The 144,179-nt window shown below is 40.5% G+C and overlaps 6 protein-coding genes across 11 annotated transcripts in view; 3 read left to right on the forward strand and 3 right to left on the reverse strand.

Moving 5' to 3' along the window:
• Positions 1-7,123: 7,123 nt before the first annotated feature.
• On the reverse strand, positions 7,124-40,790 carry LOC115036318 (CAP-Gly domain-containing linker protein 4). 4 transcript variants are annotated; one of them, XM_029494462.1, is made up of 16 exons: positions 40,678-40,790; positions 39,902-40,048; positions 39,322-39,461; positions 38,672-38,765; positions 38,055-38,216; positions 36,719-36,837; positions 29,597-29,845; positions 25,100-25,235; positions 24,635-24,766; positions 19,247-19,342; positions 17,760-17,954; positions 17,516-17,650; positions 14,014-14,137; positions 9,796-9,860; positions 9,597-9,675; positions 7,124-9,263 (listed from the first exon to the last, which is right to left on the reverse strand). In XM_029494462.1, exons 1-16 carry the CDS (start codon positions 40,715-40,717, stop codon positions 8,897-8,899), a joined length of 2,280 nt encoding a protein of 759 aa, XP_029350322.1. In that variant the 5' UTR covers positions 40,718-40,790; the 3' UTR covers positions 7,124-8,896. The 4 variants fall into 4 exon arrangements, with proteins under 4 accessions (XP_029350322.1, XP_029350325.1, XP_029350323.1 ...); XM_029494465.1 differs by lacking the exon at positions 29,597-29,845; XM_029494463.1 differs by lacking the exon at positions 19,247-19,342 and having other exon boundaries at positions 9,799-9,860.
• A 3,236-nt stretch (positions 40,791-44,026) lies between these two features.
• On the forward strand, positions 44,027-45,578 carry cimip5 (ciliary microtubule inner protein 5). Its single transcript, XM_029494385.1, has 3 exons — positions 44,027-44,252; positions 44,393-44,432; positions 44,801-45,578. The coding sequence occupies exons 1-3, from the start codon at positions 44,029-44,031 to the stop codon at positions 44,996-44,998; spliced, it is 462 nt and encodes a 153-aa protein (XP_029350245.1). The 5' UTR covers positions 44,027-44,028; the 3' UTR covers positions 44,999-45,578.
• An 886-nt stretch (positions 45,579-46,464) lies between these two features.
• slc66a3 (solute carrier family 66 member 3) lies at positions 46,465-51,866 on the forward strand. 2 transcript variants are annotated; one of them, XM_029493329.1, is made up of 7 exons: positions 46,465-46,708; positions 48,289-48,371; positions 48,877-48,946; positions 49,074-49,131; positions 49,417-49,537; positions 50,599-50,640; positions 51,282-51,805. In XM_029493329.1, exons 1-7 carry the CDS (start codon positions 46,563-46,565, stop codon positions 51,380-51,382), a joined length of 621 nt encoding a protein of 206 aa, XP_029349189.1. In that variant the 5' UTR covers positions 46,465-46,562; the 3' UTR covers positions 51,383-51,805. The 2 variants fall into 2 exon arrangements, with proteins under 2 accessions (XP_029349189.1, XP_029349190.1); XM_029493330.1 differs by lacking the exon at positions 50,599-50,640 and having other exon boundaries at positions 51,282-51,866.
• Positions 51,867-52,126: 260 nt separating this feature from the next.
• On the reverse strand, positions 52,127-84,131 carry rock2a (rho-associated, coiled-coil containing protein kinase 2a). The gene is made up of 32 exons (XM_029493328.1): positions 83,191-84,131; positions 70,058-70,139; positions 69,846-69,946; positions 69,114-69,251; positions 68,704-68,964; positions 67,811-67,955; positions 67,585-67,723; positions 67,230-67,321; positions 66,878-67,037; positions 66,730-66,784; positions 64,946-65,034; positions 64,809-64,857; positions 64,295-64,430; positions 63,407-63,498; positions 62,882-63,128; positions 61,580-61,686; positions 60,605-60,764; positions 59,953-60,113; positions 59,545-59,729; positions 59,360-59,429; positions 58,974-59,077; positions 58,596-58,782; positions 58,317-58,410; positions 58,140-58,234; positions 57,755-57,946; positions 57,361-57,529; positions 56,890-56,960; positions 56,704-56,792; positions 56,478-56,556; positions 55,583-55,850; positions 55,251-55,464; positions 52,127-53,414 (listed from the first exon to the last, which is right to left on the reverse strand). Exons 1-32 carry the CDS (start codon positions 83,287-83,289, stop codon positions 53,411-53,413), a joined length of 4,134 nt encoding a protein of 1,377 aa, XP_029349188.1. The 5' UTR covers positions 83,290-84,131; the 3' UTR covers positions 52,127-53,410.
• Positions 84,132-93,113: 8,982 nt separating this feature from the next.
• sobpa (sine oculis binding protein homolog (Drosophila) a) lies at positions 93,114-126,222 on the reverse strand. The gene is made up of 6 exons (XM_029494306.1): positions 126,127-126,222; positions 115,810-115,930; positions 114,472-114,681; positions 110,292-110,443; positions 99,962-100,057; positions 93,114-95,168 (listed from the first exon to the last, which is right to left on the reverse strand). Exons 1-6 carry the CDS (start codon positions 126,220-126,222, stop codon positions 93,114-93,116), a joined length of 2,730 nt encoding a protein of 909 aa, XP_029350166.1.
• Positions 126,223-129,825: 3,603 nt separating this feature from the next.
• The window catches only part of pdss2 (prenyl (decaprenyl) diphosphate synthase, subunit 2), a 24,036-nt gene continuing 9,682 nt past the window's right edge, over positions 129,826-144,179 (forward strand). For both annotated transcript variants that reach the window (XM_029493906.1, XM_029493905.1), the window contains exons 1-3: positions 129,826-130,288; positions 136,112-136,246; positions 141,344-141,542. In XM_029493906.1, coding sequence (XP_029349766.1) covers positions 130,041-130,288; positions 136,112-136,246; positions 141,344-141,542 — 582 coding nt within the window. In that variant the 5' untranslated portion in view covers positions 129,826-130,040. The remainder of the gene's footprint in view (positions 130,289-136,111; positions 136,247-141,343; positions 141,543-144,179) is intronic.

A 144,179-nucleotide genomic window follows, 5' to 3' on the forward strand; every position in this document is an offset into this window, starting at 1 on the left:
AATGCTTTGAGACAGTGACCTGAGGCTTTCCTCTACTGATGGCTTTTTCAGTCACCTTTTATTAATTCGTTTCATAATTTAAAAAGTGTTTTGTTTTTTTTTTTTTAAATCCTTTCTGTCTGGCTATAGAAACAGTAGATATTGCTCAATCAATCTTAACCTTCAAATTGCTATCTCGAAGCACTCTTCATTCTTGGATTAGCATATTTTATCTTTTCTATTATAGGATGAGTGTTGTGGAATACAAATTAGTCTGACAGAAAAGTTTGAATACAAACTGCATTTGTTCCACATGTGAATGAAACCCAGGACCAGTTTGAGTCTGTCCTCTCATTGTCACACACATAGTATTAACACCTGTCTGTGTTTTAATGTCTGCTTCTTTCAGTTTAACGACAGTTACGTACAGTATATCTATCGAATAACGCCATGAACGAGGCAGTGGTGATATGTAGGTGGATGACGGCAATGTGTCACTTTTTCTTTTCTTTTTTTTTTTTTTTTTGATGCTTTTGCTTGACTGTATTTGGCAATCCTGTCAGTCGTCTGATGATGAGCTGTCGTGCATGTGTCATGACACTCGGTTACTGATTAAGACAAATGCATCCCTGCAGGAAAAGTCAATGAGTACGTTCAATATCGGCTAATGAGAAGTGTTTTGCTTTGTCTCCAGTTCCTGTGTTAAATGCATTGACTGTGTGTCCCCTCACGACTCACAGCCATTTGATGTAAAAAGACAAACTGAACTGCACCTGTAAATGTTGTAATTATAAAGTATTGTACTATGGCTCTGGTGAAAGCTGTAAATTGCCCTTCAGAAGATATTCGCCAAGATTAATAAATTACTATATAACAACTGTTTTGTGTTTGTGTGCAGCTCCTCTCTGATTTTGGGGCCAAGTTAATGGGATTAACTGAAATAGGACAAATGACGTAATGGTGATTAAATGTGGAAAAACACAATCAGCCAATACACACGCATACTACATACTGTTGTTCAGCCTAAAACTGTCACATCATGTTCATGCACAGAAATCGTCAGTTAAACCCAAGATCAAATCTTTATTTGCTGCATCTGATTTACTGTAGCAGATCTAGTTAGACGTCAGTGACTTAAGTGTTCGTGGCAGCACAAGCAATTGTTGACAAAGTGGTGGCATGGCAGTAATGGACAGGAGGGGTGATAATTATACTAATGAGTCTTCGCTGCACCAGCTATTAAACCACAAAGTATCACGAAGCTCATGCTACGTTGTGTGGCAGCTCTGTTTAATGTGACATCCCATCAGGTTAGTTCCGCTTTAAGTTTCACTTTATCATTGCCATCCATCAGCCTTCACACAAAGTTCCCTTGATGTGAGCAGGGAACTGACGGGAACGCCAGAGTCCTTAAACTTCAATGAAACTGCCTGCACTGTGCCACTGGACTAATTCCAAGAAAGGACAAATGCGTTCTACCGTACAGCAGCGCTCACATGAAAAAGAAATCTGAGCCATTCCTCCCCCCTCAGAAACAAACAAACACAACAAGCTGATGAGCATGCTGAGGCAGGTGGCCATCAACGGCTTTAACATGCTGTAAACGTTCCCTCACACCGCTCAGGACTCATATGTGAACAACTGGCATGGTAAGGAATTACATGTGTCATTCAAGCTGTCTCCTGTTGTTAGTCTACATTTAGGGACTGAATTGTGTCTTTGGAGCTTCTATTGCATTTAATTTGGGTATCTCGACTCATCACAGCACAGGCCTAATGCATACACAGCAGGAGCGTTGAACTGGGGACAGGCTCTATCTGCCTAACATCACATCGATGGAACTGTGGTGCTTTTAGCTGATGTCTCCCCTTACAGCAGCTTTCTGTTTTACAAAGGGTCTAATGCCGGTTTGCGTTCATCACGTCATTTAGTGTCCTCCTGTGTCAGCAGCAGGGCGTTGTCTCTGATCGCTCAATGCTCCGCCACTGTTGATTAATGTTTCTGTCACTGGATGTGACAGAGATGTGACAATAGCTGGAGTTAGACGATAATAGCTGGATCTGGTGACCAGAACTAGTCCGATATTGCCTGCACGTGCAGATGTGTGAATCCAATTGTGCAGATTAAGCATTAAGAGGCAGCTGTTGGAAGTGAAACACAGATTTGTCACCAATATGTGCAGTTAGAGACAGAAGGTAGTTTCGCTCGAGGATAGATCGGTGAGAAGGCTGTGTGTGTCACAGGTGAGAGAGAGCAGAGCAGAGCGTGAGTGACCAAAGTTCCTGCCCGTGTTTTTGCTTATCTGACCCAGAAAACACCACGAAAATACAGGATTCTACAATTTCACTCACACCTTGATGTTTATAAAAGCAACATTTAGTTATTTTTCCCTGCACTGCACGTTTGCGGCACTGACTTCTTCAGCTCAGCTCAGCCTGCCCATTTGTAAGTCACTACACACCACTGCACTGAACAGACGTGGCCCTGTAATCAGGAAGGTTGTATTCCAACGGGTTTTAAACAGCACCGTTGGCCTCATGCCTCTGCCCAGGGTCAGGGCTGTCCCATCCAGCTCTTACAGGGGAAAGTCAAAGCAGCCACAAACACTTTTACTCGGTGCTGCCTCTGTGAATTTTTCATGTCGAGGGACCCAACTTGCCCCAGCATCATTAAGACCAAGATTTTTGGGGTTTTTTGGCCTGTTGTTTCCAGCTCTACTCAGCATGTCTGCCTTCGTGTTTTAGCTCACTGCATGAGACAGACAAAAATGTTTTCTAAACAAAGCAGCTATTGTCATGCTCCACTGCATGTTTTCTCTCTTGCAAAGTTTTTCGCTAATGGTATGTTTTACTCACCATGACCCTTTTGGCACATACAGGAAGAAGAAAGTAAGAAAATCACTGCATAATAGAAAAATGACTGAGCTGACAGAGTGAATAAAAAGGATAAAGGAAATATATTAAATTTACTTTGTGTCATTGTGATCCATTCACTTCACAAATACAAAAGCACAGCCATGGTTCAATGACAGTGGCTTCTTTAGGGGAGGATAGGGGAAGTGAAGAATCAGGGAACAAAAGGTCCCAAAGAGCAGAAGAAATCCAAACAGAGCTTATAAAGATGCCAGTCTGGTCTTCACTGACATTCAATCTGACCTCAGCTCCAAGAAGTGCTACAATCTAAAAACCATGTTTCAAGTTAAGAGACTCAGTGCATTTTCTTCAGTCCTTACAAGAGCCATCACAACAAAACTTGAAGACACAACTCTGCTCGGTTCAACATTGAATTTCTGGCTCTGCTTTACACCAATAGTGTCATTTAAGTTATTGTTCTTTATCTCAATTAAGTTCAAGCTCACATTTAAAGTAATCACACACACAGCATAGACCTCCCAGATATAAACTCAGGATCAGGAAGACCAACAACGTTTCTGTTCACGCTGATGAGATGGAGAAAATCACAACATAAAGCACAAAGGCTCAAGTCTTCAAACACAGAAGCTTTAGCCAATAGCCAGCTTTTATTATATTCATTAAGCGCTCTCATCCATTTTACTGTTAAGAATGACCAACAAGAAGCCTTTCAATATTTTCTCAGTATTTCAATCATTCTATGGCCTCACAAGATCACAACAAAATAAAAATATATATTTTTTTTTCTTTTTCTCCTTAAAAAAGTGGCTGTTCTGAACCTGGGCCGTGAATTTGGCCTGTGAAGATCATTCAACGGTTAATTTCTGTGTTTGCTCTAAATTGTCTCAGAAATGAGCATTATTCATGTGAAAATCATTTTTATCTGGGGAGCTTTGGGGCCATTTGCTGCTTCCAGCGCCAAACTGTTCAACACAAGACAGCTACGACCAATAAGAACTTGATTTACTGCCGTACATCTGACACCAAAATGCCTCCCTGGAAAGCCAGACATCGAATTTTTTGCATTAATTTGACAGTCAATAATGGAAGGAGAGACGGGAAACAGAGAAAGAGAGGGGGAGGAGAAAAAGCTGCCCAGCTGGGATCAAACCACTGCAGCTATGCCAAGTCCATTGTGCTACCGGGGCAGTTTAGAGAAAGGTGGACTCTACAAGTCTAACCAGGAAGGAGGAAGCTGCTGTTCTCAATAACACAACAAATCTTTCAAACAGCATGGCTTCACAAAAAACAACGAACAGCACGCTTGTTTTTCCTCACAGGCCAGCCTGACAGCAACCTGCCTGGAGGCTCAAGGGGAGGAAACCGAAAGACTACTTCTTTAAATTTTAGCTTCCTTCTTTAACAAGCGTTCATTTCAAATCTGCTGGTAAGAAAGCAATTTCAAATCAATATGTTGTCAGCGCAACTCACATTGGCGCAATCAGCACTGATTATGTATAGTGAGCTGGTCATTACTGCACACGAGTCCTGACAGGGTGAACAGGAACGTATCATAAACACGGCTACAAATGTTGGCACTTGTGCGACTGCAAGTGCGTATTTGCTGGCGAGAGCAGATCGCATTCCTTGTGTGCTGTCAGTGCCAGCGCCGCTTCCCATCATGCTAAAGCGGGCTGCAGTCGTGCTTCATGCTAATACAAAGATCTTTTGTCTCCCATCAGGGATCTGCTCTACAAAGCGCTGATGCTGCAGGTGAGCACGCAGCGTTACAGCACGTCTGAGCCTTGTTTCAGGTTGTACCTTCATCTCCGTGGATAACAAAACATAACAGTGCAAGATACAGGGGTGTCAGCGACGTGTCATTATTTCAAAATCTACATCCAAATTAAAAAAAATGGAAAAACAATCTCAGCGCAGCAAAGAAAAAAAAAAAAAAAAGACGATAAGATCAGCAATATAGACAATTGGAAAGTATTCCACCTATCATAACATTTCCTCCAGCAGACGCAAACCTCTCACTTGATATTTTAAGTGAGGCGAAATGCTTCCTCATGGTTAGTCCAACTACAAGCCATTCACGTAGCAGTCCCTCTGTCTCCTCTGATCAGTCAGTGACACCCTCCAGCTCAGAGCAATGCTTTGGAAAGTGAAACGTAGCAGCACAGCCGGTCCATCCCAGTCAGGCCAGGACAAGGACAAATCCTTTCTCTCATTCGCCCCTACCTGAGTGAGATTATCTTCAAACTGCAGCCCTGTTACCTGCTTGTGAGAGGACAAACAGGTTTATTACTCCTCCAAGCCACATCTCACACCATTATGCCAGGATGTGATAAATGCTGGCTCAATTCAAACTGCATTCAGACTCAGGTAACTCGTTCACTTAAAAGCCCTCACTTGACCCTGCTCAAGCACAGAAGTATCGACGAGCCTCATTGCTTCCGCTCTTATCTAAGTGTATCAAAAGGGCAATTTTCAAGCAGGTCTGAGAATTCCTCTCACGAAATGACCTGCTTGATCCAAACCATTCGGGCTCTAAGAGGAGCCACTCAACTCAAACAGCTCTGTTTTCTGCGACAGCAGCTCGAAGGCTGCCCACAGTTGCAGCTCAGTCCACAGTCTGAACATGTCGGACCAATCAGCAGCAGTCAAGTGACTGAGGTCTCAGTCATCCCAGCGAACCAGCATCTCCGTCACAATGTCAGTATTAAACAGCCTCTTTATCACAGCTGAGGTCACAAGACTGAATGAAATTCAAATGATTCCTGTTTACCTTCAGTGACTTCTGGATCTGCACCCATCTGCATGAGCCCAACCTTGCTGGCCTTTGCTTCTTAACAGCTGCCTATGCCGACTGGCAACAGCAGTCCTTTTTCAAGGAGACTGCCGTCCACCCTCGTCTCATTAGCGCGTTCCTGATGGGAGAAAAAAAAAAAAAAAAAAAACTACCAAGAACTGTCAGAGGAGTAGTTTCAAGAATCTCTTGACTCGTCTCTTTGGAGAGCACCTCTCTTAAAACCTGCGTCTTCGTGTGACTATCACTTACTTTCACTTTTCTACCTGATGTCCTTGTACTTATAGGATTTACAGCTCAGTGCTTTCACCAAGGTCTCCTCGTCCCTCGCGTCAGGCTTGTGAGATAAAAGCACCTGTCAAATGAATAAATCTATATCGATTCAATAATAATGAAAATATACAGTAAACTGTGTATTTATGGCAGGAGTATTAAAATTCCTAAAGATAGAAAGGATTAGGGTCTTAAATCTACTCATGCCTGTAACTCATTAAACATAAATTTACTGAGTGTACTTCTTCTGTGCTTTTTGATTTGCTCCACACATAACTGCTCACAGGTTAACGTCACAGGGACCTCATGTTCTTGGAGACTTCTAAAGATTTAGCTAAGAGTTTCCTCCTGCCCGTGCAGCACAGCAGCATGTGTTTTTCAGGGTCAGCAGCTCTTCTTTGCTGTGATCAGACTGGACACGAGGAACTTTCGTGTCCTTTGGCTGGAATAGAGATGGAGTGGAAAGCAGGTTTCAGACAGGGGCTCCTTGATTGTTGTCACTGGCTAGAAGCATTGTGTTCAGGTTGGCCCCTTCTTGTGAACATGAAGTTTCAGTAACACATAAAAGGATGATGCTTTTATGTGTTACCTGCTTCATCCTGGTGGTCAAAGCTCAAAGGTCAGGGCTGCCATGACCTCACAAAACATATTTTGGCCCAAACTCAAGAATCCATTTACTATTAATATACAATTTAACAAATATCTATAGGGATACTTTTATCGTGAAATGGTCTAAGGTAAAAGGGAAGCTTGTGATCTTACATTATGTCCTTCCGCCAAAGTTATCCTAGTTCAGCTCAGTGATATTACGACGATCAGCATTTTAAACGGCCGACTGATGCTCCAAATTGTCTGCTCTTACTGCCAGAGCTTCTTCTATTGTTCATTGAGGACACAGTCCTCGGTGCTTCTTTGAATGTCATGGTATTACAGACTACATCTCTCCTGCTCTGACTTGCATATGTGCGCAGGGATGTACCACTCCAGCAGCAGGCAGTGTCAACTTTGACTGAGATGAGTCCCAGTGGAATGAGACCTAACAGATGTGTAACTCTTTCCAAGTGCTTCTGCTATTTCACTTTTATTCACTTCAAACTCACTTCAAAACACGTCCAAGACAGTTTAGCCAACCTCCTTTTCATTAGAACTAGAACCAAACAAAAAATAAATAAATAAATAAAAAATAGTCACGCACTGTATATCAGTTCAAATTAGAATAGAATCTTTTATTTTACTTATTACAAATACTGTTATTCTCTGCAACATGAATGGATATGCACCAGATCAAATTCCCTTCTCACACTTCAAATCTACATATCAGGAATTTCATGAAAGGAGAAAAAAAAAAAAAAAAAAAAATCTTACCCACAGGAACACAGTGCCAAAAGACTTTCACATCCCCTCATACCCATCAGTGGAATCATTTATGCTGTAATACAGTGGGGAGGAAAGCTTTTTCGAGTATATCTATAGAGCATGTTTGAAATGCAGAACACTAACGAAGTTATCACCACTATGGCCTTAATGTTATTTTCAAAGAGAAAAGTGTTGATTAAAATACATCCATAGGAAACACACACATACACACAAGCTCTGCAGCAGATATTTCAGACAGCCAGCAGCTGACCACCACTGCTTTTCAATCACACCGGGCCCAACCAAACAGATCAATGAAAGAAGACCATTGGAGATTCCTTGACTACTGTTGTGGCCTAGACACTTTAATTGGATGGTACATGAGTGTTTTTCTGAACAGTGAGCCTGTTTTGCACAATCGATGGCTTGTTCTTTGACAAGTTGCCAAAATGGCTAAAAATCTAATAGCAGAAACCACTGGCTGATTGTATGTTTCCTACATCAAGCCGTTTCTCAAAATATTTCTTAAATTCAGCGCATTTAACAAGCGTTTTTTGTTGTATATTACACAGTTCTAACGTCATCATTACCTTTGGCTTTGACTGAACTAAGGCTGTAAAAAGCAAATAAGGTGATGATTTCAGTTCCAGGAATCAGATGCTCAGTCAGCAGGACAGAGATTCAGATTCTCAGCCGACACGCAAATTAGACATGTAATCAGGCTTTCAACTGTCAAGAGGGTTTCCCAGCTGAATTCATATATTTATCATCAGGACAATATTCAACGCGTTATTTAACAAAGTGCTGCTGTTTCTTTGTTCTCAGTTTAACAAAGAAGGAAAAACAGGCAAAGGGGCAAACAGGTAGGATTTTTTTTTAGCCCAGATCGCAGTAAACCATAATTGCTGTGTGTTAGGTCTGTAGCAGAAAGCAACCTTTGTTTAAATGGGTCTGTTCTGATGGAGTTTGATGGAGGTCTTGGCTTCATTAAATTATGTTTAATGATTCATAAATTAAAATAAAACTGTTGTGACTCAGCTTGTGGTAATTATCTCTAGGCCATAAGCCTACCCTGTAAAAACCAATCAATTTTTCAAAGTGCTCTTAATTAATACATACATGCCTGTTATGCACATATTTCCAAACACGTCACCACTGAGATGATATGATAAAAATCCTTATTTGATGAAATCAAATTAGCTTTGGGTATAGAAATAGTTCTTTCATGTGTGCACATCCATACCATTTACTTGATCATATTCTGATTCATCATGATGATGTCGGTCAGTGCAATCAGATTAGTAGTGCAGCGTCTTATAAGACTTCCCCCTCATCCTGCAGACAAAAATTCTAGGAAGATTTGAAAAAGGATGTTTTAAAGTGCTTTTTGTTGCCGCCTACATTTCTGCTAGAACCAATGTAATAGTTGAAATTACGACCTATTAACAAGTTTTATCATAACTCATACCACCTCTGAAGAGTGCAGAGGGCTGTACTGAGGAACACCAATAATGCTCAACTCAAAAAAGAATGAAGAATTGAAAGTCTTGCTCTCAGTAAAACATAAAAAGAAAGTGAAAGCAGCTCTAATTTTCCACCCACCACAATCCATTTCCTACAATCTTCAGCTGTTTTCATTCACCAGGCGTGACCCGTTGATGCCACGGTAGGTAACACGGCTGGGACGGACCAACACACCATAGCCAGGACGACAGGTGAAGTAGCGGCGGCCACCCACAGAACCGTCATTCTTGCCTTTGGGGCTTCGGAGCTCCAGACCAAGCCAAAGGCCGGGGGCGAAGTCCGCCTTGCCCAGGTAACGGATGAATGCCATCTCATTGGCACTGTTCAGCAGGACCTGCGTGCCCACATGGAGCCGAACCTGGCCATCTGTGCTTGCCGAGGGGCTGGAACCGGCGGCGCTGCCAGAAACACCACTGCTACCACCACTGAGAGTGCTCCAGCGACGTCGGTGAGGGTTGGAACGGCTCCTTTTTTGTTTGTGTTTTTTGCAGGTGCATTTGGAGGTAGAAGGAAAATAGAACCAGAAAGATTTATGAGAGAAGGTATGCAATGTGAGAGAATATAACAAAAGTAATTGGGAGATTCATGGGAGCTCAGTGTTTGAGGGATTGATCCTCAATTCCCTGTTCTCTCTCATTATAAACACAATCATGCATTGGCCATTTAAAAAAGAAGTCTTTTGCTGACTAATACCACTACCTCTTATCGGTATTGATTCTGCCAATGCTGCAGGGGATTAGGATAAAGCTGAAAAGCTTGGGGAGGGAGAAATGTGAGGCCTGTGTAGAACAGAGACACACCTGGGAACAGGACTTCTTCTGTTTGTCTCCTTCAGGGTGGCGATGGCTGACGATGTGCTGAAACTGCGACGAATTGTCCCTGCACCGCAATGACAAGAGTCAAGTACTCACACAGATTTTTGCATGAAAATGACTTTGCAGCCACTCACAGAATAATGAATGCAAATGCAGACATTGGCAATGAAGGCAGAACTCTCACCACTGATAGGATGACTGAGGCGTGAGGAGGAGAGCTCTGAAAGGCAATCCACTGATCCATGGATCCTGTGAGTAAAAGGATGAAAAACATCTATATCACATTATATGTTTTCGTTCTGTTTCCAACAAGAGGAAATCCACTGTGCAAAATCTCCACTGGCACAAAGTTCTGGAAAAAAGTCCCATGTGCCATATAATCCCTAGAAAATTATGCTCAGCAAAATATTTAAAAATATCTTAAGAGTATACAAAACATACACAAAAAATCCATGACAAAAAAACTAGATGACAACTAGCTATTGACGGAAGAAAAGAAAAAAAAAAAATCTTTCTCGCGCCAGATGGAAATAATGAGAGATTCAGCATTAAAGAAGAAATCCACATGAGCACACACAGGGGTACCTTACAGAGAACAGAAGAGGAAGATATGACAAAAACAAACAAAAATAAAGCTAAACCTGGGATTACTATGCAAAAAGGATCATTTTATTTTTAACAGTGGGTTAATAACAGGCATGGCAGGAAAACAACCAGGTGAGAACAGTGAAGATATGAGTAGAGAGAGCTGCCCCTAAATGGTGGTTCCGCATTGAGATGACGCACAAGTGGTAAAGGAAGATAAAGAGACTAATTATACTGGTGTAACAGAGGATTGTGCTAATTCAACCAGCAATCCCTCAAATCTAGAGAGCCTCAGTGAATGAATGAAATAAATACATTGAATATTCTAAACAACAACTGCTTTTGAACTACAAATACTTTCATTCAGTTAGTAAACGAAATGTTATTCTTCAGTTGTGTTTTGATTAACGTTATTATCCCCTCCATAAAATAAAACAACAAAAAAAGACGTCTGGCAGTAAACAATCTAGCGGGTTGTCAATATGGTATATGTCAGGGAAGTGTTTCCATGTCCCAAGCATCCCCTTCAGTCACCTGTGTAAAGCAGGCTCAGTGTGACTGACTAGATTTGGGCTTTTTTGTGCGATATTTGAAAAGACCAATGTAAGAAGCAATGGTTCCTTCTTCTTATGGCGAAAGTGAGAACAGGGAGAAAATTCATTCATTCATTAAGCCACACTCCTTTTTCCTTTGGGTTGTAATCTGCTGAGATGGGTGGGTGAACAGATCACCCATTCACAGGGTTTACATATAGAAAAAACCTACCATCACAACTTGACAACTAATTTCAGACAAGTATCAGCTGGCCTGCATGTTCAAACCCATAACTTTCTTATTGTAAGGTGCTAAACCACTACAAGTATGCTGTGCTGTCTGAAAAAAAAAAAAAAAAAATAGGACTGTACAGTGAAAATGATTCAGATCTCTATTAACATTGCGAACTTCATCTGAACTTCACAACAAGCTGTTACTTTACCTGAATCTATAACTTAAGATAAAATTTGGTGGCAAATAAAACATTGAAAATGGAGAATGAAAAGTCAACCCAATGTTTTCTACCAATTTGCCTTTTAATGTAGCTCAAGACAGTTTTGTCATAAAATTGTCATGAAACTGTTTGATACTACCATTCAAGGCATCTTACCCACTGAAAGATGTTTTTGTTTGAAATATGCTCTTTGTGTATAATTAATCACTTTGCAGCATGGATTGGACAGATAGTGACTGCCAATAATAATAGATAAGTCGGTTGCCGTCATCTAAACATCAACTGCGGGAATATATTTTAGAAGATAAGTGTTTGTTGCAGACACGTGGACGGTAAATGTGAAGGCACAGAAGCAGCCGTTCTGTTCACCTTCCGGGGACAGTAATTGTTGGTTTGTCTTTCAAATTGTCACCCATCTGTGTTTCCCAGACAAAATGGTGGGCCACATCTTGGCAAGTGTGATTAATAGAAGGGAAGGATTAAAAAGGAAAGTTGGCAAACTACCAGCAAACGATTTATTTAATTAACTCTTTTTACATTTATATAATTGGACTGCAACATTACCTGCTATGGAACAGTGTAAATGGGACTCAACAAAACAATATGCATATACGCAGAAGCAGGAGATTAACTCATACAAGACAAAAAAAAAAAAAAAAAAAAGAAAATAAATTATAGAACTGTAGTGTCATGCATAATGAATTTTTTAGTTTGGAAATACTAACCTTACACGTGACCAGCCAACAGTCGCACATATCAGACAGCGTTTTGAGAGGCTGATTAAATGTCTCAAAAGTAAAGTGTACTAGCGCTAGGAGCATCTTTTAAATGGAACATTTGCCAATCTAAAATTGAGCTATCTTCAATTTAAAGTATTCAACAATTATTACACAAAACACTGTCTTGGCATCACAGTCTCATTCTGTCGGGGAAGGTTATTTCAAATACTTGGCCTAAATTCCTCTAGTTACAACCAAGAAAATATTCAGTGGCACCACTTTAGCCACTTCTGCTTAATGGATCCAGGAAAGTTAAAAAGTATCTATCAAATATGAAGCATCATCACATAAAAGGGTACATGATGTTGGAACGCTCATTGTATTCTGATGTTAAAATTTCTCCAAACCACACAGGTAGTTACAGAAAGATTACAGTAAGAGCCAAAGTGTTTGTTACAGGTGTATAAAAAAATATATATATAAAGAAAATCTGTATTTACTTCCTCCTACTACAGCTCAGTAATCTGTGTATGGCTGCACATGATGTGTTCTGGTGCAGGTCGCCTGCACTTTACTGGTGCTGAGAGCCCAACACAGTCTATTCTGTCAGACACACTTAAGACAAACAAGGGAGCATCCAAAAAAAATAAAAAAATAAAAATAAATAAAAATCTTTTGCCTGTTTTATTAATAGAGTTTATTCCCAGGTTTCCCTACATCTTTCATTGTTTACAGTAAGAACACAAGGTAACTACAGCTAACTGTTGTCTCACAGAGAAACGCATTGCACATACTTGGAAATATGACAGAAACTTATGACTTGGACTTCATGTCCAGGCTTACTCGCAAGCAATGTGGGATGTCCAATTCAAAATAGGACAAAGCACCTCAACGACACAGCCTGCAGCAGTTTAAAGGAAGTGCCTCTTATAAATATCTGACCTAAGCAACTGACATACTCATTTCATTATTCATAATCCATATTTAAAAGGCAGGATGATGATCGTTAATAGGTGACACATTAGGCTAAGAGGTCATGGACGGTGAAAGCCACTGGCTTCACGTTTGACAACTCTGATAGTGTTTCCTCTCAGATCAGATTTTCAGCACCAGGGGCAGGCTCTCCAGAGGGGGCTGTGGTGGCGTAAACAAATGACACTTGACTGCAGATTTAAATTTTACAACCTATTTATTGGCTGGCCAGTTGAAAATGGCTGTTTTCCTGACAACCACAACAACCTATACATCTCAGCCATATACAACGTCAGATTAAGGCTGAATGTAAAAAGTAATAAATAAATAAACAAACAAACAATAAAATTAAGTCAGTGAAAGGCTAACGATACCCGACAATCGTCATCTTCATCGGTTGTCTTTCTCTTCTTAAAGATTTTTTTTCAACAAGTTAATCCGAAAATGCAGTCAGCAGTTAATACATCATGGCCTGACGTTAGCTGGCCGTCAATACTTTGTCAATGTCTATTTAACTCGTAAAATCTATGCTGAGTTATCTTAAGCTAATAAGTCTACCTGTTTTCCAGGACGTCGCTCCACTGATTCTCTGACCTGGTGCCACTTTCAAGGCCGCTGTAATTAATGCTGTATTAACGCCAATAGGACCACCCACTGCCAAATTTCTCCACCTTCACAGCACAGCCTGGTGAAGGTGCAGCGCTGATTTATTTGTGACAGTTAAAAAAATAAAATAAAACAAAAGTAAAAGAACCAAAAATAATTTGAAGGAGTGGCAGCCCACCACTCCTAAATGAATGCAGAAGAAACACTGTCTGACTCTCATTAATCACCAGGACTGGAGGGCTATTTGATGAATAGAGAGCAAAAACACAAACGTCAACACTACATAATTGACGCTGTCAAAGGACCTCATTAGCACCCTCAAATGTATTGATGAGGGCCATGAAATGTAACCCTAAGGTTTTTTAGGGCATATTATCGAGTTATTCAAATGTCAGTTCTGGACTTTAAAGAATTTAACAATACATTTTTGATAAATCTGTTTTTGCTTATGGGATGACCACTGGCAAAAACCAAACAGAACCGTTAATCATTAAAAGGAAATATATGCCACTTTAAAAAGGGTTGCACTCACCTTTGGACACGAGATGGAGGAGCAAAGACGCCGTGTTTTGGTGGGCAGTTGAAGTACCTCACACCTCCCACTGAGCCATCATTCTTCCCACTTGGCTTGTCCAGCTCGATGCCCAACCAGAGGCCTATAAACACAAGGTGCAGACAGTCAAGAAACCACTGACAATATATATAAATCTGACTGGACACAGGAAAATTGCCTGCTCACTGAAAATCTGTGTAGATCCAAAATGATCTAATCATCAGTCCAGTAAATGGTAATGATATTTTAAAATACGAATCAAACGGTGAATTGGATGCACATTATTATTTTGCAGCACAGATGAGAGCTGTGCTGGTGAAACATCATTTACTGCTCAATGGAAAAACATTGAAGAGAGAACGCCTGCCATTTCTATGCAAGCACTTTCAGTTGACAGATTACAAAGTTGCATAAACGCTATTGATAAATTAAGGGGCGAAATGGTCTCATAACATGTCTAATTATGAGCAAATCTTAAATGTTCATCTTAAATGGTGGGTATATGACAGATTTTAAACCAAATAAATGCTACAGATTTTGCTGGTGCAACATTAATATGAAGGTGACCAATGGAACTAAGTCAAATAAATGGATTTAAAAAAAAAAACAAAAAAACAAAAAACATAGTTTAGATACTGGTGGTTGACTTATATATTTAGCACATATATAAAGGTCAGGCACATCTCTAAACTACATCTGACCTCATACACTGAGACAAACAGGAGAAACACTATGCATTTTTAAACACACAGATGGAAAGCTATATAGGCAGTGCAGCCTCACAATAAGGTTGGAGGTTTGATTCCAAGGCCTGAGGCCTTTCTGTGTGGAGTTTGCATGTTCTCCCTGTGCTGGCAACTGTATCATCCGGGTACTCCTGTTTCCTCCCACCATCCAATAACACCATGGTTAGGTTATTAGTGACTCTAAATTGCATGCAGGTCTGAGTTTGAGTGGCTGTTCATGATGACAGCATATATTAAATTATACGTTTTAACGCTTGACAGCACACTAGGTATATAAAAACAGATCAGTTTGTAACAACTTAAATCCCTGATTTTATTTTTACATATCAACTTGATGTAAAGATGCCATTACTCGCTAAACATTTGTTGTCCTTTCATTACATTTTTATAAATTTAATTTTCATGTGTGTACACCTTATCTGACATTATCCTCTACCTCATATGAGATGTGTGACAAACTGAAATATTTTTTTGGTAATATAAAACTGATCATGATAATAATTGCACACAAAAGAAAGCTTTCCATGTCAATTGCACTTTGGTCCACAAAACGGTGCAGACAATCATTCCACATTAGGCAGCTAAGTACTTCTTTGACTCTTTCAAGGAGTCTTTGTCAGGTTACACAGCTCTATGTGGTGCTCAGCAAGAAGTGCTTCTTTTGTTACAGAGACACAGTCCTCAGTGCAGATAACGCACTCTGCTAGCACTGATTCATGTCTCAAAAGAAACTTAAGACTTAAATCCTCAGTGGTTTGATATATATTTATTCACTGATGTTTTGGCAGAACTGCTGCATAACTACAAATAAATACCATGAGCCATGTTATGTTTGGGTATCACTCTTCGTTTTCCTCAGCTGGAACATTTCATTTCCAACTTATTTCATGTCTTAAAATAGGAGGTTTCTGTTAAGTAAAATATTTGCGCTCAAGTTCTCAGAATTTTTTTCACCTTAAATGTCACTTCTAACATGAAGAATTTAATTGGAAAACAGCCTGAAGATTGTGAGGATATTTCTTGTGCAGTTTTCTTCAGATCTCCCAAGAGATTTTCAAATTAGATACAGGTACAGGCTCTTGCTGGGCCATTCCAAAACTTGAATCTTCTTTTGGTGAATCCATTCTTTTGTTGATTTGTATGTATGCTTTAGTTCGCTGTCGTGCTGAGAGGCAGAGGCCTGAAGGCTTTGTACGGAAACTGACTGGCATATGGAACTGTTTATAATTCTCTCTGCCTTCTAGCTGAAGAAAAACAGCAGTAAAGCATGATGCTACCACCTCCGTGCTTCACTGTGGTGTGGTGTTCTTTTGGTGATGTGTATTGCTGTTTTGGTGCCAAACCATATGGTCAAACAAAAAGTTGACCATATGTTCTCACATGCTTTTGGGACCCTTCATATATTTTTTGCTAAATCTAGCCAGCTTGGATGTTTCTCTTTGAAGGACAATCTGACAGCTCATTTAATGTTGTTGTAGGCCTCTTGGCAGCCTGACCTGACCAGTTTTCTTCTCATCAATTTTGGAGGGATATCAAGCTCTTGATAATGTCACTGTTGTGCCATACTGGCTTGAAGATGGCTGTGTTCACTGTGATGACTATGTTCCAAGGTACATCTAATGCCCTTGTACCCTTCTCCTAACTAAAGTCTTTAGCAATCAGATCTGCCTGATGCTTTGGAAGCTGCCTGTTGACCATTGCTGTTGATGTGAGATATAACTGAGAAAAAACATGAAAAAAGTCATACTGGATATTATTTGGGGTTAATCAGTTACCTTAAATGATGGAAGGTGTGCAATCTCAGTTTCAGAAAAATGTTTCATTCCCAATTATAAGAACGCGAAAAAGCACTCACATTATTATGATTCCCAGGCCTGGGGCCTTTCTGTGAGGAACTTGTGTGTTCTCCCTGAACCTCTGGGTACTCCAGTTTCCATCCAAAATCCAAAAGCATGCATATCTAAGGTAATTGGTGACTTTCCGTAGGCATAGGTGGGACCCCATCCTCAGCCAGAGCCTTGGCTGGGATTGGCTCCAGCACCCCCACGACAATGATGGATAAGTGGATAAGTGGTCTATTCATTAATGTTTACCCTGTCCCCCTAAAAGATTTTGGTTTGTTTCAAAACTTAGTTGTAGGTCACATTAACAGGAGAGAAATGTCTGAAATTATTTATCTTTGTCTCATTTTTTGTTTGTTTACATCATAAAAACCTGACCTGGCAAGGATGTATAACTTTTCACAATTTAAGAAAATTAAAAGCTTAATCTCAAACATGTAATATTAGGAAATGCACAGAAGTCTTTTCAGGATATTAAGTTCATAGGTAAACATGTTAAACATTTTAATTGAATGTACTGAGAAAAATGATAAACAGTTTTCTTATCAATCAAAAAAACAAGTGATTGTGATTTTTTATGCGTGTCTGAAAAAAGCAAGGCCAAAATTAATAACATTTTTTACCTTTCCAGAAAAATGTTTGATCATCCTTAATTACAGTTTTGAGGGAACTTCCCAGCAAATATTCATTTGTTAGTGTTGCGCTTTGGTTGTAAGGTTAGGGCTAGGTGATGAAGGTTATTTAAGTTAATATTAATTTAAGTTTATTAAAAATGTAATGATGTGACTAGAAACGGATAAAGAGCTAGGAAAATGGGTGAGAGTAAAATGAAATTATTTGATGTGATTGAAATGCCAACCAATTTAATCAAAATTATGTATTGTAAAAACTGACCTGGAGCAAAGCTGGTCTTTCCATAAAATTGGACTACACCAGTTCTTTGGCCTACCACCAGCACCCTTTCCCCAAGGCGCAACTCTGGGCCCTCGAAGACAGAGCTACTGGCAGAGGGAGTTCGGCTACGAAGACCTGGAGGATATGACCAAGGAGTGTTCAATCAATCAATCTAAATTTTCCATCAGAGTCAGAATCTAAATGATAGTAATCTTCATTAAGTTAATATTAAGATAGTGCAGACCTGCATCAGGAAGCACAGTGGTGCCAGAATAAGTATGGAGGGCTGGTGAGGGTGTGGTCCTGGGACTCAGGGAAGCACGTTCTCTTCTTTGCCTGGCAGGAAGGCGCTGCCTTGGCAGTGGACGAGGTCGGGCACCTGGCCCATGCCGAGAGTCCAATGAAGAGGAGGAAGAGGAGAGAGAGCGGGAGAGAACGCCTGTGGTGAGAAGGACAGAGGAGTAAGAAGTATGGAGCAACAAGAAAAGTCTGTACAGACTCTTTATCAGAAATAAATGCATAAACCATTCCATCTACACTCCACTAGGACAGGGATTGTGAATGTTATCCATTCTGCTGTCTAATGTCACACAGCACAACCTTTGTGCCTCCTCCTCTTAATACTGAACCCACCATCAGTCCACCCAGGCTCACATCTGGGACTTTAATAATTCTACTGCTATAATAAAGCTCGGTGAATTACCCATGTTTCCATTTGATTCTTCTGAATGCGATAGTGCCTGCAGCAACCAGACAATTTTCACTGTACTTTTGCGGAAACCCGAGCAGCAGTGTCAATTCATTCTATGGGAAGAAGGATCAAGTGAGCTCAATCTTTAACAGTTGCCTGTCCCATTACAGCAGTCTGACTGAGGGCCAACATGTTAATCCCCTCCCATCATGAGGTATGAGATGGAAAAAAGAGGGGGTGCCCAGTTTCACTCTTTAAAAGCCATTTGGACACAGGACCTCATTAAGCTTTTAACTTTCACGGACCTTCACAGGCCATAAGTTCATTAAGCGCCCAACTCTTCGATGCTAATTGATTAAATCCGTGCCAAAGTGATTTAAGAAGAGAAGATTCAGCTACAGTCAAATTGGAACGCAGAACGATGGACAGAAAACTTCAGCGTTTGCCAAAAAATGTTTCCAACATTAAGTCTAGCTAATGGGGCAGTGAGAAGAGACAGCTATGCAGAGATACAATAGCTATGGCTGCTGCTTCCATCACTTCTGTTGGAGCTCATCAATCCTTCACTGGGCTGGTGTGGCATTACTTTCACGCACAATTACCAAAACTTTGAGCATATTGTATTTTCAGGTTGAGGAAAATATCTAGAATTCAGATTATGCTCAATAGTCACTTGCTGCTGAAACACAGTGCGTTTCCATTTATATGTAGATGGAATCTTACCATTTCAATTTATTATAATTATGCTGCCCTCATGCATGGGACACAGTTTTATATCAAATACATTGCAAATAGTGTACATTCTTGTCAGATAAGGCATTGAGTTCCTGTTGAACTACCCGCAGATGGATAAGAATGTTGGATTCAAGTATTAAGGTGAACTATGTATCAGAGACGGGTGGTGAATGAGTGTGTAGAACTCGGATTTAATGGTTTCCACACCTTTAACTAGGGGAGATTATTTAAACAGTGCATACTCAGTTCCACACTACATTCTCTGATACAGTACATTGAAACACACTCAGCTGTAACTACAGTACCTGTCTTTGTCAGTGAGACTTCTCCCTTTGTGCCCTGATTGGGACCAGGTGGACTTTTTTGATTATCAATGGTTTTTTTGACAGATGGAGATAAACCTTTACTCCCACGCACACAAAGACATAAAGACACACAGACAAAAGAGACAGGGTGACTTCTCTTTAAACCACACAGATCACTAATCATCTTAGTCAGGTAAAAATATAAGCAATGTATCTTTATCGCTCTGTAATTATCAAATCATTTGCAATTTGCAAAAAAAATTGGAGATTAGCCGAACTACAGTAGGAAACAGAATGCTGTCCATTTGTACAGCTGTCATGCTGTACAAGAACACTCACACAAGATATATAATCTAACATTATTGATGCCTGCACATTAAAGCTGCATGTAAAGTAGGGCAGAACGATTTTGGAAAATAACCTAATTGCAATTTTTTTCTCCAATATAGCGATTGCGTTTTGTTTTTTTTTTATTATTATTTTATTTCTTTTTTTTTTTTTTCAACAAAACATCATGAATTATTTTAATATGGCCAACAAAATATTAGATACATTTAGTATAGGATGTTCTTTCCCATAGGCTGGGTGTCTTTGTTAGAATTAAAAGATCACAGGTTGAAGGTCACAAAAAGTGAAGTTAAAATAAACAGCATGTTAAACTGCTCATTACAGAAATTTAAGAGCAACAAATCTTTGGCTTTGCCTTTATGTATTTGAAAGAGAAAAAATAGGGTACAGTTTAATAGTATGCACTTTTTAAACATTCTGCAAAAAAAGATGTTTTTAAATTACATCTATCTTACTGCTCCCAAGTCAGTAACATTTCACACAAAAACACTCAATTTGCCTCTACTACTTTGAAAGTTTTTTGTAAAATCAAAGTAAATAAAATTATAAATGGATAAATACACATACTGTACCATTTATCGAGCCCAGGCTTGGTCACCGTGCTGAGAGGCACCATATCTTCAGCAATGAACTCAGTTATTGCCTGAGTGACATCCCCGTGCCATTTAGGACTACGCTCATACAGAGTGACTCTTTCAAACATGTCAGGCAATGCTGCCTGTCTTAAGTTTAGCGTGTGTGGAGCACTGGTACGACTCGGCTGTCGTAACTGGCTTTGTGGTGTTTTTTTAAATGCTGGAAGAGGCTGATTGTGTTGCCCCGTGAAGTAGCAACAGTAGCACAGCATGTTCTGCGCAGCATCTTCCTTTTTAAAGCTGAAATTATTTCACTCTAATGATGTGCTGTTCCTCATCGAGACTAAAGTCTCAGGTGAGTCAGTTTCTGATGGTTCCATCGAACCAGAGACCATTGCGCAACAGGATAGGTTGCAGCATAAAAAGTTGATGCAGTCGAGTGGTCCTCTCTCTCGCACACATTGTAATCACACACATTGCGATTAGAAAAATTGTGTTTTATCATATTGTGATATTATCACAAATGCAATTAATCGTTCAGCCCTAAAATGAAACTTAGCCAGGAGAGTCTAATACATGGAAACACAGCTTAAATAGCTGTAGAAACTGTGGAGGAATTGAAGTGAATTACAAATTAGAAACTCATGTCATGATAGAAAGAAAGTGAAGAAATGCAGACAGGCCAGTATGAGTAGCAGTGAAAGAGGAATTAGAGGAAGGCACTTTTTCTTGATTGAATTCAGACTGTATTTCACTCTAACACACAACAAAACACTTAATTATGCTGAGACGAGCAGCTAAACTCACTAAAGCCCCAATTACAGTAAAATCGAAAGGAAGGAGAAAAAAGGAAAAGAAAAAAAAAAAACTTCGAATGAATTCTTGGCACACAAATGAGAATTTACACTACTTCTGGAGGTAAACATAATAATGTTCTCTAAATCGTATAGACCGCACAAACTCAATGAGTTCAAGTTTAATATATTATTTGTTGACTTAAATTAAATCTACAATTTAACTGACAAAAGCTTTTTAAACTAAACTCTTTAATTGGCAATGAAATTAACATCCGTATCTAAAGAGAGTTAAGGAAAACATTATCAGCTCTAATAAGGATTCATTTTATACATAAATCTGCCACGTAGAAAATCTTATATAAACATTTAACTCATAAACTTTATTAAGCTCTGAAAAAGCAGTTGAAAGATTTCGGATCAGGTTGGTCTTTATTGATTGCCATTTCAGCTCACATTTCGGGGCAGCTGGGAAGCATTCCCCTCCCAGGCAGAGACGTGTATCTCCTTTGAACTCCAAACGGGAGACTACATTCCAACTCTGAATACCAAACAATTCTTGTCACTTGACCTTTAGCGTGCAGGGACCTCCTGGCTCCATCTATCCCTTGTACATACTGACGTTTACTTCAAGTGACAGACTACAGCACAGACTGAGGCTTTATGAATCCAGCAGCGTTTTTTTCCGAGTGTTGTCTTCATTTCCACCACCCTTTCGGTACCAAGCCTCACACTGGACTATGGTCCAGTCCGGCATTCTCTTGGGTGTCTCTGTCATGGTTAGCCAGACAGTCTCCCAATGACCCAACCAGTCTATGGATACACACAAGCGAGCTGTCTGCACAGCTGATCTGTGGGGATGCTTAAACACAAGTGGCTCTACGGGTTTAAGCAGTAAATGGCTGACAAAGGCACTGAAAAGTGTTAAGTCATAAATTAGTCAGGATCTCAGGTTGTATGGAGGTGTCAACAGATGCCCTCACATGCACTGCATGCCACACATACACACTCATGCACACTCATGCACACCTTGTGATGAATGGGTGTCAGGCTATTCAGTCTGTCTATGCCCTAGTTATTAAACCCTGCTTAATTGGACCATCAATCACCAGATTCCATAGACCACTATGAGGTCCGGTATTCTAGTCACGGCTCAGTCAATAGGCCTTCAATACCTCTGAATATCATATCACCACAATGCAGCTATAAACCCTTGAGAGTGGAAGAACAACAGAAACCTAGGCAAGCTTCTACAATGTTGTAAGGTGAGTGGGCTATTTTATAAGACGACAAAAGTTGAGGATATGGGCATCCAAGGACTGTCAGAGTGAGGTCTTGTCAGGACTCTAATTTATGCATTGAGCTTTGGCACTTGTTCAGAATCCACTTTTCAAAGCATTCGAAGAAGATTAATATGGAACCCCAGATGCAATAAATCCTGCCATACAGGCTACGATAGTGGAGAAAGCTTCTTTTTGGCACAAAAGAGGCCATCTGCTGGAGCTGGGACGACTCAGTTCTTCCACTGAAGGCCAAAAGTATCATCAGTAAAACTGCAGGCATGATGTCAGAGGAGCCCCCAAAATAAGTTTTTTGTTTTTTTGTTTACTCGTCTTCATTTGCAGTTTGTTGTCTGTTGTCCTCCCAAAAAAGTATCAAAAAAGAAAACAAACAAAAAACTGCAAGCACAGGTTTCCATTTTAGTATCTGGAGTAAGTACAGAATTTTATGTAATCAAGTCAAACATTTTAACAAATTGAATAGGCCTGATAATCCATTATATTAAAGTTTTTGATTAAAAGGTTTCATCATCTATGCAGGTTTGGCCTAACTAACCCTTTACTTTATCAGTAGCACTAGAGACAACAACTGTACTCAAGCAAATATATTGCATTGGGCTGGAGAAACCCCTTTCCACTTTTAACAATATTAAAACTCAATTTTTTGGAATCTTCCTCTTGTTAGGCTGCTCTAGGCCTAGATTGCTGTGCTACTTCATATGATGGGCCCAACTCCTCTCCCCTTCTCTCTTATCTCTACACATTTATCCCCTTTAAAATATATTGCTAACTTCACTTCTCTCTTCCGCAGGGTTGTCATTTCTTCTCTCCCCTCTTGTCACTTTCTGCCAGTTTCTAGTGTTCCCATGATTCTGCTCAACACCCACTGCCACTAAAATGATTTTCAGTCTCAATGTTATTATTAGTAGGCTTTTGTCATTAGGTCCACGAGTTCCAATATTAGTCATATTATCTGTGTTATTATTATTGGTCTCTATTGGCCTCTGCTCTACATGAAAGGCTCACTGGGATAACTTCTGTAATGGCTGTATGCTACATGAATAAAATGCAGTGTAATTTAACTCAATCATCCCATAGAGATGAAGTAAGCACATAGTGTTCTTGTATAATTAACTAAGAATTGAAGATGCAGCCGACTAATGCTTCAGTTTCCAGACATACGGTTGACTGTCACTGTTACTGCACACCTGATCATTTAAATTATTAGTCAGCGAGTGCAAGCCGTATTTTAAAACAAAAGCCAGTTCTCTTAGCCTTGCCAAAGTGATCCAACAGCTAGCGCATTAACTTGCAGTTGATTTCACAAACAGGGATCAACTAGGCGTCAACGATACATTTATACTGAGCAGTCGCAATACACAGAATACAAATTAAATTTGGAGGGCGATATTAAGAAGATTGGATTGCAATATTCCACAATTGCTTTCCTGTAAAGCTTTCAGTTTGGTCTACTGTGGTTTCTTCATAATTCAAACTGTGAACTACTTCAAATAAATGGTGACAATTAGTCCAGGGTACATTCTACTGACAGTGCATGTTGATAATCTAAGTACAGCTACTTTTGAAAAATTAACAGATATTGCTGTATGACATGATTACATTAATCACACAGAAGGGGGGACAGATTATGAGCTCCAGCATATCATACATGAAAATGTGGACAGCGCCTCAGTGCAGCTACTAGAAAATGAATGGCTCTTTCCACCTACACTTTTACTTTCATGTGCAGCACATCATCCCTCCAGTAACAAGAAGATGAACAAGGACAAGCCACTGTTTGTATTGATGCTACTCCTCTCAGCTTATGACCCAAAGCCCCACATAGCGAGCACACTTTGAATTATTTCTTTCGCTGAGAGGCAATATTAGGAAGAAATTTAAGGAACTGTTTCTCCAATGGGTCTGGTTTGTATGAGGTTGGCACAGATCTTTTATAGCGTGTGTGGTCTTCAATAATGCATCCATGATCTCCTCCAGAGGACTGCAAATGAAATATGAAATTTCCTTTGCCCAATTGCATGGGCCATCTTTTTCACCTGTGCTCACTTCATACATTTATTTGCGCTCAGGACCCTACAGGCTACTCAGTCCCACTGTCTTCGTATTGTGACTAGATCACTCAAAATCTTTTTATTTTAAATAAAAAAATCTGCCCTGAATAGTTTGGCGATACTGGCAGATCTCAGCATTTTTTGAATGCTCACTAAAGCTGAATAGAGTAACGTTCAACCAATAACAGTTATGCAATCCTTATATGACTTATCAGTACAGTTTTCACAACATTACCACAGCGCAAACACATCAAAGGCATACTTGGATTCAACAATATTGTTCAGAAGAGTTACGACCTATATGTCTCTTTCTGTTTACCTGTGTTTATCTTGGAAGTGATGCGGGACAGGTCTATCCGACGAGGGGGGCGAATGGATGCAGATGTCTTTGTGGTGCTTATTTTATGCCTTTCCAGCGGTTTGGTTATCTTGGAAAGAGGCGCAAATATTCCTGTGAAATAACAAAAAAATAAAAGGATTTAACAATAAGTAGAAATAAGGGTGGTTTAATGTACACTGTAGAGAGTTAAAATAGAATATATACAACATCAGCAAAAGTCACATTACACATGTTCATTGGAATTCACTAAATCTTCTCAACTAGAAAAAGGGCAAATCTAATTTTCTGGGATTAAATAATATACCACAGGATAAATGACCGGTCCAATTAAGTCCTATACCATCAATAGTAGAAGTAATTAATGGAGTAGAGGGATGAAGCACAATTGAGTGCACTTTGATTGAATGCATCGATTGAGTGTATCTGGGTTGTAGCATGACCTACCATGCTTCATTCGACATGTGAAATACTGAACGCCTGCTACCGAGCCATCGTTCTTCCCCTCTGGTTTGTCAAGCTCGACTCCAGCCCAAAGGCCTCCAGAGAACTCAGTACTCCCACAGAAACGCAGGGTCCCGACCTGTGTACCCAAAAATAGGTACAAAGTCAAAACTACCCTAAGCACTGGGCAGAAAAATACCAATATCAACTTTGACTAAATGGCCAGCAGGCTGTTTTGTGTGGTCATAGGTGAATGCATTACTAAAATACCGAATAGAAATCAATCCTTATGGCAAAAGAACAGGACAGTGTGAAGTCACAACTCAATTAGAGATGCAATGCATCATGACAAGGGCACAACCCATATCGAAAACTCAACATCTTGATGTGTGTGCTTTCACGAAAGCAGCAGGAGACACAAACATTTAAAAGGAAAATGGACATCAAAACATTTTAGTGTGCCACAAAGAGCAGGGGAGATAAGAATTTTGATTAGCCAATCTCTACAGCCTGGCACACTGCAATTCTGCCCTCTGTGTAGCACACAGAATCTATTAATGGCATTTCTGTCCAGCCACCTGAAGCAAAACAATTACCGTAGTGTGTATAGCGACTGGAAGAATGCTGATTATATGGCAGTAATGGTGACCACTGAAGGTGGACTGGGTTTTCAGTTGATCAGCTAAGATTACTCCATTATCAATTAAACTAACTGAACAGAGGCTGATGCTGAGTGTCCCAACTGCACAGATGCCTGAAACAAGTTCTCGATTGCTTACAAGTTACAACTTAGACCACCTAAACTAAGTTAAATGGAGAGCAAAATAATTGATTGGTACACCAACAATATCTTGGACCTGTCCCATCATGACAGAAAATATAAATGATACACAAAAAAGGGGCGGCAAGTTAAAGGAAAAGCTAAAAAAAAAAAAAAAAAAAAATCTATGACACTGCCCGCATCCAAAGAGAATGAAGGATCACAGAACGAAGAAGTTTATGTTACACCATGGAGTGTTTTCTACCTCCATCATCAAAAGAAAAGAAAAGGACTATGTTGAGGAAGACTGGTGATCATTCTTCCAGTAAAGTTGAGAGATGGTTTATATGGAAGATCAAGGCCGAGAAGCATTTAAGGGGCAGATGGCGACCTAACTACTTACTTACTTACACAGTATGTTAGTTTTTCCTTTAATTTGCAGTGCACTGCACTTCTTTAAAACTACAGTTGGTAATGCTACTGAGAGCTTGTCATATGTAGGACAGGTGTTGAGGATTCTTTTACTGTACTTTTAATGGCTGGGGCTCTGAGCTATTTCCACAAGGTCAAGTAAATTTTCTGCATATAGCACCAAATCACAGAAGCTGTCACATGCCATTTCTTTTACGACACGTGCAGCAAATTGCTATGCAGGCTTTAGTTATTTAGTTAAGGCATAACTAATGAAAATAAACATGCCAGCTCTGCCACTGTGCACTAACTGTGCACTAACTCTAGCCACATTATTTGCATATAAAAGATTCCCCCTCTGACCACACTGACTGCCATTGATTTGGCTGCGAGCTACTTGCTGAGCTCTTGCATGGCAAATCTGAAAAGCCTTAAAGCCAACTAAGTTCACCTTGACAGACAAGTGGAGCAAATTCAGATAAGCACCGCTGAGCCAGGGAAGTTTTGGAACAGTTTTCAAATTTTTTCAAAACTCACAAAGCATAAAAAGGTGAATGAAACCAATTATTTTACCATGTTACTGTAGCTATTCTGGCCATAAATTCAATATAACTGCCAAATTTTCAGGCCCCATTTAAACTTGATAAAACGCTTTTAGCATGTCCTCTGGCATAAAAGTTGGGTAATTGTCAAATGATTACAAATCTTTTTGATGAGCTTTTTGGTAAGCTTGTGGCAATATGAACACATTCATGGAGGTTATTTAATTAAGATCTGAATTCGAGGCTATCAAAAAACTGTAACTATAAACTATATATAATATAAAAGCATAAGTAATTTACTGAAATGAAAATTTACTGAAAAGAGAGAGGCAAATGTAAGGTACATACTGCAAGGTACAAGGTGCACTAAATGTCCTTAAGTAAATGTTTTTAACTATGTGTTACTGTGCAGGAAAGTTCAAGAAACTCTGAATGCACTACTCTATGTGACATGTTCCATCACTCCATTTACACTTAAATTTATTGTTCACATTAATTACCACAAAGAATCAACCAAAATATTTGATTAAAATTTCCAATAGGGCTATTTTCCTGACATATATTGCAATTTGACTTGCAATTAAATTTTTTGCTTTTTCAACTGCTGTTGGAAGACTGTTGTATTTGGTTCATTCCTAACATAACACGACGTGCGCAGGATTTATTACATTTATAATAATGTCTTAAAATGCTAAAAAAGTCTAACATAGTTTCAAGAGCTGCCAGGTTTATTGTATTTTCTCTGATGTTCCCAGTTATTACTGTCAAAAGTGAGATCACTGAGGAATGAAGTTGATGAGATTGCAGGGGGTCTCAGACATTAGGAGAATTTTCTAAATTGTAACCTGATCTGCTTTACTGAGACATGGCTGCAGGAGGACAGCACAAACATTAGGTTTTATGGATATACAGTACTAAGACCAGAATATTATAAAATGACATCTCACAAATCCATCGGAGAAGGACTGTCCACTATGTGAGCCAATCAATTCAAAATGCACAAATAGGCATGCCAAAAAACAAAAAAAAAAAGGCCATGAGCCACTTTTGGTATCTTTCAGACTGTTTCATCTCTTCAAGGATTTTGAACAAATCACCATACTTGTATGGCTGAAAAATAAGGAAGCTGACAAAGATGAGATCAACCTATCTTTGTGTTCGGTGACATTAAGACATGGAAGCTGCATAAAGTATTTTCTGCATTGCAGCCTTTGGCAAATTGCAAATCGCAATGTCCGAAATTGCTACTTCACTTAAAAGTTTGATAAAGAGTAGTAGAGTTTACACACACCGTTAGAGACTCAAAGAAGGTGACCCACAGACTGATAGGAAAGGACTGTGTACTCTGGAATATATTTCTTGAGTTGGATGAACTTAAACATGTTCAGATCAATACTGAATATATGCAACACTGAACTTTTAGACATGACCCTGAGAGCTGGAAGGATGCTAAATGGAGTTGCCTAGCAACAGGGAAAATTGTTTTCCTTTGGCATTGGCTGAAAATATTATAGAAAAAATAATTACTAAAGCTTCTACTCTCTACTCTCTCTACTCAAACTCTTTGTTTGGGATAAGCCACTGTAATGTGGCTAAAGGCATAATACAACACACCGATTTATACAGAATGCTATGCACTTATTTTTCTTATGTGGTTAGTAGGTGACAATGCTTGTCTATAAACTCAACTAATAGTACCAAGAAAAAGAAAAATCAATGTCTGATTCTGAAATTCTAGTCGAACCATTTAATGTCCATAAGTACATAAAAGCTCTTTGTGCTGTGTGCACAGCTGCCAGGTGCTCTGATTTTGTAAGATGGCAAACTGGTGAGGGGATCCTCACCAGTTTGCCATCACCATGTCCTTGTCATCGTACTGGTGAGTCACGTTAGGTGATCTGGCTTCTATGCAGAGACGGAATTGCATAAGGCTGTCCAAATTTCATTGTCCATGGCACATTTTCAGGTGCCAAATCCACAAACAAACAACAAATAAGGTAGGAAATTAACCTTCAGTGGGTCAAATCTGGTGTTTTCTTTTTGATTTTGTGGCTTTACTGATTTTGAATAACAAGAGGCAAGTGTAACAAGAAGATGAATCCATTATTTGCATGAAGGATAAAGAAAAAGCTGCAAAATATCCATAATGAAGTAAAAAAAGTCTACTTGTTTAGACATTTCTCCGGTGTCCATGCTAAATGCATGGTACTTTGAAATATATTATATTATATTGGTTTATTATTTGAATGTTGAAATGAAAATGAAATGGAAGCAATATGTAACAACCTATTCAGTAACCTTTTGTTACTTGTTTGCCAATTTAGAATTATAATTAAAAATTGTTGCAACACTGGTCATTTATTTGAATAAAATAGGTTTCAAACATGAAACTTGAAAACCTGATAAACATTATGAATTTTCAACAAATTCTAACCCCTAATTCATTCACAGCCATGAGTGGCCAAATTAGATATCCCAAATTGTCACCAGTCCCATTTTAAATTAAATGGCAGTAAAGAACCTTCAGGTGTAAAGCAAGGCTGCTTTAAAAAGTTTAAAGTAACCTTGAAAAAAAAAAGGCTAGATAAAAAAGTGACCTAGTCACAATGGAAAGATTTGGGGTATCCAGGTGCAAGTTTGTGGAGAGGGGTACGGAGTCATTCATAATTACAAGGTCAGACAATCTTTCCAGAAAGTCTTAAAGGCTGTGATTACAGCGATTAAATTATTATTTAAGCCACTTTAAATTACTTCTGCTCTTAGATGGTCCTTAGACCTGCCACACACCTTCTGTCCAGCTATCACCACACGTTCGCCTAGACGTATTCTCATGGTAGCAAGCTGTATCCTGGCCTTATCAGAGAGGGCAGGAGGGTACTGGGCTTGCACACTAAGGGGTAGAGGGGAGCTGGGTCTTGGCAGAGCCCGTTTCAGCAAAGTTCGAAGCTCTTTGGCGACAGCGGCTGCATCTGCCATGTCCAAGGGCATGTCGAGAGGGTCAGGCACCACGTCTGCAGGGCACTGTCCTTTTTCATTCTGTGTGGAGGCAGAAAATGCACAGAAGCGCAGAGTGATTTTTTTCTTTTCCACAAAATATACATAATCTACTTATCAATATTGATGAATATAAAATGCAGTTGTACAGTATCACCGCCAATGACAAATGAGTGGTGGTACATCCTGTTGCGAAACTTGGGGTTTTTTCTTTCTTTACCAAGAAATTCACTGTTTACATTTCTTTAAAAAAGGATGTTGTGCTTAACAAAATCTTTAATCTTATCTCTGCAATATAAGAAAATACCCATTGGTGTATTTCAAATCAATTCATGAGCTGGCACACAGCATTGAAGTCTAGCCAAGCAGCTAAAAGAAACTACAGGCGAGTGAGTCAGCAGGCCTAAGTGTCAACAAAGGTGGAGGAGACAGCTCTAGAGCCTCCAAACCCTACAAAGGACCTCATTGAATGCTATTGTGCTGGACTAATTGGAGGACCTTTGTATTTAACGAAAATATAAATAATTTTCTTTTTAATAGACATCAAAAAGAAGGTTATATTTCATTGTCAAGACCTGGTCTCCACATGCTGCAACACTGAAACTTCTGTACATGCCACTATATCTGCAACGGTGGCTTGAAAGAGAGTATTTTTAATGGTCTGCATTTCCGCCTGTGTGTGCAGTCCTTTGAAAGAGTGCACCCTACTTTGAAGGAAGCACACAGGTTACAACAAGCAATAAACCAGCACTTTGGTAGTTTCTTGGCTTTCAAAATTGGCTTTGGACATCTGTAGCATTTTAGTGAGTCCAGTATAGGCCTGAACGATGAAGTAAACGCTGTAAACCAAAAACGCTGCAATGTTGAAAATACTTGATGCGGCTTGCATGTCTTAATATTACCCGATACGATGACAGGTTGATATTGCAATTAAAAAGGCACAGCATTGAAGATTTCTGCAGCTTCCTTACTTTACAACAATGATTTGTCCAAACTCTTTCAGGAGATAAAATGATCAGAAAGATATTGGCAGCTAGTCCTAGTCTCTCCTGCATTGCTTTTCATGCACCTTGAATTAAGTGGCCCATGTAGCGCCTAATAGTGTACACAGTCTTCAACCAATGGATCTGTGAGATGTGTTTTATTCAGGGTTTGAATTACACAGTGGCTCTCAGGGAGCACCATTTTCTGGTGCAGAAGAGCTTTCACTATCGACAAGACCTGTTCGTGGTGCCGGGTTAGTTGTACCGCTAGTGATTGCATCGCTTGCTGTCTTTGATGGGGAAATCCAAATTGCCCAAAATTGTGACCATATAAATGTAAGAATTTGAGTGCAGGGCCACTGTGCCACCTTTTCATTCACTTTGAATTTAGAGTCCCATGTAGTGTCTAAGAGGGTAAACAGCCCTCCACTGATGGACCTGTGAGATCCATCAGAGGTGGTAGAAGATGAATGAATGAAAGATAACTAATCTAATATCTTTCATGAAAAAAAAAAACAAAAAAATCCAACCACAATTAAATATTTTAAATATTTTATAAATCAGCAAGCCCTAGTGCAGTTGTACAGTCACTGTAGGGAAGAGAGGTGCAGACAGGAGATGCGTTCAATCAAAAATTGGCAGCAAAAAAGTGAGTTTGTGGAGCTATAAAGCAAAATGTGTCTTGGACTTTGTGCTGAGAAGAGACCTCTCCGAAAGTCCTTTCTGAAAATGCACAGCAATGATGAAATAATACTTAACCCCTCAAACCCAAACTTTTATTTGGTATGCATGTTGGTGGGACTTGGCCATTTTGATTGTACACTGATCATTGTGCTTTAGCGAGCACAGGATGACAGAGTCAAGTGTCCACAAATGAGAATGCAAGGTCTTAGGAGGTTCATGTAAATAAACCCTTCCAACAACAAATCACTTCCCAGCCACCAGAGGTATTTACATTCAAACAGCAAGTAGGAACATCTATTAATCTGAACATCAGTTGGCATTTTTCTCTGAATGCATGATTCCTAGGCTTCTTTTGTCCTCTGCTTCTCTATAGTGTATGAAAACATTTCAGTTCATTCAATTCCTGCATTCGTATAAAACCGGCAAGAAACATGTTGATAACTCACCAGAGCTATGAGCTGCATTTAGCTTTATTAAAAACATACAAATGATTCCAGGCTGCTGCTAGAATGAAAACTCATCCATTACACTAATCCATTACACACATAACCCATTATGCCTCTGTATTTTTTCATTTATGTGGGAGATGTCAGATTATGGCATCTAATCAATCACGCATCCTTGCTAGGTTTTTAGCAAAGGTAGCATTTCACATTTTTTTCTTGAAATCTATTATAGGGAGAATGCTGTTGTGTCACATTTTGCAGTTTGAGAATTTATGACATGATAGAGGAGAAATAAAATTGAAATAACTCTGGATTTATGTGGTTGTATAAATGCCTCCATCAACATTTTTTATTATTTATTTTTACCATCACTGCACAAGTATTAAAAAAAAAACAAAAAAAAAACCCTACACCAAAACGCCTCTGGCTGCAGCTTTGAGGCTCTACGTGTTCAGGTCCTGCTTCTCTGCTCTATCCAGATAACAATGACTGGCAGTTTAGAGCAATGAGACCAGCAATGTGACTGACTAAGAGTAACTTTAGTAGAATCTCGACACTTCTGATTTATATTTCACCTCAAACTACACTATTGTGCTTTTGTGCCGATGTTCCCACATGGACCAAAATAGTAGTAGACGAGCTTGGAAAGGCACAGAGATAGTCCACTGCTATTTACAGTTAAAATGTGGCCCAGTAAAAGGGCTGATGGAAAGAACACATTTTTTAGTTTTTACTATAATGAGATGTTACTTTTATTTTTCAACATTCAACCATCATGCAACCCTCTTCAGAAGTAATCATGTAAGTCCAGTTCAATTGTTAGCCGGATATGACTATGACCTGGGTGAATGAGAATATACACAGATGTAAAGTCATAAGGAGCGTCTCTACCAAATTCACTGACCAACTCTTTACTATAAGTTAAGATTTTAATTTTAAATTATATATATATTCTTCTATTTAAGAATACAAACATAGACTGTTAGGTTATATTAAATATCTATTAAAATCTACCCAAATGATTGAGGTAACATTTTAATGTAGGTAAAATTAGATTGCAGTTTGCTTAAGATTTCTTTGGGAATGTTTAATCTAACCTACATATAGTAAACAGCTCACTGGAATCAGGAATTTTTCCCAAGTCACTAAAGATAGCTGCCATTAAGACACTGCCATTACATCCAAGATTATTGAGAATTATTGAGTATTTAATCAGCTCAACAACTTTTTAAACAAAAGCAATAATGTTTATAAATTTCAATCGGGTTCCGATCTCACCACAGCTCTGAAATAGCGCTGGTCAAAGTGTTACATGATATAAGGCTGACCACTGACTCCAGTCACGCGTCAGTCCTGGTTTTATTAGATCTCAGTGCTGCATTTGTCACTGTAGGTCACAGAATCCTGCTGCACAGGTTGGAAAAGTGGGTTGGACATTCTAGACTTCACACACACTATATATATATATATATATATATATATATATATATATATATATATATATATATATATATATATATATATATATATATATATATATATATATATATATATATAGTGTGTGTGTGTGTGTGTGTGTGTGTGTGTGTGTGTGTGTGTGTGTGTGTGTGTGTGTGTGTGTGTGTGTGTGTGTGTGTATATATGTCTATATAAATAAAATGGCCTTGCCTATTAACTTCCCAATTAAGTTAGGTTTTCTAAAGTTAGTAACATGTTATCACAGGAGCCTCCTGGGTAATTAGATTTACATTAGGGGAATAAAAAAAAATTTTATTCTGAAAGCAAATAAAACATCAAAGACTCTTCAAGCATCCTATTTTAAAAGTGAATCTTACCGTTTTAACTGCAACATCATTCAGGGTTTGTGTCATCAAGCATGACATGTTTTCCTTAGTCTCCTTAGCAATAGCCTCACATCAGCTACTTTACCATATTTTTTTCAGTGGTGATATCTATAAAGCAATACTTTCGTGGTTTTAAGAGCAAAAAACCATCTCAACGTTGTTTAACTTCTCCTCTCCAAGACTCTCTTTGGAGCCCTTGGAACAGGTAAGCTTTAGGCTAAAAACTCAAATAACTAAATCCTGCAAGCGTGGTATGTTAAGGTGAATTGGGCTCTGGTTATGCACATAAACCAGATTAGCATTTAAAAAACAATGTTAAATTGCAGCTCATTTCAAAGGAAAAAACAGAAACCCTTGTTCCTACGGTGGCAAGTTACCCTCAGTCAGAAGGTTAAGCGCAGGAAGAGGTCAAATGACTAGGCTGTCAAAAGCACTTCAAACTGAACGCATAAAATGCACGCTTTAAATACCTCTCAACCACTTTTCCACATAAACCAGACATTATAACTAATATTACAGTAGAAACGATTTCAGTGCTGCTGCATTCGGGAAATGAATCGCATGTGCATGGCAGCTGCAGAATATCTTGGCCTACATTTCGGCGACCATGTAAATGTAACCCACTGCCTGCATGAGATCTGGCACCTCACCCAGTGAAAAGACCTGTTGATGTCGTTTTGACATCATAAAATCAATAACTTTATATTTTTTCCAGAGTTTTAACAGCTGCATGTGAAGGCTGTGAACTCCATACAGGGAGACAGAGCCGGCATTAACAGCAGCAGCAGAGCAGCCATGCGGCATATTTTCCCACAACAGATAAGCAACAAAGATTCCAGTATTTTCCTGGCTTTAGACTTGCATTAGTTTTCACATTAGTGTATAGCTGGGGAAGGTGTCATTCTACCCAGCAAAAACCATTCACACACCAAACAGACTACGGGGTATACTTGAAATCTGAAAATCCACTATAGCAACTTGCTACTCATGGAAAGTATGATTGGCAATGTTTTTTTGGCTATTTTGAAACTGAATTTCTCGGCTTTGCCTTATACTACCACCACCATTTTTCATTGTTTGGTTCATGGTTTATCAAATCAGCAGATGTAGCAGAGAAGAAGCTGCTGATTTGATAAACCGACCACCCAGGCTAGTGCCCCAAATCAAACATCCCTGCCGTACTGCATGACCGATGGGTTCGTGCTTCCCACTTAGTTTTATAGGTGCTTATCACACGTGCATACGCGCACAGATATAGAATGTTGACTTTAATTTATTGATTGCTTTTGTTTTGATTCTAAGATGGGAACAGTGAATATAAAATACATAAAATAGATACTTAGATTGCCTGAGGAGAGTCTGTAATTGTCCATATACTATGTTTTACCCCCACAGTTCATATCTTAACAATGCAAGACAGTAATGTAAATTATTTAAACTGACTCCCAATATAATTTATTCTAAATCTCTTGAAGGCAAATAATTTAACTACTACCTAAAAAGTCACAGATGGTGATGATTAATACAATGGGCTATCAATTTTGTGACATAGTCCCTAAAATTAAATGAGTCTACTCAATGTTATGATATCTAAAATTGGGACAGAAAAAGGATTTTGTGATTAAGAAAATGAGCAGTTACACAGTATTTGTCCTTAAATACTTCTGTAATGGCGTTACAAAATTAGATTCACAATATCTTGTTTTGGCTATATTTTACAGAAGGCGTGACTTGACAAAACTTTGTAATCATCAGAATGTATGGATCGATATGTCAAATTTAAAGAAAAAGAGCAGTTCAAAAAAAAAGAAAAGAAGAAAATGAGCAGCTAGAAATGTCAGAATTTGAAGACATATCTTTGGAGCTGGTACCCAGAATATCTAAATACAGGTTTAAAATTTTTTTTAGCTGAATCACATCAACACACATGTACGTACATGCTCCTTCAAGTCGTCAAACCAAAAAATAACTCGCACTTTCAATGACGGGATTAGTGATTATTGTGCATAGTCCTTTGGTGACCTCCAGTGGAAAATGTTGTACATACAAAGAACAAGCACCATTTCTGTTTGACAATCGTAATGAATTAAAAAAAAACAAAAAAAAACTTTTCAATGACAGAATTATAACTTGCAACTTCCAGTACCAGAACCAAGGTTTCAGAACCCAAATGAAAGGCACAAAACAGACGAACTAAGCACTGAGGAATGTTCGAGTGGTCGATAAATTCAAGGGATGTCTGAAAAATCTTTATTCTAAACTGTCTTTTCAGATGTTATTTGTCAGCTCAGTCATAAAACAGACAAATAAACAAGAAAAATTGAGTATTCAAAATAAAATAAAGTGAATACAAAGAGCAACATTAAATTTGCAATCTCAAATATCAGTGTTGCATATTTTTCTTTACTTACCACACTGATTTTTTTGGCAAAAACCTCCATTACATTACACAATTTCACTTGTTCAATAAATAATGAAGCTCAGCTTTGGTGACGGATAAGACAGGATTTGTACATTTTATTTTTATGACGGGGAAATTGTCAGAGTGAATTTTCTGCCCTCAAAGATGTTCTGCCTGATGATATTTTGAGCAATTTCAATGTTTTCCATAGTTATCAGTATACTCGGTAAGAGCCTTCTCCAAAAGTGGAATTTTCAATTCGTTTAGTTTTGATTTAAAACTCTGATGTTAGCATGCTAAACAGCTAGCCCTGTCCAGCCAGCCAGTTTCTGATATCAACTGTAAAATCCTGTGTCCACAGGCTGCATGTATTGTGTAATCATTACAATGCCAAGATGGGCGATCACTGTCACTCATTTAAGGCAAGAAAAGATGTTCAGCAACAGCCTCTTGGAAATTAATATTTGAGATGGTTTAATGAGAGTTAACTTTGTCAAACTTGCATGGCAACTACCACGCCTGCTGGATGCAAGTGTATGCAGAGCAACGCCACTTACTCTGAAAGCAGGGTTGGCTCCCAGCTCCAAGAGGCATTTGACAGCTGATGCACACAGGTTGGACGCAGCAATGTGAAGTGCCGTGCCAAAATCAAAGTCACTGCAGGTGGCATCAACCTCTATAAAAAACATAAATAATTAAAAATCAATGAGGAGACAGTGATGTTGTACAATTAGCCCTGTTGGCTTGTATCATTTTCTAACTGTCTAGGTTTAAGACACAAACTAAACATTGTTGCCCATCGTTTACATTGAGTTGTCATAAAAAAAACTGAAATGCTACTCCTGAAGAAAAAGTATCTGCTTCTTTCTTTAGATACTGACACATTATCAAATAGGTATACCAACTTCATTGTAGTTTGTATTTCAGCAGACTGCAGAAAAGAGCCTTAAATTATTATTTGTCGAGATACCATAGCATGCTACCAGAGCAGCAGTTATCTCCAACTTACATTAATAACACCATAGTAAAGCCAATGGTTTGAAATTGTTTTCTGTTGAAGAAAGAAATTTTCTATTTAAATGTAAATGATTGCAGGTACACAATGAGATTAATTTTACTTTCTTTGACTTTGTGAATGAAAGCCTGACATAGATCTCCATGACTGGTCGATACAGCCTATGACTACATCAGAACACAGGACTCTTTGGTAAACCAACATGAAAGTAATTGAGACAATTAAAAAGGGCCCAGTTTTACTGAATTTATGGGATCATCTTAAATTTACTGAGTAAAACCTGGAACCTATTCAAAAGAAGCATCTGGGAACAGGCCTCGGGTCAATTACTGACTCACAGTTGTCTGGCAGTTGTTATCTGAGACAAAGGTTGCCCACAACAGTAGCTAATATCGACATCTTTTTCTCCATTATTTGTACATGTCATGCCAACAACAGTCAGGGACTGCAGTCTCTTTCACAGCTTGATTTGATGTGAATCATCAGGAACAGATTACAGACAATCAGAAGCAGTATCCAAATGGTGGTAGAAAGCATTTCAAATGAAAGTAGAAAACTTGTTGAACTTATCCAAGCAGCTCAAACACAGTCCCAAGGATCTGGACATGCAACTCAGGTTGAGTCACTACTTTTCTTCAAAAGGTTCATATTCTGAAATGGTGTTAGCCTGTTTAGGCTATCACAACCAATTATGTAAGCTGAACATTGTGTCAATCAAAATGGTTTTACTGTGCCTCTATTCTGTCCACTACAGAAAAAGGATAAATGGCTAAGGACTCAATCCTCACAGCATTTGGTTTTGAAAACAGAAATGTATACCCTATTCTGAGACGTGAGAAGTGTCACTTATTCTCCTCTGACTGCATCTCTGCTCTCACCTCCAGGCTGGGACGCCTGCAACACCACCTGGATAAGTTGTGGCACGTCAAAATACGCAGCATAGTGCAGTGCCCTCATGTTAGTCCAGCGTGAGCGAAGGTTAGGGTCAGCCCCCAGGCCAAGGAGCTGGCGGGCAAAACTGGCTGCTGTATCTGCATCACCTGGGTAACAAAGGAGGGGTATAATGTGTTTGGAAAGAGAGTCCACGGAAAAGTGCTGGAGACAGAAAAGAAGCATCATCAATAGCTGTGAGTTATCCCGGATAGCTCTATTCACATATCACTTCAGCTGGAGATTGCACAGACTTCGTTTTAACCCAGTGCTGGCTGGGCAGAATATGTTTAATGTACCCTTCAACTGGTTGAGACATTTGCAATTAGACATACAGCACTCAGGTAGGTAAAACTTCTGTTCAGGGTTGCAGCTCGTGTGTGAAAGCAGCTAACGACAACACTACTGGCTGTGTTTAACAAGTAATACAGAAGAATGACAGAGCTTACCAAGTCATGAAGGATTATGCTCAGTAATGAAGATAACTAACATTGAGACAAGACAGTAGACATGTATGCTTTATAATCCACTTGAGAGTTTATTCAAAGTCCCTGTCACTACTAACCAATGCCTGGGGCTCCAGCCTTGCAGCAGTAGTGCAGGAGGCTCATATCTGTAAGTCCATCACGATCATTCACACCGCAGCCTCTCTTTAGGATCTGTGCAAAGACAAGATATGTTGTGTGCCACGGAGGACCTGTGTTACTGTGCAGGAATATTACATAATGGGCGATAAAGTTTAGCTCAGGGACACTGATCTGACGGATGACGAGCTAGCTGGGTCTCTCATAACTTTACTCATCTTTATATTTGGAACTAAAAGCTGATATTGAAGCAAGTCATTTATTTATCAAGAGTACCAGTTAAGTGAGAGAACATAATCGACTGCTTTCACCCTTGAGACAAGTGCTTCCATGCACAATTTACTGCATTGCAGCTACTTTGTGTAACTCTGGGTGGGGGTGGTTTGGAGGTGGGCCACCAACAATCAAAAAATAGATGAATGTTACTCTGATGCATTCTAGTATTTTCAGTTCTATCATTACTGTGATAATGAATTCAAATTTATTTAAATGATTTTGCTGTTTTGTAATTCATTTAATTAGTGGTTTCTAAATTATAACAAATTCATGCAAATGAAAGACAGGAGGATTTTCACTTAGGCAGCGTAATTGCACAAGTGCAGGAGGAAAAAGAAAAGCAGGATGGCAACACCTCTTTGCCGATGAGGTCAATGTTCCTCTGAACCTGAGGCACCCACTGCCTGAGAACAGCGAAAAGCTCTGGTATCGTGGTGCTGGGATCCAGAAGAACCTCCCTGCACTGCAGCTCACTGGGGTCAAAGAAGGAGAACTCTGGAAGTGGTGGGAGAAATAGAAACAACATATATTCATGGTGATGTGATTCACCTTGATTGGTGGATCTTGGTTTGTTGTTTTTTTTCTCTTGCATATACATGTGAGGAGAGTATGTAATGTCTACCCAACCATTGCCTGCATGATATTTATGGTCACATTTGCTTTCCTGGCATACATAGTGCAGAACAGCAACTTGCTTTATTAAGACATTAACTTTCTGCAACAGACTACTGGATGAATTTATTTGATACCCTTGCTGTGCTTGCAGAGGTGAATAAAATTTCTGTTTGATGTGACAGTGCATAGCACTGTCACATTTTCTATTCCGATATATATTCATATTGAATTATAGTCCAGCCCTAGTTATTTAGTGTGTTACTTAGCCTAAAGTGTGACTCCTCCCTGTCTGCCTGTACTCATTCTGTGCAGGAGCTCACCATAGTCACTGGGCATTGGTGCAGAGGCCACCTGGTGGATAACTGGCCGCTGATGGGAAGAGAGTGTAGTTTGACAGCCCAGGATGGTGTCCCGCTCGACAGGCTCTGAAACATCCTCCTTTGTCATCTCACCCTCAGGGCCTGTGGCTGTAACGATATTAGAAATCCTATTCTGAGAATACAAGTAGGTCTAATCTCAAAGCAATGGCAACTCCACTTCTTTTATGAGGAGACATAACTACACTGCAGTGATGGGGATGATCACACACCATCCCACTACAACAGTGAGCTTAGTACTGTATGGTACTCAGAGAACTGCAAGTACAGATTGCATTTGTTACCCAAAGGACACTGACTGCCAATGCTCTCTTTCTGTATGCGTCATGCTATTTTAAGGTCACCACAAATACAGAGTGCCATACATACTGAGGTATGGTGGGGCCATGTGAAGCAGGTAGAAAGCTAAATACTTAAAGATGCATGTAAGTTTACAAACAACAAAGTTAATATGATACAAGATGATACAAACATTATTTAAAAAAATAAAAAAAAACATGGAACACAGCTTGTTTATGATAAGTTTGTCATGGCCATTTGCTTTTAATGTGATAAAATTTGAGATAAGGACTGACAGAAAAAGGACAGAAAGAACAGAAAACTTAAGATATATATAAAAAAAAAAAAAAAAAAACACACACACACACACACACAAACATAGATGTAAGGCTGGAAAGGCAACACTGATCCCAAACTTTGCCTGAGCAAACAACACTCACTGTCATCTTTGCCCTTATCCTCTTTTTCACCGCTGTCCATAAGTCTCTGAGTCCAGCTAAGTTAAAAATCAAGAGATAAAGAGTGGGTCGAGCAGAAAATCTAACCAAAGCTGCTCTCCAAAATAACCAAGTACATGGAATATCCCCTCCTCAAGCTCCAATAACACACCCCCCCTCCCTGATTATATCCTGTTGATCCCCTGACTCCCAGGTCCAGTTACTATTTAAAGCCTGCACCCTTTCAAGGGACAGCGCTCTCCACTCTGACACTGCCCAGCTGGAATGTCACTTTCACTTTCCAGTCGTGTGCTTGCTGACCCAACTGCCACTTCATTTGACTGGTCAACCATTAAGAATCACAATGCAGAGAATGTGGATAGAGGGTGAGAGTGCAAACAAATACAGAATAAAAAAGGGCAGCAAAGCGGTGGTTGTTGCGACTTGACAAACTGCACCACACAGTAAAGGCCAATGTCCAATACCCCATAAGAGGAAGCATCCACCGTACCTAAGCATCCAAAGGCAAGACAATAACTGCCCACCACAAAGAGATGGTCTGAGTAAGCCATGAGTGAGAAATTGAGCCAGCATGGACAACACTAGCAGAGAGAACACATTTTAATTCATTCCTCATTTTATTATTAACACACCTGCTTTTTCTGTTTTGGCATGCCAAGATGCCTCCGGTGAAAAAGCCCTGATATAATTTGAGATCAGTTTGATGCAGATCTGGATGTTCGTAGAATTTTTCAATTAAAAAAATAGCTTTAGTGGTATGGTTATAGATCACAACAGCAGAACTCATTACTCCCAAATACACCCAAAACAATCCCAGGCCATTTCAGGAATGTGAAGTGTAAGGACAATAATTAAACATGTCTATGAGGCTAATTTGGGGTTAACATCCAGTGTCATAATCATGTGAGAAAAAAAAATTCATACAACACTGACCACATGTTTCACAGAGATCAGCGAGAACTACACACATCGCAAAACAGGCTCAGGTAATAGACACACACAAAAAAAAAAAAAGATCCAACCAAAGAGAGTGATATGAGAAATGTCCTCTGCTTCTCTGAGGCTACTGACTGGCTGTCAAGAGAATTAAGGGCTTGCAGTGTGACTCGGGACAATGGCCTACTTTTGCAATAAGCTTCTTGTTGTTTATCTGACCCATGATGTCAGCCTGTTCTCATCGTCACAGTGAATGCCAAAACTGTGTCGGGTCATGTTTCAAACTGATTTCACTAAACACATCTAGGCACCAACTGTTTTCTGACTACTCACTGCAGATACACAAACGTATCAGTTGAGCATGGATTGTAGGTGAATCTATTGAATGTCGTGTTCAACGCTTCATCACAACAACAACAACAAGGCCTGTTGCAGGATCGTGGCAATACGTGCAACCTTGGTTCATTGTATGGATAAAATATAGGATTAAAAATCAATTCAAGCTTATTTGAATGGTTAAAAAACGGCCCAGCGTATGCTGCACTGAGCTGTCATGTTTTAGTTTTAGTATTTTGAAACTTTTCTGAAGTCCAACTTCAGGTTTGTTTGTTGTATTTTTTTTTTTTTTACTTGGCTTGATCAGACCCCTGACATTTTTAATAAGACATGAAGTTGGAGTGATCAGGTGAACAACAGCATCTCCGCCCTGCCAACCTGACAAACACCTGTGCGCATCCCGCTATTTGTAATCTTCCTCCCAAATATAACAACTATACACAACCACTGAGACTGTCGTAGATGGTAACACTGCGCTGTTTATTATACACTGTCACAGTTTGCCCCTACAATTTCCTGTGTCAAGCTAGCTTAACGGAGCCTTAATTGCACGACTGCAGCCGAAGAGGTCTGTGATATCCGTTTGTTTGACTTGCAGGCAGCTGAAGCTTTGTTAGCTCATTAGTTCGTTCACTTCCCCGCCGACACAGCTGTCACTGACCTCAGATAGCTGGCGAGGAAACTGTTAGCGGCTAGCACGTCTAAACGCCAGGGCGTGCGATCTGTGGCATACAAATGATAACACACGCGTTTTAGTGGGCGTCCGGCATGAATGCACAGTTAGCAGCCACCGGTGTAATGCCCGTGCAGAGTGGGGAAAGTTGTCCAGAGAGATGAAGCCGCATCTCACGTTAGCTCCTATGTTCATCATATCTAGCGCAGAAATTAGCCCGAGCCTTCTGACTGCTTAAAATGCACTTCACGATTAGAGACAGAAGTAAAGCTCATTCCAGGGCAGCTAGCCGCAGATAGAAAATGTCAACCCTACCTTGGCCTTGCTGCTCGTTTCAATTTGCTCATGGGGAAAATGACCAGAAAAGCCTAAAGCAGGTTTGATTTGTCCGTAAATTGTACTTGTGTGCTACTGATGCTAGCTAAAGTTCATCCTGCTTTAGCACTCCGATTTCAGAATAAAGGCGTCAGTCGGACACTTCCGGTCCATCAAAATATATGTAATACAAACACCTCAAAGATGAAATACGGATGTGGGTGTGAAGTTTATGAGTCCGTTTTCAGATTACCTGTTATATAACATAGGGAATATTTTCAAACATTAAACCATGGCATGTTCATGTTTAATTATGAGTTATAGGTTTCATTCTAATTTTAGACTTCACAATCGCTCCGACACAAATATCCTGTATTGTTTCACTGAATATGATCATTTTGAGAATACATATACAGCATTATGGCTGTATTTGGGCAAATATTTACAACGTAATCGGAAACAATCGTAAAGTGTTACAGAGCCATGGTGTTAGTGTTCATGCCCACCCATCCAGCGGAGGACGTCCAAAGCCAGCATGGCTAATGTGTGTGTGTGTGTCTGTGTGTGAGAGAGATACTGAACACAGAGCCAGTCTCACTTGTGGATGCTGATTTTTCCTTGAACCCGAAGAGCCCAGGTTGTGCTGTTTGCTGGTGTCAAATGTAGGTGGGATCCATCCATGTCCCCCGCCTGTCACCTCCATAGCTGGCAGTCTGGTGCAGGGGGCGAAAGCATCATCAGCAAGTGAAAGACGTGATGTCAGCAGTGGCGAGTGTTCTCAGATGTCAAAGACAATTGTGAAAATGTTAAAATGTCTTAACTGTATCTTTATCCAGACGGAAAGGCGTTTCTCTGTTGTGTGATGGTAATGGGCTGCGTCGAGCTTCAGCTGCTGGAGACAGGAAGCGCTCTAATTGCTTCGACACCGTTTCCATGGAAACGCAAACAAAACTGCTGGCAGTGATTAGTTGGCACTCACTCCGCTGGCCAGCATACAAACCACGTTTCGGCTTACTTTTGCGTTAAAGTTTCTTTTGTTGTTCTGTTTTGTTTTGTTTTTTTCAACAAACCGAATGGACCTGAACGATGTTAGGCGCGTGTCTTCCGCAGGATACCGGTTGCCGGACCGATCGGGCGGAACCAGGCCTGTGACGACCCGGCCACCGGCGGACCGGACACGCAGCCCCAAAGGAGCCGCCGTGACCTCGGAGCCGGATCCGGACCAGGCGGACCCCGTCAAGCAGGACCGAGTATGGAGACAGATGGTCTGGACTGAGAGGAGGGGAATACGGGAATGGTGAGTGGCAACTGCTGCCAAACTTGTCACCTTAGAAATAAGATGACAAGTCGGGACTTTATTTCTAACGTCGCTGCTGGTATGTAAACTAAAGTCAGTCATGGAGTGAAATGTGTGTCATCTGTCATCACTGTCCACAGGGAGAAGAACTGGAGCTTCCTCAAGGACTATGGTCAGATGGTAGGAAATCAGGGTCTGACTTCTTTAGATTAAAGGCTACTTTGATCCGAACACATTTGGCAGACCGAACACAATTTCCAGTGATTCAAACGCCACAAGAAAGATATTTGGAGTGTTTCCCAACTTTTACAACAAATTGTAATCAGCAGCAAAATTTCTGACCAGTGATCAGTTTAAGTAGTGTTAGTAAGTGTTGTACTGCAGCATTTATCTAAAATATTGTTACTCCTATATACTCTCCTACTCAGGACTAAGTATTATTGGTGATGAAAGAAGGATAGCTAGGCCTCGTTCATCAGATGAGTATGATTTCAGCTTTATCTGCAAGTCACTGTGTGGCTGTGATTTCCCCCCCAATGTACTTGTAGGGACAGCCAAAGTCAGAGGAGCCTTTGCCCAGCTATGTGCCGCTCTTCTCTGATCGCATCCCCAACACCACCAACCAGATGTTTGGCAGCAGATTGTCCACTCCATTGGGAAGTGAACTGGTCAAACTGGACAGACTATTACTCTGGTCTGGAAGCCATCAAAGGAGCAAGCATGATCCAGAGATGCTCCCCTGCTAAACCACTGTGTGGATGAGTCACTTCACTTTCAGTCCTCTCCAGATGAGGGCTGGACCTCATTTAGCCTGGACTGTTTATCAAGCTGTGGCACTCACCTACCTTAGTTTAAATTTAATTTTGTTGATTTATTTTCGTTTCAATACTACTCATCTATTGAAAAGCCAAACCAACGGATCAGTCAAGAGGAACTACAGCTACTCTTTATCAAATCAGTTGTTGATGAGTTTGTGTTTTTGTGGCAAAGATATTATGTAAAGATTATCAAATTCAATGTTAGGCAGTCACCAAGAGAATAAAGAAAGATGAGAAAGGAAGACATTAGTAAATAAGATATGTGTCATCTGAGCTCCATCAAGTGCTTAATCAGATACTTGATAATCTAACAAGCTACCTGATCAAATTTGGATGAGTTAAAGGTTGTATCACCGTTACAGTTCCATCTTGCAAGTGTTGAAGTGTCAAACAGTTTGGCAGAGACACAACAAAACGGCAAAAAGAAAAAATTTGTAGCTTTTAATTTTGGTGTGAAACATGTTTTTTTTAAATTGCTTGTTAAATAGTTGTTGCATAATGTGACATGTTCTCCAGGACCAAAGCCATGATGTTTTTTAGTTAGTTTTTTTTTTTTTTTTTTTTGCACTTCTTAGGACTTGCTGCATATTGCAGTTCTTCTGTTGTACCTGCTCTTAAAATGCCATTCTGTAAAATTAAGAGTTTCTTTTTTTTTTTTTTTTTTGAACAACAAGCTGTAATAAAAAGCATAACTGCCCCTTTTGTCTAAATCTGAATAGAAATGTTGGACCCCTAATTAATGTTTATCATATTCAGATGATTATTCCCTCTGAGTTTTTCTACATTATTATCAAAGTGAACAGCTCATTTGAATAAAGATAATAGTTGCATCATAGGTGACCTGGGTGGATTTTGCTGTTTAAAATGGGAATCCAAAGCAGTGGTTTAATCTGTACATCAGGTCATGCAATGTGATGCAATTTAAAAACTTTTTGGGTCCAGGTTAGGAGTTAACTAGAAATGACTCCGGTACTTCACATACTTTCATTATCTGACTCACGGAATCGTCTCAAAATGAAACAGCAAGAGCAGAGGAACGTCGTCAGCTTCTAAATGAAACTTTTGTGAAACTTTTGTGTACAAGAAGCCATTGATGGGCTGGTGGGTGTATACGGAAGTTAGGGGCACGCCGGCTGACAGGAAACAGCATCAAGTTGACAGAAGTATAAAGGATATCCAAGAAGGATGCCTTCAAAATAAAAGCATGCCCACCGCTCTTTCACACATTACGCCCTGAGAGAATTACGCAAAACAAACAGCGCCTATCTCGAGCTGTCTTCAAACAAAGCGCTGCTCATTTCTGTCACCTCAGCATCATGCGGCGGTGAATTGTATTTACCTTATTTTATTCGGACATTTTGAAACGGAAGTGCGCTTTGAAAGCCGCCGACTTGCCCTCTGGCGACGGGAGCGGCAGCATCTGGGTGCCAGCGAGTCGAGTTGGAGCTGAGAGCGTCAGGAGTCCGGTGCGGGTGATCGCCGGGTGCTCAGGATGGAGTCGGACACGCTGCTACACGCCGCCAACTTCAGCACGCTGTTTGTGTGCATGGTGCTCAAGTTTCCGCAGATCTTCGCGCTGATGCGCGCCAAGTCGTCGAGCGGAGTGAGCCTGCACAGTCTCCTGCTGGAGCTGGTCGGGTAGGACATCCTGAGTAAAGCTGTGTGTGCGTGTGTGTGTGTCTGTTGTGTTACAGCTGATCTCAGTGGGCTGGATGCATTAAGTGTCTTTCCCTCCTCGGTACAGATGCGATGTGTTCCTGTCCAGCAGAGAAGCTCTCCTCCAAAACTCGGCCAGCTGCTTAAATATGTGATGGTGTATTTGCATCACATCCGCACGTTCAGTTTTTGTGTTATATAGGACAGGAGGAGATTTTCTCCAGCGGGCTCATTGATCTCCAAGGCCCAGAATAATCCCCCTGTGCAAGGTTCACACCAAACTATTGTGTTTTGGAGCGCAAAACTACAATTTAGGTTGGATTACTGGGCTCAGCTGGAGGTTTTTGCCCTCAAATGGTGTTAAGATATCACAGTGGACTGATTCAGCTCGTGCTTTTGACTGAGCAGGAACTAATCTGTTTTCAGACCCAACTGTGTGTGGATTCATTATTGTCTGTGTTTTATTAGGATGATTTCTGGTGTGGGTGAAGCAGCTTTCAGTGTGTGAGGCCGTGTCATGTCCTCCCCTTGTTCTCTCCTTTCTGCCTGGCAGTAGCTGCCCTGTCCTAAACATCTCTTCTGTGATGGTGAGCAACACCCAGCTGCCATAGTGCATGCTTGAGTGAAGTGAACAAGCCTTAAAGCTGCACTGGGTAAGGTAATAAATTGGTTTCATCGGCCAGAATCACAAAAGCACGGCTTCGATCCGGAGAAGCAACAAACATTCACCCTTGGCATCAATCAATTGTCACTGGTGGGATGAGGATCTGTTTACATCATGGGAGAATCTTCCAGGTGCAGCAAAAGATGATTTATTACCCAACGCAATAAAGAAGCTGGGATTAAATCAGCAGGAGGTGTTGTATTGATCAATACCTCTGACTGTGAAATTATTCCTGCGGCCTGTCGTGTCAAACCTCAGTCTGATTACAGCGCTTCAGGTAATGTTTCATGTCACAGAAGTCCCAGCTTACTGGAAGATCCCTCCAAGTGAAAAATTGAAAGTGATTTCTCAGCTGTGGTCAGTGAGAGAGATCTTCCAATATGCTGCGTCTCTAAAAGCAAAAACATATATGTCCAGTTAGTGAATGTGAATCTGCTGTGTGTGGTTTATGGACTGACTGGACAATAAACTAGATTTACACCTGGAATGTGGACTTACCTTGTGCAGCTTTTGAATTTTGGCTACCTCAATGGCAGCTCGACCTTGTTTCAGTTCGTCGTTGCCGTCGTCTTTGCCTGCTTGTGGAGACACACACGCACATCGTCGGCGAGCGTCAGCATCCAGCTGCATGTTGACTTAGCGAACAGGACCTTCAGCTTTATTCTCCTGGAGACAGAAATGTCAGTTTGCTCATCATGTTTGAACATATTTATCCAACCTGCTCATGCTCCGGGTTTAGTTTCTAAACAGGGAATGAGTCACTCGCAAAGGCGTCAGTGTTGTATGAACGAGTCACTTTGTCACTTTTTATGACATTTGCATTTGAGCATGACTGAAATATTTCATCTGAATCTGTGATATAAGACGGCCTCGTGACCCAACACCCTCTGCTTCACAGGTTCATTGTTTTTGTAACATACCAGATGTACTATGACTACCCACCTCCTACATACTTGGAATATCCAATCCTCATTGCTCAGGGTGAGTCCTCTAAAGGTGTCAAATATCATTTTGTAGGAAAATATGTATGTCATCTTTCATTTTTTTCCGATTTTCTGTATCAGGTAACTTTGTGAACTAGTGTTAAATGTCACTTCTCTCCACTGTCCCCGTTTGATTGGCATCAGGACATTAGCATTGTTAGAGCAAAGCAGAGCATCAGATTGGTTTATGGCTCAGGCAGTAAATCAGTAGCTCGTCTGTATGTGGTCAGTAAGTGACGCCAGGGTCGCCACTGTGAGCTACAATAACACAAAATCTACGTGCACAAACCCACTTTAAGCCGAGAGGCCTGTGACTCACTGAGACAATGGAAACATCTTAACTTCAAAGGAGTTACATTTCTTGGGTCTTCAAAGTTTATGTAAATTAGAATTGTGACAGTAAAAACGGAGAATCGGTGTTCTGTGAAATAAAAATAAAACCCTTCCTTGTGAAACATGCTGCTCATTGATCACCAGTGTTATAACCTGCCCTGTGTCCTCAGATGTCATTCTTCTGCTCCTGATTCTTTACTACAATGGCGTCGTGTGGCAGAGCCCCATCTACGCCTTGGTGTATCCTTCCACTGCACATGTTCCCCTTCTTTGAACACCACTGGATGTCGAAGTGTTTATTCAGTGCGGAAGTAAATTAACGACCCGTTTTATGTCGCATGTTATTGCCTTAACATAATGTGTTCAGGTTTATCGGAGGCTGGAGGCTGCTCACTGTGGAGAAATGGATCATAGATTTGGCTATGGTAATAAATCAGGGGGCCGTCATTCGTAAGTCACAGTGTGTCAGAGAGTAGTCAAAGGAATGTCGTGTCATCAGTCAGGAGATGTGAGGAGGTCTGACCAGAAATGTATCCAGGCGGCATGGGATCGAGAAAACAGACATTAATCCTGCTGGTTCATGGGCTAAATGATCTTTTTACATACAACTGAGCTCTTGCTGGGTTTCAGAGGCTGCGAACTTAAGGCTGAGCTGAACGACGATGTGTGCCCTGAATCTAGATGTGATTAGACCTCCCTTCTGTTCTCAGAGCCTGTGCACATTCATCAGTGCAGCCAGTAAATTTGCCCAGCTGCAGTGCCTGTGGAGGTCCAAGGATGCAGGACAGGTTAGCGCCGCCTCCTGGGGCATGGCTGCCTACACCTGTTTGGGTGAGTATAGCAGGCGTGAAAGCCCAGCCCCCTCACGTACCCCCTGTCCAGGCCCTGCAGGGCTCTTTTTACAATCACTGTAAATCCAATTTGAAAGAAACATGTTTCTCACATACTGACAGATTATAACAGGGGTGACTCATTAATATGCAAGTGCTCTGATGTTGCTTCACCAGGGTCACCAGCCAGTAAAGCATACGGTCATTTTTGCCAATTAGAGCAACATGGGGAGAGCACAGGCTAAATTATGGCTGCTGAATCCAAAACTGAACTGAAAGATGGCAGAAAGCCGCAAAGACCAGGAGAACTGAAGGCGATATTTTTCTGTGGGGTGCACATCTTCATTTGAGCCATATAAAAATACAGATTATAGCAACTTTAAATTTGACTGTATGACTGTCAAGGGATTGATTAATTGGGATTCTGGAAGTCTTAAATCTTTGAGTGACTATCTGAGCTCTGAAGCAACGGCAAGTTGTACTCCTTCAGCGAATCAAGTTTCCGTCCACATTCACGTCTGTTCACTCATTATGTCTGCAGCAGAAGACTTTTTTACCTCTACTTTCATAAAAATCTGAAGAATGGCTTCAAGCGTTTGTGCGAAAAAAAAAACGATGTTACAATAATGTTGAGCTATTTTATATAAAATGGATTTAATCACATTTGACTTTTTTAGGGAAATTATCTCACAATAAGTGGATGAATCCATGAGTGATGAACGTTGATCCCAAAACTGATTCGCTTGATTGTTCAATCCAATTTAACGTTCGTGCCAAATTTGAAGAAATTCTCTCTGGGCTTTCTGAAATATGTCATCCACGAGAATGGGACAGGCAAGACAATGTGAAAACACCGGCTCTCAGCCAGGCGCGGAACACTTTAACAATTTATGAGATTTTTCTTCCCCCTAAAGTACTATTACCGTTTCAGTTCATGAATATGTATCGTACCATAATACTCAGCTCTTCATTTAATAAATTAGCAATTCAAGACTTCATTAATTAAATATTAGATGCTCTCTTGAATAATGAGCTTGTCACTGACTCAGCTCTTTGTTTCAGCACGGATCTACACCACCACAGTGACGACTGGGGACATGCAGGGTGAGTCAGACTGAATTGCAAATGACTGTGGCATCTGTATCATCCCAGATAGTAATTTTTAACCATCTCTTTATAACATTACAGAAGAAACGCTTGAAAGAGATTTGTTTATATCATAATTTCACATGGGTGCAGATTTTAGTTCTTTTGCTTGGCAGTGAGGAAACCTGATGTGCACTCAGAGCAAAGTAGAATGGAAATTTCATAAATGGGCCGTTTCAGTGGGCTCAGTCATCAGTATCATGATGCCTATGCTGTCTTGAGGCTAATTTAGTTTTACACAATTAGCTTTTAAAATGTTATTTTGGATGCGCTTTGTGGCTTTTACAATTATGAGAGTAAGTTTGCAGTGAGAAATTTGAGACAGGACTAGTTCTTCCTTGAATAACAAAAGTTAACCAAAAAAAAAACTGAAGGTGAAACAGGGTTCACTACTCCCTGTGTGAATGTGCAGGGATTAGCGCAGAGATGAGGAAGTGAAAAATGTGTCTGCTGGTTCAGACAGCTACTTCAAAACAGTTTCAAATGTAGTGAATTAAACTGCGGATGAAACCTGAAATGAGAGCGGGTGACTGCTCAGCGGCTTTGAGCCCTCAAAGATGTCAGTAATCAGTGTTGAGACGGTTACCTCTCATTCACAGTCCTGGTGCGGTTCATCGCCATGACCTTGCTGAACCTGTGGGTGCTGCTCACTGTGCTTTACTACCAGAAGCACAGCAGCGGCTCCAAGAAACAAGACTGAGCCTTAAAGATGGATCCTGGGGGGCTCAGTGCAGCAGCACCAGCCTGATCTCTGCTGGTTTACACGCTTTACAGACACAGCCAGCACTAAAAAACAAAACTGATGCAACGGTTATGTCAGATGCTTTTGATATTTACCTAGAAAATGTACTTTTTATAATGTTTTTACCACGTTTCTTTTTATAACATTGCATTGACTAGAAATGTACCACATCATGTATGTAGAAAAAAAGAACAAGGAGTGTAATTTTATTGCACAGCACAGGCCAAGTACATCTGAGAGCTTCCTACCCAGGATTACCAAATACAGTATTTGAGTAGCTTCTTGAAATGAAAAGTTTGTTTCTAAACTATCTAATAAACAAACATTTTCAATTCTTACTTTGTGTTTGTGTACATGGAAGTCCTCTGCTGGAATAGGAAGTTTTAAAACAGAAATAACCCAAAACCAAAAGGCACATCCACATCTTTATTGTTGAAGTGGTTATTATTATAGAGCTGCTTGGTAGCAAACATGCAGTCTGGATGTAGAGCCCTCAAATACAAAGTGGACAAGGCTGTATAAATAATACACTGTGCACTGTATGGCATGTAAAATATATACTGTGTATATTTATATGTATAAAACATGCTTCTTGGTTAAAGGAGAGCACTCAGTTCACACAGACACACGCACTCACACACTCACTCACTCACTCACAGTTTAGTCTCTACCTGCTATATAAGCCACATACACACACCAATGTGCCCAAACCCAGAGTTTGGTTACTTTTAATACAAAAATATTAGGACAAACACTTAAAAAAAAATCTTAATGGAAATAGTGCTGCTCAGTATTTTGACTCATGGGATATGATTGCATACTTTCGTTTCTGCTTCTCATTGTTAATTCCCCTCACGCTCATGCTCAGAATGACTTAAAATTACATGTGATAGTTTGTGGAAGCCATTGGGCACCAGCACTCAAGTGTGAGGCCTGAAAAGTCAAACTCATGCAAGGTCACTCATAGTAGTTGGTGATGAAAGGGGGCTTCAGTCAAGTATATTTGGATTGAATACAATGCCTGTGTGTCATCTCTGGTGAAGCCCAGATGTACATTCAAACAAAGGAGCCGATCTCAGATCAGAAAAGCATTAATGGTGCACCCCTTGAATTCAGTAAACATTAAACCTCACATCTGACAGTGCAGGATTGAAAAATTATCGGGGATCTCTTGTGCGGTCCTCCGTCTCATGCAATTCAGAGCAGGATTCTGTTCAATTCTAACTGTTACTGTGGTCACACAACGACAAACCAGTGATTCAGTGTGTGTCTGAGACAGAAATCTGAAGAGGCACTCAAGAAATTATTTGCACAAATCTGGGATGAATGTCCCCACTCCTTACTGACATTGCCAGAAGTCACAGCTCATTTGCTTAAGTACCTTATCCAAGGTTTCATGACCCGTGTGGACACGCACCTGAAAGCAGAGTGGTGAGATGCAAGAAGCTACAATCAATGTGAGCAGAAGCCAAAGTACAGATTCGGTATCAGGATCAAGTTCAACTGCAGGTCAACTCAACAATTGCAGATTTTTTCTGAGTGTAGCGTTCCCCATTAAACCCTTCATATAATTCAATCACACAACAAATGTCCTTTTTATTTGGCCACAAGAACTCTTAAAGGTGGAGTCGAGAGTTTTCCCGTTCTGTCCTTCAATCAGTGTGTCCTGGTGAGAAGTGTTGAGGTAAGTGTATCCCCCTCTTAAGAGCTCTCATGCACTATGGGAGCTCACAAGCTACTTCAGGCCCCCCACCCAGAAAACAATCAACTGCTCAAGTCGAAAGTCGAGAAAACTTCATCTAAAGTTCAACAAAAGAGAAAACAAGACTTTTGGAACTCTCACAGGGTGAAGCAGGACAGGGTGGACTGTGGAGAAGTGATGTGGAGCTCAGTGTGTTGTTGCAGATGGTGCTTTGGATACTGTCTTTGATTTAGGGAGGACACACATCCCACCACCTTGAAGATGCACTACATTCCCAAGCAAGGTTAACTGAAAGAGGAGAGACAGACAGAGGCCAGGTTAGTCTCAGCAGATCTGAAAGGATGCCTCAAACACTAAACACTCCCTTATCATGCGCTCTCACTGACTTAACATTACAGCCTTCAGATTATCAGCGATAAAAGTTTGAATTTGTGCATGGTTCCTCTGGTAACATATACATAAGTGCTGAACTCTTTGGCTTTGAAGTTATCCTGTCAAATTTAAAACAACTTTAGAGTCCACAAACATATCTTTGTGTTCTGCAATTTTGTCTTGTTGATCCACATTCATATTAAGCTACAATTACAAATATATCATACTCTGGTTTTATCAGCGAGAGAGATTTTTTATTACCTTAATTGCATTCCAAACTGCAATAACGTACCAGAATTTTTGAAAGATAGAATATGATTTGCACAAGAGCACATGGGCAACATAGTGATATCATTCTTCCATAAATAAATGATAAAAAGTATAACAGTGATCCTATTTTAACCAGTTCAACAGGTTGTCAAACACCCAGTGGTGCCGTGTTCCCATCACATTTAAGGACCACCAACCACCTGTGCACACAGCTCACCACAATATACTGACAAGCAGTATTGTGTCCCCGTGTTCAGTACAAACAGACATACACACGTTCAAGCATTTAGTTGTCTACGGGGAAGCATCTGGGTGTAAGAAATAAGAGACTGTGTGCAGTCGTCACTTATACCAGTGTCCACTGCTGGATTCTTCTCGTCTCATTTTGAAGCCATTTGACCTGCGAGGGCTGAGGTCAGATAATAAAGGGTTAAGTTGGCTGAGACATTTTATAATGTGAACAGCGATCAGTGGATTTATCTTTGGCTACTTTAGAGTATATAAAGTTATATATAGTATAGTGATATAAACAGCTACCTATCAAACTACTTTTTTTCCTCAAGCAAGCAGGAATAAACTGCTGTGTCCTGAAACAGTTTCCTTTCATCAATATTTCAGCTCAATTTAATTATCTCTCTTAAAAAAAATGAGTATATATATCAATAAATATATATAAATATACAATGGGTTCTATATGAAGCACAGCCTCAAAAAACACTGCACTGCACAGCACACAGTGTTACCATAATTTAGAAATGAATAGAAGAAACGTCATCATCAATATCATCCAACGCCCAGTGCCAGTCCTGAAGACAAAAGTCCTGCAAACTGAAAGGGGAGATCAGTTCTGATGGCTTGTCTATATGGGACTGGCATCTGTTCTGTGAGAACAGATGCCAGTCCCATATAGTTATGTCAGGAACATAACAACAAAGCCAGCTCTTATTATTATTCTCTGCTATTACTCTCCTACATGAAGATAACTTTTGGGAACTTTTGACCCTTTTGGTCACTGGATGCACCATAGATGGGCTTGTATTATGGGTTCACTATTAAGACAGTTAAACATTGGAGGGAAAAATCCAAAGGCCAACTGCAGCCAATATTGAAATTAATGGACGATTAATGTGCCATATGATCCAGGAAGAATAAGATTAACTAGTCATGGAGGAGCAGCCTGAGAGTCAACACTGAGCAGGGGATATAACTCTCCAAAGACATCCAGAGGAATTCAAGTGTGAAGGCCAACACTCTAAGAGTCAATGCCAGATCTTTAATCTAGGGGAACATTACAACTGTCAGGCCTCTCACAGCAAGCACATGCAATACCGATCACTAACACTATACATATATAGTGTGTCCAGTTTAACTAATACACACTACACATGATTTTAGTTAACCCGATATGTAAACAAACTTTTTTTAAGAGCCTGTCTTGAAAGCTAAAATTGCTTTGTCTGGCTCCGCTGGCTGTAATTCTACCTGCTCTTGCTGGTGGGAAGCTGTCGACTGGGCCTTCTCATGGACTGGCTGGGCTGAACCTTCATGGAGGTGCGTGGTGAGGAGCGTGCAAAGTGCTCTGGTGGTGGAGGCTTCTTCGGAATCTTCTTGACAAGTCTGCTCACCCACTTCTGCTGTTCCTCCTGGGACACAGCCAGCAGCAGCAAGTTCTTGGCCGTAGACACGTCATAGTTTACTGTTGGTGAAAGAGAAAATGTAATCAGTATTAGTTACCCTTAGTATTAGGTACCAACACTCCTTGAAATTTGCTGCGATTTACTCTGTTGGTAAAACTGTGTACAGGAGCAGCCAACCTTTGCAGGGAGCAATAATTTCCTCCTTCTTGTCCATGTGGTCTTTGTGGCACTTGATATGGCAGCGCCGGCACTCCAGAGCGGGTGGCGGCTTGAACATGTTCCACAGCGGTTTAGTGCAGGCCTCACAGTTGGTTGGAAAGTGGTAGAGCGTAGGGATGAACTCGTGGCCCTTGTGGCAGATGTAACTGGACTTCTCTCCAATGGGCAGCGGCTCCACAGCAAATTCAGGCTCTTTTTTGCTCTCACCCTCATTGGCATAAAGAATCTGAATAGAGGGCGGAAGTTCAGTCAACCATCAAACTCATTTTACAATACCTTCCTAACACAAATAATTGCACTGTGATGATTGATATAATTTCAAAATTGAAGACCATAGGTTTAATGAAACCAAGTACAGTAGATTTATTTTGTGATTAAAGATTAAGCCTTTGTTGGTCGATGGTAAGGGAAAGTTGTCACAGATCATTCAGAATGATGAGTTCTGAACCTATAATTTGATTTGACAGCATCCTTTCAAATCCAGGGTCTCTAATCCAGGCAAACAGGTCATCTGATTTATTGGCCTGGTTTTCTTGAGTGCTACACAGTTATTCAGATATTAAGCTTAGATTTGACATGGAAACATCACCTCCATGATCCAGATGGTCAAGTGTAAACAGTTATCATAAACAGAATTCAAGTTATCAGTTGGTGATTTTTGTTTTCTTTATTTTTGTGTCATTTGTGTACTATCATTATTGATAGGACAGTCTAAAGACTGAGAAATTTGACATATAGGAGAGAAATGGCATGCAAGAAAAGGACTGTCAAGAATTAAAACAGGGACCCATCACCATCCATCTGGCATGTGTCCCTGTGTTTTCTTATTGCAGTGTAAAAACCCAAAACTAACCTGGAATATCCTTGGAATCTCTTTGGCGTCAGCACGGTACACGTCTGTTTGAGTGACAGGCCTCACATGGAAGAGTTTGCTGTGTGATGAAAATTTTTTACATCTCCTTATCAAAACACATTAATTTTACGAACGTGAACTGCTTCATTTTAACATAACAGCTAACTCCCCCACAGGAAATAAAAGGCCGATGAACTGCAGCTGATGGCCGAGGTGCTGTACTCACTCTATATCGAGCACCATGTATGGGATGGACTGCTCTCTGTCCTGCTCGCTGTTGTAGAACAGAATCTTCTTGCTGCTCACCACCACATACTACAACAAAAAAAAGAGATATGGCAATTAAACATGTTCATCAAGGACAAGCATTGTTGCTGTGAACCATCAAAGCCTTTTCATTCCTCACTCATACCTTTTTCACCCACCCAAACTTCTTGGTGTTGTTTCTCACAGGGAGAGAGAGCCAACCCTCGAGCCTCATTTCTAAGTGGGAGAACAGAGAGAGAAGACAAAGATAAGCATCATGTCACTTTCTCTTTAGATGAGTGATGTTTTCCTACATTAATGGCTGTGACATTTACATCACTGGATATTTGTTCATGTTCATTGATGCTGTTTGCATTTACAAACCATTATTGATATTGCCTGACACCAACTCTTACTCATGTCTATTTTGCTCTGTTTATTTACATTAAGCAAATTTGATTATGCAACAGGGTAAATGACTTCCTGCAGTATTTGCACTTACAAACTCCAAATGTCAAAATACAACAGGCTGCAGTAAAGTTTTACGTCAACCTGTAGGACATTCGTGTGAAGTTAGGTAAGAGTTTATGGATTGAGAAGGATTTTGGGAGGCACTTCCCAGGGATCAAGTTTGTACCTGTGTATGCATCATCAGTCTCAAACTCTGGACCGCTGCTCATACTGGCAGAGTCCATTGATTGAACACTGAGCGACTGCATAAGATTCCGCAGCTGTTCGATATCACTGTCCTTGCTGTCCAGGGCCATCTGCATTTCAATACGCATCTGGCTCTCATCTGCCAGTTGCTGCAAAAATTTAAAACAGAAATAAGGTCCAATCACATATACCGGTGAGGACAGAGGATGCTGGTCCAGCTGAGAGAAACTGATCCTTGTTAAGGAAAGAGCTTGTGTGAGATATCCTCAAAACTATCCAAAATAGCCCTCTGAAAGACTACACATGACAATCATCACAACATTGGTGTCAACTCACAGTGAAAGAGGAACCTTAGTTTGGATGAGGTGTCTTACCGCCTGCATTTCATTGATCTCTCTCTGATATTTGATGATGGTGCTGTTGAGTTTTTCTTTCTCTGATCTCAGCTCCAACTGAAGCTTTCTGTTCTCCTTTTCCTTCCGCTTCATGTCAGTGTCATTACCACGGCGACTGCCTCCACCACGCATCTCCTTCCTGTTCAAGATCTCTGCCAGCTTATTGACAGCCTGTCAATGGACATAAGTTTCAGAGAGAACTTCAGGCCATGATGCAGGTACTCCACACAGAAAGACTCCAAACAAAAAATGATTCAGTTTAATTTAAATAAACCTCTAAGGTTTTTCTCTGGGTGTATGTACCACTGAACCACAAGGAATGTCTGATCAGTTTTGTTTTTCTTCTCCCTTTGCTTAAGTTCACCTGAGTTTTCAGCGTCCTTTCAGACTGCAGCTGCTTCTCATACCCTTGCTTCATCAGGTTGATCTGCTGCTCGCAGTCCTTTGACTTATCTGACTCTGAAAAAATAAAAATAAAATATGAGGGGAACCCAAACACCAGGAAGTGGTTACATTTGAAGTTAAAATACAGTTAAATCACCTTCCACGGCCTCCCTCAGTTTGTTGTTCAGCTCTTCCTTCTCATTGGCGAGGTTGGCTACATCACTGGTCAGGGTGCGGTTCGCCTCCTCCAGCTGCATACAAAAAGAAAACGAATCATGAGCCCTGGTTAAACTCTCAGGCACTGCCACCTGTTGTTGAAACTGAGCAATAAAATTTGTTTCTGCTTCCACATGATAAAGCTTTTAATAAGGCTTTAAAAGGAATTATCACGTGCTGCATTCGACACCTTCCATGAGAGGCAGTTGATGCAACCCACCGAACTAATGGTGATGTCCTTCTCTGCAAGCTCTTGACGATGGCGGGCCATCATCTCCTTCAGTTCCAGCTCCTTCATTATCTTCTCCTTCTCAAGGTCTGAGTACTGCTCCTCAGCAATGGAGCGCGCCAGCTGCTCTGAGTCAGCCTTTGTCAGAGTGAGCTCAAGCTGAGCCGCCAACGAGTCCCTAATAGAGATTAAAGAAGAAAAACACTGAGCAATTACTAATCGCCAACACAGTATATAAATGTTTCATACATAAGTTGGATCCTACTTTAGAATTTCAATTTCGTTTTAGAAAAATAGCTACTGCATTTTGCCTCTGGTGTTTGAAGCGCATTGAAAAGAATAGATCCTGTTTTCAAACAGAGTGAGTACCTCTCCTCTTGCAGCTCCTGCAGAGACTGTTGCACATCTTTGGTGAGTTTGTTCCTCTCCTCACACTCCTCCTTCAGTTCACGAACCTGGGTCTTATACAAAGTCTAGAAATCAAAGCATACAAGTCAAATACAGCTCCTGCTCAGAGGTGATACATGAATACAATTCATGATGCAGCACAAAGGTTTCATATTGATGGTGAATATGTGGTGTGTACAGACGAGTCAAATTAATACAACTGTCAGAGTAATAAACATTCTTGATCCGTCTTCATCACTTCATTTTATCATGTACGTTTTTCTTTTATCACTGTTGTTTGGTGACACATTCCAGTCCAACTCATTTTAAGTCCGAATTTGTAAAAACAGAACAGAACACAGACTCACGGAGAAATACTGCTCTGCTTCTAACTGGTCCTGCAATTCCTTCATTTGCCCATCTGTGTCCTGTCTTTCTCTGCAAATATAAACAAAAGCATAGCATCATCAATTATCATCATTTTGGGCAAAACATGGAGACTCAAGCAGACCATAGGAACCTAAGGAAAGAGAAAAATGAATTGTGAACCGACTTGCGTAGCTCTTGGTTCTGTTTCTCCAAGCTGTGTTTAATGTCCAGCAGGTGGTTTGTTTCCTGTTTGAGGTGTTTCTCTGAGGTTCTCAGAGTGTTGAGCTGCTGGTTCTGGGCCTTCAGGTCATTCTGAGTCAAGATACGTTTCTGGGTCTCCTGCTCAATCTTAAGTGTCAGGTTCTTCACCTAAAGGCATAGACAAAATATAGAGATATATTATAGAATTTATATTGTTGAATTTGCATCATCATCACCTTCATCATGTCTGCACTTCTTGTTTTTGTACAAACCACTAGCGAATGACTGACCTCTCTAGCTCAGAATTGACCAGTAGGATTTGTTTCTCTGGGTGGTATTTAATATTTAAGCACATACTTCACTGGTCGTCAGCAGCAGTATGAACACTTACCTCCTCAGTCAGGCGGTCTTTATGCCTGCGCAGTTCCTCCAGCTTCTGTAAGGCCTGCTTGTAGTCACAGTCCATCATGCTGCTGTGTTTTTCCAGTTCCAGTATTCTATTCTCCAGACGCAGTTTGGCTGCTCGCTCCTCTGCCAGCTTCTGCTCCATCTCTGCATGTGAAGACAAAACATGTGAAGGAACCACTGAGCTTCATTTTAGACTGACAGAACAGCTGGAACACAGATATGCTGGAAATCTTTTGAAACAGCTCAAACAGAACAGTTTTTCTTCTTGATGATAAAGCAGAGCTGAAACCAGCATTTTTCCCCTGATACAATAGTTAATGCAAATAAAATGAAAAAGAATAAAGATATTTGGTTCTTTAACATCAGCCTTCACTGTCCATTCAAGGCTGCTATAACAGCAGGTACAGTCAAGATCAACAACGGATAACATGGCATGACATAAATACATTAACATATGCAACTTTCCTCTCCAGAAAATGCTGCACAGATTAAATGTTTCAGTGCAGTGAAGTTGTGGATCATTTCAGTGAGTTTCTGTCTCCTTGACAGGATACAAAGTGCAATGTGGTGCAAGCTGAGGCTGTTGGAATAAACAACTGGGTGAGATCCTGGAAACAAAACCTTGGTGCTCTCACCCTTCATGGACTCTGACTTGGCGCCCTCTATAGTTACTTTGATCTTGCTCTTGTCAGCCAGCAGTGCCCTGGTGGCCTTGTGAGAGCTTTCCTCCTGCTCCAGCTCCTGCTGTAGCACTTTCAGCTGGTAGGTCAGATCGATTTCTTTGTTGCTCTTTTCCTGTGTGGAAATGGAACGATGGTGGAGGTGTTGTGATAAACACAATGGATCAACAGCAGCAAAATCTAGCTGGCTGCAGCCACAAAAAAAAAAAAAAAAAAAAACACACACACCACGACAAAAATGCAGTGTTCAATCATGCACTGACTTCAGAAGCTGAGATATACAAGATATCACATTGAAAAGATAAAACAAACTGATTGATTTCAATATATGCTTAATTCCTTATATGTATTGTTAATGGGGTTGAATAGTTGAACATCAAAAATCATCACAAGTGATTAATGAAGAACTTCCAAGATAAAAACCTGAAGAAAGACATTATTTTGCAATGGCATATGCAATTTGCTGCAAATTTTATAGTCCCATCCAAAAAAAATTTTATCATTTTGTAGACCATAAAATGTGTTGTAATGATGCCTTGCATTAAAATGCATCATAAAAACGCACAACAAACATGACAAAATGCTAAAAAGATGTAAATGTTTTTAACTGATACTAAATAACCCGATTGGGGAAAAGAAATCTTCAGACAGGGTATATACAAAATGGTACTAATGTTATATTATCGTCATTCATCTAAACAGACAGTTATAGAAATGCAAATAGTATTTTTATGACTAGACACCCTGATCTCAAGTTAATGAGTTGGTGACAGGATGTTTTTAATATTGAAATATAGTTAACTTTATTTGCTTTCAGGGAAAAAAAAAAACAAAACAAAACCCAAATACATTTGCAAACCAGGAAAGAGAGTTTGCTCACACAGGTTTAGAAATAATGTCTGATATTCTGACTGACTGCTTTGAGCCTACCTTCTCTAGATCTGTATGTTTCTCCTGAAGCTGCCTCTTTTCGGCCTCCGCTTTGGACAGAGCCTGTCTCTGCTGACGAACCTCGTCCTCAAGACCAGAGATCCGCCCTGCAAGATATATCAACAAAAGTGGCACGTTTCAGTAACAGAGAACACATTGTGCATCTACCGCACATTGCAGGAACTACATGCTAACAGGCAATCTCATCAATTAAAGCCTCAGTGGACAGTTATTCATCTTATTTGACTTATTGTCAGTGATTCCATGTGCAACAATGAGTTGTTTGTATACAAAGTTACAATCCCCCAATTACACTAAATAATCAGCTAAAGTCAATGTTTTGAGTGTGTATATTTACATGGTTCAAATGAATGATTTTTCTCCATTATCCGGGCCGATGTTCATTTCAGATTAAACTGCAGCAGTTTGACAAAGCCGACAGAGTCAGAGAACGAGCTGCATGTGGCTTCAGCTTACTTTCCACAATCAGATAATAGCTTTTATACGACAGTTTAAATGGCCTGAATGCTGCTTTCATCAGATTATGGGTGAATTATTAGCCTTGATGTAAACACATTCCTTTAGACAGTTACATAAATGCATGCTGGGAGTACAACAGCAAACGGCTACTGTTGTACACTGACCAGCTACAGTGCAGCAGCCAGCCATTGTCTCAAGAACTTGTATACTCACTTTATATGATAAGATTTGTTCAACCTGTGTGACAAAGGGGGGTTAAGCCTCATCTCTGTAAATATCACTTAATTTACATTGTTTATATCTGTTCTGGCCTATTTTGTGGCTTTTACAAATAAATTGAAATCAACCTCTCTCAAACATATAACACAGTGAGTGTTTGCTGAAAGGATTCAGAATGACAGTGCAAACTCTTAAGGCCCGGAAAGCCTCTTTGGTGTCTTCAGTGTTTGTATGGTGTATTGGTTTTGGACACTTAACTGCCCTGATATAACTCTGCTGAGAGCTGTAAGCCAAGCAGAATTTTATACAAGTTTAATATAATTTTCTATTTAATACAAATGTAGGCAAGTATATCAACAAATTTTCAAAACAGCACTTCATGTGTAGAAGTACCTAAAATTTCTGTCTATGCCTGCAGCCAAGCACCTGCTCTAAATATTCATTACCAAATGGCTTGTCTCGGTCACACACACATTTACAATTAGGTGTCGCTTGATTTCTTCTGTATTCAGTTTGTTGTCTCCGGATGTGTGAAAAATGCAATACATAAATAAAGCATATATTTGAAGGCTTTCCAGGTACCGTGTACTGTGTGGCACCTACCCATCAGGTCGCTGATGGTCTCTGAACCCTGGCTGTGCTCCCTCCTCTCTGTCTCCAGAGCTGCCTGCAGGCTGATGCATTCCTTCTCCAGACTCAGCTTGCTGCGCTCAAGCAGGCAGCATTTGTCCTGCAGCTCGCGTACATTGGCCTCCAGCTGCTGCAGCTGCTTGCTGCTCTCTGTCTGGGCTTTGCGGAGCCTTGTTGCTGCCTCAGACTCAGCCCGCAGCAGGGTGTTGGCTTCTTCCAGCTGATGGAGACCAGCAGAAATGAAAGTGAATTTGTTATTCAGCCCTTTTTACACTTTTTTTTTTGTTGTTGGTAATGTACATTCTTGATTTCAAATTAAGTTTATTAAATACACAAATTGCTCAGTGAAATATATAAGAACATTTTATTGGGCCCTGATCAGAGACAGCTTATATATTTTGAGAAGTGGAATCAGGCTGTAACAACCTGCTGTACCCTACATTAAAAACTGAGTAAAATTTCTCATATTCACTCCCACTGAAAAAAATCAAACCTAACCTGCTTCTGGAGGTGAATGTTCTTCTCATTTGAAATGTGTGAGTTCTGGTTTCTCCTCTTCATGTCATCCAGCTGGTCTCGTAGACTGTTGACTGCAGGACACAGAAGAAGAACAGAGGCCTATGTTTAAATTAAAGTGACGTTAAAGCATGCAAAAGGTTCTTATGTAAATTGTTTCAACTCCACAGTAGAGAGGAGTAAACAAAGTGATTACTACTTTTACTCTACTTTTAGTGCAAACTCAATACCATAGTCAATAATTAATGGTTTTGGGGCATTTTAGTACCCTAACCCTGGCTGGGTGACCTGGGCAAAGGTGTATGTTGTGAGGCCTGAAACACATTATGACCTCAGGTCACAATATTTATGATTTGTTCCAGTGCATCCTGGAGATGTTTCTTGAATACTAGTACATACAATAGTAACATCAACATTTGTCAACTGTTACTTCAGATCACTGAATGATTACTGTATTGTAGCATAACCCTTTTACACTCTCGTCCTCTGTTTCACAAGTGTCTTTGACCAGCTGATGGCAGTGTTATCCACGTTATCTTTCTCTCTCTCTTTTTTTTTTTTTTTTTTTTTTATTATTACTTAAAAGCAAATTATTAAGTTTATTAATTTTCCCAAGAAGAAATCAAAGGTGCATGCATTAAGGTGCATGAATTGCCTTCAAAATCCACTATAATCCTTTGGTGCCAAATATAAAATGTATTACTTCTGATACCAAAAACCCCAAAAATCGGGCCACCAACTTTTTGAACGGTATATTTCCATGTCTTGCTGTATGTAAAAGCAATATTTCACATTGTGTCAATGTGATACTCTGTAACGGAATTAAGAACTACTGATGAGGTAAAGAGTTTTCTAGTAGTTTGATTTAACCTTCGTTCTCCAGGCAACGTTTTCTGTCGGCCTCGCTCTCGGCCTTGCGGTGGCTCTCCAGGCTCTTGTGCTGCAGCAGGGCCTTCTCTCTCTCCAGCTGCCTCAAACTGGACTCCAGATTCTTTCTTCCCCCAACCTGAAATCAGCCATTTAACACTCAGTGTGTCATGCCATAACTTATTGATGGATCGGTCCTGAGAATCTCCTTAGTTTTACACAAATCCCAACAGACGATATGTGATATAGACGTAATGTGAGTGGTAAGATTCTGCAAGGGCTGCACCTGCATCTCAGTAGATATGACACATTGGTATTCAACTGAAATATGGTCAAGTGTGAGCTCATTATTCTGACTTAAATACAGCTTTAAGAAAAGACTCTAAAAATGGTTTGAGATTTAAATGTTCCTAGAGGAGACAATGGGCTGTTGCACAAGCAAATATTAAAAGTGACACAAAGCCAAATATATTCCAGCAATCCTGTACCACAGTGGTTTTTAAAATGATCACCCTACCTCTTCCTCAAGTTCTTTACAGAGTTTGTCAAGACGACTATTGGCAGCTCTGCAGAAAGAGCACAGGACATCCATAAGACTTTTAACAACCAGTAACACTGAGCCTGAGAGTGTTATTAGAGAAGCATCTACTGTACCTGTATTTGTGCTCCAGATCATCTTTGACCTGCTTCTCATTATTCAGCTGCACCTCTAGTTGGCAAAGTTTCTTCTGCAATGCTGCTGACTGGAAAAGGAAAAAAAAAAAAAAAAAAAAAACAACAACATATTTATCAATCCCACACATTCTGGTGACTTATAGGATTCATCAGATGCTTGAGTTAAAACCTTTACTGCATTTCCTTTCATCCATCTTTCCTGTGACGCACAAGTGTGTTATGCAATGTAGCTGATTATGCAACAGAGGAACATTTTGTGAATTATACACTTACAAAGAGCGAGTGAATCACAAGTATGATCATCACATGTAAATTAACAGATATTTGACTACTGGGAGGCATCTGAAAAGGTTTTAATTATTAAGCTGCATGTTACCTGTTAAGTTGTGCAGTAAACTCTTTACACATAAGTTTAAATTAAGTTGCTTTTCTGGGCGTCTGACTTATGCAGATCAAATATTCACTCTATTGAACCTTTCTTTGGTCTATACCAACTACTCGGGGAAGTAACTCTGCAGATAGTGGCTACTGTTGCCTGCCACCTGATCGGTGCCAGCTGCACCATCCTACACCATCATACAAAACAATGAGCTGAAAGACAGTTTGTACAACTGAGGATTCGAGTGAGAAACCAGATGATGATTCTCTGGGTTTCTCATTCTTGCATTAGAAGGATTAGGATCTTTCAGACTTTATCAGAAGGTGAGAGGTTTTTGGACGATACATAAAATGATTAACCCTCAAAATGGCAGACAGCACAGAGCAATTAAGGGATGTCAGTGTGAAAAAGGTTTAATCCCCATCTGTTTCTGCCAAGCCTTTGAAATCAGGCCTTGTAAGATGCATAATGATGTTTACCTGACGTGTGATAGATGTGACTGAGCCTCTGGTGCTAACATTTATATGTTTTGGCCATGCCTTTCTTTGTATACCTGGCTAGAAATTTTCAAATCAGTTTATGATTGCACCCCCCCCCCCCTCTGCTGCATCTAGAATACACAGTGGTATTCATAACATTTGTATTCTTATTAGCTAGATGTCTGGGTGAAATGTTGTATTCCCCCTCTCATTACTTATGGATCAATGACATATTTTCTATTTTATATCTTTTTCATGTTTCATTTCACATAACAGCACAATTTGTAAGGGAATGTTTTTGGCATGTGTTTTTGTTGCAGAAAATCCAATAAACAGATTTGTGGGGAGAGAAAAAAAAATCTATATAAATTGGCCCCACACATTATTACTTTTTGGCTCATACTCTATAAATATTACTTGATAAAGTTTTTGAATGACCCAGATAAAAAGAAATAAACTTGTTGGAAGCAGATGAACTTGTGCCAAAAATACTGTCTTACTTGCCAAGCTAAATAATAAATTCCACAAACGTCACATTAAAAACAAAGACAGTGACTGTCAACCTGGGAGAAAAAAGTAGACCGTCTGATTCTGATGTATTAGTGGTACATGACTCAAATCAATGAGTTCCCCAGATTAGCTTTTAGCTCAGTGACTTTGCCTCAAGACGGCTCAAGTCTTTCTCTGCAGCTAAGAACACAGGAATTCTACCAAAGTCCCAATAAATCATGGGATCAGGAGAAGAAATCCTCTCCTGGGTCATTTCCATCATAATCTTTAATGCCTCTCAGTGTAACTGTGTAAACTGATGCCTGTCTTATTCCCTTAGAGGCCAAGAAAGCGCGTTACTGCAGCTAATCAAGGCCCAATGGGCAGTTACTATGTGCGAAAGTGACAGCACCCACCTCTCCTTTTGAATTGTCATGGGTCATTTGGGAATTGTTAGAAGCATTTAGCAACCTGAAGAAGGAAATAAACGCACGGTCAAAACCAAGAGTTGGAACACATCTAAAATTAATCTGTGTGTACAGCTACAAAAAGCTGAGGACTTACTGGTCTTCTTTGAAATAAGTGAAGCCAACAAAAGGTAACTGATTTCCAACAAAGGCCTTTGGTTTGGGGAATGTTTCTACATCGCCTTTGTCTTCTTCAATCTCATCAAAGTTACTGGTATCGATGTCACTACTCAACTCCGGAATCACAGGGGCAACAGCTGAGGAGACACACACAAAGACAGAAACTAAGGAAAAGGGAAAATGTAAAATACTGGAAGAGCTGAGTAAGCAAAACTAGCAATGTGTATATAAATCAATTTAGCTTGTATTGTGAGGCGGCTTAGTCAAACCAAGGCTCAGCGAGCGGTTTGGAAACCTTTAAACCCTTGTTGATTTGTAACAACACTAACTGTCTCTGATGGTGTTGAAGGTCCACTGGTCGTTCTTGAAGAAAGGGTGTCGCTTGATTTCCTGCACACCGTTCCTGCCCAACCGCACCTCCCTCAAAACAAAGAGAGCAAATGAGTCGTGGAGCGGTGACTTAAACTGCCCTTTGCCCTCAGTTCAACAGTATCAGGGGCGTGGGCTCACCCTCACGTACATATACATATTTTGTACTGTAACTGGTACACAGAAAGCTCAAGTAAAATCTAAAGCACTACGAACCTAATTAGTGGTAAACACAAGAGCAGCACAATAACACCAGAATTTTACCCAACATGTATCACACAGCTCATTCTTGCTTCATTGCCACACTCTTCACACCTGTCAGTCAGGAAGGCACAGATGATATTCTTGGCATCTTTAGAGATCTCCACATCATCAGGGAAGTTTAGAGAGTTCTTGTGGTCCATGATCTTACTGTACGTTCCCACCAGGGAATCAGCATAGAATGGAGTGTCACCTAACAACAATTACAGGAAGTGAGCAAAAGGAACCTTCTTAATCTTGTTTTGTGTCATCATGGTGACTTCATGAGATGCCTACTGACCAACAAGCATCTCAAAGATGAAGACCCCTACAGACCACCAGTCGCACTCTCTCCCATAATAACCATCTCCTCCTTGGGACTTCAGCACCTCAGGAGAGATGTAGTCCGGCGTCCCGACTGCTGTGTCACAGTGCACCATACCAGTCTGCAATGAGTCCAAGGGGGAAAATATATCAAGTGTGTTTGGCCTTTTTATCAAACATCAGACATTCATACACATATATGTACCTGTACATATGTACAATTGTGATATATCAGTGGCAGTAATATCTTAGTGATGAAAGATGATGAATTCAGATGATGATTTTTTCTTATTATCTTCTGTCTGTCTGTTTTGATCAATTTCGAGCAAGACTCACTCCTATTTTCTCTATTTAAGATTTTTCTCATTGCCTTCTTATGGATTAAGATGAAGGGATACTTCTGATATCTTTTAGCATTTGATGTACAGTACTTTCAAAATGTTTGATTCCTTTAGGTTTAACAAATGTTCAAATTAATTCATTATTTTCTGAAATATCTAACATAATAAAAATAAAAATTGCACCTAACTTTAAATTAAGGTTCCTACTTCTACCACAAAAAGAAATGTCAGTAACCTTCTGCTGTTTACTTTTTTTCCTGTGTACCTTATATGATCAAATATTTCAACCTTTTGCCTTGAAATACAATTTCAAGGCGAAGGGTACGACAATTTACTTTCTCTTTTGTTTAACAAGTCTTTAAACTAATTGGTTTATATATTCTTAGCTCAACATTGCCATATTCAGCACGGAATTAGTCGAATTAAATATCATGAGCAAGACGGTCTTAATGTCTGTTGTGGTACTTTTTCAGCTGAGACTCAAGCTCCACCATCTACCCTTCTTTGTTTTGTTTTGGCTTGAACTCACCAAGTCCATCTTCATGCATGTGCCAAAGTCGGCCAGCTTGAGGTGTCCGTGTCTGTCCAGGAGCATATTGTCCGGCTTGACGTCACGATGGATGAAGCCCATGGAGTGGATGGCATCAAGGGCCATCACCACCTCTGCTGTGTAGAACTTTGCCCATTTCTCTGGCACATCGTAGGTGCTAGTGAGGTTGACCAAGTCCCCACCTGGCATGTACTCCATCACCATATAGAGGTAGTGCTCATCTTGGAAGGCACAACACAACTGAACAAAGCACAAACAGGCTCTTCTTACAAAAGACACAGGTAACCTGGAAATTGCTGTTAGAGTCTACACAAAAGAACATATTCTTTAATCAAAATCTGCAGAAAATATCTTATGGCAAATACAGAGCAGTGATGTAAATATCATACCTGCACAACCCAGGGACTGTTGGCAAAGGCCATGATGTCCCTCTCTTCCCAAAAAAAGGCAGAGTCAGAACGCTTGATCATTTCAAACTTGCTCAGCAGCTTCATGGCATAAACCTTCTGTGAAGCTTTATGCCTCACCTGCATGGAGGTGGTAAATGGTTATTTAGAGATAAAAAAAAAATGAAATACACAACAAAATAAAAGATAAATCATTAGCTGAAAATAATTAAGAATTGTCAGGGAATTCTATCAAACATCAAGGTATTCAACATTTCAAATTCATGTTGAACGTTGTGTGAACATCATTGCTACAAATTAGTAGTTATTGCATTGCACAGAATTAGAGTATCAGTGGGTGCAAACAGGTTCTCCTTGATCAGTAAAAGAGTAAGGGCATAATTTATGACTATAACAACATGTTTAAATGCATATTTCCAGAAACAAATGCAGAGCAACTAACTGCACAACACACTATCCTTCACTTAATCGATTGATCAATTCAAACTTCTGTCATCTGTCATTGCAGCAATTATGGGGTACACCCTGGGCAGGGAATCAGTCTATCTCTAGGAGAACAAATAGAAACAAATAACCATTCACACAGTTTCACACCCACAGGAAATTTAGAGTCTGCAGTTAACCTGCTTGTCTATAAACTGTGGGAGGAAGGCTTGAACCCAGAACCAAAAGCACAAGATAATGATGTCTACTTCACAGACGATCAATACTCACCAGCTGAACTTCGCCAAACGCCCCACGACCAATGACTTTAACTCTGTCAAAGTCTTCAGATTTCATCTGGAGGTCCCGAATTTGGCCTATAACTTTCTCATCTGAATAGAAACATTCCAAAGAAAATAAACAATCTATTAATAATCTTGTCAATTTATGAAAATAATAAAGAAAGAATGAGGATATCGTCTTGCCTGACATAAAGGACTTACATCTGTTTAAGAAGTTTTCGATATTTTTATTCTTGCGCAGTGCAGGGTAGTCCAGGTCTAAGACCAGGGCATTCATGGAGTCCTGCATCAAGAGAAGAGAAAGTCTTCATTAGTGAGGACCAGCAAAAACATGAGCTGATCACAAAATATTAATATTGCAGCATTGTACAAACACAAATATACGGTGAAGAGGAAGTTATGTGTTGTGTATTCGTTTCAATGGCTGACACCACATCATCAGATGCTGAATCACACTTGTGCATATTGACTCACACAGCATGTCAATGGCCCACTGATACGTCAGTCACTTATTGTATCTGTCAAAAACACAGTGAAGTTTAACTAAGCTTCAAAAGTTAGACAGGATCCTCAAACAGAGTGAGTTGATCATAAAACAAACATCACGCTGCAGGTCACAGTGATGCAGTTAAACCAACGGCGAAATGTCTTCTCCATTTATCTGCATTCATTAGCAAGGTGTGAATTTTTTGGCCTATATTCTGAAAGTAGCAGTGAGAGATAAAAAAAGAAAGTCAACAGGGATGATTCAAACCTTGGGACGCTGTGTTTAGGACAAAACCTTCATGGTACATGCTCCTCTGGGTGAGCCATCTGCTTCCCCCACATGTGAATTTCTTTTTTTATGTGAAATGATGATGATGATGATGTCCAATAATACTGGACATAATGTATTAGGCTATGATGCAAAGTGATTTTACATAGTGTGAACAACTAATTTTGCCCAGCTACAGAGGGGGTGTGTCAACCTTTAGTGACAACTACACAGCAGCAGCTGCTGTGAAAACTAATGCAATGCTTCAGATGACAAAACACAAAACCGTATGCAAAACTAAGTAGCAAACACAAACCCTGCCCCATAAAAGAAGTGGAGGGGACCTTGATGACTCAATACCACCAACGGCATTTCTGCAGAAATTTATTTTTTGGTATATTTTCTCACCACAGCACAGAACGAAAGCAGCTCCACATCACTGCACAGAGCAGGTCTCAAATTGAAACAAACACCTTAGCCACGGCATTTTCACTCAGCGTTCAAATTGACTGACTGATTACACAAACAGCGACATGCAAAGAAAGAGCCTTGAACTGACAGCTTTGTTTCTCCAGAGAGACAGAGCAAGAGGAGGCATGATGACTAATTTTCCCATTGGCAGTTGCCTCCTGGATTCTGACGATGATATTCATCTGCTGAAAGAAGACGAACACGCAGTTTCTGTGTCTTTTACTTAACCGTGGGTGTAAGATACCATGTCACCTCAGCTTGTGGCACTTTCTACATGTACAAGAAATTGTTCTTTATGGATCAGTTTCTAGGACATCATGTGACAACAATGATGCCATTAGACAAAAGAAGATCAAGATAATGCTTTGCATCTTTGGAGTGGCGTATTGGTCACTTCAGAAACTGTAATGCAGAACTGTGTGTGTATCAATATAGTCTGTAATAAACGGGCCCACGCTGACACAGAGAGAAATTCATAAATCTAAGATCATTTGTAACTTTTCTGCTCTGATATGCACAAATACAGTAAATTCAAATCCACCTCTATATATAAAAATTACAGATCAAACCAGACATGAAAATATATTATTACCCTTTTTGCTGGGGATCCTCTGGATCTTCCTGAAGAGCCTTCGAGGGCCTCCAGACCACCGTTTATGAAACACCGTAATATTATCTATTCAAGCAGTAAAATGATGTGTTTGGAGGTATTACAGACACATCATTAGTTAGTATAGTGTCAGCCAGTTTCCATATGTTCACTGTGGCATTACTTAAACTATTGCAGGACTGTATACAGAGACCCCGCAGCAGTGTATGGACAGGGAATATTATTTGCACAGGCTGGGGCAGATAGCTTCACTAGAGAAGGCTAGCATTCTGCGCTTTCAGTTAAACACACACACAAACAAGCCAGTAAGTATTTTGACATGACATACATGAAGAAAGTTGGAAAACTTGTGAGGAAATGTATGAAGGGGAATAAAAAATGAATTACATTGTTGAAAATATTAAAAATATAAAATTGGATCAAGTGCTTGATTACCAAAAAACTATTATATAGACATTTTAGCCACCTGACTGCTTTTCTTGCTCTATGACATTTATCTTAATTATCCAAATGTTGTTACAGGTGGTGTTAGACTGTGTGAGAGGAACAGAGGGACTGGTCTGCAGCCCAATAGCCCTCGGTCATGTAATAATAGACAGCTTGACCTGGGGCAATGTATGAAAGCCATTAAATAGGCAAAAGAAAGACAGATGTAAACCCTAATTGTTACAGTGAGGAAGTCATCCATCAACATCTACCAGCTGTACATTCCTGAGCAGTCAATGAGGAAATTTCTGAACATTGGACAAAGCCAAATGGACATATGAACCGGCTCTGACCCAGTTCTGTAAACTGGTTTCCTTAAAGCTTTTCTTCCACCCTCCTTGCCACAGTAAAGACAGGATGGCACTAGCAGCTTTGTGTTTCACCTCCTTCAGTATTCCTTTGCCCTTTTCTGCTGCTCTACCACTGTCTTATCTGCCTCTCCTCCTGCTCTCTCCATCATTCTCCGCTCGGCTGCAGTCTGTCTGCAGCAAGCTGTTCACTGTTTCATCATCTTAACTTCACTTCCCCATTAAAGGACTGACCTCACACAAAACTACTATTTAAGGGAAAAAATACACACACGCCAGGGGGTGGAGAGGGTTTGCCAAGAGCGCGTGCACATGCACATACACAGACACACACACATATGAGGATCTCCCTTTACGCACAGCAATACAGGAAATGATCCACCCCACCCCAGGGCTGGCAGATAATTTCAGTGTGTCATGAAGTCAGTCCCTGCGTGCAAGTCATTTCCTCTGAGGCAGCATTCTCTGCTACTGTTCACCATTTGTCTGCAGCCAAAAAAAAAAAAAAAAAAAAAAAAAAACCACAGGTATACCCATGTATGCAATAAATTCATTACATGTAAGTTGTGTGCACTTACATACAAGAGTTACTTCCTACAACACATAAAGAAAGTACATGGCCAAAGATGAAATCAATGTCCAGTAATTTCTTGACACTTCCTGATTCATTCATGTACACCCTGCAGGTCAATGATGATTGGCTTAGTGTTGAAGGTGGCACTGCTCTGGCAGCTACGTTACATTGTGGTAATACTGTGGTTGTGTCAAGCTACATGAAGGACGCACCGGAGAAACAAGTTTCAATAACCAAGATGACATATATATTCTTTTTCATTGTTTAAAATTATATAATTTCTCCTTCAGTGAAGACATGCTTGCTTTAGCAGGAATTAAACAATCCCATAACGTGATTAAGGAGGACGTTCTTGGATACTACATTATGAATGACCATTATGTTGTACCTATAGCCCTATAAGTTTGTACCTCTGCCTATTTGCTGTATCTTCCCATGGTCCCATTTCCTATTTTCAAAGTAGATGATGTTATTTAAATTTAATCAGTGTGTGATCCAATATACTACAGGTCTCAGTGGGAGGACAACCAATGTAGTAATTACTGCAATCCTTCATCAAGCAGCTATACCTCAGATTATTTTTGTGATCCAAAAGGCCTCAAATACACTTTGTTTTTAAGGGTTTCAGCAAAAAACATATTTTCCCTTATGTCTATGCTTTTATGAAAGGTGAAAGCCTATGGATTTATTAAGCAATTAATTTGATTTATCATTGTTATCACAGAAATAAATTCTGTCATAGCAAGTTATGCCAATGATTATGGGGAATTCACTTTCACAGATTTCCTACTTTGGACATGAAAAAGACAAAAGCAGTTTGTTGACAGTTGCCACGAGAAATACAAAGCAAACACTATGTTGCAGCACTTGGATTCAATGCAGGCATATAGTAAACATTCACTATCTACAAACTTGACCTGTGACATATAATCTCCTTCTCAAACCAGAGAAACCAAGCATGGAGAAGACTTAATAAATCATATTTGGACTGGAATTATGTTGGTGGAAGTTAACTATTCTGGAAAAAGAAAATGGATTGAGACAGAAACATCTTAGCATTACTGGTGTATAAAAACTTCCCGCCTGTGATGATAGTGTTTTGTAGAGGAGAACATTTTGTTGAAAACATTCCTTTCCTTTATTATTTATTGAACTACTTCATTATACTACATTTGCAGACATGTTAAGACATGAGGTTTGCAGGGACCCTGTAGGTCATACATATCAGCTGTTCAGTGCATTGGAGAAATGGCTGGACACTGTTCTTCCAATTTGCCTCCATTAACGTTCCTGCAACAAGACTCCAGAGGACATTTCTCAGCTACTCAGTCGAAGCAGTTATTTATAAATATTAAATAAGCGACAACCATCTGGGGAAGTGTAAAGCTGGAACGACAATTTAAACTTTAATGCATTTGACATTCCTGGACCTGCTCCAGATAAACGCTGATTCCCCCTTCCTTGTCCACAGTCATAATGGCTTCATTTATAACTAAGGAGAGGATTTTTAATAACAATCAATCCAAATAATTACAAACAAGGATGTCAGTTTCTATAGCAGAGTTTGATCTATCGGACATTTTCCTGTAGAGCTACAGTAATGTCTTACTGATAGCAGTTATCTGTGCAGTAATGCTAATCATGAGTTGTTATGTACCTATTAGATAGCATTCCTGCATTTTATCTCTGTGTTACTGTAATGCAGCCAATGGGTTACAGCTGGTTGCTTAGCAACTGCAAAATACAAAGAGTTGAAACCAGTTAAAGCAATGGAGAAGCAGGACTTTTATATGCATCCTGTGTCAACACCAATTATTCTGTTTCATTTTATTTTATTCACCCAAACTGCTGTTGACATTACAGAGCTGTAACTTTCCCTTTGTTTGTCTCCTCTCTATCAACATATAAAAAGCCACGTGGATGCGCCAGTCAGGAATGTGATGATGTTAAACAAGTAAACAATCCGCCAACTATTTAAAGTGTCTCACATTACAGACTCTCCCTCCTTTATTTGCAGACTTTCCAAAAAAAAAAAAAAAAGTCATCCTCTGCTGCCCATACCCAGCTCATCACTCGGCATGTGGAACAGAAAACAAGCAGCACTGCTCTGGGCTTTAAAAGGATTGGACAGAAAGTTAATGTTTTGATTGAATTCCAGCCATTTTAAAAATAGTTGTGGGGATAAATGGTGGGCCGGCCAGAGTGAGGGGACTGTGCCAGGCAGGGCCCGTAATCTCTCCAAGAAAGACACAACAGAAGGAATCCTGCAGTGGCTCACAAATAGCCTATCTAATGTCTCCACAGGGGATAACAAGAGCATGTAGAACTCTTGAATTTGACAGATTTCTGTCCCATGCTCCTGTGCCCCATGCATTTTTGGCACCCAAATCTTATTATAATCTATAATCTTAACAATGAGGATTTTTTCTTTCTAGGGAAAAAAACTAAACATATGGGAGAACACGCACATAAGGTCCTGGATGCTCAAAAATGTCAATGTAGAAAAAAATAAAATGAGGTGGTCAACAGCAGCCCCTGTTAAACAGAGATACCACCATGTTATATTTTAACTCATTGGACATTGCATTATACAAAGAAGAGAATGATTTTTGAGAAATTCCTAAGGACAGAAGGGGATCCCCTGGTCCAATAGGATTCAGAGGCTTGTTCGGACATCTGGGACCACAAATTAGAGCAGTCTGGACTTTGCACTCTGTGCAGGGATGGCAGTGCCCAACAACATTCCTTTGAGGTATGCAGCAGCTGAAGAAACAGCATCATTTTGGAGGATTGCGCTCAAGTAGTTGGGTGCACACAGAAGACACCATGCCGCATTTGTGAAGGCTTTCCCTGTGTATGAAGGGTGGCTTGTAAGAAGGCCACCGCAGTAGTCGTGTGCAGTGATAACCACTGACATTAAGACCACTTGTTATGTCGCCTTTACCCATTTATGCGAAACAAAACAAGCCACAATAATGCTCTCTCCGTGTGCTGTCCCACGATGCTGGCCCTACATTTTACACAGACATCAACCCAGCTCTGTAATGACCTCAGCATCCTGCTTTAAGGTGGAACAGTAATGTGCCTTTCATTACCTTCACAGAGAACAGCAAGTCAAAACTTCCAAATGAGCACATACAGATCCTTACACTTGTATATATTAGGTGCCATAGAGGTGGCAGTTCCCATCATCCACTGTGGTGGGTTAGGATGAGATAACTAGCACTTACTGTGCACTTCAGTTGGACTTTCTTATATAATCTCTTGCAATTACTTAATAGGTTGTAGAGCTTAAAACTTAGACCAATGCCTTATACTGCACTAAAACTGCACTGATGTCCTGCACTTTGAATTAAACTGTCAGCCAAATTAATAAATGGAAGTGTGATCTAAGAGGCTGTAAAGATAAAAAAAAAAAAAAGCTTGTGCAGTATTTCAGTTAAATTAATGTACATTTCAAAATTTTGCTTTATTCTTCCAAATCCTTTCACCCCTTCAGGTTTCTAGACGATACCTCAATTGAGATGAAAACCTTACAAGGCAACAACAAGTTTAAGAGTGCCTTAATATTTTTTGTGCAAGTGGTTGTAAGGTCTATAAAATGTTGAGAAAATTCCCCTCACAATTTCAATAAACCCAAAGTCACACCTTAAAATCACTAGTTAACAAAATCTAAAGAAATTGTGTACGATCAAAGACCAGTGAGAAACCTAGAAAATTTCAACATCCGAGAAACTAGAATTTGTGCATTGTTGTTTTAAAATATCTGACTAATTGACTTTCTAATTCTTTGCAACCTATTTACTTGATCTGGTTATCTAAAAATACATGGATCTGTGGCTTAATTCTTTAGCTACAGCCACAAAGAAAGAATTTGAATAGTTATAAGCTCATGTCATGCTGAGCATTTCAGTTTCAATCTTTCAGTATGGACATGTTAAATCTGTACATAAATATTTTCAGTACTGGCACAAACTATTTAAATGACAACTGTCAATTTTAACTATAAAACACATTGTATCTAAACTCTGCCACACACATATGAATTGTTTGGGTTTGTTAAAGGAAATGAAAGCTGTATGAACTCAGACACAATCCATAACTGTTTGGTAATGTGGTGTTGTGTTTTATTGCTTCATTGTTGCTGCTGGTTGCACACAATGCAGCCTGTGTGTTGCTGAGATCAAGTGAATAACGTGTCTGCTGGGGAAACTGAAGTACCAAGTGACCATGAGTACCCTGTCTATATGCATGTGTGTGCGTGAGAGAAAGCGTGTCTGTATGTGTGGGAGGTTGTGTTTCTCAAGCAGGTTGTGATGGAATGATAACACTGAGGCCAGATGATGGGTTATGTGTTATGTGTTATGAGACTTCTATGCTCTGCGCATTCACACCCTCATTTAAAACTCATAATATTCCATGACATAGGTATCAAACTCTTTAACGCACACAACAGGGTGAGGATCACGCACAAGACAATCACAAGAGTCAACAAGATGTAGAGTGGACTCTGGTGAATTAATTTGGTTGAATGTCCAACCAGATTAATTCACCAAAGTTCCGCCTCAGTTGCTTTGATGTGGTTGAAGTGAAAGTTCTTAAGTTGAACTGTCCATCGGTTCATGTTCACTGCTTGTTTCACTTTAAACCATTCCTGAATGCACCGTTGTATGCAGTTTTTCCAACCAGTCTTCATGTCTAGACAAGAAGCTCTAGCAGACTAAGAAAGATCTCAGGATATATCTATATTTCCTTTTACCTGATATCACATAGCAAAAATCGCATCAAGAGGTTCCTTTTCACCTATCGTCCAAATGTGTCTACGTTTTTACTGTTATAACGACCAGATGGGCAACTCAATTGCAATCAAGGTGCTGTGAAATATCTGGATATTTATTTTTGCATTTGTGGAGGAGGTGTGTGTGTGTGTGTGTGTGTGTGTGACTTTTGATTTTTGCTCAGTTTGTCATGAATGTTTTAGGGCAGGCTGTGGGGATTTGGTTACCATTTAAAGCAAAACTAACAAGAATCCAGATTTTTCAGTCAGATAAGTCAACAATGTCACCTGTTTGGACAGATTTTGTGTGATTTTTCGAAAAAAAAAAAAAAAAAAAAATACTGTTTATGGAGATGACGAAAAACCAGCCAAGTCTACGTGCACATAGTTTAGTAAGATCTGTTATGCTATTGCTTGTAATCTCTATTAGGGCTGAACGATGTACAAAAAATATCAGTTGTAGTGGTTGGTTTTCTACTTTTTCTAAGAACGGTGATGTGCCTTTTTCGTTTCATCAGTAACAACTATGTTGGCTTACATCTATAGAATATGCTGTTTTGGCTACCGGGGCATTATGTACTGTGCATCCGTTTGTGGTCTATTACACTATATTTTGCATCTGTTTCTTTTGCCTGCACAAAGTGAAATATAATAAAACATTATGGTGTTCCAAGAGATTATGGATGAGATGTAACTTTGGTACATCTTGTCATCCTAGTGAGTCTGCCACTCAAATAAATGACACTCCATGAAGTCACTGCTCTTGGCCAAGACAACGGCACTGTGGGAGCGCAGAAGCTGCCTCCATGCAGGTATTAAAAGACTTTATAACATATCCATGGCTGCAGGACGAGGTATGGAAGGTGTGGCCTCCCTCCACAGTCTGGTTTCCTGTGGATTTCTTATTCATTTTCAGCCACTAATGTAATTGCAGAATTCACCTTCTTATGTTTTATGAATAGAGAATCATCACTGGTGGGCAATCAATCGAGTGATAGTTTGGGCTAACATAAATTTTAGTCACAACTGAGTTGGGTGAGCTGCGGTAACTAGGTAAGGACTGTAGGATTTTCTCTGCTCAGCCAACTAACTAGTTTTAATAGGTTCCCTGTATGTCATCAGTAAATTGAAGCAACAGAAAATAACCAGGGCTTCAATCTCACCTCTAAGCCACATGAGTGTCTGTATGTGCATTGGTCAAACCCCATTCCCATGAGAAAATAAACAACCTGTGCGAAACACTGAGATCTCATTATTCCAAAATTAGCAGGTATGCCACTCTAGTTTAATCTTAGTACTGATGTTTTAATTACCTAGAATAGGCTATTTTAATATGGTTTCACATTCGAATTCCAATACCCTAAAATTCATTCCTTCACCACTCTGTGGGTGTGCTTGCATTATTATATAATTATACTTGAATGTCGTGTTAACAATATCATTCACTTAAATTTTTTTACATTAAAAATAGCTATCCTGGAAGCTTGAATATATAATACATTCTGGGGAACTAGTTGTTTACATGTGCATCAACAGACTGCTTGGATGATACACTAATCATTCAGGTGGTATACAGTACATACTCGGTGAGTCAAAGCCACAGACCAGCACACAATTCCCCAGAAAACCACGTCATTTTTTACACTAAGGTTTTTTAAATAAGGCATAACATTTTAATTTGAGCTCTGAACAAGCATTTTAAGAAATTGCTGCTGCAGTTTTTTGTTGTTTTTTTTTTTTTGCTGAGCTAAAACAACTAAGAGTTGACCAAAGCTAAATATTTGCCATGTAGACATGATGACAGTATCAATTTTCTCACATAACCCTGTTCACTGCGAATCATGTGGAACTATATTAATAACAAATATTTAGAGAAGACTCCAGTGGGTCATTTATAGCTTAATAAACAGGGAAAACCCTGATCAAGTTTCCCTGCTCTGAAAAGAATACATAACCAAGGTCAGCTGCATTCAGACTGCTGAGGGCTTCCACACCTGGAAGAGACCAGGTCTTCTTCAGCAGTGGAGTAAAGTGGAGTGGAGCAAAAACTAAAAACCTCGGACAGGCCAGGCTGTCTTGCCAGAGGAGGTGTGGAGCAGAGAGACTGGCTTATTTTGTAGAAAAAAAAAAAAAAAAAAAAAGCTGGCCGGGGCCACCGTCCCCAGTGCCTTATAAGGCAGTGTTTCTATCCAGCTAGCACACTAAAGACGACTCTGCTGCTGCTGCTTTCCTGAGAGCAATTCAGCTGTTCTAGTGAGACAACTCGGACACTAAGGTTGACTGTAAGAGTAAAGACTGAGAACAAGACACAGAAGGGTCACCCCACCTGTCAAAGAGCCTCACATTGAAAGAAGACATCCCAGTATGGGTGTGTTGAGAGAGGAGGGTTTAGATAAGAGCAATTGAAAGGAACAGTGAAGATGGAGAGGGAGAGGTGAGGTGCTGCGTGAGGAAAGGAGTGATAGACGTGGTGGGAGGGGAGTGCACAAAATGGGCAGAAAGAAACAAATAGAATATGTGAATGGGGCTCGGTAAAAATAAACAGAGGGAATTAAATGAATAACCAACACCATCAAAACAAGTTGGTTACACTAAATGGCTTTGTCACCTTATGCTAAGTAAGGAACGCATCATAGAAAGTGAATATAAAAGAGACAGCCAGTGAAATCGGAACCAACTCTTAGCTCAGCTCCATACTCGCTCATGTTTCACTCTGAAGTGCTGGACATGAGGTGATCTGCCCATATGCTGGCCACAGCTGAATCAAAAGGCTTTGGAATGGAGCTGCAGTTAAATACCTGCAGTGTGTTTAACAAGCCTGAGAGGACGGGCCGAGCAGCAGGCCAAGAGAGAAACTGAGCCAGAGAAAAAGAGATAAGGCTCACAAGTGAAAGGGGAAAGTGCAGCCATTCGAAGGGACTTTGAGCCCCTTATAGCTGCCAACTATTTATTCAATGAGGTCATTTCCTTTAGGACGGCAGAAAGGCAACTTCTGCAACTTGCAATCAAGTGTCCATATTTTTTATCTAAAAAAATGCCCTTTCTTTTGCTGCCCTCAACAATCACATCTTGTACTTGGAGCTGCCAAGTCAGTCCACTACTTCAATCAGCAGAGGTGTGCTGCCAAATAATGATCTCTACAGTTTGCATAGGGGGAAGGTTGCTGAGACTTAAGGTTAAGTTCAGTCAAATGCTGACAGAAGCAATACAGTGATATACAGCCTTTACAGCCGCAGGGCATTGTGGCATCAAAGCTCTATTAGTTTGATTTTTGCTGGCTCTTTTGTTCTATCTGAAAGCAGGGCTGAATTAGGGATTCATTACAGATGACAAACAGTTTACAGAGAAACATCTGCTTGTTAATTTTCATGTCAGGAAGCTCTATATCCCAATTTATCAAATTTCTTAGAGGGAAGGTCACTGAGTTTACTAGATACTTAAAATTCCTTCATGTCAGCTTTTCTTATCCTCTGGGTTGTCTTGATATTAAATCACTTCGATTGTCATTTTTATTTAGGGGATAAAAGAATAGCCAACCAAGGAGCTTATTCCTATTTTTACAGATTTATTTAATTATTTTTCACTGTTGCTAAGCCACAATAGCAGGGGATCTGTGATTCACTGTTTACCGAATATGAGCCTGTGAGCAATTATTGAGGCACTGAAACTATGCATGTTTTTATTCCACCTGCAAAAAAGGACATTTCTTAGTCCTTAGTATGCTTGTGTGTATGAGAGTGTGTTTGAATCCCATTCTGAGCAGCAAAACTTCTTGATCCCAGCGACAGCAGAGGCTGCTAAAAATGGAAAACTGCAGCATGTTCTCTCCTACGCGTGCTTCCCACTCAACTTTTGTCTCAAACACTCAACACCTCTATCTCTCTAGCTTGTGCGCAGGAAGTAAACACCACTGGTGTTCGAGCAAGCATTCCACTAAATGTTTTAAGGTAAGTGGGAATAGGCCAGGAGAGCCTCGAGTATCTTGGAGCAGGGATATGAGAGCGGAAGGACACAGAGGCCCCAAGCTAGATGGGGCCCATTAAAAGGGGTGAGGTGATGCTTTTTAAGATAGACCTGACAGTGTGTTTGCCCTCTGTCAGATCCAGTCAGGGGGCCCAGAAATTTGAACACCGTCACTGAAACAGACATAACTTAACAGCTAGAGTAGGCACTGTACACGCACTGTGACATCAGTAAAAGGCTCAAACATCACCGAATCCAGCTCTCTGTGGAAAGCACTTCCTCTGAGTGTTCCTACTGCTACTCTTACATTACAAGCAAAGCATCCAGTCAAATAATGTACCTTTATTCTGCCGCACAAAGCTCAAATTTCTGTTACTTGATGAAAATTATTTCCTTTTCCTCTGATATGGTCCCACATCAGATTGTATCAGTCGAGGAAAAATCTGATGCTTCATGCTTAACATCCACTGACAGTACTGCTCCATCTACAGCCTGATAATCAGATACACGAAGCATCTCATTTCACATCATTCATTGAACTGGTTCATTGTGAAAAACAGCCCTTCAAACAAGATAGTCCCTTCGCCAGAGGCTTAAAAATATCTTTGCATTTTCCATCATGACACATAAATGCCAGTATAAACAAGTGTAAACAGTGGGACAAGACACTTTGCTGTCCCACCACCTTTAGATGAGACCAGCTCTATATTTAAACTGTTGACAGGAATCGCTATGATTCACAATTTATGAAAATGAGGACCAGTCAGGATGCCTGCATCATCTGGAGTCCTGTCCAAGAAATATACATCTTAAAATGTTTGATTGTAGATGGATGGCTTTCTTCCTCCAGAATAGCTGCGGGGACCTGATGTGCTGTGGAACTATCTGGGTCTGGTGGGCCCCACATGTTACCCAGGCGGGAGTTTTATCTGGAAATATCAGTGTCCCTTGACAGACGAGCTGTTTTCTGGTTAATCCTAATCTGTGGACAGGCTTCACAGAGCCCCTCTCTGAAACCGTCTGAGCCCAGTCTGAGCTGACCAGGCCTGTCTGTGGTCTGCCCACCATGAGGCTCTGTCCGATCACACATAGTATGTTCCAGCCAGCCATCCGATCACAGCATGGGGCGGAATATGAGCAGGTTCATGAATGAGAGGTTAAAGGCCAAAGTAATTAGAAAAAGAGGACCGTACAACTGCAACCTGCCCTCAGGAGCCAAACAAAGCTAACAGCTTGCAGCGGGTTACAATAAGGAAATAATCAAAGAGAGACGAGGAGATAAGTGCCCTCGGTGTAATGTTACCACGGTGTGCGGGTACGGGTCTGGCGTTTCAGCGAAGTGACAAGTTGACATCATTAATAATCCATGAGGTGCATCCCACTTGACTTACCAGCAAACTTTCCAGGTTTACGGCAGATCTGGGGTCTCTGATCATGTCCTCCAGCTTCTTCTGCCGGGTTTCCATCCTCCTCTCGGCGCCCAGCGACATGACTGCGGCGGCGTACGTCTTGGTCGGCCAAAGTTACAAAAAATATATCTGTGTGTGTGTGTGTATATGTGTGTGTGTATATATATATATATATATATATCGGCAGTTTCCCCCCCCCAAAGCCTTTTTTGAGTTTTACATGTGAAAGCTCTTTGTCCTGGGCTAATGGCCGTGGGCCTAGCAGCCCACCCAACTCGCTTCCAGCAGGAATATGTGAGCACAATGAGGAGAAAATATTCCCAAAGCACAGACTCCCCGCTCCTCCGACTAAGTTGCCGAGCGAGCGGGCCTGCAGTCGGAGAGGTATTTGGCTCCGAGCTAACAAACACAGCGTTCCGCCTGGATTATCACCTCCATCTGAACGGGAGATGCATGCCCCCCCCCCTCCCGAAACTCCCGAGACAAAGTTTGAATTTGGAGACAGCAGCAACAGGCAGCAGGGCGTTTTCTCTGCCGCCTCTCCTCCCCTTCCCCTTTGGGCTTTGGCCGCTTGGAAACGCTCGGCGGTGGCTTTTTCTTTTTTTTTTTTTTTTAGTGTTGTTGTTGTTGTTTTTTCTTTCCCCGGAAAAAGTCCGCTTGTTTTCAGCCCATTCGCTGATGTCTGAAGCCTGTTGGTGTCCTAGTTTATCCTCACAGCTGCCACAAGTCCGAACGGGCGATAATGTCTGTTCTCCCGCGCTGAATTTTTAATAAGCAGACCCTCTCTTCCTGGATTTCCTCTCGCATTTTTGTATTAGTCCTCGTCGTTTGGTCCCCGTCTCGGCCGCGGCCCCCCTCCCCTTCCAAAAAAAAAAAAAAATACTCAAGTTTGACTGGTGGGGAAAAGTCCTCCAGCCGCTGGTTTCCCACCGTGCATTCGCATCTACACACCGACGCGCGCGCGCGCACACACACACAGCTAGCCCGCACTCTTTCTCCTCCCCCCCCCGACATCAACACACAGAGGACTCAGTTACCCAGAAGCCACCTGTCGTGCCCTCCTGCGCCTCTCTACCTGTCTTCATAAAAGCGATTCTCAGCTGATAAACACATCGGCTCATATTATTCACGAGATATGACCGAAAAGGCTCAAACACGTTAATAAAGTAAGATAAAATATTTTATTTAGTCGGCAATTATTTTTTTGTTGGCTCGATATATAAAAAGTTTGATGCACTCATAGCATACCAGATAGCATAACAGTTAAAAATTGCCTTGTAGGCTATGTAGGTATGAAGGTAGGCATACAAGCACGTTGGTGTATGTGTAAGTAAAGGTATCCTGTCTTTATAAATCTTCATTCCTAATTTCATAAATGCTACTGACCATCAGGCTATTTGTGAGATTTAATGAAAGGAAGTTGGTTAAATATAATGTAACACATACAAAAGATTGACTCAAACTCCTTCAGATTCATGATGATCATGTTAGATAGGTTAGGTTAGAGAGGTTTTTAGGAGAGGATGTACTCTGCGAAGTGAGTAGCTTCTTCTTGAAGATACAGAGGGAGATGTCCCTGCTCTGATAGGACTCAGGAGCCGGTTCCTCTCCCTGGAACGGTCTGGACTGAGATGGTGATGACAAATTACATTCCTTGGAGGAACACATGCTGTCACCCTTCTTCAAGGCCTTTACTTGTTATTCAATGCACAACTTGCATGTGGTTGCTCCCTCTAAGGTTAAAACCTTATGCCATTAACAGGAAGTGATACATATAGCATTTTTTAGCAATTGCCACAGTGAGAGAACAGAAAACACAAATTGAAGAGAAAAGCCAGTAGAGCAGCAAATAAACCGTTTGTTTGCAAAGTAAAATCTGGGAATGGTTTTGTTCAATTCTGGTGTGCCACTGATCCCTGGCAGAGTGACAGAGATGAGCAGCACCAGGACAGTGTCAGCAAAGCAACTAAATGGAATTTAGCCATCATTGATTGTATTTTATATACCTGTGGCGTTACAAAATATCTGCAGTGAAAATTACCTATTGATTTATTATTATTGCTCTCATACTGAGCTGATGAACATGTCTACTGAGGGTATACGAGAAAGCAATAATTGCAACAGTAACAGTTATTAATACTGATATCATTTTTATGATTTTATGATTAGTGTGTATGTTATCCTAAAAAATGTAATAAAATGATGTTGATGATGACAATGATGTCGATGCTGACGACAAGGATAATGACATTGTGAGGTGTCATCTTGTGCTATCCACATATGCATGTATCATAGTTAATCTCAAGTGTTGAATCAGCTAACCACAGCTTCTGACCTTTATAACTTCATGATGAAACAAATCATCATAGTTTTTCATGAAAAGTATTTATTGCATTAAACTGTATGTAATTATTGCACATATGTATTATGAAAAAACGAAAACAAGCCTTCTCTCACAATGTAGTGGGGAGTGGGCCAATACTTTATGAAGCCATAAGATGGAGCCACTGACCATTAAATTCATAAACATCATTTACAGTGAGGAGAAAAACTCTTAGCATGAACTTATCTATGATTAAAACATCCAGAGTTATAAAATTGATGTCATGTCACTTACAGTGGGTATATCTATGGTATTAGGTATTATACTATATTTTATATTTTTTCCCTGTTGACAGCTTTTTATATTATTACTTGTAACCATCACTGGTTGGTGAATTATCAGTACAGTATATTTAGTGTGTCAATGAATTCATTTAATTATTCAGAACTTTGAAATGTATTAAGCATAAATATAAGCATCTCCAGACTAGCTTTAGCTTTTGTATGACTTGATTTCTTACAGCTGTAAGTATACATGTTCAAAATATGGGCTTAAAATTCTACATCATCAAATCATAGTATTCAAATGTTTTCATTTATTTACATTTTATCCATGTAATATGCAAAAATATTGGCTTTAAGCTGCAGGGTATTTAATAATGCGAATTATTTCCTTTGATGCCAGAGCATCTGTGCTTACATTTAAGATTTCACTGTAGAATGTATGAATCAAATAATGTGGCATCTCTGAAACTGTCTGAGTCCCTGACAGGTTGTAAATTATATAATGAAATGACAATCAATAACTATTTTTAGTTTGATAATCGTGGTAGTAGCTTTCTTCAAAGTACATGTGCACAGAAATGCATTTGAACAGATACGACCCATTTGAAACAGAGTTGTGTGTTCCTCTTGTTTATTTGTCTTCATGAGCAATTCACTGGATAAAACAAATACTATTACAACACAAAAAATGATTATTTTCCAAAGCAATTTTGGCCACCTGTTATGTACATGTTACAACGTCATAATAAAAAGACAGAAGATCATCTCCTCATATCTCTGTTTTCTCCATTTTAATAATTAAAAAAGCTTTTCACTGTTCGCCAGGCATTTACATTGGAAGTGAATGCTCAGGTCAAACCAACTTCACTTTTTTTAGTTATTTGCAAATGCAAAAGTTGTCAACAATAAATAATATTATAAAATGTACACAAAAAGATTGACAGCCCACCACGAGTTAAAACGTTGAACAGATTGGATGTTTAGGAACAAGAAAGTTGAGGGAAGGATTCTTCTTAGCAAAAGTGTGACAGTTCATACAAGTTACAGAAAAAGCTGATCATCTATACATTGACACTAGCAAGATAACAAAGTTGTTGTTTCTGGTATATTTCATTTTGTACAAAGAAGAGAGCGTCTTCTTTACAAGTGAGCATCATTGTCTTAACTGTAGAGATTATACAAGCAAGAGTTAAGGCAACTTCTCTGTTGTTTTTGAAAAGTAACATGAAGTCATGTCATGTTTATTTTGTCTGTGGACCACTCATCTCTTATCAGGTTTAGAGTTAGTTTGCATTGCATAATTCAGGCTGTTGACCTTGGCCTGCAGTCTATCATCAAGAAAAGGAATGCTGGATATTCGTCATGAGTCTGTTTGTCATCACAAATACTGATTCAGTGGTCTGGGATTTCCATGGGAGAGCTATCTTTCATATCTTCAACATCTGTCTCCTAAATGACCAGAAAACCACGTGTAACACCAACACATCATGGTGCAGATCAGGAACAGAAATAATGTGAATGTTGTTTTTTCTTTGTGTCTGTGTGTGTGGAAGTGTCTAGCATAAGACAAAGCCGACATAACAATGGGTTTTGGCTTGTTCCTCATTAAAATAAACCCCACTCAGCCTTTTTTAAGAGTATGGAACCTCTGGTAAAGACACAGACCCACTCAGAATAATGTGCAATGAAGCAGTGATCAATTCTAAATTAAAGCTGATGATGGCATTCTTAAAAAGGTCCAGAGAAGGTCACAAAAACACTTAAAATTTTTCTCTGGAGGGCAAATTTAGCTGAATGTTTACACATTTTAGAGAAATATACAGCACATTGTTATCTTAGCTTAGCATTGAGGCAGGAAACAGCCAACATTAAAGCTTTTTACTGAGCTTTACCTTTGGGCAAAGCAGGGCAAGCTCCCAGTCTTTATGTTAAACTAAGATAACCAGCAGCTGTCCCTCCACATTTCACATTATATTCATCACTATATGCGGATATCCCAAAATGGTAACTATTCCTTTAAGTGGAATCACGTTTGGTTCCTGTATGAAGTCGATATCTGGTCCTGAAGGTGGTGCTAGAGGAAAGCTAAAGCAGAGTCCAAACTGGAAACTGTTCATGCTGGTAGTGTAAAAGTTACACTTAAAACAATCTATCCTGTAGGAATCATTAATCTCTGCTGCCAATAAAAACGTCTTACAGGACGCTGATGATTTCTGAGGTTTTTGGCCTCCTGACCAAGGGATTAATATATATATATTTTATTTTTATTTTTTTCATAAGGCTGCGCAGACACTAAAAACAACATTATCTATTTTCTAGAGTTACATTAGCCCTGGTTTGTGTTCACACTTGTGAGATTCAGACGAGACAACCAATGGTTTGCTGGAGAAATCTCAGTTTTGGAATAGAGCTTCAATTTCTGAATTTTTATTTCTCATAAAACAGTCTATATCTATGAAAGAAATGCAGAGCATACTGTCTGTAAATCTGTCAAAAAAAATACACTCATGGGAATTTATACTTAGCAGTTTAAAAAGAGCATTTTCACTGCTTTTTGCTTGGAAATAAATGAAAAGATTTTGAGAAAATTCTCAAAGTGTCCCCAAAGCTGGGCCTTGGCAATTGGCAAGCTAAGCCTAAATGCCTGACTAACGGGCAACAGATAGAGTTGCACACTTCTTATTCTGAGTCCACACTCTGTAATCTCAGCTGGGCTCTCTGCTTACACCTGCCTCACACACACACACACACACACACACACACACACACACAAAGTTACATTTATTGTGTGCATTGTGTGTTTGCAACAATACATCTGATTATTACATGTGAGCAACGAGTATGAGAAAATTGTGGCCTTCATTATGGGAAAGAAAGAATCACACAGTGTCTCCCTACGATGGACCGAAATAAAACAGAAGCTGCAGGTAGAACAGCGAGATAGGACAGAGGATAGGGCTGGAAAGACTTCTATCTGGTATAAGAAAAAAGAAATTGAGAATCCTTCAACTCCTGCATTTTCTTTTATATCCTGAAGTTTACTTGCAGTGTCACACACTGTAGGTTTCTGAGGACTATATAAAACATAAAGAGAGATAATACTGCTTTTGACACCCATTTGTGCTCTCCTCTAGCTTCTTTATTTTAGAGTAAGTTTTTCTTATTTTGGCAGCTATAAATTCTATAAAGTTTCTGGTCAAATCTTTAGTTTGAAGTTCCATCTCCCCTGAAAACTGGGTGACATGTTTTGTTTCAAAACAGCAGACCACTGGCATTTGATGAAACCTTGTATCCCGCTGTTATAGTGTACCTCTTCCACAGGAGTGTAAACTAAATGTCGGGTCCCAGCTCACAGGCTGAAGTCCGAGTGTAACTGGATCTGATCACACTGGATTGGTGACAGTTTGTGTTGCTTTTACGTGAACAGCTAGTATACAGCTCTGCATTAAATCCAGGACAACACTGCCTTTAGATTTAGCCTAAAAAAAAGACAAAAAAAAAAAAAAAAAAAAACCCCAAAGGAACTTGCCAGGATGAGTGGACACGCAAAACGCAATTCATAAAGATTAAATTATGTTCAAAATGTGTGATTATTGTGGAAATATTTCTTTATTTTTACCTCAGCAGTTTTTCACCAGGTCCCAAAAGAATTATTTATGAAATAGCTGGCTTCCCTCTGCCCCCTCTAAATTCAGTGCAGTCAGTCTCAAACTAACCCATGACAGGAACATCACTGGTAATGTATTATAGAAAAGATTAAGTGCTAGCCTGCGGAAGCAAGTACCCATTGCAGGTTGGCAGAGTTTCTGCATTGCCATGCCATCCCAGTTTTTTGGGGGGGGCGCAGTAGTGAGCCTTGAAATGTTCTCATACAGCAGGGGCCCGTATTGCTGTTACTTGCGAGGCTCACCGTTTAAGCTCACAGACGGTGTTCCCGAGGGTGTGAACATGTAAATAACATGGATGATTTTTGTGACCACTCTGTCTAGTTCTTGTGTTATAGTATATATCCAAAATCAGTGAAGTTTACAGGCAAACAAACAGATGCAACATGAAAAAAAAAAAATGGCAGAGATTCCACGAGTCTACCCACACACCACCACTTGCTGGTGAAGGTTACTATACTATCCTCCAGTTTGCTGATTCAATAAGAATCATTCTCAACACAATTACTAATTTTATGTCCAAGGACAGATTTCTACCTATTTAACGTGTTCATCAGTCATATTGTAGTCATGCTTGTTATGCTTTTTTTTTTTTTTTTTTTCAGCTGCCACCCATCAGAATCACCGAGAGCCCTTGGTGTCAGGTTGGCAAGTACTTTTTTCTGGTTGTGGACAAGCAAAAGACATGAAGATAGTGCAGAGTTTGTATTTTTGCCAGTTCTGTGGCTCAACTTCGTGAAATGAGTCTGTGTATCGGCGGCAAGTAATGAGACAAAAAAAAAAATAAATAAAATGACTACATTTACTGCAGCCGAGATTTTAGTGATGTGGCAACAGATTTGGATTGAAAAGGAGCATTTCAAAGAGGGATGAAAATCTCCCTCTAAAGAATTTCCCAACAGTGACAATGAATATTGACACTAAAGTGCATTCCATAGTAACAGACAATACAGAGAGCACTTGGTTTGATTGGGGAGGGTGGAAAAATGAGGGGCAGTGTGGGCTGAGAGTCTCTGAATGAGGAGACAAGGAGCTGGGCTAAGTCCTCCTGTTGCAACGATATATAGTGTGCAGTTTGAAGGTGAAACGATCCTGCTGGCTACGACATCAAGTCTGTAGAAGTTCAGTCCATTACAGTATCTGTCACACAGACAAAAGATGTGTTGTCCACGCTATGATACATGTCAACATGTTTGGTTGGATTCTCATCAGTTGCTGAAGGCGATTTGTGGTGCGGGTAGACTGGACGATGGGTGAGGACAAAAAATAGAGTATGTGTGTGTGTGTGTGTGTGTGTGCGTGCGTGTGTGTATGAGTGTGTGCACATGTGCAGCAGTGTTGTTGGGAGGAGTGGGATTTGGAGGTGGGGGTGGACAAGTGAGTGTCGTTGATGGCACTGCGTCCCTCAGAGCATCCATCTGTGAAACAGAGTGGGAGGAGAACTAGAATGAGTCAGTGGGTGAGCACCCCCCCGCCCCACCCCCACCCTCCTCAGCCCTGACCCCAGTGCTGCTTTGGGTAAAGTCGTGCACCTTTAATTTTAATATAATCAGTGCAACAGGGCTCACACTGGTACCAAACAGGAACAGCCTTTGTATTAAACGCCTCCAACAGAAGAAAAAGCTGATTCTCAGCAGTGCTTCCTTATTTTTGGATTATTTTCTTCTTTTTTTTTTTACTTGCAATCAGACGGCGCTTGAGGAGACTTTCGGGCAAATAAAGACTGAAATATTCAGCATTTGCTTCTCTGGAGGGATAAATTTTACATAATGCTTTAGATGTTTCATAATAAATGCTTTGTGACTGCCTTATTGTACACAAGTGGCAAGGTGAGATACAGAAAACAGATTTTACTGTCTCCATCAGTGACCAATAACTGTCCATCTGAAGGTTGTGGACGTTTTTTTCCATCACTTCCTTTGCTTATTACAGCTGCTGGGATGTGTTAAGCATTAACAAGAATTAATTATCTTTTGTCATTATTAATTACTCTAATTCAGAGCACTCACCTCATCTTACCATCACTTGAATTGGGTTTCAGTTGCTCTTGAATACAATTTCATTTAATGAACAACTCTAGGAGTGCATCGTTAATTTTGTTATTAATGTGCTGAATAAATCCTTTGATATGAAAGTCTTCCAATGAAAGCTCACAGAAGTAATCTGCCAGTCAAAGCTTGTCTGGATTGTCTGACCCCCTCCAAACAGCAGTTAAGAACGACACTGTGAGGGGTAATTGCAATTTGAATTTTCGAACACGTTTCACCTATTTATGTTGGGAAAAATCTTGTAATATCATTTCTGGCAATTAAATATCATACAATACAATACAGTACAATACAAGACAATACAATACAATTCAAATAGCAGGAAATAGTGATGTAGCATGTTTAACACACGCATTCTCAAAACAGATTTGGTCATAACAAGAATCTCTGGATTAATTTTTGCTTATTTCTAACTGTATCCTGTAGTTACAGCTCAGCTAACTAATACTTACTGTACTAGGTGTCCACACATCCTTTCATTTCTATTGTTGGCTTGAGATTTTAATACCAATATATAATGTCCTCCACTATCTAATTTTAGCAAACAGATAGATGTTTTGAAATCAATGTAGAGTCTATAATTTTATTTTAATAGGGTCTTTGGTTATTTTTTTCCCATTTTGATAGCTGAAGGCTAAGCTATTATATAAAAAAGGTTGCAAAGTAATAAGCTGCATTTACGCTCACAATTTTGAGGTACTTGAATTTTTTCATTTTCATCTACTGTATACTTCATCTTGAGTATAATACAGAGTAAAAGTCGATTGTATAATAAAGTAACAAGTATTTTTCTCTGAAAATGAAAGCATATATTTAATGTTTGATCAATTAATGTATCAGCCAAATACACTCTCCGGCGATAAATTCATTTTTAAAAAATCGCTGCAACACAACAAGGTGTGTATGTATAATATCTTGTATGCAGCCAACTAGTATTTTAATCTCATTTTATTTTAATATAGTTAAGTTAATTTGTGCTCTCTAAGTGCTTGGGTAGGACCGCTGGGATAATCCTAGAAATCCTCGGTATCTCGAAGTATTAACACCTACTTTTTAGGTGTGCTGTTTGATTTCATCTTCTCACAAATGGGTTTCATATGAAGTTCCCTCCTGATTCATAAACCCTTTAAGAGGCTGTTCAGAGTCAGTCCCTGTGAGTGCCCCTGCAGGTGACATTCAAATACATCATTTGAGCACCTGTCACTGTGGTCTTAAAGCTTTGGAACATTTGCTCTGGTGTAATCTTTGGATAATAACTGAGCTGATACTTGTCTAACCTGTATAGAACTGTCTTTATGAGAGTACACCATGTCTGTTGCTGAGCCAGGCATTTTATTGTGAAGTAGGACCAGAAAACAACTCAACAACGAGCATTTTTCACAGAAAAACACAGACCATTTTAAATAGTTTGAAGGTACACACTGGGGACCAAGAGAGAAATCAGAATCAAAACTGATAATTTCTTGGATACTCTAATGTGAACTACTGCTGATGAAATCTGTTTGACTTTCTAATTATGCAGTGTATAAATATTTAGTGCGCATATCTGGATGAGAGTGTGGGAGCACATTGATGGGAACCCACCTCATTTGTTTTGATTGCGGATTCGCAGACACCTCCTCTTCAGAGGTGGCTCCAGCTCGGGGCTCCCAGCAGCTGATAAAGGGGCACTGATGGAACAGGACAGGATGGCTGTCTTGTCAGCACCGGGCTTTGGCACAGGCTGGATGACCACACAGCCACCGGTAGACAGCAGCGGCAGGGCGTAGGCATGCTCGCCCTCCTCCAAGCTGGATTCAGGGTCTGGTTTACCCTCTACTGTGTTTACCACCTCATCTTGTGCTGAGTCCCTCTTCCCTGGCTCCCAGTCTCCAACTGCACAATTGTTCTCTTTCAATGCTTCACGCTCCAGCTCTCCATTGGCTGGATGCTCCTCTGCCTCTCCTGTAATGCCATCCCCTTTTCGGTCAGGGAAAGGCTCAAAGGCAGGAGTGAGAAGCGAATGCCACCCTGTACCATTTACTATGACATTACATGGGGCACCAGGACTAGTTTGGACTTGGGGCAAGGGTTGGGGCTGGGGCTGGGTCCGTGCTGTGCTGGATAAGTGTGGTGGAGTAAGATTGGAGATAGAGGGATTTAGCTGGCTAACTGGAGGATCAGTATTGCAGGAAGGGCTGTTGTTGCTGGAGGGGGAGGCTGATGATTCCAGTTTGTTTGAGTGTGAGGCCCCTTCCAGTTGCTGAGGACTGAGAAGGCCCTGTGATAGGACTCCTTCGCCTCCATCATGGCAGCCCTTTCCTTCCCTCCCCATCCCAGCAGCTGGTGGAGATCTTGATTCAGCCTCTGCCTCTACTTTGACCTGGACCCCAGGCAGCATCCTCTGAATTACCTGTTGTTGACATGACCTTTGGCCCACTGTAAGATCAATCACACCGTCCATAAGTCTGGGGCTGCTGGCTAGACATAGGTTGCTCGGATTTTCCTCTTTCACAGTCAAGTCCACTAATGCCGTCCTGTTTCTCTCTGTGCGTACGGGAGAGAAACGTTCTGCACTAGCTGGCTCTACTTTCTGCTCCCCTCTGTCACCACCAGAGGAGCCTGGAGAGTGGGACCTAGAGGCTGAGGACTCTGATGGCTCTGGAGCATTGCGGACAGAGCCGTTGCTCTCCGGCTGGTTCCTGGAAGTTTTGGGGTTCAAGGGAATTGGGATTGGAATGGGGATTGGGACTGGGAGGGGTACAATGACTGGGTAAGGGACCAAAAGAGTTGGTGGGGGCACCAATGGGGCCAAGGATGGCATGCCAAAATTCATCATTGGTGGCAGGGGGATGGGTCCATTGGGCATCATGTTGACTGGGGGGAAAGGAGGGAGGCCTGGCATGGGAATGCCAGGGTGGGGGGGCATCATGCCAGGGTTGGGATTGGATGAAGGGTGGACATGTGGAGATAGCAGAGGCCTGTGCATGGGGCTTGATGCTGGACCAAGGGTCCTTGGGGGAGGTGGTGGACCAATACCAGGGATGATTGGGTTTGGGAGTGGGCTGTTTGGCCCTGCTGGGTGGGCAGAGGGACGAAGAAATGGTGGACGGATCTGTTGCATCATTTGATGCTCCATGAACAGAGGCAGAGGCATAGGTCCCCTGGGTGTCATTACCATGGGGGGGCTACCAGAGGGAACGCCAACTGGAGGGTGCAAGGCAGGAACAGGTGGTGGAGGAAGTGTTGGGCTCTCGTGGGGTCTGGGTGTGGGAATCTTGGCTGACGACGAAGACGATGGAGAGCAGACAGCACCAGCATCTGAGGGCGAGGTTGCAGAAGAAGTGGAAGGGGCCAAAGCACAGGTGGTGGAGGGCCCCCCAGGTGAGGGAGCTTTGCGGCGCAGGTCCGCTAACGGTGTCCCCCATGATTCGGGAGTCAGCAGCTGTACCCCTCCACTGCACTCTGGCTTGCCGTCCCCACCAGGCCCATGTCCTGCATTACATAGTGCTGCAGGTAGCGCCGCCTGAGTCTCCTTGTAGAAAATGTCCATCTTATATTGATTCAGGCATTTGGCACTGCAGAACTGCAGCCTCCTCTCTCCAGCACCAAAGTCTAGGTACTCCTTAGTGTGGCGAATATGTTTGCACCAGTCACACACCTACAACAAAAACACAAACAATACATACTCTGTATCAGCACCTGTCACCTTGCATACAAAATGCTACTAATTTGCTCTTGATGAAATGGAACTCCTTTGAAGTGCCCTGGTAAAGCAGGAGCTCAGCCTCCATACCATCTGGAGATGAACACATTTAAAAAAGATTCTCTATGAGGAAACTGGTGCTGTTTCTACACTCTCACATATGAGCAAACACTTAACTGTGAAGTGCATAAATGCACACCGTCTGTATGTATTTAACTTGTGTGCATGCAGCTACAGTGACACGTTTCCTCTACTGTGCGCTAAATGTGTACATGATGGCATTCTGCTCCTGAGGTGACTTTCTCTCTAACTCTCTTCCCTAACAGGAAGCATCCATTTACACCTTCTGCCTGCAATAAGGACTCATCGAACCACAAATCACTGGGCGGCCACTGCTAGGAGTAACAGACAAAACTATTTTTCACTCAAATGATGTGTGGTCGTGCGATCTTATTATAAAGGCAGACATTATAGATGAGTCACTTTAAATGCTGTATAGATAAATATACTTTTATTCAAAGTAGCTGATCAATGCGGAAGTTAATTAATGTGAAGATTTGGTATGTTGTGAAAGAACTGTTTTACTATATTATGTGGACAAGCACAATCCATTAAGAGCATACATGGAATTTAGGATGATAATCTATTACAAGACCACTATCAGATGGTCCTTTAGGAGGAACATTGGAATATGTAACAGTCAAAGTTACATTACAAAAAGCTACCCTTCTGCTGATGAACTACATAGCGCAGGTTGACTTCTGCATGCAGAAAGCAAGCCAGACCTGTATGCCAACATGAGCAAGTTCAAATGAAAACTTGTCTTTCTTACTCACTGCAGTGGCAAAGATCCCAAAACACCTTGCTGCTCTGTTTCATCACTGTTACACACCTTTTCAGCACAAAATGTGCAAATTTTTCTTTTGGGAGAAAAAGGATGTGACCCTGGTAGAGTAGATAGCAGTGGGCGAGCCCTGAACACGGCGTTACTCGTCAGGCCACACACAGCTCACTCTGTCAGCTCTGGGAGGAGTGGCAGGTCCTCGCTGGAGATAATTAAGGCATTAATCAGTTGTCAGACCCCTCAACGACATCCATCCATCACACAGACCCTTAAGCCCCCCTGCTGAATGTTAATAAGTTGAAGGATGCAACCGGAAGGTGGATAAACTCCTCTCTGCACACTGCACAGCCACATTGGTGTATTTGGCAAGATGCTGTCTGGCAGCAGCTGAAAGACTCACAGGGGTTTTTTGGGCAGATGCACTGTAGCAGTGACCATTTCCAAAGCATGCGTAGCTGTCCTGCAGCTGTCCTGCATGTAGAAAATCTGGTTCTTTACATAGACTGTGTGTTGCACTGTCACGTCTTTTGAAAGGACTGTTTTGTTTTTTTTTTACCAAGAAGTATTCTAACAATTCTTTGTGCGGTGTCACTTCAGCAAGGTCAGGAATTTCTGAAAGTGACTACGAATAGAGTTTGGGTTAAACACCTGGATAACATAAGAAACTGCAGCAAAAATAAATGAGACTTGACTATAAAGGCCCCGTTCAGCTCACAGTACACAGGTGGCGCTCAGATGTCAGACTGTTGAATTCAACACGTCTTAACTGCCCATACAGTCCTGGCTAATTCAATGAGCCATGACTGAGTAAGAGTCAGAAAGGTGCTCCCGCAAGTTGAGTTTGATAATAATGGTAGGCACAGGATATTTTAAATAATAAATGTACTGAAATTTTCCTCAACTCGGAAAGACAGATGGAGAGCACTTAACGACTTTCTGCACTGTGAGTGAAATTTCACTGCACATTACGCTAATGGAGTTGTGCTTTCTCTCTCTCTCTCTCGCGCTCTCTACTCCTGCACACAGATGTTTGCAGTTGAATGTAATTATGGTCATTTATTTCCATCATGGCCAGCGAACCAGCATTGGTGGTGTAGTTTAACCATTTGCATCACAACAATGATCGTGCTTCTTAACCAGTGAGGTACCTTCACTGATCATTGTTTTTCCCCCTCTTGCCCTCTGACCCTGTGAGGAAACCAGTGAAATTTAAGAATCCCAAGATCAAACGCAAGCCAGCTAATGTGTAGTTAGTCTAAAATAACAAGTTAAGCGAGGCAGTCCTTGAAAATGTGAACTTGGGCCGTTCAGGGGCTAAAGGAACAGATGCAGAGAGGACAGCGGTTTTACAAGACGTTTTATACAGAGATCCCATTGTACTGTCATTAAGAAAACCCCTGATTACACTGCCTTTTCCTTTTTACACTGAACCAAACAAAGCTAGCATAATCAGCCGTGTAACACAGCAGATAGCTGTCTGGTGATTCAGGTTTGTAACTACTTCTGTTACCAGCTGAGAGGGAGGGAAACAGCCCCCCCTCCGTTCAGTTGCTCTTTAAAAGGGGCAGTATATTCAACAGGTTGAAGAGCAGGATGAGAAAGTTTCAGGCAGCAAAGGAGAGGAGGAGGATGCAGAGGATGTGAAGGATTTAGACAACAAAGAGGAAAGAGTGGCGGAGGATGCATAGGGTTAAGAGGTGAGTGTAAGAGGCTCCATTGTATAGCATTAAGAGGTTTCTTTGAGTGGAGGCAGGAAATGTGCATAACGTAGCACAACTGTAAAGCCTATTGAGATCGATATGTGATTCTTTTGACACTCCTCAGATTGTTGGCACAGCCACGTAGCGCTAAACGCACGGATTAAACTTCTGAAAATGAACCAGGTGCTTGAAGCAAGCCGGCCACTTGGGTCCTGGTCAGGTCGTCACACTTCACTCTATCTGCAGCACACAATCCACAAATGACAATTTAAGTCGATCGCTCGAGTGAAAAGAAACACCATGTTTGTTGCACTGTGGATTCAGTCCAGAACCTATATTGTGTAGCAAGAGACTGCCATCTTAAAGCACCTGGTCCATTGGAAAAAGCAAACAGAGTAAAGCTCAACTAGAGTTTGTGCAAGAAAATGTTACTTTGGCAATGCTTAAGAGACCATCTGCAACATCTGGACTTATTCATTTGATTAGCCAAACTATCAATTTACAGTGGCCCTAATTTACTGAAAAATCTATTGTGAGGGTTATAATTAGCTTTCTTACATTAGAGTTCATATCCTTTCCAGTGTTTTATATTGGCTACACTGTGTGTCTGACTTATTAATTAAATCCTGAATACAGCATGAAATGTTTAAACTGCAGATGAAAGCCCAAGCGGAGCAGAAATATGCTCCATATAAGGCTGCTCTTCTCGCAGCCAGCCATCACCATCACTCATTATGGATGTGACATACAAAGGCTATTCTCACTTGGCCAGGTGAAACTCAATTGCACTATATTTCACAGCACACACTCACGCACACACAGTGAGTAAAATACGTCACCGTAAGAATGACGAGACAGACCTAGTGGATTTTATTTGAATGTCACCGCAGTGAAGTGGACCTCTCTGCGGCCAGATATCTCTGTTTGTATGGGCTGCATTGCACAGCTTTGCTTAAAGCAAAAATCTGTCTAGGGAACTTGTTTTCTTGCCAAGAAATATGACATGAGATTAATACCTCTCTTATGTTGTAAGGCTAAGTATTAAACTTCAGCATGCAGGGGATCGGCTTACTTTAGCAATCAAATAAGCCATTAACATAACAAAATCTGCCCACTCGTACCTTATCCCATATTTATTCAATCTGTTCAAAAACAACAGCACAAAAACAGCATGTTGTGGTTTTAGGAGGATTATGTGCTGGACTGTTTGGATTTTACATGTACTGAACAATTGAGTTGGTGTTAGGCAGACTTTGTGGTGTAGCTGTTCTAACCAGCTCCTGGCTGTAGCTTCACATTTGGCTTACACATATTTAAGTGGCTAAATCTCAGCAAGACAACGAAAAAGCACAATGCTCAACATGTTATACTGGAAAAAATTTGCCCTACTCCTGCATGGATTCATTCTCTATAGTTTGCCTGTAATAGCACTGTACTCAGAAAAACGTGACTGCTGTGATTTGTAAGCACAGCAATATCGCCAAAAGCCTCCATGGACTGAACATCAGCAGTCAGCCAATCGGACAGGTTGCAGAAAGAATCAACTGAGCCACTTTATTAGACATAAAGCTTAATGTGTCTTTAAAGAAAAGCTGATGCGAACCCACAACTATAGCAGAAGGTCTTGGATGACTGAATATTTAGTTAGGTTAGCATTACCGGAATCCAAGATTGCAGGAGTTACTTCTGAGTACAGTTTGATTGTTAGATGTAAGTCATAAATATTTTTGCTGTACTTTCACAAAATAATGAAGGATCTATATAAAACATTTGGGATGCTAGTAAAGCCTTAACGCATATTAAAATTCTTGATAATGCAATTCACACAATTCTTGGTTCCATCATAGATTTGTTAACCTTCCAATCAGATTATACACCCAGTTTAAAAGTCACAGGATATGATGCAAAATGAAAATGAGCAAAGCAAATGACTCTGCATGCAAAAAGTTATGGAAAGTTGAAACTTAAATTTATGAGACATATTATGCAAAACTGGAGAGCCACTTGTGTACTGTGTGTTATTTTGGGCTGGTCTGAGTCTGATGTTTGATCTCTGCTTTTACAACTATAACCAGTCCAGCAACAAGTCAGGAGAAAATGACTCGAAAATTATACACTTTTAACAAAGAACAACATCAAAACATATTTGTGCAGTAGCCATCAAGCTTAAACTCTATCTGGTGTTAAATGGTTATGGTCCTTACAAGCACATCGCTGTTTGTCTTGAAGACAAGCCTGGGCGTGTCCTGAGTAAAGCTGTTCTGGGGTAATTTCCCACCGAGGCCATCGTCGTCTCTTGCCTGGGGGGGAGAAATAATGGCTTCTTTTTACGAATGGACAAAATAAACAGGTGAACAGAGGCAACAAGGAAACTCAGAAATGAAAAACAACATTGAGAAAGATGAACAGAAATGGTGACTGTAAAATGGGTGAGCAGTCATTGGTTTGCAAAAAATAAACAAAAAAAAAAAAAACAATCAAAAACCAATCAACAGAAGTCTGTGAAACAAAACTGTATGTGTGCATGCATGTACATGAGCGAGGAGATCAGACATTCAAAGTGCTGTCCACTACCACAGCAGTGTGTGTTCATTAAACATTCATTTATTTACTTATAGGAGATAGAAAAAGAGAACGTAAACACATTTAAAATGAAAAATCAATTTGGTGTAAACGATATGTACTGCTCTGAGGTCATTAAACACTGGAGTCCTAAGGACTGGGACCACTTCCCTACTGAGTGAATGGTCTCACACAGATATTTGAAATAAGTTCTTTGGAGAACAGAAATATTTATATATAACATAAACATGCTCTGCAAACCCATTATTCTTGTTGACTGACATTTGCATAACTTTTACATTTGAACTTTTTAAGTATTTTGATGGAGCGGTCCAGGGTGTACCCCACCCTCACCTGAGATTCCAGCCGGGATTGGCTCCAGCACCCCCATGACCTTGATGGATAAGCAGTAGAAAATAAAATGAAATGGAAATGAAAACTATTTTGACGTCCCTACCGACCATCTTGTCTGCCATTTATTCACTGTATACACTTATCATCCACTCAGAGCAACCAAAAGGCCGAAGCCTCTTCCAGTCAACTGCTATTTTCATTGTGAATGAGTCAAAATGTGCACTGAGCAGACCTTCAGCTAAAGCGGGGGATCGTCCCACCCTAACAGGTGGGACAAAGCTAACTAAGCTCAGAGAGTCTATTCACACCCACACTGTTCAGAGTGAAAGTGCCTGTGCGGCAGTGTCGGGGCCTCCCCTCTGCTGCTGAACTGGTCTCAACCTCAGGTAAAGTTAGCAATCTGTCCCTCTGTGCAGTCAAAGTTTAAAGTCAGTATCAAGTTTCACAAAACCTCAAACAGCGGCAGAAATATTTGGCCATGGATCATGTAAATGAAATGCAGATTTCATAAATATTTTTTCAAATGCTATCAGATGGTTTAAGTCACTTATGGGTTGTCTTGTAAAAGGTTCCTCTTATTCAACACTCCATGCATAACAGTGAATAAATTGTGCTATGAAATCCCTGTGCTGAGTGACCGTCCCCAAAAACCGAAACATCAGCTAAAACAAAATAAAGTGATCGATTCCCTCCAACAGAAAACTCCTTTAATCATTTATTCCAGCTGCAAAAGGAGGCACCTTCTCCTGCACTCGAGGTATTCATGACGCACAGCGTGAAAACGGAGGCAGTCGCTGCTGTTGTGCCAGGTGTGGGCAATTTTGCTCCAAAGAAGTTAGCGGAGAAGCTTCGGCTGGCACGTTGCCAAATTGTTCCATTGTGTTGCAATAAATGAAATGCACCTTTATATAATATAGACCTCACCGTGATATAATTAGTACATTTTTTTTACAGCCACAGGGCTCAGAGCTGTGGTTACCAGAAATGAAGACTTAACCTCAATTACACATGTTCATCACACCATTTGCAGCCCTAAAGCTGACATTTCATACTGAGTTTATATCACTGACAGGTGAACTGCTGGCCTGAGCATCTTTCTTTCATATCATGTTCTCTTTAAATTGCTCGCTGCAACCTTTGATTTCTTCTGGGTAATTTGGCCCCCAGCTCTGTTCGTCTCTCAACAATACCAAAGGGCAATTCTGGCATATATTTTACATTTTTTGTCCAAAAAGAGATTGAGTTTGCCTCTGCCTCCATCTGCTTAGGGTAGGGTAGGGTTTCCCATTCCAAGTGTGACATAAATCAAATACTGCTGCCCTGTGTCTTTTGAAGCATGCTGGTTATTTGTACTGGAGAAGGATACGGTGTAAATTTGACAGAAAACATTGTTTAGCAATGACAATTTACAATGTAACAAGGAGGATTTTTAACTTTGTCACAAAAGGTTGGAGAAAGCACAACCAGAGATTACGGGGTCACGGTTATTTAGAGACTGTCAGTGCACTAAATGAGCTGTGGGTATAGGCTGACCCATTTCGGCTATTGTCTACTGTTCCTCTCACGCACACAAATGCACCAAGCATCCGCAGTATGAGCACCGACATGACACACAGACACATTCAAAGACAGGTAAACACACATGAATCTGGCCACACACGCATTATTACTCTTTTTCTCTCACGCACACACACACACACACACACAAAGATGCACCACTGTGCTATTATTCTGTCTCCAGTTTGTGCTCTGACCCTCTGGCCCCATGCCAATTCATTTGCATATTGTACTAATGAGGTGTTGGCACTGTGAACGAGGCGTGAGGCGCACACAGGGAGACACACACAGATAAAGGAGATGTGATTAAGATAGATAGATAGATAGATAGATAAATAGATAGATAGATAGATCGATAGATAGACAGACAGATAGATGGATAGATGGATAGATAGATGTTGTAAGCCAACCACCACTTTGCCATGTATTGCGTGTGAGCTGTGTCATCCTGTTCGTTTTGTGTTTATTTCTGCTCCATCATGCCAGCAAACTGCAGCTGAAATTCCTTACAAGAAAGACAGAGCAGGACATCGGCCGCTCGGCTCCCCTCTGGCGACTCAGCCGTCCTGAGGGGACGTCACACCAGCTGCCACCATGTTAGTTTCCATCTGGGCACAGATATGTTTCCAGGTTTGTGTGCCCATCACCTGCCAAAAGTGCTGCATTTCCCAAAGAAGGACGCACAAAGCCAGGCTTTTCCAAATCCAAAGACAAACACAGCCGCAGAGGAGCTCAGTCCAAATCCTGATATGAAGGTGCAGTCCCAGCACTGCGCAGATGACATGTAAGAAAAAAACACATTCGAAAAAAACACAAACAAAAAAAACAGAAAAGAAAAGCCTTGCTCCTACTCCCATGTTTGACACCAGCCGAACCAGTTCAGTTGTGTTTGCAGCCCTGCATGGAGATTTATACACATATGTACAGGAATATTTTTAGATGACTATGAACCTGATTACTTTTTTTGTGCACAAACAGAAACTAGGGGTTTTCAAGTGTTGTCTGGTTAGATTAGGGATGATTTAGGACAAAGGTTCCCAAAATCTTTGCTTAGCACGATGCTGTTTCAAGTAGAAGATTTTTGTAGCATTTTGGGGAAAATAAAAAACAATCAAGAACAAAATTTTATGAGGCACGCTTTCCGACCTAAATAATCTTGTAACTGATTGCAGTTGTGGTGCTGACCCAGAATTAACAACCAATGCTGCAGAGAAATATTGTCATTTAGGGAGCCATTTGATTTGTGTAGGGAAGACTGACAAGTTAGAACAGATGCTACCATTTTTTAATATACTTCTGAATTTCTTTACAGCACCATATGGATATATACAGAGCAATACTGATCTCACAAACTGCCGTGACAAATATCTCACAACTTCATTTTAATTGCAGAGGGAATGATACGGGGCAATTTTCTTGTATTAAATGACTTTTTAAGGGTGTTGCAAGTGCTATTATACATAGAAGTCACTCTGGAGTAACATCTTCCATGCATACTGAGAACTTTGAATTGTGAACTGGCAAATTTGTCTATTCCCTCACTCAAGGTCATCATCACAACACACCTAAAAGGTGGTGTGATGAGGTGTGCCAGCAAATGCAAAAATAAAGCCTTTATTGCAGTTTTTCTGTGACTTGAAACCTATAAGTTTAAGGAACGGCATAAAGGTATGCAAGTTCATGTGCATGGCTCCACTTTTACAATCTCAACGCCTAGTTAGTCTTTACTTTTTAGTTACTTCTGTCTTTATTTGAGCTGAATGGCTGGCAGCTATGAGATAATCACCTTCCTCTCTGTGCCCTGAAGCTGTGTCAGGCAGGCCTCAAGGCTTCCTAACCAGCAGTGTGCCTGAGCCACAATATGTAGACACATTATGCACTTCATCATGCACACAAAATTTCCACAAGCAGCTACATTCATACATATACAAGGTGCAGCTCACACTTGCGTGCTTTCACACTCAGGCACTCACTTTTCTCTTATTCCTTTTGCGTGCGTGCCCTCCTTGGCAGATGCAAGGTAAATTGCGGAGTGTTCAAGAGCAGGGAGGCAACCACGGGGCTGCAGCAGACGTGTCTGTGTGTGTTTGTGTTTGAGATGATGTGACATTTCTGGGCTGACATGAAGCGGCACTCTGCCCCTGCGTGCCTGGAGGGAGCTCCCGGGGAAAGACACTGATGGAGGTCTGGGGTCTCCAGGGGGAAATTTCATGGTGTGAACAAAAAGCCCTGCTGCAGCAGAAACAACCTGTAAAACACAAGCTGAAGTCTCCTGACTATCTGCTTTGGGCTTTTGTGAGCGTCGTCAAAGCAAAACATGTGGCCCAATATGCGTGCCGTTGTGTTAATTTGTGCAAAGTATCCAGTATAAAAGTATGGAAGGATCGCTGTAGTGTATTTAAATAAAACGTGTAATCTTTACAAATTCAGTACACTCATAGATCCCACAAGAATCAAAGTGAACTTGTTTTTAACTGATTTTTTTTTTTTTTTTTTGGACTAGTTCCACTCCTTGCTGCTTTTTCAATCACAACAGACTGAAACTCAGCTCAGGGCAAGCTGCAGAGGACAGCAGATTGTTCGGGCTACTGCAACAGCTAGAAGCAGAATTTCATCACAAATGATGTTTCAGCAATAAATTCACCTCCTGCATGCACAATTGACAAAGCAACAAAAACTTACATATAGATGATATGTTTTCTGACTGAGAGCATCCTCTAACCCCACACCTTTTCACTGCTGTGGCGCCCGCTCACTGAGGAGTAATCCATCACTACTAATTACCTAACTTAATCTTGGCACTATGTCCAACAGGCGAGCATGGTTATCGGTGTATGCACGGGTGTAAAATAGAAAGCGAGAGCATAGGGGTGCATGTGAAAGCATTAACTGTTGAACAAATTCCATGCCTTTAATCCTCCTAACTGTCCAAGCTCCATGCAAATTCACTCTAAGCGTTCCCCTTAGTTGGTATCTTTCCACGCGCATACACACCCACACAACCCACGCCATGCAAACCAAACAGGAGAAAAGAGCCAAGTTGTGTCTCTGAATAAATAGTGGACACCCAAAAAGAGAATGAAAGTGAGCAGGCAGAGTGAGGTGACAGAATAATTGAGTAGTGTGAATAGCCAGAAGGCAGCACCTTCCATACAAACGAATCCAGCAGCTTAAGGCATACAGTAAACAGGCAAATAAGTGATTAGCCCGAGTTAAACTATCAATCATCTTTTGCCACACACACAACCACACACATTATTATGGAGTTATGGAGAGATATGAGAAAGTAGCAGCCATAGTCACCCTAAGAGGGGATTGGGTTTCAGGGATGAGGCAGCTGAAGATATTTCATGCAACATAATGCCACAGCCGTTGACCGCCCCCTGCAACCTCACCTCCCCTCCTCCCCCCCCTACCCGAAGCAAAAGCAGACATGAGATACTTTTTTTTTCCAGCCATGACAATATTTTTTTCTGTTGTTAGACAAAAGAAAAAGAAAGCCTGCAGGTCATGTTGTTGTGGCCAACCTTGTGGGTGCATGAGAAAAGAAACGTGGGTATCGATTCCACAAATGGCCTGCATGCGCGTACAAGAAGCAGACAAAATATAGAATATGAGCCGCTGTGGCAGAGCAGGCCTTTCCTGTATTTGTGATGTTTGAATAAATGCATTGTGCTGATGGATGAGGGAAACAGCCAATATGGCTGAACAGGAATAAAACAGGAGTAAAATATCTTGTTTCAATAGGCTGTATGGCTGTCTTGTAAACTTGGTGAAAGATGCATCACTTCTCTTGGCTATACTGCTACATTTCTACCCTTCTGATCTTTAGGTCCAGATCTATTTTAACTTTTAATAAATGTTTTAGGGGGGCCTGCTTTTTTATTTTTTTTTTATGTAAAACAGTAGATGCAGTGAAAGATATAGAGGAAAGTCGTGGAGCAAGATAACAGATCGCCTGCAGCACAAGATTGGAGTACAGTATTCATCAATATCAATCAAGTCATCCTATAATAATGTTTATACATTACTTTAATTACAATAAACAAAAAAGGTCATTTCACAAAGGGCCGGAACTGATTGTGTGCAATCTTGATAGTTGCACTCACTAACTAGAGCATCTTGACAGAACTGAATAGGCATAAATTAGCTCAGTGCTCTTTTTCACAAAAAAAGAAAACTGCAGACTAAATGAATTAAATTTGTAAGTGTAAGCTTCTATAAATATCAGCTAACCAACGTTTGTAAAGGTCATTTACCTGATTTTGTAGGATACGTAGAACAATAAAAAGCCAACCTATATATTAAAGGTAAAGAAACTAATGAGCTAGCAACTAGGCAATTGTCCCCTGAAATAAAGAGTGTTAACTCTTATCTGTGTTTGTCCTCAAGATAAGACTTAAATGGAAATCATGTAACCTCAGTGGGCCTTTAAATCGACTGCCTGTCTCATGCAATTATGTAAACATGAGTGCAATGTCCCAAGAAAGCAGCTAAGACGACAAATACGGCAAATGGGGAGCGTTTGAAGAGAAATAGGAACAATGCAGTTCTGATGTCAAATTAGCACAGTGAAAAGAAAGGGTTGGTGCCAGGTGAGGGAGAGGAGCTGGTCCTGGGTTCAATATCCAGTTTAAGCAAACAAATTATTAATTATGGTAATCTTATTCTGCTGCTTGAAAAAGTATTGACACAATCTAGATTTTTTTTTTTTTCCATTGGGGCTTATGGTATAATAGTTTGTTTCACATTATTCTCTCACTTACTGTTTAAGAGACAGCATGTCAGAGTTATAAAATTAAAGAACAAACAATCCATTTTGCAAATGGGCTTCCATTCTGACGAAAGCCTTACTGCTTCATGCCAGTGTCTAAACATGATCCTGATCATGAGCAATGATTCCGTTTCAGCAATGATATATTTAAGTGTTTCTGAACTGTGGCAGGGGGACTGTCTGCCTGTGTGGCTACATGAAATGTTTTACTTAAGCAAAAGAAGGTGACTGTTTTTTTTGTTTTGTTTTTTTAAGTCGTTAGCATGCATTGTTACACAGAAAATCAGGTACTTCATTAAATATTATTGCACTAAGCATTTGAATTTGTGAACTAAGTGGCTTCCAAGTAGCAAACAGATTGCTATTCCTCATTGTTGCGTATGAATCATATTAAACATTTAAAATGCTCCATCATTACAACCGATCAAATTTCATGAAGGTAATTGTGTGAAGCAGAAGGAGAGAGACTGCCAATCATTTTGTGCGCGTAAGATTGATTCTGACCGATATGGTCCCCCTTTTAAGGCCTTTTGTACATCGCTAACGTGTCCGAGGAGCTGTCACTGCAGTGAGACGGCATGCTTTTAAGTTTCTGTCAAAAGTGTGGGGCACATTAATAGGGAGAGTGTAGAGAATTGGAAAGAGGACTTGTGCATCTTTATAGTTTTTCCACTCACTTTTCCCTCTAGACACGTCTGTCTACCTTAAATGCCAAAATGCCAAAATGCCAAATAATCTAGCTTCACTCTCAGTCTGTGTCAAATGTCACTCATCAGGTCACAGTATGATGCAGCATCAACAAGATTTAAAAGAGCTGCTCTAAACAGAGTAACAATGTGCGATATAAAATGAACATGATATTATGATATTTTGTAGCTGATATGGTAAGAAGGAGGAGAATAAATACACCATAACTGTTAAATAAACTGGTTTTACTTCTATTTGACTGAAGAGGAGTCCCACAGATTCATAAAGGGGAACTTTGTTAACATCAACCTTAACTTAGATGTCGTGTTTACAGCCTCCCTCACTGATCTTTGATTGACACTGAGCTGTCCTGTCAGGTTTGTAGCATGTCAAATGGCACCAACCTGCATCTGTCTCTTTTTGAAAACCTCCTTTGGAGCTCTGAGATCAAAAATAAAACTAGTTTCAAAAGCTGCGTTCATCTGATGTGAAACTCTATAGCTCTTCCAAGTGTCGCACATTCTCCCACAAGGTTTTAATGTGTCACACTCCTTGTCATCCCCGGGACCAGACAGATCATCACTTCAACATTCAGTACGATGGAAACTACAAATTTGCCATTAAAAGTAAATGGGCTAAAATGTTAAATTAGAAAATGAAAAACATACACTATGAGCAACAGTACAGTAGACACAAGGTTAGCTTGCTTCTCATGCTTTCAGGAAAAAGTGTCAGAAAACAAAAAGGGATTGGGTATCACTAACTGAAATGAACAAACATACTCTATGTGCACCCCCCCCCATCACTCTGTTCCTGCTCCAGTGCAGTGCTTGAAAAGTGATTATGTTTGGATGAATAACTGACTTCAGGACAGACAAGCAGGAGAGTAAAACACATCATACTCACAGCGTAATTCCTTATATATCCCAGCTTTGGTACAAGAAAGAAAGGAGATTGTTTAACTACAATCATTGGGGGGGAAACGAGAACACAATAACAACTTTATTATTATTATATTTTCCGTCTGTCCCCTAATGCATCACCACGACATGTTGGAGTTGATTGCCTGAATATGTTTTTATTGTAAAAACCATGATTTATTCTAAATGGCTTCTGCTTGGACGTTTTATGTATTATGCATTTTGCCTGGATGAAAAAGTAATGTCAGTTGACATTTTTAAACCAACATTTTTAGTTACAATTTCCCAGAATTTAGGGTGATAATTGTTGAAGCTACAAAAGATAAAGTTCTTCCTCACAGTATAGAGACTGTTAAACAGCCATGAAAATGTCATTTAGCTCTGTCAGGAGAACAATGTAGTGCCTGTTGATGAAGACGCTGCCAGATCACGGAAAGTGTTCTGGCAGCCGTATTGCGGGGTTACTGCTCTCAGCAATCGAACAGATACAGTAAATGCACTTGTGAAGACAAGCTGGGAATTAAGACTATCAGGAATGAGTTTACCGGGAATTTGGAAATGATGTCACCTTATCTGACTTTTTGAGTGTACACTCATGAAATGCTGTTAAAATGAGTATAATGTCACAAAATGTATGCGGGCTTAATTGTTTTCTCTTCAGAAAAGATGACAATAAATGAAGATGTTTCACTAGAAATACAAAATAATTTTGACGGCGAAAACACAGCTTGCCTTAGTGGTAGAAAGACTATATTGTGCATTTACTGTCTAATCTAAGAGCTTTGGTTGAATCCTTTATTCAAAAAAGAAATTCAGATGCCATTTTTTTTTGGTGTTCATGTTCAGGGCTGTCTTCATCTAATCAACTCTCTTAACAATTTTAGTTGCCTAAACTTACAACACCCCCCCCGCGCACCCCCCTGCCCCCCCAAGTTGTTTTAACAAACTGATCTCGACACTTCGACCTTTCATTTATTAGTCTAACCTTGAAGAAATAGCACACATTTTTATGGGTATTCTCCTCAAGATATATACGATATAACTGCATTAGTATGTAGTTACACTGTTAATGTAATGTAACCTATAACTTGTTGCGCTATTATTCATATCTTTCGACAAAGCTGATTTAGCTAACTCACACATTGCAAACTGACTTTGATATCATCTTTCACCTTTTATCTATTTATCCAAAATTAAAGAATAGAGCAAATGTCATTTTGAAAAAAGAAAAAAAATATATTCTCATCAGGAAAAAGTGATACATTTCATCAAATTGTAATATTTGCATTGTTGTGAAAAATTGGGGGGAAAGATAGTAACTAAAGAGCTGCAGGCTAGTTCCTTCCCTACTCCCACTCGATATTCTATATTAATCCAAGCACAAGGTGCCTTGTTAACACTTTTTTAGATCTTAAACAAAAGAATTCCTCAATGTTAACCTATTCCTCGACATTAGCAGCATGTCCAAATCATGCAACTTGTAAAGGTTGTTCACCACATAGTAACGCACAATATGTTGTGATATATATTAGCTCATTTGATGCTTGTTTGACGTATTTGCTGGACCATTTTGTCCAGTTTTTATTCTCATCATGCGGTTGCCAGAGGATATGTGGCACAGTGTAAGTGCAGACACTTTGAGGTGTTATATCACATTGTCCATCTGAGATGGATTTTTACCTTGTTTCTTTTAAAGTAGGCTCTGCGACAGGCAGCAAAGCACTTCTCACTGCAGAAGCTCTTCAACTCACTCCCCATGCTCAGAGAGTAGCGCTTGACACCGACCTTCTGGCACCAGGCACACATTATCTGCACATTGGATGCATCCTCATCTAGAGATAAACAAGTAAGAGTGAAAGTGAATTAGGATGGAGCTGAGGTCCAGTGTATGAATTCTTTCTACTCTGTAATTCTGCACATTCAGACCAAAAGGATACTATATATATGTATATATATATATATATATATATATATATATTTTTTTTTTTTTTTTTTTTTTTTTTTTTTTTTAATTTAATTGGAATACCTTTCTCGAAATGTTATTACCGTCACTACAATGTCACACAATCTTTAACAGCAGGGAATAACTTGAACTGTGAGACCCAAAATGTTGTTTTGAACTTTGTCTTGCACGTTGTGATCAAAGTGACTCAGATTATGATGAGAAAATACACTTAAGAGAGGATGTTACTTCTATTATGTTTTAGGTGTAAGTCCACTGTGGTGAATATCAACGAACATGCACTGTATTAAGCACGAGGACCAAAATGCATTAACTCCACTGATTCAACCCAGCTGCTGGGCTGGATAAATCCACCCAGGATTCAAGCCACAAACCACTGCAGGCTTTATAATGTAGCCCTGCCAGGGGTAAATGTAGTAAAGCTAAAGGAGCTGAAGGACAGACAAGGGAAGATGCCTATTTGTGGCTGTGCTCTGGAGAAGGTAGAAGTGGACCAAACAATGTGGCTTCATGATGGCTGTCATTCTGTGTTAAAGGGTCACAATCGGCAATCATTCTAAGCAACGCAGTTTGTGATAGACATAAACAATGAAGGATCTTTTCACAGAAAAGTACATTTGAATAAAAGATTGCATTTATAAGACAATTTAGATCAGTGGTCCCCGACCACCAGGCCCACCAACTGCTCATTTGGTACCAGGCCACATAAAAAAAGTGAATAAAAAAATATTTTCAGAAGTTTCATTTTGAGAGAATGTCCAGATGCATCCGCTTGTCCCTCTGGACACCTGTCAAGATGCTCGTCTCTGTGATGTTATACAGTGCATCAAAAATTAAACCCACAAGCTAGCAAAAACGATTAAAAATTAGTAAGAAACAAACATCTTGGAACAGCTTCTATGGAAAGGGGAAAAGGCCCAGTGAGGAGACAGAAAAAAAGAGCCTACAACTTCCAAGAAAAATATCAGGAGTCCTGTTTAACATATGGATTTATCGCTATAGGGGATTCTCACGCACTGAGCCAGCTCTGCATAATAAGTGGCGACTGGCTAGCAAATGAGGCAATGAAGCCTTCAAAACTGCTTCATCACATGGAGACATACACTTTATAAGTGCTTTGGTCACCCTTCATGCATTCAGTGTAATGGTGAGTTGTATTTTTGTGCAGTTTAATATTATTTGTTTCTATGGCAGTCTGTGAAAATATTGTTTTACATGAAAGTGGGCCGTGGTGCACATATGGTGATTCAGACCACTTTTCAAATTCACATCTGCTGTGAAAGAAATTCTGCTGATCTACACTTCACACTGATACTAAAACTTATTTAAGTTACACATTTGTTCGCCTTCCTTTCTTATGACCAAAGAGGACGTTTTGACTGATAAATTTGAATGTGTAGTTTAGTTATTCAGTTAACGGTGCTTTGTCAGAACTCCCGTCGGGGAGGATGACCTTAGATTGGAAGCAGAAAACTATTCAGCCTTCAGAGAATACCGTGTTTGGCACTGCTAACACAAAGATGGCTGGTTATCATCATAGCTACTTTCCACATCAAGGAACAAGAAAAACAGACTAAACATGTGCTTATATCAATAAGTTGGCATGCTTTGTTGTTTTCCAAGTTTTAAAGTGCCTTATCTCCCTACATACTCAGACTGGCCATCAACACAATTCCCACTGTCCCTCCTCATTGATGGACCATAATGTTTTCATTGGCCCTGTCATTCTCGTTGCGGACCCTCTTTGTTTGATTTGGTGATGTAATGGCAAACCCATTTCCTTTTGCCATAAATCATTAACAATCCTGTGAAATTTTGTACTTGGGGGCAGACAGAATTGTTTTGCAACAGCCACACTTATAAGGAATCAATTTAAAATATGGATTGTGTTTATTCTCACTCAGTGGTTACATTGTGCAATCAACACTTGCTTCATTAAAATAAGATTATTATTCCATTATTAAGATTCCATTATTATTTAAAAAAAAAAAAATCATAATGGATTTACAGGTGAAAAGGAACTTAACCTCTTCTGCGTGTGAGAATTTGTGGTTTCCCAACCAAGTGAATCTAGCTGACCTCAGCACATTCCCCCTTTAACTGAGATTTACATTATTCTCAGAAAAAAATCTTTTTGGGAACCGCAAGCTGTAATCCACTAAAATCTATGATAATGGTTTCAGAAACCCACTCCTCACTTCAACTTTTGATTTAGAGGTATGCAGCTGCATTCTTGCAGTGTGGTCAGTGTGGGCAACAAAGTATTTTAACAGACAGTCAGTGGCAGTGAAATGGTGCTTTTGTGGTAAACTCTGACTGCTGGGGATGACCTGCAGGCTTTTAGTGCCTTCACTGCTGCATTCAGAGGGATCCACCGAGATTCCCTCCAGTGTTTTCCAATTATCACATTATGACCATGCGGGTGTGAGGGCGAAAAAATGCAGGCCCATTAGTCTTTCACCCGTGCTCATCTCCTTATCGCGGGCTGCCTGGGCTTTTCACCTCTTGGCGAGCTTAATGGATCTACAGGGCCGTCAGATTTTAAGTAAAGACTAACTCACAATTAAGGGAATAAGTCCCTGGGGTCCTAAAGACAGCACAGCACCAACATGCATATTTTATGCCTTTTCTCTGCTCCATATCTCAGTCCTATAGTCTCTCCACATCATTGTGTCTCTTTGGATTGCTGCCCACTGCAGGGTTAGGATAGAAAAAGCAAAAAAAAAAAAAAAAAAAAAAGGTTTCATTCCAAGCTGACTGCGTAGATGGATCGAGGTTTGTATACTGTTCATAAAAATGTATGTACCATAGCATAATGGACAGGATTGAAACCCAACAAATCACAGCAATTTTCATGATATTTTCACATTTTCATGCAAAGAGACACCTTGAGGTGGAGTTGTTTTTGCCTTCCCACATCCTGGCACTACGTAACAAGCCCATTTCAAAACACTCACATCTGCATGAGGAGCAAAAAAACAGGGCGGTAATTATGCAGCCACCACACTAAATGCCACCATCATGCTCTATACCTGCACCTCAAAAGGTCCTTTGTCGGACTTTGCATGGCACATGAATAATTCAGCGTATGTGTGGGGGTGGAGGGGTGGGTGAGTTAAAGGGGGTGTTGGCCGGGTGGTGGGTTGGTGCTGGGCTTTAAGTGGGAACACACCATCTGTTTCCCCGCCTAGGCAGGGCCAGCGGGGACTCCTCTTGGGCGATGCCAAGGCGGCCTGCTCCCTCCATCAGGGCGTACCAACCTCCTGTGCCACAGCAGACGCAAGGGATAATGAAGCCTCTGTCTGGCCGGGGAACGTGGACATTTCCACAGAGAGTTGATGGGGTAATATTGACACTTGGGCAGGTGGAGGAAAACAAGGTGTACAGCAGGTAGCTAGCTCATTAGTCGCCTGCCCCTGGCTGATAAGGAGTCTTTCAGGCTACTGCAAAAGCAGAAAGTTTTCACATTGCATAAATATTCAGGTTTCATGCTAAGTGCTGGAGAATTAGCAAGTGGGTTATTACTTTCAGGGCAGTCTGTCTGGAGAACAGCTGTGAATGAGATCCATGACATTTCCTCTGGTTGGGGACATAACTGTGTGTTTGTGGTTGGGTATTTGAGTGAATACATAAGCATTCTGTGATGGGCTGAAAATGACCTTGATCTAATTGGATATTTGCAGAGAAGCCTTTTTTAATAAAATACAAGTCTGAGGGCATAAAACAGTGTATACTGTGTGTACTGACTGCTAGTGTGGGCGGCTTTGCCCATTTAAGTGTATATTTTGTGTATGTAGCATATTCATCGTCAGTTTTCGCTTTCTTGTGATAAACTAGGACATCTACAAGCCGAGACAGTTTTCCATTGTGTGTGTCCAAGGTGTGAATGCTCCCTACCTGCAGGGGGCTTGATCAGTGGTGGAGGGATCATGGGGACTATCATTGGCAGGTTGCCATGTTCCTTGGTACTGGCCGTGGAGGTGGACGGTGTGGTGGAGGACTCTGTGACTCCATTCCTGGAGGCTGGCATAGACTGTGAGCTGTTGGCTTGATCCGGAGAGCCTTCGCTGCTATCCACTGAAGCTGGGATTTTTGGCAACAAGTTTTCTACACAGGAGAAATTGAGCAAAATAAAGCCCCGTTGAATAACTGATGAGATGTTTGCTGCTTTACTCCTGTGATTATGAGGGAGCCTGGGATGTTTGAAATTTTACTCAATGGGTCATATTTCCAGTTATGAAGCTGTTTTTAAAGGTGGGCTTGGATAAATATACTTAGTTAACTACTACTTACTTAAATCCCCTGAGAACACAGTTAAAGCCTCCATATGGTGCAGCGCCCCATATGCAAAAGAAATATATGTGCATATATTGAGTTTCCATGTGCATCTAAAATAAAATAGCATATGTAACAAATTTAAATATATGAAACCTATGATATTTAAACAATTTCATAACTGCCATACATTTCTAGCCAATTTAAATATGTATATCTATATCTTCATATATAATTATATATCCATCCCTTGACAGTACAGTAAGGTCCAAACATTTAATTTACCATATTTTAATTAAATTAGACTAAATATATATATGATGCCATGAATGTTTGAAATATGGCAACTTCCGAAAAATCCATCAGAAGTATGTTTTTATGCATGTAAATATAGATTTAAATATATATACATTTTATCTTCTTCTTACATCAAGAGGATATATTGTGTATGTCAATGATGTAGGTGTCACATGTGGCTACATGACTTGACAATTTCTCTCAGGCTAAATAAAGTATCTATCTATCTATCTTGAAACCTGAGTGGGAATTTTGTTTAGTTTGATCATGTGGATAAAAACATAGGCCCAAAAGAATGCTAAAATGTAAGTAAGTATTTGCAATTGATACTTTCTTTTCAGCTTGTTGCGCTACTCCCGTAATTGTGGCAGAAAAAAAAAATGATAAAAAATTCGAAATCAGGAAGTCTCGAATGTGAAATGGCCTAACCTTTGGAATGAAATAGCACACTGCTGAACCACATTACTCAGAGTAAGAAGCTGTATCTGGGTCCTTAAATAATCAAAAGGAGTCACAGTCATACATTAGACCTGTTCCAAAGCATTTTGTATTTTCACACAGTTTCACACAGCAGGGTATAAAATACCTGTGCTCAAAGTACCGTATGGTGCTTTAAATAAAATAAAACCACCAAAATGCCATCTGTTTGGTGGAGCTTCCTACCTTTGAGGACAGAGATGTGCTGTGGCGTCTCCCCTATGTCTAGGTTGTCAGAGTCTCTGAGCTCCACCTTGTCGTAGCCGTACCAGCCCAGCAGCTCGTTCATGGTGTTCTCTGCAAAACTCTGCAACACACACAGTTAACTGGTGAGACTCACAACAAAGGTTTTCTTACTTATATATTATAATACCTTGACTTTAAGTATAAATATTACCCAAACTAAGAATGAAAATAAAGTCGATATGGGGTCAATTATCATAAAGACAAATTCAACTATCGTTGGTTTGCTGTTATTTTTGTGTAGCTCCTTGACTTTCATATCACATTTCTCCAGCTAATTAGGCAGAGTTATTGCAAGAACCTCAGAATGTAAAGCTTTACTTGAAAGAAAACTGCATGTAGGTCTTAACCCGAGGTCTTCTTTATAAGTACAGGTCAAACTAATTGGGGCTAACTCCTGTCCAAACACTGCAGTGTGTATTCAGCCAGACTAAAGGTCCCTGTCACATCACAATATAAGAGGAGGATCTTACCAGAATAATAATGTGTATTCAATAAGTGTAATAAAGAGAACGTAAAACCAATCACAGCACACTTGAATAAAACGAAAATGGAAACATTATCACAGTGGGAGTAAAGACAGACTAACAAAAGAGACTTTTTTACGCTATTACTGACTTAGTGAACCTCAACACAAAATACATATTTCTGCAGCAGGGTTGTTGTTGCGCTATGTTGTTTTGTGGGATCAGATATATTCCTTTATGATAATGTATTTGTTTTGTTAGTGTGTGTGTTATATATAGTATAGCTCATTCTCAGTGGGCCTTAACCCCAAAGCCATTTTCCCCCTTAAATATCTGGAGGATTAACATTATAAAAATCTACCCACAATGATGATATAATGTTGATGACATCAAACACAAGAGTTCATGCGTATCAATCACTATTTAACTGAATGGAACTATTCTGAATGTTCATTATTTTTACACACACTTCCATCGAACGCTATCTTTGGAAACTTTGGGCTCAGATGGAATTTAAAATAAATGTCTGTGGATTTGAAAAATGTTAAGTTTCACAGCATGACTGACCGCAGCTGGGCCACTGACTGCTACAGAAAGGGTTTGGGGAAATATGTTTATTTTCTCTCTTGCCAAAAGTAAGACGAGAAGTTCAGCACCACTGATATATGTGTGTGTTCAAGAAGCCAGGTAGAGATTTGCCTGGCTCAGCATCTCAATAGAAAACCTATTCTGTCTCAAAATGAGCTTCCTGGTGAACCTGGTCATCCTAACTTTAGTCTAACTTTGGTCTAACTTTGGTCTAACTTTGGTCTAACTTTAGTGAAAGAGTAGAAATGGAGATAGCAATAAAAGCAAAACATTAGCCGTTCCTTAAAATGCTGAATGTCTAAAGGAATGAAGTTTGAGTTTGTACCTTTGTACCTTTTCTTTTAAAGAAGTGAGTCAACATCTGCTAACGCTAATGCTAATGTTAGCCTTGTGGCAATAGCAAAACTTACAAATAACTCTTTAACGATTGAATCTGCACTAAAACCATGATGTGAAGCTAAGCTAACTGTCCCCTGGCTTTAGCTTCATATTTATTGTAAAACAGAACCGATCTCAACATACCAAAGCAATGGTGAACGTTTCAGCTACGGAAACCTGAATGACTGTGATGGAGCAGCAAATAAGGATTTTTCATATTTAAAATTGAACGTAAACAGCGGTGTGTGCCGTCTGCCTGGAACAAGGCCCCACCTCTGCCAGCAGCACAGCGGTGCAGACTGCTCTGCAGATAGCTTGAGTGTGTATACAAAAAAAGAATAACACTTTATGCAGGTGAGGCAATAACATATTTCCTCCATAACAGCTTCCCACAACACAGTCAACAAACACAGTACTCACAACAAAACTATAACCCTTCTAATGCATACAGCCCATTATCACCATACGCGCCTCAGCTGGACCAATCCCAGAGGCATTTATTCATTGAACCCTAAGCTATGGGAAATGTTTTAGCTATTATTTGACTGCAACACATAGATGAAAATGTTCTTGGTGGAAACAAGCCATAGTAACTGTGGATGAATCCGCTGGAATTATTTTGTGTGTGTGATGTAGTGTTAGTCACAGGTCGCCACAGAAGAACTTTGCTACATTTTTCTAAATGGATGGGCGATCATTTTATTTATTTATTTTTTATGTTCTTAAAGTGATAAACACAACTTAAGTTGTAAGTGACCAAATAAGCTTTGTATCCAACGTTCCTGTCATTAAGCATTGAAAAACAGCTTGGAGAATCAAATCATGAATTTGCAAGGACAAACTCAATATAGTTCATACGGTGTGGACACCAAACTCATCTACCTTTTCTTAGCATTGGTGGGTTGATCAAGATCAAATTGACAAGTCGACATTTGACATTTGTCACATCATTACTTAACAGTCAGCCCTAATATGTCCTGAACATTGTAGCTGTCAACAATCAGTCACTAAATCAAGCCGATAAATGTCGATTCCAAACAATTCCTATCAATATATTGGAGCCAGAGTGATCATGTTGGAGTGGTCCAGTACAACCCAGCACATATTGTACACACACACACATACTTCATGAATGTGTACATCACTCACTTTTCCACTGCATTCTGAGTAATGAAAGTGTGTAAAGATAAATCATTTTGTAGCCTGACATGAACTGTGACATCTGTCTCAAACCAATCCAACCCGGCCTTAGTGTAGATACAAAGTAGAATAAAGATACTGAGAAGACGAGTTCAACTATTAAATGTTTTTCAGTCATTAATCATGTTTGATGCTGTGGCATCAGCTCTTTCCGCACTGGGGGTTCATGTCTATTTACTAAGCTGGTCTTTGATCTTTCGTACCAAAAGGATGAGACAGAAAACACGTTCTAACTTGGCAAGTCCAACTCTCTCTGAAGACTAATCATTCACAGAAAGAGGCAGGACAATTTCCCGTTGGTGGAAAAGTGACCATATCTGATACCAGAATTAAATTTGGGCAAGTGAGCATGCAAGGGGTTATAGTCGCAAATAAAATGTCCTATGCTGCTCTGAAAAACAGACTGAAATAGCTTGAATGGCTCATCACACACAGGGATACTAAATGACCTGGAGTACACTGAGCCCAGAGCCCGTGTGTGTCCACAGCCTGCAGACAACAGGTTAGTCCTCTGACTCAATTACTCGATACAAATTCAATTACCACAGCACCAACACAGACTGCAGTTTGGATATTGCTTACAATGGTATTATAGTACAGTAGATACAAGTGGAAATGAGCCACACACACACACAAACACACACACACACTTGTTTAGATGCAGAAGTATCGTTTTGCATATTTGAGACACTGGCACGGTGTAGGAGAGACAGGCAGATTCTCCCCCACATCATCAGCACATATCCCCATTAATATGAGCTTTAGATAAATCTATGATGTGGTGTATTTCTCTCACGGCAGCAGTCCTGCACGTGCACCAGCTTCGCCAAACTGTAAATAAAGAGCATGTTATTATCCTGTTATTCTGTGCATCGGTGAACGTGATTGAAGAAGAGGAAGGACTTGGTCTGAATCCTGGTGAGGTATTATTAATGAAGAATGACAGGAGTTATTGATTTGTCTGTAAGGAAATACAGCTGTGGTGGGCTGGTCAATGGGAAGATGTTGCAACACGCTGCAGGTCATGGTCTGAGTCAATGAAAAGTGAAGTCACAGTAACCCGTTGTGTGACATGACGCACCGCGCATGCATGAACAATGGAAGCATTTCAATGCACGGCATCGGAGCCGCAGTTTTTTGGCTGACAAGGCAGGCAGCTACCTGGGGCCCCAGGCTATAAGATGGCCCCAAAGGACCGATAAACCTTACTTTGAAGAAATGTCTCAAAAAGCAGCTCCGTCTCCCTTAAACGACTAATAAGATACAAAAAGAGGCCCATTTAGAATAAAACCAGTGGGGATCAGCAAGTTGTCATGAGGTATTCCCATTCACAGCTCATTCCCATTTATGTCTCGGTGTTGATTGGTCAGCCAAATGTGCTGCCTCTCTGTGCTGACCACTGCCCACTCAGTACAGAGCCACCATCTGAACTTCTTGACTGGGAAAGCAGCATATCGTGTCTCTCCAAAAAGTCTCCAGATATGTCGCCAGCTGCTTTTATGGAAAAGAGGAGCTCAAGAGTTTTAAAAGTCACCAAATATTCTGAGAAAGTCAGAAAGTTGCCAACAGCACCCAGTGGAAAACCTCCATGAAGAACTTTACGTGTTGATGAGCACTGGCCTCAAAATGTAGGTTATTTAGGCAACAAGACTAAAGTCATTTATTTATCTCTTTAGATTTTCATTATTTTCATTAGTTATATTCTCAAAATTCTAGATGAAATTTTTTAATTTTTTAGATGTTGTACACCTAATTGCAGTCTGATAATTTAGTACCTGACTGTGATGATTGCTAATTTAAGGGGCTGTATATATATATATATATATTTTTTTTTTTTTCCTTGTTAGGGAGCCACCAGACACTAAACTTGCCACTAAATAACATGCACACAACACGTGCAAACATCTGCAACTCTCTGGTGTCAGTGTCCAACTGTGAATGGATTTGTAGCATTTATTTGTGGTCATTAAAATCTATGTAATACGCTTACAATTCTCAGCTTTTATATCACAGAAGTTCTTAAAGATGGTTGTAGAGTTAGTGCAAGGCTGGAGTTGTTAGTGTGTCTGCTATGTAATTGCAATCTCCTGGGTTCAAATCTGTGCATGGGATTTATGCTGCAGGTCATTCTCATCTCTCTCTCTGTTCCCTGTTAGCCTCTCTGCCGATTACTGTCTGAAATAAAAGGCATAAAAGGAACCAAAGTTCTCTAAAAAGATGGTGGTAGAGAAAGCACCTGTTCACAGAAGTTCATTTTGCATTTCCTGACAGCCACATTCAGTTCCTTTTCATGGCACTTTGGATCACCTTACTTTACCAATACATTGTGACACAAAGCTGACACGTTTCTTTTTAGAACCTGGGCAGTTCCATTCCTGTGCTTTCTGTGTAGAAAGTTTGTATGTTTTCTCTGTATTCACTCAAATAACAAATACAGGACATGAAGATAAAGTGATGAATGAGTCGTGGTGTGGACACATTGTGGCCAGAGTGTATATTTTTCCCAAGCCTGACACACATTGTATTCTGAAAGAAGTTCCTCTCCCACCTGGAGAAAATGTCAAAATTTAATACATTTTATTTATTAACTTCTCAAGTTCATTTCATTTACAATTTGCTCAGTAAAAAGGCATGCTCTCTCAGGGCACTTTTCATATAAAGCAGCTGTGGACTCTTTATAATATTAATTAGATATTTAAAAGCAGACATTTCTCTAAAAGTTTCTAATGCATTTACTGTAAGGGCAATAAAAATTGTTTCTCTTTGTATAGAGCACTCACAGACTCAGAGTGTGCCTACTGGCAAGCACAACTGCAACAATTAGTCCAACTGCAAGGATGAAACCTTGTGCGGAAAAAATCATCAAGGAGAAAATCCTCCTTTTGAACAAATGAGCTGGAGCATAACCCAGCTTGAATGTACTGCTGAGTAAAACGGATGTAGCTGTAAAATAGCCAAATCGCAGAGACAAAAACAGAGCATCTCTCTGTGTCTGCTTTCACTTCCTACCATCCTGTCCTCTGTGTCACCCTACTACTTTGAGAAAGTGGGAGTATTATTAAGAGTGGAATCTAATCCTGGTTGGCGGCTCATCAAAGCAGACGCACCAACTCTGGCTTTGGCTGAGCTGGAGAGGAAGAGGCATTGGAACGGCAGCTACAGACGGCTATATGTTACAGTGGATGCTCGTCTGAGACTAAATCTGTGTTCGTCAGCTATATTCATTCCAACAACTTCTAAAAGCCATCACCATCAAGTTCAGCTGGAATTGTGGCTCATGTTTGAAGTTTCAGGCAAAATGTTTGTGTGAAGTTAGAAAATGTAAAGAAAAAAGAAAAGGTGCTCAACTGCAAGAGCTTAGGGTGAGGATGTCAATTGGTCTGTCTGTTGATCTTTGCGAGATTTCAAGCCGGAGGACAAATTCTTGACAATTATCGGACAGGTTTCCATGAAATTAGGTAAATAGTAATCACAGTCCACAGACGAAAGTTTAGAGGGACGTCACTGAAACTTCCAAACTTTTTTTTTTTTTTTAGAAGGACTCTGATTGAGAGATAGATTTGACCAGCACGAACAAGAATAGCTACATTTCCACAGAACTGACAACAATGATTTCTAGAGTATGAATCCAACCATCTAGCTTAATAAATCCACTTTTATGCAATAGATATCTGCATCTAATGGACAGATTGACATGACATTAATAAAAGTAAATCATTTCGCTAAAAAGGACTCAGTTTCAAACCTCTGGGCAAATTTGGCAACTATTAATAAACGAATATACAAGAGGTTTATTAACCATAGCCATAAATGAAGGGCTCTTCATTTATGGCATTCTGAGAGGCGTTTCTGATTAATGACCACCCCTGATAACTGGGCTTCATAAACGTATCTACAACCACAGTGTATAAGTCATTTATGAGTACTGACTGTGGTCGTGATGAGACCTGTGAGATGATGGTGACATGTTTGAACGCAGTCAGAAAATAAGGAAACCATCAGCTGAAACATATGCTTGAAGCCCAATGTCTGAAACCCAGTTTGAGCCATGATTTACACAGGGCTTTGAGTCCACCAGAAAGTTTACATTTGAATGATAATTAGTGGTGTAGCGAACGGTAATCATAATGTACTCATGTTGCCTTCAGTGCAGATCCATTTCACAGGCTGCCACTTCTCTGCAATACTTTCAGCAGAGGAAAACGCTAAAAATAAATCTAAATCCTGTTTGTCCACAGTCTTCCCCATGTTTCCCTCCACTAATACCCAGACATGGCTGGTACGACTTGTGGTAATGATGATGGTGGGAACTGGATACCTTTGGGATAGAAACCAGAGCAGGTTACAGTACACCGTGATAAAATTCCCGAATCCACATGCCAAGTTTCCCTTTGCCTGGTCCTTCCCCACTTTTCCACTCCTCAGCTCCCTCTCACTTCTCCTGCCTCTCCGGCTCCTCTGCTTTCATTTCCCTCTACTTTTCCTTGATATCTGATCCAACAGAGACGCTCAGGTTACAGTTTTTACAGCTTAGCCAGCCCAGCGCTGTATACATTCCTTTCTCCCCTGTTTCCTAACCCACTCTCCAGCTTCTCCATTCCCGCTCCTCCTTCTCTTTGATTACTCACCAGGGCTTATTTTACCATGGCACACATTAAGCAGCCAGATGAAGGAAACACTGTCAGACTGTTGGTTTTTCAGTTGAGCATGATCCCTCACAAGGGCACATTGTGGGTCTGTGTTAGTATTTTTTCCTCTGGCTTTGGTCTGAATCATTGGGGTTGAGAGCCAGGCTACAAGCTGAGACTTTTTGTTCTGAATAGTTGTAAAAGAGGAGCCTGAGTGTTCTCTACAGAAAATCAAGACATTAACATTCTTCTTACTAGATTTACCGTCTTGGGAGGTCAATCATACAACCAGTGGCATAGTGTTAATTACCTGCAACTCTGCAGGTTGTAATCCACAGCTCAGGGTTGACATTTGAGTGCCATGCTTGCAATAACCTGTCATATTAAATACAGCCATAATAATTGAACCAGGTTTTCCTTATGAATCACTGTGTTGATGTTGGACCAGAGAGAACAGATATTTCCTTGGTTGGATAAATTCACTTTAAGTGGATCAATGTTTTGTCTGGATCAACTTTATCGACAACCGCATGTCTGTGTGTGTGTGTGTGTGTGTGCATGCAATGGGAGATGAAGGTTGTGTAATGAGCTACAATCCAACTTGTTTAGCCTTGAGAAAGTGTTTTGACACCATAACCACATCTGCTGCTTTACTTAGTAGCTTCCCATGGTATTGATGGAGATGCTGGTGTTGATGTACCATCAATATAACACTGCATGTGCTGAAGATGTTTTTATTTTTTTTTGTTGTTGTTGTTGGTGGTGGTGGTGTTTCTTTTTCTTTTTTTTTTTTTGACTTTGTATTGACAAATCTAAATAAATATCTCATGCTACTGACATTTTCATTTGATTGATTGTGGCTGATTTTTGAATGATTGTGCTTGTATTTATTAGATTGGTGAAAAAAATGACAAATTAAAACTACATGAAATGAGACATTTAAGTGACATATTGGTTGTTCAAAATCTATCATAAGTCATATCAATTCACTGAATCCTGAATGATGACCAGTGTCACAAAATCAATCATCTAACGACAAAGATAGATAAACATACAAGCCCTGAAAATAAAATGTCATTTCTGAGTGATGTGTGACAAATTGGTCAGTGTGATAAATTAAGACACAATGCATCTTATTTAATTTATTAATTTCAGGATCACACAAACAGATTAATTTTATTTAGATATTTCCTTTCTCCTGCAACAGTAAAAATTACTTAAATAAATATAAACTTAATTATCTCGAGACAGCGCTTAAGGATTCTTATTAAGATTTATACCATGTTACTGCCATGTTGAGACTCCCTCTACTTCCCTCTACTTCTCCCTTCTTGGGAAATAAAGAACATCCTCCATGGAGAGACCCAGCCTGACACCCCCACCTCCTGCATCCCTCCCCTCTATCATCAGGACCAAGCAGAGAAGGACAGGTTAACGGTATTCCTTTACAAACTGAGGGGAATGGCAAATGTATTTTCATTTGAACAATCAATTTATTAAAAATAAAATAAATTAAAAAAGCAGTTGAAATTTAGTTATTAAATTAACTAATCTTTGTCAAAGAGCCCTGCTTCATTTTTCAGTAACAAGCAAGGACATCTGAGAATTTAGCGTGGTTTGCATCTGTTCACGCTGCAACTAAATAAGAGGGGGGAAAAGCACCTCAAATACAGCAGATTGCTCTGTTAATTAATAGGCTCTTCTCATGTAATATTATTGTAGCTAACTGCCTGCTCCTGATTGCCCTATGATAATAATAAATGCTTCTATGCCAGCTGAGCTCCCCTACGACCCATCTAGATTGTCATCAATAAAATACACATTCACCCCCCCCCCCCCCCCCCCTTATTTTACAGTACAGTGAAGAAGCAGTGACAAATGGGGTTTTGGAGAGGTCTAAACACAAAAAGCCTTTATGCCAGGGTTGTTTCAGGACTCGCTCAGAGCCAGCACCCTCGCTTTTCCTCTGTCACCCTAAAATCACTATTTCCAGATTTATTCCTCGCTGCGATCACCTGCGTATGCATCCACAGCAGCATAAACACTGCGAGCTCATGTGTCTCCAGCCGAATGTGTACAAACAATGAGGAGAAGGAAGACAAAGCGGACACACAGCCTGCCTCACATACACGCACACATATACACGGAGGCGCGCGCGCGCACGCACGCACACAGACAAATGCCAAGAACACTTTCTTTCTTCCACAACGAGAGCACGGAGCACAGGGCTCAAATATCACTGTGTACACCGAGAGAAAAAGCCAAAATAGCAACGTGCTGCGTCCGGATGTCGGGCTGAGCCGTGCAGGCCGAACACCGGAGACAATGCTCTCTCGTCGAATGCGTAAAGCTCAGAGGCGCACATCTGGATCACACGCCTCTGGGCAGCTGGTCAACACGCGCGCGCGCGCGCACACAAACACACACACACACACACCTCGACTCTGAGGCAAACCCACACAGTCGCATCGGACCAGCTGATGTGCGAGTGTCTCCCCATTGATTTATAGTAGTTGTGAACGCCGCTCCGTAGTGTTTATGGTATTAATAGTAGCCAAATAGTAAAGGCACTGTTGACGCCTTCACTGACGCACTGGATTTTCCGTTAACTCTGGGAAAGCCGCGAAAGGCAGCGCACACAGAGAGAGAAACGATGGCATGGAGCGACAGGGAAGCGCACTGTCTCCTCCACTGGTCCAAAACTTACTGGAGGAGCAGGAGCAGCGACTGACTGGGTGCCGCATCCATTGTGCAAGGCGGTGTGTCGGCGGAGTGCGCTGCCCGGGCTGGTACATTCATTTGGATCGGACAATAGAACTTGTTTAAAAAAAAAAAAAAAAAACAAACGGATAAATCAAAGTTTGACTAGCATGCGGCCAGTTGCACTTGAGCGTATTGTATATATGAATGAGACATTAGCGCTTCCACACACATGCATGCTGCTCACCACCACTCCGTCTCCACGCGTAACCACATGCAGCTGGACACGGACCCTTTACCTTCATCTCTTCATTTATTTCCCTTTTCACCGGGTGCGCTGGTTTGCGGCTTCTTTTATTTTCCGGAGGTCTGCCCTCTTTTTCCATCTCTGCCATGTTTTCTCTGTGATACTTCTGTCAATATTTGCGGTGAGGAGGGGGGGCGGGGGTGGGGGTGGTGGGGGGGGGGTGGTGGTGGTGAGGAGGAGGGGGGCGAGAGAGGCAGCTGCAGCTGTTTACAGTCGCCAGACGGCGGATGTCTTGCAGCTCTTCGGCGGCCCGTGTAACGCTGCTGATGCCGCCGCGGGCTTGCGGTGCCCGTCTAAGTCAGCCATCTTCTGCCCGTATCCTCCACGGTCCGTGCGCCAGTGGTGAGCCGCCTCTGTGAGCCAAAGGAGAGGTTGAGTGAGGGGAAAAAACGAGACAGGGGGAGGGGCGTCCGCTGAAACATTATATGACGCGTTGATGATCAGAGGTGGGCTATTTCTCCTCGCTTTCCCGTGGAGTGCAATCAGAGCGGTCACATCCACTCAGCGCTGCTGCCTTATGGTGACGGCGTGCAAGCAGCAAACAGGTGCCCACACACTCCTCCAGTCCCACATTGTGCTTCAGATGAGTGTCACAACCTACCGCCGCCGCTCACAAAAGACATTCAGTGACAGGCTCCTCCGATTCAGTCAGTTAACACAACAAACTCAGGTCTCAGGTCTGCAGATGGAAAAACGTTAAGCTGACTGGTCTGACCAGGGAAAACTCCGGCCAAGTGTAGGGACTGTTGCGCCTTGCCCAAGGGCACAATGCCAAATTGGCTGCCTGGATTAAAACAATAGCTTTATTTATTTTTGCAAACTTTCCACATCATAGGAAAAAAGTGGTGAAACGGGTTTTTATTAATGAGAATCTTCTCAATGAGACAATAAGTGAGTTCACTAAGAGAAGTGCTGCCTGGAGAAATTCCTCCACCATAGCCAGGGGAAAAGGTGTGACACTGTGAAGGCCGAAGGAGATAGCTTGGGTGTGTTGTTTTGAACCATGATGATCAATTTGCTCCCCCCCCCCCCCCCCCAGGCTGTTCCATCAGGTAATCATGTGCGTGATACAAACAAGCCTACAGACCTATCCATTTTTATTTTAATCCTGTATAAAGTGTGAGGCTGGCAACATTTATTGGACTTAAAAATGGTTGCTGAGATCTCACGCTTCAGTTTTATCATCAGAGACTTGTAAGAGACAAGATGTCATGTCATGCTCATCAAAAGTATTTAAAGCAAAAAACAATTTTGAAAAACATCTGTTCAAAACGTATGTAAATAATGTTTGATCTTTTTTGCCATGCTTCTTTGGACCAAATGATAATGAACGTTTCAGTTTTAATCCAAGGTTTAAAGACAAGCTCTGGAGGTCTCTTTAAAAAAAACATACTGCAATAAATTTTAATAGATCATTTAGAATAGAAAGGTAAATAAATAGTCTTTGTCTTACATCCCCAGCAGACATTGCTGTCTCACATGGAAAACATCTGCATGATCACATATGCACATATACACTATATCTGGTGTTATGAATGTTTAACATACATATGTTAGACACTGAGATTTGAGCTGTATTGATTTTTTGTTCAGTTTACTATGTTTATTAAAATGTTAGAATTACATGTTGATAATGTAACATGTTGTATAACAGTGAAGGTCCTCAGGTAGGACCTCTCAGTTAATGAAAATCCGGGTTGCTACTGACAAACAAAACAGATTCAGGGCCCCTCAATAAATAATTTTAGCTTTGGGCATGAAACTGTGTGTTTCAACGGTGTGCTACATTCTGCTCTCTGACTTTCACTGGAATTACAATGAGTCGACAGGTGGAAAGCTGCTGAGAGGGCCGGGAGATCCTGCTTGTGGCATAGTGACACCCATTTGAGCCAGAAAATCAGCAGGAACAGGAGCTGTGAACCGTGATGCAGGGTCAGGGCAAGATGAGTTGAGTGTTACAGTGCTGCTCTCACTTTGCAAAAACCAGCAATACACCTGCATCATAAGATTCACTGTCGAAGCTACAGCACTTTGCTTTAGTGTTAGATAGCACTAATGCTTGCAATAATAAATGATGTTTGCAATATAAACACAGTAGCTATGTGAATTAAGACATTTAATAAATAATAATTATGAAATTATAATTTGTTGGATAATGTAAAATTGGCTGCATAATGAAATGAATCAGGGGAATTTGGTATGATTTAAACTGTAACTACATATTGGAACTTTCAGTTATTTAAATCTAATCTATGATATGCTGCTGATAAAAGATGGATCAAAACCTAACAATAGTTTCTCTGCAGCATAAATTGTATAAATATACAATAGTTTATGTGTATTTGTTCTATTTAAAAAAGGAGACTACAGCTCCATGTTGTAATGACTGTCCTTGACAGACTGTCTCTCCAGTCCAGTAATAAGAAGATGGAGGAGGATTCAATGAAAGCATTGTTAAAGCTATGCTGCTTTGGCATTTCCCCTCACACTGTGGCCTGTTGTATCATCACAAAGATTGTATTACACAAACTGAAACGTAACACACTTAATGGATATTTGCAGTTGTTTGTTTGTTTGTTTGTTTTTTAAATTCAATTACTATATATTATCTCCACATAGTCTTTTCAAATTTAAGCATGTGACATTTGCTGTAATGCAAACACATAATCAGACAGGATAGTAGAAAAGAAGGAGTTTTCTTAATTTGCAATAATCCAGTATAGTAGTATAAGGCAAGCCACAGTCTTGATGATTTCCAATTATTGATTAAAGCAGTGGCAATATGTGTTAACTGAGATTGGCATTCCAACACTGCCCATGGCCCTGACAGATAAGCGCTTGAAAATCAATAAATGAATGCCAACATGTTAGTGCTTTTTTTCTGAAGATATATAGTTTATCTAACTATCAAACACTACCAACATATCAACATCAAATACCGACAAGTCCTGTCCCCATTTCACAGTTTTGGACATGTAGGCTACAAAAAAGTGATACGCAGTAGGCCATATGGGTCCTCATATTGCGTAGCCATGCTGTCAACATGGCACTGTTTCAGTTTGATCTAAATTCTTATGCTAATGGTAACTGAAATGTCATCGATTCAGTTGGCTGTGTTAAACCTGTATACCAATAATTCAGTTCAACTTTATGTCAGCCCCCAAAATATGATCACTTTATCTGTAATTTGTGCAATGCGCTGTTGAACATCACTGCAAGATAGTTAACCTCAATTTCCAGCAAAGGTGAAGTCAAAAAAATCAACAAAAGCGCGAATCAACATTACAGATATCTTCATTATATGCGTCCAGCTAACTTAGCGGTGAAGTTTTCGGCAGCCACCTAAATCTTTACTACTCACAACCAGACACTGCACTATAATGGTCCCTGGTTGGTGGTAAAAAAAAATATTTTTTTATGGCTTCACCACTTAGGAAATGTTCAAATGTTATGTTTGGTAAACCTTTTACTTTATGAATGAAGCATTGGAAACTAGATAACAAATCAAAGGTTTCATATCTTATTCTTAATGTGTGAAACAAAACAAAAAACAAACAAACAACAAAAACTGTCGGATTTTTCAAACTGAGTTTGACCGGAAGTGCTCTCAGAAACGGGGCGTATCGGAATTTGGTAACAGCCGTCGTTACGTTGTACGGCGTAACGTATTACGTAAGTAAAGATGGCGGCTTACAGAGTCAGGTCGTGTGTTGTGACACACAGCCGGTTATTCCCTCATTGATGTTTTCTCAGTTTTTTTACGAGGGTTAATGTTAAGTTACCACGAGTAATGCCAATGCGACATTGTATGCTAGCGTGTCACTTGATTAGCGACTGAATTTTAAAATGGTGGGAAGTACCTGAGCGTCACCAGTCTCCAACTACAAACATTAACAGTAAGAGAAAATGTTTCCGGCTTCTTGGTCTCGACTGTGCTGCAGGACTTTGTCCAGCCGGGGACGGAGGACGCTGAGTCTGTTCTCCAGCTCGGGACCGTCAAACTGGAGTAAAGTGGTCTCCGATGCGGAGAAGATCGTCGGGTACCCGACCTCCTTCATGAGCCTGCGCTGCCTGCTCAGCGATGAGCTCAGTAATGTCGCCATGCACGTCAGGAAGCTGGTCGGTACTCAGCACCCGTTGCTCAGCACCGCGAGGTAACACAACTGAAGACACACAACTCAGACACACACACACACAGACACAGGGGACATGGGACACGGGGGTCTGTCCTGCAAGGAGCCAACACCAAAAACACGGCATCAAAAATCTGGGAAAATAACTGGGCTATTTCTGGCAGTAAGTACTCATAAATAGATCAAGAGCTTGTATAAATAAAAATCGCCCCCCCCCCCCAAAAAAAAAAATGAAATGAACTGTAGCCACTTCAGCCAAGAAAAGTGCACTTCTCCCTTCTCAACAGAAACGCCATATTTCAACATATAATAGACAGTATCTGAACGTGTGCATGTGGACAAAATGAAGGAAAAGAAATTATGAATTGTGAAGAGACACGACAGGCCATTCATCCCTGTCTTTCTGCTTTGACTATGCAAATGAAGCTTGAAATACTTGTCCAGTTATTTCTGGTTTGTTTGATTCATCCTGTTTTTCTTCTGGAGTAAATATTCTAATACACTGTAAGTTGGATCCTGTTGCATTCCTCTGACTCTCACCTGTGTGAAGGTCTAAACCAGCTCAATTACATGGCTCAGTTTTTAAATGAAAATCAGACTGTTTGCCGAAATCTAATGGAGCTGTTATGCAACCAGAAAGCCACACCTGTGTATTGATGAAGGAGGAGCTAAGAGAGGGCACATTTCCAGATGTTATCTCACCACATTAGGAGTTGCCTAAGCTTTCCTGTGTCTTATCCAGAATAAATAAATAAATCTGTAACTTTGAGAACCAAACAATGAAAGAGAGTCCTCAAACTCAATCCCACCACGCAGACGGTCGTGTTGGAAACAGGAGCCCAAGGGTGTAATAACCTATACACCTAAATCTGATATGACAATCCATTTGGGTGTTGTAGCAGGGGGCGGGGGTGCTGAAGGGACGGGAGCAGACCTCTTGACAGTCTGACTCCTCACTGTCAGCTTGGGTTGGCTGGTTCGTATTTCCCTCTGTGTCTCTTCCATAGACTCGCGGCAGATAAAAATATCCACAACAGCAGACAGGCAGACCCTCATGGAGTTGGGTTTCGGTTTTTTATTTCCTTTCATTCTCAAAAACTGCAGCTCAGCTAACTTTGCTCCAAAGTGTGGAGTTACAGTGGGGGGACTGTAGTTGAGCAGAAGAAACTTAACTTCCTTTAAGGACAGTCCTTGAGAGTTGGGCACAATATCTATCAAACTAGAAATCAGTTCAACTGCTGCTTTCTATTATTTTTATTACAGTCTTGCCTTAAATATTCAATTGATGCAACTTTAAAAACGACTTCAACCAATGTTCAATACGTGCCATCCAGAGTGGAGACATGTTGCACCTAAGCAAGGCCACAGCTTTGTTATACAGATGAGAGTTAATGAGAGCTATTTGATATATGCTACATGAAGATGAGACAGTTTCCATTGCAGAGCCTTTGACATCTTCACAAACACATTTGTTGTGTATGAAATCGCCCATTGTCTTCTGTTCGCTCACTATCCAGGGATGTAAACTAAACACTGAGCTCATCAGTAAAGTATGAAAGAAAAACTTGAGGACTTGAGGACGATGCTTGGGTAATTTTCTCTGTTATTTGCTGCAAGTGCCAGGCATTATATTGCAATCAGTTATACACTACCTTTCATGACTCTTTGTGGAATACTATGAGCCAACTATTTAGTGTATAACAATTGTCACTAAACATTCAAACAGCACTATCAAATGACTTCCTATATAGCTGACGGCAGAGGCAGCAGTGAGTGATTTTAGCCTCACAGCCAGTGTGTCGTCTTCCCTCAGTAACTATTGACTTGAATTTAAAGACATGAAAAGTCGTTGACATCCCGGCAGCAGCCCCCCGAGGCACTCTCTACATTTCTGCCAAGGAATTTTCTAGTTCATTATTTAATATTTGTGATTGAATAAACAACAACCAAAGTTAAAGTTTCAAAGAGCATCCTCAGTGAGTATTAATGAAGATCCTGGGTCTCAAAGGCTACTATTCTGCCTTCAGATCACATCTCTAATGTGGTTTCCCTGCAATAGTCACCAGCCGCTTGCTAACACTATCTGCTAACTAATTTCACAGGTGCTATGCTGGCTGTGTGTATGTAATCTGAAGACGAAAATTTAAACATTTCCAGTACTGTATGTAATTTCAGTCTTTTTGTTATCGTCTTGGGCTTAAACCCTCAGTAAACAAAGCTTGTGTGGGGACAGTAGTGATTGTAGCCATGTATGCGGGTTGATCTTTGGATCAATGGGTTGGTTAAAACACTGAGCGATGAAGGGATCACATGTGAAGGAAAGCATCATCATTGATGTTCGATTCTCCAGAATGTGAGCAGAGCAAAACTGTGGTCCACTGCTGCTGCCCAGCAGGGAATACCAGGTACCGAGTGGCCAATCAGGAAGATTCCCGTTGGGCCAGGCTGGTTGTTGGGGGAGGGAGGGAGGGAGAGAGAGAAATCGATCACTGTGTGCGATGATCAGCCCAGCGGAGCAGGCCGCGACACCTCTTGTGGATGTGAGTGGCTGTGCCATCTCCCTAATGTGTCTATAAAGTAATAAGGAGAAGAAGACGAAAAAAAAAAAGGTGGGGGGGAGGTGAAAATTCCTAAGAAGACATATGCCTCAGGCAGTGGGGCATCTGAAGACCAGTTTTACGGTAAAAGACAACACAGTATGAGTTTATTTAGCTGGATGATGTACATATTTGTTTTCAGATTAATGTAGTCAACTGTGAGATCAAGTGAGATTTATAATTATAGAAAGATCAAATGAACAGACAAAAACTACAAACATGAAAATATGTCCACGTCTCAGCTCTCTAATCTCATACACTCTATTGTAACAAAGCTATTAATTAAACTGCTTTGTGCCAGCTGTTCTGGCTTCATGGATCTGGACTAAATACAGACACTAATATGGGTTATCAGGAACAGACATCAGGCAGCATACCTCTAACTATCAAATCCATTCATTCATTAACCATTCTTACAGGCTTGTGGGGGAGCTGGAACTTCCACCCAATACTGTGCCGCCCTCCTATCTAATCTAATCCATCCAGGAAGCAAGAATTTCGCCAAATTAAAGAAAGAAGATGTAAGATTGTTTGTCAGGACAGTGAAGTTGGTGTGTTGTGCTAACCCTGAGGTCATTAAGATGAATGGCCGTTGACGTTAACATACGTGCAGTATTGTATTGTTCATCATTTAGAAGAAAATTGGTTTGTAATTTGCTTTCTCATGAATCAGCCTGCAACTATTGTTTTCCATATTCGTCCAGCAACTCATTCTATGTTAATAATGTCATCGTTTTAGCCCATGTAAGTCAGAAAATAGGGAAAAAAGCCCTTTCCAAGGTGAAGTCCTCAGGTATCACACAAACAGATAGACGCTTCACTATGGTGTATGACAAAGAGAAGTATTGCTGTTTCTAATTTAGGATGAAAAAAATGAAATTCTAATCCCGGGAACTAACTGTTGGTCAATGTCCTGAATTTATCTTAATCTGAATCTGTGAAGGCACACAAAGGTGAATGTGCTGCAATAATTCTTTCTGTAAGGCTTATTGGCTCATTCATTCATTCATTCATTACTAAAGAAAAAAATTACAGAGGATCAATATGATACCATGCATGTGAGATCATACATTTGCATGCATTCATTCAAGCCCCTGCATGCGACAGCTGAAGTTCCTGAATTCCAGCACTGCGATTGCAGAGCAGAAGGCGTGGTGACCTGTTCACAACCCTTTAAACTGACAGCAGCCCATTCCTCTCTCTGCTCCCTCTCCCCCTTCCTGTAGCCCTCACTATCTCTCTTTTTCCACATCATCCTTGCCCCACCCCTTTGCAGGAGGGCGGATGTGATTGATTGATGTATGCTGGTGTGTATAGTGACATAAATATTAATCATCTGCCACCCTCAGGCCACTGGCTTTCCCGGACTCCCTAGGTGGAGAGCAGCTTCATCAGTTTTTGCTCTCTCGCTGCTTTCTGTTCAGCAGGCCGTGCTGCTGCGTTCATCAGCGCACCAGGCTTGCCACATTTTTCTAACTGAGTAAAAATTTAGATGGACCATAAATAAATTTCACAAGGTACATAATGGCAGCTGTGTTGTAAATCTTAGACGTAGTGTGAGGTGTTTTATGTGATAGGTGTGGGTTTTTGGGGAACGAACAAAGCTTCAGGGAATGTGCTTCTTTTTTTCCCTCAGCGCCAGAACACTGTGAATAACTTACATATTTCTTCTGTCATCTTCTTGCATTTGTGGCTGGCCTCTATTTTCACATCTCTCTCTGTCCCCTCCCTCTCTTCATGCTCTATCTCTCACATCCAGTCTGTCTCGAGTTCCTCTGCCTCCCCCTGTGGTGCAGGGGTGGGTCAGAGGGGGTGGAGTGGAGGTGGGGGCTCGGAGTTGGCGGTGGGGTGGTGAGGCCTGTGTCTGGGCATCGAGCAGAGGGGGGCGTGGACGGTTGTCTGCCTTGGAGCCCCTAACGAGAACGTGATTCATAGCACAAGGGGCTCCCATAGGGACAGGATTAGAGGTGCTCTGTCTAACCGCTCCCAAGAGAGAGTAAAAAGATATTTAATCTGCCCACCATGCAGGCAGCTACCACTGTGCACTGTGTGTTTTTATGTGTGTGTGTGTGTGTGTGTGTGTGTGTGTGTGTGTGTGTGTGTGTGTGTGTGTGTGTGTGTGTGTGTGTGTGCGCGCGCGCATGAGAATGCATGCGTATGTGAGTGTTTTTGTGCATGTGTCAGAAGCTTGTTGGCAAGGGGGTGGGAGAGCACGGGTCCAAAAGACACCAAAAAGAAAAGAACCCAGTCCTGCAGAAAAACCAATTGCATATATTCCTAGTATAGTTTTTTTTGTGTGTGTGTGTGTCTGTGTATTATACATTTAAAATCCATGATTTTATCCCCCAACTTGTTCTGTATTGTTCCATGATTGGTCCAGATCCTTATTCAACAGAATTCAAATGTTCTATAATAAACAGCAAATGAACTAATGTGCAAGACGAAGCTTTTACTACTGTGTAGCTAATAGTGTGTAGGCTCAGTAATGTGTGACTTCCACTATTAAGAGTGTATAGTATCTACTAAGGTGTTGACTACTACTTAAACCCATGAAAACCCCATGAAGAGAGGCTGATGTCTGACAGTGGGAGCAGGTACAACTGGAGCCAGGCTCTACAAAGCAGAAGACTGCAGGGTGTGGTATGACTGAGCCATGTCTATTGCAACTGTATAACTATATAACTATATATAACTATATGCAACTGTATAACTCTGCACTAGGTGGGAGGGGGAGGAGTAGCAGGAAGAAAGAGGGATTGGAGAGGATGGGACACTAAAAAAACTGAATATTTATGGTTGTACATTTGTTGTTTATATATTTCAAACTGTGTGCTTTCTTTTACTGTTCTTGTCGGTGCTGTACCTGCTGGAACAACAATTTCCCTGACGGAGACCTCCCAAGGGATTAATAAAGTCTATCTTATCTTATCTTATCTTATCTTAACGAACGTTCAATTGCAATCCAACTTGTATATTTGCAGATCGACTACATGATGTTTCATGTCTGGTTCTTTCAGTCCACATGTTGAAGTGCATTTTCTTGCTAGTCCACCGGTTTACATTTGTGAAGAAAGCGCTACATAAATATCTGTGTGACTGAGTGACAGTGGGTGGTAGTGTAAAGCTTGATAATAAGTGCTGTCCACATACTATGTACCTACCGTTTAACTATCAAGACGAAAGGTGTTAATAGACAGTATCTGTATGTCTAATTGTGTTTTGGGCTTCTCATGTTGTTTTCCTACAGAGGCTTTGTCTACGACAACAGGAACAACCTTCAGATGAGAGGCGTGATTGTCCTGCTTATGTCAAAAGCTGCAGGGCCAAGCCACGCAGCATCTGATCTCCTGGCTCAGGACATGGTCAGTGGGATCTACCCAAGGTAAATCACTTGAAATAAATTATACTGGGTGCTGGGTATGCAGGCGGACTGTGTACATTATTTTTTATTAGGTTGAGTCGTGGGACAAATGAAGGACTTTAGAACTATAATTGTACCAAATCTTTGCTTATTACCAGTAAGATCGTCATTAAAGATCCATCAGAGCATCATCAGCTAAAACAGCAGGACGCACTGATGAATCTTCCTTCTATGCAGAAAATTCCCTAAAGCTTGGCTAACTGTGAAACATATAATTGGTTGCTATTGCTTTTGTGGTAACACAGGACCTAATTGGCAGAACATTGTGTAAAAGACATTATGCCCTTGAGGGTTTTCATAAGCGTTAAATGGTGTCTACCAACTTAAATCACACTCAAAGAATGTCGTCTTAGGAATTATGGCTTTATCACACCACAGCTGGCTTACACCAAGCAACTTCTTTGGTTTAATTAAGCCCAAGCCAGTAATTGGAATCCACAGATAATAGTTCATACCTGAAAACACGCACTAGCAGACTCGCCTCAGTATAGCTCTCATGTGCGTGCTGCTTTTGGAAAAAACCGTAGCCATTACAACATGTTTAGCATTGGATCGTAGAGCCATTAACGTCCACGGCAAGCAGACCAAGAAAGGCAATGCCCCTTTTGTCCCTGTTACATGCCTGCTGAAGGATAAATAGTGAGAGTAATTCTATCTTGTCCTTTGTGGTTATTGTCTATATCAATTCCTGTAAATGAGGCACTACATCATCCTGTGATGTATGATGGGATATGGGGGCAAAACAGCCACAGTTACAAGGAGGGATTTGGATTTTACTAGGCTATATTTAGATTGGAGCTAATTGGAAAAACCCTTTTAGAAAGTCCTTTCAGCAGCTTCCTCTGTGTCTGTGTGCCCTGCAGTAGCTGCTGTCTGTTCATAATAATGAGTTATTATATTATGAATGTTCAACTTACAGAAGTTAATGCAAACTTCTCAACTATCATGTAGCATCATGCCAGGACCAGCTTCCACCAACGAAAAACAAGTAGCTGTTCCCGTTTAAAATTCCTGTTTTTAACCAACAGTGTGGCAGTGCTGGCTGGCCCACTGTTTTGTTCCAGAAATATCTCAACAACTATCTAAGTTTCAATGAAATTTGATGTCACAAGATGAAGCTGACGTTTTATTTACCACCATCGTCGAGTCAAAATTCAAATTTAATTTCCACCAGGCTCAGCTTTACCCTATCTTCAGTGCTAATTAGAAAATGTCAGCAAATGATAACTTTTATCCAGTATATCAGCAAAACCGGTATACTGGACATAGAGAGAGAGATACGAAATGCACAACAGCTCTTTGATTTCTTATGTAAAAATGTGATGTTTATAAGGATTAATTTTTTAAAAACAGACTATTTTTTAAACCTCCTTGAATCCTTCTTCAGAAGGACCTCGGATCTGACAATAACTAGTTACCTTTGTATACTGACACCACCCTTTATGACTGTTAGAGATCAACGTTTAAAGTTTGTATCTATCAGAGAGCAAAATGTTTTTACAGCCAGTGTCACAGCCTCAGGAAGTGACAGTTGGGATTGTAGACATGCTAGTTATGTGATGATAGAATGTAAACTGCTACTATGGATCAGTAAGCTTGGGATGGAATCATTCATATTCCACTGCTGTTTAAATAATTCACTTATGGTCATGAATTGATTGACTTGCAGTACAACTTATGGAAAAACATAAAAAAAAAATCACTGCAGGCTAAGGCACTCAGACTCTCCTGTAACTTGTGTGCTCATGCTGTGGGACTTTAACAGTGTGTTATTATTGTCCCCTCTCTGTCAGCTGAAGGTATGTTAGGTGAGTGGAGTGTATTCAGATCAAGTCCGCATAGACGTTACATACTGTAGTGTTTCTCGATTTCTTTATATATATTTAAAGGTGAGGTGTTAAATTTAGTATTTATATGCTGCTGTTGATATGCTCTAGGTAGCACCTTGAGGTCCTCCATGGCTTTTCTTACAGACACAGCGACGACTAGCATGTGGCTCACAACAGGGATGTGGGTGTGTGCCAAGTGGTTTCTAGAAGTGACTGCTGTGTCTGGCGTGGCTGTGTGCTGAACGGCTTGTGTGCCTGAAAGGCTTCTTTATTGCTGATCGCTGGCACAAGGCAAATGTGTGCAGTGGAGCTGTGTCTGTGCAGAAACATCCTAATATTAGAACTAATTGGAATAAACCAGGCGTCATGGAGGTACTTAGGTCTTGTCCTGCTCAGGCTGCAAGGCCGAGTCGTGTCTGCAGATGAAATACTCTGCACTTGCTTCATGTCACGACCTGCCACTCACATCATTGTGACACTGGATCACTGAATCCAACATGCAGCATTCCCTCACACATGCACACACAAACACACATATGCACACGTATACGCACACACACACACACACACACACACACACACATACTCACTCACACTCACAGCATGATTTGATCACCTCATTTGCACCATCTTGCTCTCTCTCACTCCCCGCGGCACTCCCCCCCACCTCTCCTGGGCTCATTAGCACCTCTGCTGATGGCGAGATGGAAGGATGGAGGGAGACGGGGTGGGGCGGGCTTGGCGGGGGTGATTGAAACCTCGGGGGGATAGTCTCCTCCCTACTGACAGGCAGCATTTGTGAAGCATCTCCCACTCTGCTGCCTGACACTGATGATTCACCAAAGCACCACCATGATGGATGGATGGATGGATAGATGGATGGATAGAGGGATAGAAAGAAAGATAGAAAGACAGAACGAAAGACACTCTCAGATAGTACAACTTGTACCCACGACTCCTAATTTCTTGTGGCAGATGAAAGCCATGCCACTGAAACACATCATGCACGCTGACTGATTGACAGGCCACCTCTTTAAAACACACACAGGGACACACTCACATCTGCAAGGCTGTATTTGATAGTGAGGCAGACTGCAGAGGGAGGAAAATGGAACAGAACAGTCAGGACAAGGGGCGTGGTGAGGGGCGTTACACCTCAGCAAGATGGCATCGGTTGCTATGCAACTGGGCACCAAAGCTATTTATACACCGGCCCCCTTGTCCCCCTTTCCCCCCCAAGCTCCACTGCTTCTGATCAGGACTACTCGACTGGAGGCACAGCTTTGGGCAGTGTTTGCATCAGGGTTTCACTGATTTGGGTTTTTTGGAGGTTTTGTGCAGTTTTCCAATACTTCCAATTCACAATTTAAGACTAGATCTGAGGGATGTGTGTTTCCTCGTGTTTCCTCATATCAGTGAGTGGTTTCACAATGTGATGATCATGAATGGATCATCATGAACACAAGCAGCCAACCAAAGAATACAATTCTAACCGTTCATTTATTTTAACATATCTTTATGTATAGGACCACAGTGAGTAAGGTGTTACGAATCGATAACCAGGACTGCTTTATGCATTTATTTGATTTTTGAATAGTTTTGATATCTCCACAGCAGTGACAGTCAGAGCCCGATGCATTATTGTTTTCATGTTTTCCCCGTCTGTTCATCCATCATTCCTGATATTGTGAACATAATATTCCAGCAATACCTTGAGAGAACTTCTAATTTGGCACAGACAGAAATTTGTCCTCAAGGTTAAGTTTTAGCAGTCAGAGGTCACAGGTCAAGGTCGGAGTGCCCCTCCAAAACATGGTTTCGAACTTGTGAATGCAATATCTCTCTAACACTGTGGGGGAATTTCTTCAAATTTGATAGAAATTTCCACTTGGAGTAACTTGTTTTATTTTGCATGTCAGAAGTAAAAACACAATACAATATGGCAATGACTTTATGTTATTGTTTTTTGGTTTCTCAGCCATGCACTTAATATATGAAATTTTGATCTGAAATATGTTACAATATGATTTGAAATCAGCCACAGGTCTTTGTCCAGTTCCTCTGCTGTAACAGTGCATTGTCCTGTTGAAGCTGACCCAGTGAAGCCATCACTGTGATGTACTGTACCTTGAAAACACACAGCTGTCAACCAGTTACTGTCGTTTTATTTAAACCCTGAACTTATTAACTCTCCTGTGTTGTTGCTCTGCGCCACCAAGCAGAGAAACCAACCAGACAATAGAGGTGATTGAGAGGTGACATAGATGATATTATTGAATTTTAATCACATCTTTTCCACGCTGATGTTGAACACAGCAATTACCTGGCTAGAAGATACGTGTGTGAGTGTGTGTGTGTGTGTGTGTGTGTGTAGCAAAGGGTTGGAGCGCAAGACAGACAACCGGCTCATCAGGTTCTCAAAGCGGCTGAAAGAAGGTCGTAAGTGGCTATCAGCGCACCCAACCCTGTCTGGATGGATCCCTCCTGTCGCAGTGTGGTGAGCTCCCTCCATATGGAGAGGGGCCTAATTATCCCTCACCAATGACTGAATCAACATTTGATTATATCCTCCCCAAGGCTGCTCTGAAAGGCTCTATTCAAAGAGCACTTTAATGTCTTTTCTCTCATAATCAAGAATAGCTGTTATTTGCTAATGATAAGTTCAATTTCTTTTTTTAACACAATCCCTGACACACTGTGCAACAAAATATCTGACATTCAGCCCTTGAGGACACAGATTTTTACCCGTAAGGTTTTCAAAGAGAATTTGTATGGATTTTTTATTTTTAAATACACAGTAATATCTTCCTTAGGTCGACAGTTGAGTATTTAAGGGAGAGTTTGAATCAACTGTGAGAACCCCGATACTCTTTGTTTGGAGCATAGCAGTTTTGTATATTTTTGTCATAGAGCGAAACATATGAATATTGTATTATGTTTTGTATTGTAAATGGATGTTTTTAGCTTCTGCTTGATGGATGAAATGAAAACCCCAAGATGCTTTATTCTGATTGAATCCTTTGTGGTCAGCACGCCTGTATCCAATGCTGTGAATGACTTTTTTAGCTCAACAGACCTGCAGATTTCACAAGCCTTAAGACAATGGAAAAGTTTCTGTCAAAAAGCTCTCTAACTGTCAGGCCTTGGGAACACCTCTCTTAAAAGTTGTGGACAAAAAAAAAAAAAAGGTTCTAAAATGTCTCCTTTTATTTTTTTCTCGGTTTCTCAGCCAGAGGAACCTAGCAGAAATCACAGAGCTGATCCACACAGCATTCCTGGTGCATCGTGGAATAGTGGACCTGAAGGAGTGGACAGTTTCAGATGGCCCACTGAAGGACATGCAGTTTGGGAATAAGATGGCCGTCCTAAGCGGCGACTTCCTGCTAGCAAACGCCTGTACAGGACTGGCCCAGCTGAATAACACAAAGGTACAGTGAGTGTCAGTAACTATCTCTAGTCCTGAAGAAAAATCTGACCTGACACCAGCGATATCAATGAGAATCGCTGCTGTGTTAATGTGGGCTCCCAGAGGTCCTCACACTCTCACACATTAGTGTGAGTCTTCATCACTACATCTGTGCTCTCACTTGCATCAGATCCAAACTTATCATCTCACAAGTGCTTCACCACACTCAGGCTCATTCAGTGATTTGCCTTTTCACTACCTGACACCTGCCGTGCAAACATTTCTGTTCATATTTCCAGTAGAATACATTAAAGTAATTTTTTTTGAAACATGCTCTGCTTTGTATAAATTTCTCATGCTAAAAACACAAATGCACTTTCCACATCCCAGAACCCCCCTTTTTGCTAAGCAGTACAGCCCACTGATTTCCAGCCTGGGGGAAGGGACCCCAAATGCAGTTGGAGGATGAATGAGGGGTCATACGCAGATTAACCTGATTATCCTGGCTCCAGATCTGAATCCTCTAAAAACATCAGAAATTCAAACAGGTCTGTTTTTATTCTTATTGGTGGCAGTTTTCTACTGTGGCCATGAGCAAGGCCAACAAGTTATAAACAATGCAATCGTCGATTAAACAGGTACAAACAGAAATGAAAAGGTCGGATGTTAAGGTGTACTGAAGCAAAAAGCAATTCTTCATCACAAGTTGGGAACTTTAAGGTCTGTAAAAACCTTTAAAGCAAAACAGTGTGAGTACAAGTGCACAACTCATCACTGTCTGGAACCTGTGAGGAGGCCTTTAGGTTTGGTGTCGGGTGGCTGGTCCCATGGCAGCCAAATACATTTTTATTTACAGTCAATGGCTGTCAGCTAGAGTAGTTGGAAGTGGCATTCTTTTCTTTGTCTGCTCAGCCAGAGTGAAAATTACTGTTAATATTAACCACACCGTTCTTCTTCAGTTTGTTTCTAGCGATGAAAACACATCAGTCCTCTAGTTTCAGAAACTGGTTGATGATAGCAGCACATGCCAGACTGAAAGTTTCAGACATCAGGTTCCTCAGTCAGTTACGTACAGGCTCCTCTTTGATGGCAAACAGTCTGCTCTTATGTGGGATAATATGTTCGGGAGACACCACGGGAATCCATCTTATTGAGTTTTCAGTTTAGAATGGGTGTGTGGTCTGGTAAGTGCACCACAGATCATATCTACTACGCAGGCCAGTAACCTCTTGCTGACAGACGCTGTCACCACGCTGCTCTGTCAGAATGTGGTCGCCTAAGTGGATCAAAATAACCATCTCTCCCCCCACGATGTGCCCATCAGCCGGTCCAGCCCTTATCACTTTGCCTGCTGCTTCTCATTCAGCTCATACAGTCTGAGTTTGTGTATGTTCTGTGGCAGTAGAAGGGTGCCCTCCCAAATACATGACACAAGTGGCAACTTGTAAAGGAAACACAACAGGAGTTTTAAGTATCCAAGATTTCCTTTTATAAATTACAGATAATTCCAAAGGTGTGGCCTTTCCTTTACTCTGGTAATTGGCTTTCATGAGGATTTGTCACTGCAGCAGCACCATGAGAGATAATTGTCACTATGTGGTTAAGCTACAAATTACAGTAGTGGGAATGATGTTGTTGTTTCCCTGGAAGATGGAGAAAAACCACACTGAGAATGAGACGACAGCAGTTCTGCTGATGACTCCAGCTAATTCTGATTTAATCACGTTTGCATGGTGAGCAAGTTGGCGCCGCCTGAAACAAGTTTTGGAGCATCTGTTACTTTAGTCTGATTCATTTTCAAGGCGAAAACAATGTCATTGGAATTCAGGTGTAAACAAAGTTCCAGCAGCCCAACAAGCATGCAATGATGTTTAATAGGACAGTAAGTGTAATCTGTGGTCATCACAGAAAATGTCCCCAGAATGGACGTTTTTAAGGATAATGAGAGAGACATCTGATGTCAGCAGCAGTTGCTTCTATTTGAAAAGGTTAGCAATACAAAATGAACCTTGGGCAAACCGATTATCAGGATCAGATGTGAAATATTGTTACCAGCACTGACAAGTCCAGTATGAGATCTCTTTTAACCAAAGTTTCTCAAACAGGCTTGATAAGTTACCAAAATCCAATTCACTAAACCTGTAGTTAGATTTTTTTTTTTTTTTTGTGCCTCAGTCCTCAAATATGTTAGTCGGCATTCAAACTTTATCATATAGTTGATCTAATATGAGCTTGTATCAGTATTTGCAGTATTAACACTAACCTTTAACAATTGCTGACGAATATCAATTTAAGGTCAGCCTAGTCACTTGCTTGTCATGAAAATTTCAGCTGTATGACAAGGTCATACAGGTCTTTATCCACTGTAGTAAACTGTCAACCAAAACTTTCAAGCCCACAGGAGGAGTTGTGGGAGCTTTCAAGATTTCAGATTTTCACCACCTGAAAATAATAATGAGAACATGAGAGCAAGTAGTCAAATTCATATCTTTTTTAGAAATTAGACTCAAATAAGAGAGCAGAGGTTAGGGTTAGAGAGATTTTGCAACTATAGCCGTTTCAAAAATTATGAATTATAACGACGAATAAAAGCTACAATGATTGTCACAATTACAGTTACACTTACTGCAATGAAAAAGGTGACCAAAATAAATAAAAA

The sequence above is a fragment of the Echeneis naucrates genome, chromosome 22, assembly GCF_900963305.1.
Source record: "Echeneis naucrates chromosome 22, fEcheNa1.1, whole genome shotgun sequence".
NCBI classification, from domain to species: domain Eukaryota; kingdom Metazoa; phylum Chordata; class Actinopteri; order Carangiformes; family Echeneidae; genus Echeneis; species Echeneis naucrates.

Bases quoted from the DNA above. Each gene is read 5' to 3' on its own strand.
- LOC115036318 (XM_029494462.1), bottom strand. From the start codon at position 40,717: ATGGACAGCGGTGAAAAAGAGGATAAGGGCAAAGATGACA. The intron at 19,343-24,634 runs GTAAACAGAAAG...GTGGGAGTAAAG, and splicing joins CACTTCCAAGATAAACACAG to GTTTATCTCCATCTGTCAAA. The intron at 9,264-9,596 runs GTGTGTCTCTGT...CAAACAAAAAAG, and splicing joins AGAAGAAGTCCTGTTCCCAG to GAGCCGTTCCAACCCTCACC.
- cimip5 (XM_029494385.1), top strand. From the start codon at position 44,029: ATGGACCTGAACGATGTTAGGCGCGTGTCTTCCGCAGGATACCGGTTG. The intron at 44,253-44,392 runs GTGAGTGGCAAC...CACTGTCCACAG, and splicing joins AGGAGGGGAATACGGGAATG to GGAGAAGAACTGGAGCTTCC. The intron at 44,433-44,800 runs GTAGGAAATCAG...ATGTACTTGTAG, and splicing joins TCAAGGACTATGGTCAGATG to GGACAGCCAAAGTCAGAGGA.
- slc66a3 (XM_029493329.1), top strand. From the start codon at position 46,563: ATGGAGTCGGACACGCTGCTACACGCCGCCAACTTCAGCACGCTGTTT. The intron at 46,709-48,288 runs GTAGGACATCCT...TCTGCTTCACAG, and splicing joins CTCCTGCTGGAGCTGGTCGG to GTTCATTGTTTTTGTAACAT. The intron at 49,132-49,416 runs GTAATAAATCAG...TTCTGTTCTCAG, and splicing joins GGATCATAGATTTGGCTATG to AGCCTGTGCACATTCATCAG.
- rock2a (XM_029493328.1), bottom strand. From the start codon at position 83,289: ATGTCGCTGGGCGCCGAGAGGAGGATGGAAACCCGGCAGAAGAAGCTG. The intron at 59,730-59,952 runs GTAAGTGTTCAT...CTATGCCTTTAG, and splicing joins AAGACCGCCTGACTGAGGAG to GTGAAGAACCTGACACTTAA. The intron at 58,783-58,973 runs GTACTCACTCTG...AATCTCTATTAG, and splicing joins CAGGAGCTGCAAGAGGAGAG to GGACTCGTTGGCGGCTCAGC.
- sobpa (XM_029494306.1), bottom strand. From the start codon at position 126,222: ATGGCAGAGATGGAAAAAGAGGGCAGACCTCCGGAAAATAAAAGAAGC. The intron at 110,444-114,471 runs GTAGGGAGCATT...GTTTATCTCTAG, and splicing joins ACTGATCAAGCCCCCTGCAG to ATGAGGATGCATCCAATGTG. The intron at 100,058-110,291 runs GTAAAAATCCAT...TCTCCCCCCCAG, and splicing joins CCTACTTTAAAAGAAACAAG to GCAAGAGACGACGATGGCCT.